This window comes from Colletotrichum scovillei, assembly GCF_011075155.1.
Source record: "Colletotrichum scovillei strain TJNH1 chromosome Unknown Contig00005, whole genome shotgun sequence".
NCBI lineage: Eukaryota > Fungi > Ascomycota > Sordariomycetes > Glomerellales > Glomerellaceae > Colletotrichum > Colletotrichum scovillei.
The window spans coordinates 2,990,359-3,122,456 of NW_023336263.1; the positions used below are offsets into that span (position 1 = coordinate 2,990,359).

At 52.7% G+C, this 132,098-nt stretch overlaps 37 protein-coding genes across 37 annotated transcripts; 18 read left to right on the forward strand and 19 right to left on the reverse strand.

Moving 5' to 3' along the window:
* Positions 1 to 2,907: 2,907 nt before the first annotated feature.
* On the forward strand, positions 2,908 to 4,098 carry HER10_EVM0010935 (uncharacterized protein; the record flags this gene model as incomplete). The annotated part of the gene is made up of 1 exon (XM_035480379.1): positions 2,908 to 4,098. One exon carries the CDS (start codon positions 2,908 to 2,910, stop codon positions 4,096 to 4,098), a length of 1,191 nt encoding a protein of 396 aa, XP_035334378.1.
* A 1,200-nt stretch (positions 4,099 to 5,298) lies between these two features.
* Positions 5,299 to 6,243, forward strand: HER10_EVM0011525 (uncharacterized protein; the record flags this gene model as incomplete). The annotated part of the gene is made up of 1 exon (XM_035480955.1): positions 5,299 to 6,243. The coding sequence occupies one exon, from the start codon at positions 5,299 to 5,301 to the stop codon at positions 6,241 to 6,243; it is 945 nt and encodes a 314-aa protein (XP_035334419.1).
* A 543-nt stretch (positions 6,244 to 6,786) lies between these two features.
* Positions 6,787 to 8,382, forward strand: HER10_EVM0001237 (diphosphomevalonate decarboxylase). The gene is made up of 2 exons (XM_035470992.1): positions 6,787 to 7,102; positions 7,161 to 8,382. The coding sequence occupies exons 1-2, from the start codon at positions 7,041 to 7,043 to the stop codon at positions 8,272 to 8,274; spliced, it is 1,176 nt and encodes a 391-aa protein (XP_035333706.1). The 5' UTR covers positions 6,787 to 7,040; the 3' UTR covers positions 8,275 to 8,382.
* A 369-nt stretch (positions 8,383 to 8,751) lies between these two features.
* HER10_EVM0007629 (uncharacterized protein) lies at positions 8,752 to 10,213 on the forward strand (the record flags this gene model as incomplete). Its single annotated transcript, XM_035477181.1, has 1 exon — positions 8,752 to 10,213. The coding sequence occupies exon 1, from the start codon at positions 8,780 to 8,782 to the stop codon at positions 10,211 to 10,213; it is 1,434 nt and encodes a 477-aa protein (XP_035334130.1). The 5' UTR covers positions 8,752 to 8,779.
* A 4,593-nt stretch (positions 10,214 to 14,806) lies between these two features.
* Positions 14,807 to 16,304, forward strand: HER10_EVM0002873 (uncharacterized protein). The gene is made up of 2 exons (XM_035472566.1): positions 14,807 to 15,277; positions 15,344 to 16,304. Exons 1-2 carry the CDS (start codon positions 15,190 to 15,192, stop codon positions 15,658 to 15,660), a joined length of 405 nt encoding a protein of 134 aa, XP_035333818.1. The 5' UTR covers positions 14,807 to 15,189; the 3' UTR covers positions 15,661 to 16,304.
* An 870-nt stretch (positions 16,305 to 17,174) lies between these two features.
* Positions 17,175 to 17,592, reverse strand: HER10_EVM0013349 (uncharacterized protein; the record flags this gene model as incomplete). The annotated part of the gene is made up of 1 exon (XM_035482711.1): positions 17,175 to 17,592. The coding sequence occupies exon 1, from the start codon at positions 17,559 to 17,561 to the stop codon at positions 17,175 to 17,177; it is 387 nt and encodes a 128-aa protein (XP_035334536.1). The 5' UTR covers positions 17,562 to 17,592.
* A 443-nt stretch (positions 17,593 to 18,035) lies between these two features.
* On the forward strand, positions 18,036 to 19,921 carry HER10_EVM0006824 (cytochrome c/c1 heme lyase). Its single transcript, XM_035476398.1, has 2 exons — positions 18,036 to 19,368; positions 19,466 to 19,921. The coding sequence occupies exons 1-2, from the start codon at positions 18,434 to 18,436 to the stop codon at positions 19,737 to 19,739; spliced, it is 1,209 nt and encodes a 402-aa protein (XP_035334077.1). The 5' UTR covers positions 18,036 to 18,433; the 3' UTR covers positions 19,740 to 19,921.
* Positions 19,922 to 20,714: 793 nt separating this feature from the next.
* HER10_EVM0011815 (longiborneol synthase) lies at positions 20,715 to 21,839 on the reverse strand (the record flags this gene model as incomplete). The annotated part of the gene is made up of 3 exons (XM_035481234.1): positions 21,543 to 21,839; positions 21,027 to 21,490; positions 20,715 to 20,961 (listed from the first exon to the last, which is right to left on the reverse strand). Exons 1-3 carry the CDS (start codon positions 21,780 to 21,782, stop codon positions 20,715 to 20,717), a joined length of 951 nt encoding a protein of 316 aa, XP_035334445.1. The 5' UTR covers positions 21,783 to 21,839.
* Positions 21,840 to 22,525: 686 nt separating this feature from the next.
* Positions 22,526 to 24,163, forward strand: HER10_EVM0003037 (benzoate 4-monooxygenase cytochrome P450; the record flags this gene model as incomplete). The annotated part of the gene is made up of 5 exons (XM_035472725.1): positions 22,526 to 23,190; positions 23,265 to 23,328; positions 23,396 to 23,629; positions 23,703 to 24,023; positions 24,086 to 24,163. 5 exons carry the CDS (start codon positions 22,526 to 22,528, stop codon positions 24,161 to 24,163), a joined length of 1,362 nt encoding a protein of 453 aa, XP_035333830.1.
* Positions 24,164 to 24,637: 474 nt separating this feature from the next.
* On the forward strand, positions 24,638 to 26,556 carry HER10_EVM0001270 (uncharacterized protein). The gene is made up of 3 exons (XM_035471025.1): positions 24,638 to 24,997; positions 25,055 to 25,579; positions 25,639 to 26,556. Exons 1-3 carry the CDS (start codon positions 24,723 to 24,725, stop codon positions 26,420 to 26,422), a joined length of 1,584 nt encoding a protein of 527 aa, XP_035333708.1. The 5' UTR covers positions 24,638 to 24,722; the 3' UTR covers positions 26,423 to 26,556.
* A 1,242-nt stretch (positions 26,557 to 27,798) lies between these two features.
* On the forward strand, positions 27,799 to 33,126 carry HER10_EVM0004421 (ABC-2 type transporter). The gene is made up of 3 exons (XM_035474069.1): positions 27,799 to 29,065; positions 29,122 to 31,183; positions 31,238 to 33,126. Exons 1-3 carry the CDS (start codon positions 28,304 to 28,306, stop codon positions 32,929 to 32,931), a joined length of 4,518 nt encoding a protein of 1,505 aa, XP_035333920.1. The 5' UTR covers positions 27,799 to 28,303; the 3' UTR covers positions 32,932 to 33,126.
* A 21-nt stretch (positions 33,127 to 33,147) lies between these two features.
* HER10_EVM0012717 (uncharacterized protein) lies at positions 33,148 to 34,344 on the forward strand. The gene is made up of 2 exons (XM_035482105.1): positions 33,148 to 33,855; positions 34,019 to 34,344. The coding sequence occupies exons 1-2, from the start codon at positions 33,388 to 33,390 to the stop codon at positions 34,145 to 34,147; spliced, it is 597 nt and encodes a 198-aa protein (XP_035334497.1). The 5' UTR covers positions 33,148 to 33,387; the 3' UTR covers positions 34,148 to 34,344.
* A 222-nt stretch (positions 34,345 to 34,566) lies between these two features.
* Positions 34,567 to 35,852, forward strand: HER10_EVM0000724 (uncharacterized protein; the record flags this gene model as incomplete). Its single annotated transcript, XM_035470493.1, has 3 exons — positions 34,567 to 34,828; positions 34,905 to 35,547; positions 35,582 to 35,852. 3 exons carry the CDS (start codon positions 34,567 to 34,569, stop codon positions 35,850 to 35,852), a joined length of 1,176 nt encoding a protein of 391 aa, XP_035333670.1.
* A 154-nt stretch (positions 35,853 to 36,006) lies between these two features.
* Positions 36,007 to 38,029, reverse strand: HER10_EVM0009426 (GMC oxidoreductase). The gene is made up of 2 exons (XM_035478913.1): positions 37,567 to 38,029; positions 36,007 to 37,512 (listed from the first exon to the last, which is right to left on the reverse strand). The coding sequence occupies exons 1-2, from the start codon at positions 37,913 to 37,915 to the stop codon at positions 36,086 to 36,088; spliced, it is 1,776 nt and encodes a 591-aa protein (XP_035334264.1). The 5' UTR covers positions 37,916 to 38,029; the 3' UTR covers positions 36,007 to 36,085.
* A 2,123-nt stretch (positions 38,030 to 40,152) lies between these two features.
* On the reverse strand, positions 40,153 to 41,519 carry HER10_EVM0001620 (uncharacterized protein). Its single transcript, XM_035471364.1, has 2 exons — positions 40,637 to 41,519; positions 40,153 to 40,538 (listed from the first exon to the last, which is right to left on the reverse strand). The coding sequence occupies exons 1-2, from the start codon at positions 41,176 to 41,178 to the stop codon at positions 40,394 to 40,396; spliced, it is 687 nt and encodes a 228-aa protein (XP_035333737.1). The 5' UTR covers positions 41,179 to 41,519; the 3' UTR covers positions 40,153 to 40,393.
* A 1,219-nt stretch (positions 41,520 to 42,738) lies between these two features.
* On the reverse strand, positions 42,739 to 43,747 carry HER10_EVM0011862 (uncharacterized protein; the record flags this gene model as incomplete). Its single annotated transcript, XM_035481278.1, has 2 exons — positions 42,739 to 43,238; positions 43,315 to 43,747. The coding sequence occupies 2 exons, from the start codon at positions 43,745 to 43,747 to the stop codon at positions 42,739 to 42,741; spliced, it is 933 nt and encodes a 310-aa protein (XP_035334447.1).
* Positions 43,748 to 44,990: 1,243 nt separating this feature from the next.
* Positions 44,991 to 47,107, reverse strand: HER10_EVM0002176 (uncharacterized protein; the record flags this gene model as incomplete). Its single annotated transcript, XM_035471901.1, has 3 exons — positions 44,991 to 45,043; positions 45,742 to 46,908; positions 46,966 to 47,107. 3 exons carry the CDS (start codon positions 47,105 to 47,107, stop codon positions 44,991 to 44,993), a joined length of 1,362 nt encoding a protein of 453 aa, XP_035333774.1.
* Positions 47,108 to 47,767: 660 nt separating this feature from the next.
* HER10_EVM0009158 (uncharacterized protein) lies at positions 47,768 to 49,393 on the reverse strand (the record flags this gene model as incomplete). Its single annotated transcript, XM_035478657.1, has 2 exons — positions 47,768 to 47,885; positions 47,943 to 49,393. 2 exons carry the CDS (start codon positions 49,391 to 49,393, stop codon positions 47,768 to 47,770), a joined length of 1,569 nt encoding a protein of 522 aa, XP_035334244.1.
* A 1,034-nt stretch (positions 49,394 to 50,427) lies between these two features.
* Positions 50,428 to 51,962, reverse strand: HER10_EVM0009529 (uncharacterized protein; the record flags this gene model as incomplete). The annotated part of the gene is made up of 2 exons (XM_035479015.1): positions 50,428 to 51,542; positions 51,611 to 51,962. The coding sequence occupies 2 exons, from the start codon at positions 51,960 to 51,962 to the stop codon at positions 50,428 to 50,430; spliced, it is 1,467 nt and encodes a 488-aa protein (XP_035334267.1).
* Positions 51,963 to 52,536: 574 nt separating this feature from the next.
* HER10_EVM0012309 (uncharacterized protein) lies at positions 52,537 to 54,289 on the reverse strand (the record flags this gene model as incomplete). Its single annotated transcript, XM_035481706.1, has 3 exons — positions 52,537 to 53,464; positions 53,521 to 53,952; positions 54,015 to 54,289. The coding sequence occupies 3 exons, from the start codon at positions 54,287 to 54,289 to the stop codon at positions 52,537 to 52,539; spliced, it is 1,635 nt and encodes a 544-aa protein (XP_035334477.1).
* Positions 54,290 to 57,452: 3,163 nt separating this feature from the next.
* HER10_EVM0007419 (uncharacterized protein) lies at positions 57,453 to 58,870 on the forward strand (the record flags this gene model as incomplete). The annotated part of the gene is made up of 2 exons (XM_035476976.1): positions 57,453 to 58,247; positions 58,418 to 58,870. The coding sequence occupies 2 exons, from the start codon at positions 57,453 to 57,455 to the stop codon at positions 58,868 to 58,870; spliced, it is 1,248 nt and encodes a 415-aa protein (XP_035334113.1).
* Positions 58,871 to 61,335: 2,465 nt separating this feature from the next.
* HER10_EVM0011712 (fungal cellulose binding domain-containing protein) lies at positions 61,336 to 62,606 on the forward strand (the record flags this gene model as incomplete). The annotated part of the gene is made up of 4 exons (XM_035481135.1): positions 61,336 to 61,487; positions 61,549 to 61,912; positions 62,026 to 62,342; positions 62,435 to 62,606. 4 exons carry the CDS (start codon positions 61,336 to 61,338, stop codon positions 62,604 to 62,606), a joined length of 1,005 nt encoding a protein of 334 aa, XP_035334431.1.
* A 977-nt stretch (positions 62,607 to 63,583) lies between these two features.
* Positions 63,584 to 64,573, forward strand: HER10_EVM0012291 (uncharacterized protein; the record flags this gene model as incomplete). The annotated part of the gene is made up of 3 exons (XM_035481688.1): positions 63,584 to 63,802; positions 63,858 to 64,276; positions 64,336 to 64,573. The coding sequence occupies 3 exons, from the start codon at positions 63,584 to 63,586 to the stop codon at positions 64,571 to 64,573; spliced, it is 876 nt and encodes a 291-aa protein (XP_035334474.1).
* Positions 64,574 to 64,800: 227 nt separating this feature from the next.
* HER10_EVM0010835 (flavin containing amine oxidoreductase) lies at positions 64,801 to 66,381 on the reverse strand. Its single transcript, XM_035480283.1, has one exon. The coding sequence runs from the start codon at positions 66,216 to 66,218 to the stop codon at positions 64,821 to 64,823; it is 1,398 nt and encodes a 465-aa protein (XP_035334370.1). The 5' UTR covers positions 66,219 to 66,381; the 3' UTR covers positions 64,801 to 64,820.
* Positions 66,382 to 68,318: 1,937 nt separating this feature from the next.
* On the reverse strand, positions 68,319 to 70,277 carry HER10_EVM0004946 (uncharacterized protein). The gene is made up of 3 exons (XM_035474572.1): positions 69,994 to 70,277; positions 69,568 to 69,909; positions 68,319 to 69,510 (listed from the first exon to the last, which is right to left on the reverse strand). Exons 1-3 carry the CDS (start codon positions 70,076 to 70,078, stop codon positions 68,561 to 68,563), a joined length of 1,377 nt encoding a protein of 458 aa, XP_035333956.1. The 5' UTR covers positions 70,079 to 70,277; the 3' UTR covers positions 68,319 to 68,560.
* Positions 70,278 to 70,877: 600 nt separating this feature from the next.
* Positions 70,878 to 73,994, forward strand: HER10_EVM0008340 (uncharacterized protein). Its single transcript, XM_035477867.1, has 4 exons — positions 70,878 to 71,359; positions 71,410 to 71,673; positions 71,757 to 71,818; positions 71,877 to 73,994. The coding sequence occupies exons 1-4, from the start codon at positions 71,249 to 71,251 to the stop codon at positions 71,995 to 71,997; spliced, it is 558 nt and encodes a 185-aa protein (XP_035334183.1). The 5' UTR covers positions 70,878 to 71,248; the 3' UTR covers positions 71,998 to 73,994.
* A 2,200-nt stretch (positions 73,995 to 76,194) lies between these two features.
* On the reverse strand, positions 76,195 to 79,703 carry HER10_EVM0000007 (beta-glucosidase; the record flags this gene model as incomplete). Its single annotated transcript, XM_035469805.1, has 4 exons — positions 76,195 to 76,294; positions 78,214 to 78,323; positions 78,420 to 79,594; positions 79,676 to 79,703. 4 exons carry the CDS (start codon positions 79,701 to 79,703, stop codon positions 76,195 to 76,197), a joined length of 1,413 nt encoding a protein of 470 aa, XP_035333626.1.
* Positions 79,704 to 81,457: 1,754 nt separating this feature from the next.
* HER10_EVM0009764 (uncharacterized protein) lies at positions 81,458 to 82,914 on the reverse strand (the record flags this gene model as incomplete). The annotated part of the gene is made up of 3 exons (XM_035479240.1): positions 81,458 to 81,727; positions 81,773 to 82,830; positions 82,902 to 82,914. The coding sequence occupies 3 exons, from the start codon at positions 82,912 to 82,914 to the stop codon at positions 81,458 to 81,460; spliced, it is 1,341 nt and encodes a 446-aa protein (XP_035334285.1).
* A 642-nt stretch (positions 82,915 to 83,556) lies between these two features.
* Positions 83,557 to 84,063, reverse strand: HER10_EVM0008501 (transposase; the record flags this gene model as incomplete). Its single annotated transcript, XM_035478019.1, has 1 exon — positions 83,557 to 84,063. One exon carries the CDS (start codon positions 84,061 to 84,063, stop codon positions 83,557 to 83,559), a length of 507 nt encoding a protein of 168 aa, XP_035334199.1.
* Positions 84,064 to 84,860: 797 nt separating this feature from the next.
* Positions 84,861 to 85,176, reverse strand: HER10_EVM0011655 (transposase; the record flags this gene model as incomplete). The annotated part of the gene is made up of 2 exons (XM_035481080.1): positions 84,861 to 85,023; positions 85,073 to 85,176. 2 exons carry the CDS (start codon positions 85,174 to 85,176, stop codon positions 84,861 to 84,863), a joined length of 267 nt encoding a protein of 88 aa, XP_035334428.1.
* A 260-nt stretch (positions 85,177 to 85,436) lies between these two features.
* HER10_EVM0009702 (endo-1,4-beta-xylanase B) lies at positions 85,437 to 86,288 on the reverse strand (the record flags this gene model as incomplete). The annotated part of the gene is made up of 2 exons (XM_035479182.1): positions 85,437 to 86,124; positions 86,179 to 86,288. The coding sequence occupies 2 exons, from the start codon at positions 86,286 to 86,288 to the stop codon at positions 85,437 to 85,439; spliced, it is 798 nt and encodes a 265-aa protein (XP_035334279.1).
* A 921-nt stretch (positions 86,289 to 87,209) lies between these two features.
* HER10_EVM0009300 (uncharacterized protein) lies at positions 87,210 to 88,347 on the reverse strand (the record flags this gene model as incomplete). Its single annotated transcript, XM_035478791.1, has 5 exons — positions 87,210 to 87,397; positions 87,458 to 87,729; positions 87,858 to 87,905; positions 87,962 to 88,154; positions 88,209 to 88,347. The coding sequence occupies 5 exons, from the start codon at positions 88,345 to 88,347 to the stop codon at positions 87,210 to 87,212; spliced, it is 840 nt and encodes a 279-aa protein (XP_035334254.1).
* A 26,358-nt stretch (positions 88,348 to 114,705) lies between these two features.
* On the forward strand, positions 114,706 to 119,779 carry HER10_EVM0006914 (uncharacterized protein). Its single transcript, XM_035476486.1, has 3 exons — positions 114,706 to 117,476; positions 117,582 to 118,634; positions 118,686 to 119,779. Exons 1-3 carry the CDS (start codon positions 117,109 to 117,111, stop codon positions 119,134 to 119,136), a joined length of 1,872 nt encoding a protein of 623 aa, XP_035334083.1. The 5' UTR covers positions 114,706 to 117,108; the 3' UTR covers positions 119,137 to 119,779.
* A 718-nt stretch (positions 119,780 to 120,497) lies between these two features.
* Positions 120,498 to 122,589, forward strand: HER10_EVM0006308 (dual specificity phosphatase). The gene is made up of 2 exons (XM_035475897.1): positions 120,498 to 121,037; positions 121,098 to 122,589. The coding sequence occupies exons 1-2, from the start codon at positions 120,766 to 120,768 to the stop codon at positions 122,401 to 122,403; spliced, it is 1,578 nt and encodes a 525-aa protein (XP_035334043.1). The 5' UTR covers positions 120,498 to 120,765; the 3' UTR covers positions 122,404 to 122,589.
* Positions 122,590 to 127,070: 4,481 nt separating this feature from the next.
* HER10_EVM0012275 (uncharacterized protein) lies at positions 127,071 to 127,691 on the reverse strand (the record flags this gene model as incomplete). The annotated part of the gene is made up of 1 exon (XM_035481673.1): positions 127,071 to 127,691. One exon carries the CDS (start codon positions 127,689 to 127,691, stop codon positions 127,071 to 127,073), a length of 621 nt encoding a protein of 206 aa, XP_035334472.1.
* A 1,597-nt stretch (positions 127,692 to 129,288) lies between these two features.
* HER10_EVM0007517 (YesU protein) lies at positions 129,289 to 130,383 on the forward strand (the record flags this gene model as incomplete). Its single annotated transcript, XM_035477071.1, has 1 exon — positions 129,289 to 130,383. The coding sequence occupies exon 1, from the start codon at positions 129,682 to 129,684 to the stop codon at positions 130,381 to 130,383; it is 702 nt and encodes a 233-aa protein (XP_035334122.1). The 5' UTR covers positions 129,289 to 129,681.
* A 97-nt stretch (positions 130,384 to 130,480) lies between these two features.
* HER10_EVM0004052 (nonselective cation channel) lies at positions 130,481 to 131,605 on the reverse strand (the record flags this gene model as incomplete). The annotated part of the gene is made up of 1 exon (XM_035473709.1): positions 130,481 to 131,605. One exon carries the CDS (start codon positions 131,603 to 131,605, stop codon positions 130,481 to 130,483), a length of 1,125 nt encoding a protein of 374 aa, XP_035333891.1.
* Between the last annotated feature and the right edge of the window lie 493 nt (positions 131,606 to 132,098).

A 132,098-nucleotide genomic window follows, 5' to 3' on the forward strand; every position in this document is an offset into this window, starting at 1 on the left:
CATGGCATACCACGGATGCGGCGGCCGTGTGACTGCTTCTAACACTATGATCCGTTGCCCCAATGGCTACTAAACGTTGTGCAAAACTGGGCAGAACGCGGTGGTGGTAATGGTGTAACCGCAACTCTGCCCTGTGTGGCTGCGCTATCCGGTGGCCTGGCTGATCTTGGTCTCCGGTCCTTCATTTATCTTTCTCACTATTCATCTATTTGTTCTCGCAAACAATTACCGAAATTTTGGCACCTTATCTGGCTTCTATATTGACTTCTGCGTTGTTCTCGAGCTAAATCTTTACACTCATTCCTATCAGGACGACTTATGACTCAATCGTAGTCAATACTTTTCCCCTAGGCCAAGACCAAGATATAACGCCATCAGTGACTTTTCGGCGCACTTGTCCAGAAATACGCCAGAGTATCCTCGGTTGTGTATGATACTAGGTCGTATTTGAGTTTAGAAAGAAGGGGACTTCGTCAATCGGTCGCCTGTTGCTAAATCTACGCACAACTAATTGATTCCGGGGGGTTTCGGTCATTATCCCACCGGCTATGATGTTGTTTCGATTGAGTAAGATCGCAGGTGTCTGGTCTCCTGAACTCTATTGTACAGCGCTACTGTCGGTCATATCCGTTCCAATCTATTTGGATCCTGGGTGTGACTCGCAGTTCCATTGTTATTTAAACATAGCATGACTCCTCATAGGCTCACATGTTGCCAATTCAACTACACTCTCGGCTCATATCTTTAGGTTATTTCATATCTCAGACATTGCTCAACTTTCAGCACCAATAGCAAGTTTCTTTACTAAAGTTCTGATTGTATATCACTTACTCGAAGACTCGTAACCTCACATTTCAAGCTCAAAATGCGCTTTCCTATCTTTGTTGCCCACGCAGGCCTTGCAATTGCCGCTACGGCCCCAGGCTGCCACTTTTGGATCAGAGAGATTTCTACGGGCCAGAATGTCGGTCAAGGCTGCGTCGGAAAGGGCTGGACAACTTATCCTTGGGCAGCTAAAACCCGCGTCGGTGTCACGGCAGACCAGTCATGCAATCTCAAGACAGAGAGCACCACATACGCTGCTCAGTTCGATGGCGAATGCACCGCAACAGTACAAGGCAAATAAAATACAGTCTGGTGAGTGAATTAAATATCAAAACTATCTTTGGCTGGCGCTGAGACGTCATGATTTAGCATCCGAACAACGAAGAAAAATGACCCCCGTAAAGGAACGGTTGTATGGCGATGGGGGTGGATATTTGAGAGTTGCTAGTCATGATCACGCTTTATATGGCAAAGTCTAGAGTCAAACTCTTCACTAGGTGTCTTGTTCACGTCGACGATGTACTGCATGCTTTGCAAAGTAGTGACAGTTTCGAATAGCAAATAACATGGTTATGAATGAAGTTGTGAGATAGTGTACTGTCAGTAAAGATGATATCGAGCCAACGATTATCATTAGATACGTCAATCGTCTTGGTAAGCACTAGCAATCAAATTTCTTAGATTCTACACAAATGCGGTTAGGTGGGCAACTTACCAGCCAAACCCTTATAGAACGGGCAAATCTGCGCGTGAAGAAGTAGGATGGGGTTTCATAGGTCGGACATATAGTAGCATAGGCTTTGATCTCTCTTCCCAAAAATGTGCCAGTCGGACTCGATACGCTAAGCAAAACGCTCTAACCGCTTCGATCCGTCCAATTACTAAGTATGAGAGCTCCTGCAAAGCCGCAGACATTGTCATACATTAAAGAGGCTACAATACCTCTTCTCAGAGGGGGCGACGGAGGACCCGTTGATCTGTAATTTGTAGTGTTTTACGGCACTGATCTTAGCATGTCTGTTGTCTGTGGGCTTTCTCTGTATAGAAAGTGATATCGTTCTGTGAGACTGATTTCTGACAGGCAGGAAGTGTGGCGTATCAAGAAACGAAAAGTCCATTTCCACATTCCTCATACCGGAGATGGATCACTTCTCGGAATCAATGAGAATTGGCAGTCGAACGCATAGGAAAGTGATAATGTTACAGTAGCCATAGTAACTTCCCCAGTTTTGTACTGTAGCGGGTTTTCTAAACTGCCATTTTGAGTTGAGCGTGAGCTTGAAGCAAAACGTGGACATCGTGTAATCAGACTGTGTTCCGTACCTGATGAGTCATTTTCCTGGATAGCCAGGTCCTGTCGTTTAGAACAGTCTTATGTGTCTACAAAACCGGAATTAACGCACTAGAACTTGTTGTAGCAACCACGACTTCTCTATCTACGTCCCAACGTGACTAGAAAGTCTTCCTAAGTAAGTGGGCTGTATCTGGGTGCTCTTGTTGGCCGGCTTTGACTAGTATATGCGAGTCAGGATCGCTTCTGTTGGTGCAAGAACCCTGCCCGGTATTTTGGGAGCAAAAGGGGCTTCGAGACTTATCGCGTCTCGGGGTGACCACAAAATCCGGATTCAATTCCCTTGAAGGGTTGGCCATCTCCTACTATCACACCGGGTGCAAGTGGACTATAGCAAAATCACCTCCAGTTTTTACTAACCAATGCCTTTGTTGACAAGGCGGATGTACCAAAGCTGTGAAGCAAGTGATGGGATATCATTCGCCAGTAAAAGTACTTACGCAAACGCGGACTGATTTCAACTTGAACCCGATGGGGAATTGCTCGCCCTTCGGCATTGTCGTGATGACCGGCTTCATAATGTCGCGCTTACTGACGATCCGATGGTCTTGTCATCCGACGTAACATTAAGTTGTCTATGGTTATCTTATTATAAGCCTCTTTGCGTAATTGCGTATTCGTAGATGATGATAAAGAAGCCAACTCTTTTCAACACGCCATTTTACCCCAACCTGCATCGGACGGCTCATCAACAGCTTTCAAAGAACAGCTTGAATTGAATCATCTCCATTATGCTCCGTCTAAGCCCCGACGAGTCATTCCATTTCGAGTTGTTGCGACTCCTCGCCCACGCAACATACGGAGGTGCCGACGTTGGTGAGGTTCTCGCGATCGCTTCAGAAATCACTCCCGGCGACTTTGAGTCCTTCCACGATGCCTTCGTCAAGCGTGCAGAAAGAATTCTGGAGCAAGAAAATAAGGCAACCAATCCGATATCAATTCGCGACGCCATGTTCCGAGCATCTACCTATTATAGAGCTGCCGACTTCTACATCCACGGCGATTGGGAAGATCCACGCATCTTGTCTCTTTGGGACAAGCAGACGGCATGCTTTGACCAAGCAATCTCTCGACTTCCCATTCCCGGTTATAGGCGTGTGGTCAAGGGACCAGGCTTCGACATACCCGTCATCTTTTTCCCGGCACGTGGGACTACCGACGAGAAATTGCCGACCATAGTCCTCGGCAATGGTTATGATGGCTCCTTGGAAGAGATGTACCATCAGTATGGTGCTGGGATCCTAGAACGTGGCTGGAATGTTCTATGCTACGACGGCCCAGGGCAGATCTGTGCACGCCGATACCAAGGAATCGGTTTCACGCACGAGTGGGAAACTGTCGTCTCTCCCGTTCTTGACTTCCTGGAAACATTGCCAATCGTCAACATGAAGCAGATTGGGATCGTCGGAAACTCGATGGCAGGATTGCTCGCAGCCCGCGCTGCTGCTTTCGACCACCGCCTTGCTGCGGTATTTAGTATCGATGGATTATACAATCTTATGGATACCCCCGTCTTCGATGTTGAGAAGGGCTTGGCTCGATACTCGGGAGTCCAGGACTTTGCTGCAGCAGAGAAGATCTTCGAGGACCCGAGTGTACCAACGACAGCTCGCTGGGCCCTGTCTCATGGTTTATGGGCTTTCAAAGTCCGGACACCGGCAGAGTACTTGGAAAAAGCATCCCATTTCAACTTGAAGGGCATAGCCGACAAAATTCAGTGTCCTGTATTTGTTGCTGATGCCGCGGACGATCACTTTTTCAAAGGACAACCTGAAGCAATGCGGGATGCTTTAGGTGACAAAGCCCATTACGTTGTATTCACGGCAGACGACGCGGCAGGCGAACATTGCCATGTTGGTGCTGCAAGATATACTAATCAGGTCATGTTTGACTGGTTTGAGGAGAAGATCATCAAAACATAGGTCAAGATAGGCTTTCATTAGCCCCATGGTGAAGAGTTGTTGTCGACTGTCAGGCTAGCCAAAAACGCAGAGTAACCGACGTCTCGAAGTACCTTTGACAAGGAATTTTGTCGATGTTGTTGGTTTCTTTCCTGGTAGCTTTAGCCTTGTTGACTGAAATACAGAGATTCCTATGACAGGTGGTAATCGCACGGTTCAGATGCGGTGATGCATTTTCTGAGATCTGTGAGATTCATGACACGCTCCCGCACCCTCCCAAGTCCTTTCCTTGAAACTAATGATATCCCAACCTATACCCTATCCGCCAGTGTGAACTTTGGCCAAAACGACTAGGAGTGAGTCTTTACGATCGCATTGTTTTGAAAGAATGTACTTGATTTCCGTTTCCAATGCCCTTGGCAGCAAAATGCAAAGATGAGCTGAGCCTCTGGCTGCCCACCCGAGTCCTACCCCACCTCGAGTATGAAGATCATATGTGCTGTATAAAAGTTCCCGATGTATCAGACCAGCTTCTGGGTGTCTCTTTTCCACAGCACCATTAAGCCCATTTTTCATTCTAGCCCTTACCACAAAGGTGCGGCACTAAACTCATGTGTGGCTTCCCATCCCGCTGGAGCTACCCAAAGATGCCCTCAAAACCATCCACGATACTTTGAGAAAAACCCGGTATCAATACACTTGGCTCACATATTTATTCTTCCTCTGGGGCGAAACGGTCAAGAAATAGACATCAGGCCACACGACTGGCTTTCACCCTATGGAAATTCTTCATTTACCTTGACGGCTTTCGAAGGTACTGCGGTATACAGTTGCGGTCTAAGCCGGCTGCCACGATCTAAGGGTACATACATCGTCGACTGCTATCTCCGATACTAAGGACTCGAAGGACCTTGACTGCCACAACGCCTTCATCACATCACTCTCAAAACTTTCCCTCTATAATTGGGAATAAAAAGCCAGCCCATCCCCTGTTTCTTTCTCCTTTCCTTCTGCAGGCTCACCTCACCTCGAACAAACACAATCCACTTTCTACTCTTCATCTCATTCTCAGTTGACTACTGCGGCGATTCACTCACTTTCCACTTGCGCCTACTTCATCTCATATCTCTGGCTCCTATACAAAAAACCCCGAGATTGTCTTAGCTGCGGCTCTTTTCTCTCTACAACCCACCTTAACTTCTATTCCAATAGGTAATCAACATGCCTTTTATCGGAGCTACGCTTTCCTCTGCCCCAAGGGCTCAGGGGAATACCACAACCACTCCCCGTCGCATGCCGCTTAGCAATGTCCTTGTTTTCAACGAAGACAGCGCCTTTCATGAGGAGCAGCAGCCTTTCGGTAGCGACGACTTCACTATCTTTTGTGATGAAGAAGACATCAGCACTTCTGCGGAGCAACGATCTACCAGTAGCGGAGACTTCGCCATCTTCTGTGATGGCGAAGACAACGCTATCTCTGAGGAGCAACAACCTTTCAGCAATCATGACTTCACCATCTTCTGTGACGAGTCTGAAGAGAAATTTCGTCCAGCCAACGGGGACATCAACATCGGCTTCGAAGATGGATCGAGGTACACCATCCCAGAACTGCAAGGTACCGTCGGCGTCCTCCAAGAGCGACACCCCAACATCGTGGGCAGAGCAATCGACCACAACGGACACTACGGTCACCTACCCGCCACCATGACCAAAGAGCATGCGCCTGCCAACAGTGAAGTCTCTGCATCCCTTCACTATCTCCATCCAAACCCCGAACAGGGTGCCCCAGGCCGACACCTCACTCCCGAGCAAGTCGAACGCTCGGCTCGCATGCTCTCACTGGATAACGCCATCGACCAACTTCACGATCCCCTCATCTACGAAGATCGTCAGGTCCTTCGCCGCATCGTGCGGCTGCTGGATATCCGCCGCCAAGAGCTCTTGAGGTACGGCATCAGCGTCGAAGAGGATTCGCCGGAGGTTGAGCTGCCTGAGACCGTCGACGACATTGAAGACCTTGCGATGCAAGCCAGTGTCAGTTTCGATTACTCGTTTGTTCTCAGCGCTATTGAAGCCATCGATACTCTCGCTCAGAGTGTCTGGTTCTGCAATGAAGAAGAGCAGGAGTCGAACAAGGAGAATATTCCTCCTGAGCTCATGGGCTAGATGGAATGGAGAAAGATGATGCAGAGCATGAAGGCCTGCTGGGGAGGACAAACAATACAAAGGGACAGAGCCAGGTGATCAAGTTCTACCATTCTTGGCGACTACGGTTTGAAGTAGTCTCATGATATCACGACGAGCTTATGAGATACGAGCAATGAGACATGACTAGATGATTAGACGGGATTTTGCATCACGCAATTGGGATCGCTTGGAGTATTGGAGCATTGCATCGGCGTTTGGTCATTAAAAGCCTTGAATTCATAGACGAATAATTCTAATGTTTGCGCCTTGCATACGACAAGTTCTCCATGAATAGGCTGAACAAAGTGATGTCTGAGTTATCAAGTGAATGAGCGAGGTGAAGTTTGTGAGACATTCACTGACCAGAGAGTGAGTACGTATCTTTGGCAGGGTCCAAGCGCCGTTTCCCCTGAGGACCCCGCACTAAGCCTCTTCAGGCAAAGATCGCAGGTAATCCCATCCTGGAAATTGATGCTAATTATTGTTTGCCTACGGTATTGTTTTGTGAGGGGACGAGCTTCGCAACCCCGCCAAGTCACTCCTTGTCCGGCTTCACCAACTCCATCCCAGTGTCCTTGTCCTCAGAGATCCGGACCTCCAGCAGTCAACGCAGTTTCAAGTACTGATTCTTCTTTGTGATACCCCAAGTCTTTGTTCTTTTTTCCAAGGTATGAGTCTCCTTTGCCTCTCAATGCATCCCAGTATCACCTTATCTAATTTTGCCCCGCCTTGAATTTCACTGACCGCCTCCAGCAGACCGCAAACTCGATTGCAATATGTCAGACAACAAGGTCTATCGCGCCAGCACCACGGCACCTGTCAACATTGCCGTCGTCAAGTATGTTCTGCCAAGCTGCAACTGTATATTCACAAAGGTTCAATGCTAACAAACACAGGTACTGGGGTAAGCGCGACCCGAAGCTCAACCTCCCCACCAACAGCTCCCTCTCCGTCACCCTCTCCCAAGCCGACCTCCGAACCCTGACGACGGCATCCTGCTCCGCCAACTACCCCGAAGGTGATAGCCTCATTCTCAACGGCGAAGCCTCCGATGTCTCGGGCGCCCGCACACAGGCCTGCTTCCGCGAGCTGCGCGCCCGCCGCGCCGCCCTCGAGGAGAAGACCCCCTCCCTCCCGAAGCTCTCCAAGCTGCCCCTGAAGATCGTCACCGAGAACAACTTCCCCACCGCCGCCGGACTCGCCTCCTCGGCCGCCGGCTTCGCCGCCCTCGTCCGCGCCATCGCCGACCTCTACGAGCTCCCCGAGTCCCCCTCTGAGCTGTCCCTCATCGCGAGACAGGGCTCCGGCTCCGCGTGCCGCAGTCTGTTTGGCGGATATGTCGCGTGGAGAATGGGCGACAAGGCGGACGGCACGGATTCCAAGGCCGACCTCGTTGCCGAGGCGTCGCACTGGCCCGAGATGCGCGCCCTGATCCTGGTCGTCAGCGCGGCCAAGAAGGGCGTCTCGTCGACTTCGGGCATGCAGCAGACGGTCGCGACGTCGGGCCTGTTCAAGCAGCGCGTTGCCGAGGTCGTGCCGAAGCACATGGGCGAGATGGAGGAGGCCATTGCCAAGCGCGACTTTGAAAAGTTTGCCGAGGTCACCATGCGCGACTCCAACTCGTTCCACTCCTCGTGCGCGGATACCTACCCTCCCATCTTTTACATGAACGACGTCTCGCGTGCCGCCATCCGCGCCGTGGAGCAGATCAATGCCGCTGCTGGAAAGACTATTGCTGCGTACACCTTTGACGCCGGCCCGAACGCTGTCATCTACTACCTTGAGGAGAATGCCGCTGCTGTCGTTGGTGCTTTCTCCCCTGTCTTGGGATCCGTCGGTGGATGGAAGGAAGGCGCCAAGGATCTCAAGTCCTCTGTGGCCTTGGACGAGACTGTTGCCGGTATCATCCAGAGCGGTGTCAGCCGTGTTATCCAGACTGGCGTTGGCGAGGGCCCGATCAAGTCCGACATTTACCTTGTTGGCGAGGATGGTGAGCCGGTTAAGCGGTAATCTGTTCAGTCCATTTTTGGCGGCATCTAAACAAGCTTCAAGTTGCTCAAAAGTCCTCTTTGTGCGTATATAAACACTTAATTAAATACCACTTCGAATTCCTGCTAGTATTAGCGAACGTGCTGTCAGTGGTGAAGCATAGCTAAGTGTGAACACTTATCATGAGTGGCCCATCTCAATTCCCAGCAGCATGTCTGACCAGCTCTGAGTATTCCAGCCAAGCACGACACAGAGTCTACAAGCATCTGGGCAGGAATAAGATCATGAACTGGGATTGCAAGTAAAAACATCAGCGCCAACTCAGTGTCTTCGAGACTTTATTTGGAGAGATTGCTGGCTGACATATCGCAAGGCAGCATTTCCACGTCCTGAAAGTTCTCCCTTTTGCCTTCAAGGTGGGACCCACTTTTCTCATTCAACCTCACTCCTGCCTTCCTGCCACATCGCTGTTTCCTTGGCCATCCCTCTGCGAAAATTCTCAAACGAACAACAAACCACAGAAAAAATGGCAGGAGCCGAGGAGAAAGAAGTCCTCATTGAGGAAAGAGATGGAACCGGAAGAATTACCCACCGCTGGCTGCACAACACCGGCTCACAAAAAATAACACTTGTGCGCCAGTCTCACCAAAACACCATCCCGACTCTCACCACGGCCCTCGAGACCTCAACGACAGCTGGGCTCGCCAACATGCGTCAGATTCTCTACGACGCATTCCTGCCAATCGGCTACCCGGAATCGGTGACTCCTGATTACATTGGCTACCAGACATTCGACTCCCTCCAGGCCTTCTTCTCTACAATCACCGGCCTCCTTGCCAACCGGGCCATCCTTCAAGGCCTCGGAGTTGGCGACGCGTCGTCTTCCGCGACATACGCCCTGCTCCTTACAATCCTCAAGGATGGAATCTCTCGCGTCGCCACAATTGTCTTCGCCTACCGTTTCGGCCTGGTCATTGAGCCAGAGTGCAAGAGATACCGCTACCTTGCTGATATTTTCAATGATAGCGCCTTCTTCCTCGACCTCTTCAGCCCCTACTTTGACCCTTGGACCAAAGTCCTCGCTCTTGTTCTCGCAGAAGCTCTTCGCGCCATGTGCGGTGTCGCCGCCGGCGCCAGCAAGGCCGCTCTGTCCAAGCACTTTGCCCGTCGCAACAACCTTAGCGAGCTCAACGCCAAGGAGGCATCTCAAGAGACCGCTGTCGGCCTCGTCGGTCTTCTGGTGGGATCCATCGTTGTGCGCTACGTCGAGAGCAGGGAAGCCGTCTTTGCGCTCATGGTCGTGCTCGTCTTTGTCCATCTCGGCATGAATTACCTCGGGGTCCGCTGCGTCCAGCTCAACGTCCTCAACCAGCAACGCGCTACGATCCTCTTCAAGCACTACATGCAGACGAAGCAGATTCTTTCCCCCGCTCAGGTCGCCTCGCGCGAGAGCATCGTCTTCTGGACTCCCGTTATCAAGGATCACCTCGGGGAGGTCATCACCAAGATTGGCTTTGCCAAGAGCTATGCCCACGCCATGACTGCGGACCTCAAGAGCGCTCGCGTCCGCTTTGTCACGCCCGAGCAGCAGTCTACCGAAAAGGGAGGTCAAAAGGCTCATCCGGGCTTCATTCTTTGCCTTTGCGAGAGAGGAGACATCGCCACGATCAGAATCCTACTCTTAGGGGACCGGTCCCCCACGGAGGCGAACGACATCAACACGCTCATGGCGTGGTACTACGCCACCATGCTCGCCCATGACAGAGCCCTGGCTTCGAAGACTGGCAGTCAGAAGCTGCTCCACGGTGCTGTCCCCGTGGACGAGATTGAGATCGGCGAAAGCATTGAGAAGTTGGATTTCAAGGCGCTTGAGGAGGCGGGCTGGGATGTCAATGAGACCAACCTGGACGCCTTTGCTCCGCGTATCAGCATTGGCTTCGAAGACAAGAAGGAGCTGTAGTCTGATGGAATGGATAGTAACTACAAGGGACCATGCTTGGGACAACGGTTGCTCAAAGGAAACCGGGCATTTGGGATGGATGACGCTCATAATGTATGATTGATGATACCTGTGACCCTCTATTCGATCTGAGGCTGTCACTTTTGCAAATAATTCAACTCGGTGTACACTGGACTTTGTCTGCCGTGTAAAGCAATGTTACACCAACCGAGCAAAGGAGTGTTTATCTGATGAACAATTGTGAGAAGGAGGATGCAAGCATCGTGACCTTGTGACCGAGATCTTTTCTCGTAGATCCCCAGACTGTCCGATCTAGCTTTTCCTTTCCTTTACATGTCGAATAGAGTGAAGACCGTACCGGATCGCTTCTGAAACCTGGCATACAGCAACATCCTTCCATGACGGAGCTGATCGAGGCAGAAATGCGTTTGCGGCAAGTCTGTAATAGTGGCTACCTTACACCATGCTCTCGCCAGACATGGGAATTGAACACCAAATCTAGCTGAAGCAGTCCGAACTCGAAACAGCGGCAACAACAATACGGGAAACAGATCCCGAGGATTATCTACCCCAGAACGGAGACATGCAGATCAATTCGGCTCCGATCGCATGGCAGCCTGCCCAATCTAGGCCACTAGACAAGAGGGGAAAAAAAGGGAAAGGCAGCCCGAAGCGCGACAGGGGACCAGGTTCAGCGTTCCCCATTTCCTGAAGCGGACCTAAAGAATTCTTTTCCCTTTGCCGCACGAATCGCCGCAGTGTGTGCAGTGTCGTTGGGGGCTCCGCGCTCCGCCTCGCCTTGCAAATCAAGTTATTCAGCATACTATAGCCGCGCCGCCGTTATCGGACGACCATACTGCGCAGTAGACGTCCACACCTCCGGTGCGGCGGGTGCTCCGTGTGCTATTGCGTACAACCGGGATCGGGATGGACTGCTGCGGATATAGTGAGTGGCAATCCTACAGCGCGATTCGCGCCGGGAATGGTTCGACACCCGGCTTTCGGTTCTTGAAGACGGCAGGCAGGGGGAGAATAGACGTTTTAATTTCGGGAGCACGTCATCGGCCGGAGGGGGAGATGGATCATGGAGACATTGGCAGAGAGAGAGGTTTGGGTAGTTCACTGACGGTGGAAAGCTAGCCCTATCCACAAGTCGCAATTCAGGAAAGGATCTTGACCAAGAAATCCTACACAGGACAGTACCGATAGAAAAAGTAGTTAGGATCAGAGCCGAGCGTCTTCCCCTATGCAGAAGAGGGCTACAGACGCCAAAGGTTCACAGTAGCCGCCCTTTGTAGAAGGTAATTCTAGACGAGGCAACACTAGTAACAAACAAGCTGCCCAACGAGACCAAAATCCACCACGAAAGAGAAAAAACGTGCCCAGCGGCTTGCAATTCGCGCCGTCTTACCTCGCTAGCCGGCCCGGTAACCACCCAGAACCCTTCCAAACCGGCCAGGACCCCCGGCGGGAAGGGCAGACAGACACGCACACAGGCACACAGAGCAGCGCGCCGCACGCGCAAGCGGCGCTGATGCAATGCAATGCAGGGCCCGGGATCCCAAGTCCACTCTGGCCCGGCCGCCTGCTGTAACCTCACCTCTCCTCCAGGCTCCCCTCCATCGCAGACGTCCGTGCCGTGGGGGTTTGAACTTTGAGCTGGTCTGTCTGTCTGTCACTACTAGCTTCGCTTTGGTTTGTCCGGCTTGCTGGAGTTAAGCTGGAGTGTGGGCTTGCTTAGATCCGGTGGGAAGGGTTTGCCGTGTTGGGCAAAAACTGCCCGGGGGAAGACGGGGGGAGCAGATGTATCTGTACAGATGTGACGACCGGCAGACAGCTTGCACATCAGGTCTCAAAGACGAGGACACCCTCTCTTACCTTTGCTCGCGTGCTCTGGGCTGAAGAGAAGCGAAGAAGTCGTGTCTCGGTAGCGGTTTCGTGCCCGCTGGCTGGTTCAAGATCATGTCCCGGTCGCCCGCAGAATCGTTCGATGCAGGGCGCCCATCTCCGTCGAAGAGGTCCTCCTACACTACAAGTCCTGTCCCGTCCCTTTTGGGCGTCAAGAGGTTTCGTGGGTGCTGCGGTGTGGATGGACCGGGATCGGGAAGCATGGACGAGGACTGCGTATTCCTTGCTGGACAGTTGCCTTCTTCGTCTTGTTCACTCAGTTTTCCCCAAAGTATCGCGTATCGCCGGTTCCCCCGGATGTGACATTCTGTCCTCGCAAACCGTTCCCCGGCGCTTTTCAGTTGATTGATAATACTCCCAATTCGCCAATGGGTTTGGGCCGTTGGGGTCGTCACATCACCATCCCTTCCCTTCCCCCTTCCCTTTCCCCGCGCAATGTTGATCACTGATCTCCCGAGTCCCAGGCAGGCCTTACAAACTACAGCTACCACTAGGCTAAAAACCCCGAACGCCGACCGTCGCACCGCGGGACACCGCCGGAGACCGCGGCAGTTGTTGTCACTCGCGGCAGGGTGCCCTAGGGGGGGTTGATAGCATGGTACAGTGACAGTCAAGACAGTGTACAAACACTGGAGTCCAGGGAGAGCAGGAGAGACACTGCAGAGTCGCAAAAAAGTCTAATCTCCAGAATTTGGGCTTGTGCCAGAAGTCTGGGGAAGTTCAAGGGTGACCACTGGAGCTCGGTTTCGCTCGCACAAAAGGTCGGACGAAAATTTGTCTTGGCAGAACTCGAGAGCTTATTGCCCTACCTTGGGTGGTACGCCAAGTAACAGGTATGCCGAAATGCAGATTGACATCTCACTTGGTCAGATTTGACCCAGTTTGCGATGCTGCCGTTGTGACAATGTCTGTTCGATGGGTGGGATTCCTCGTCGGCCACGTCAAGTATCCGTACTCTAGATAGAGTCTAGACAAGGAATGCTCCTTACCGCAGTTGTGAAAGTTGCCGCCGCCAAGAAATAGTTCAGAGCACAAGAGACGAAATTGCAAACACATACCCCAAAAGGCTGAGACGGTGTGTTTTTTCACATTCTGAATACGGAGATCCGACTCTTGCTTGAATTTAGTGTGTGTGGACTTTTGGTCCCCATGGTCTCTGTACGATGGGGACATGGAGACTTTTTCGCATGGGTGGAGGAGGGGAAAATGGTTCGATGCCGGTGCCATGACGCGGGAGCTCAGAGATAAGGTGCAATTCACGTGTAAAATCAATGTGTCCCGCATTACGGCCACTGGCTGGCCGTCCGCTGGTTGGCGGCGGCGGCAGCGGTGGCCTGTCACTGAGGTCCCGTCACCGGTCAGGGCTACTCAGGGCGGAGAACTAACACTAGTTAGACTTTGGTTAACAGAGTGATTAATTACTGGACTCCGACTCGACGGAGGAGCGGAGGAGTGACGAGGAGGAGGGGCAGTTGTTCGTTGAAGAGTGAACATCTCTAGGCTCTGAAGTCTGGAGTTGTTCTGGACAGACCATTGTCATTGAGTTGGGATATTCGAAGACTGGTGACACCCAAGTCAAAGACCGACAGCAAGGAAGAGATCGGGGACCGCTGGATTCCCACGCGTTCGGGGTTCCCAAATGGGGACGGCGTCTCATTGTCCAATGCCTATGCAGGTCGCCCGCAGGTGGTCTGGGAATGGCGTGGTCGGTCCGACGTTGGAACTTGGGGACGCGAGCCAGGACGCTTGGGGTTTGTGGAGATTGCCTGAAACGGAGGAGGAGCACATTGGACGATTGTTAGAAATGGAGGTTTGTAAGATTTCGAATGTCACTGAGTCGAGTTGGGTCGAGTTGCGAAAGAATGACAGCCCAAGAGCCCAAGAGGAGCTCCCTGTTCCTGCTCAACTATTGTCCATAGCAAGAAGACGCGGGAGAAATAGAGGATGTTGTTGATTCCGCTAAGGTAGCAACCCTCGGTTGAAATGCAACTTCCAAGAGACAATGAGAACTCTTACTCAACCGAACCGAGAGTCTCCTCGGGGCTTGCAACTCTAGACACCACATCCAGAGTCTCTAGAAACTCCAAGACTTGTTTGACGACGGGAATCACTGCCCGAGGTTCGGGTTTCGGGGCTGGCGCGCTAAGACACGAGAGAACAAGATTCACCCCCATCGTCTGTTCCCCTCCTCCATTGCGGCCTTCATCCTGTTGCTCCTGTGCTCCTCTCCCTCCACCTCCACCACCCATTACCACCATGGCACCATGCACATTGCAGCGTGCACCGCTAGCTCGGCCTGCCATCCCCTGCCTCCCTGTCCGTTCCCTGTCGCCTTTCCTCCCGAAGCCGCCCATCTGGCTGAGGTGAGCAGGCCGTGCAGCGACACCCAACCCAGTGAACCCACCTGCTAACCCCCAACCGAGCGTTGTAACACAGAATGGAACCTTGGAGGAGGAAGAAAAAAAAAAAACCCCCCTACCTGCGTAGAGAGAGAGTGTGTGTGTGAGAGAGCGCCAGACGCCGCCGCCAGGATGGTCGAGGTACCTCAGAAGCAGGCGGGCACGGCCGGCGGCGGAGGCGGCGCGGTGTCTCTCGGCCTGTGAAGAAAATTCCCCATACCTCTGTGCAGTGTCCAGTGCTGATTACTGAAATAAGACGTGTCTGCCTTCCACACCAGCCTTCCTGCCTTCGGTTTCTTTCTTCTCATCTCTTCATTTTCTTCCCTCCTTCAACACCAAACCGACTAGATCGCTCTCCTCCCTGCTGATAAAGTTCTGCCACGCGCCAGACACCCCAATTGCATTTACCGTCAAACATACAAAAAGCCACAGGCGCCCAAAAGTCTATACCACCCTTGATACCCGTCGCTAGCGCGTACCGCACACACCCCAGCTTTATCATCACAGGCGAGGAGGAGAGCTCAACCACCAAACTTCTTTTTCCCTCCTACACATATTTTGGTCCACCACCGCCCACACCAACAAACGAGCTTCGGACCTTTTCGGAATCACCACCCCAGCACATCTTTCGAGACCTTTTCCACTCGACTCATTTTATATACCCTCAAAATGTTCGCTACCAGAGTCCTCCGCCAGGCCGCCGCCCACGCCGAGCGTACCCCGAGCATCAAGTTCCTCGGCCGCCGCTCCATTCCTTGTACGTCCGCTCTATCTGAAGTTCTCACCAACGCCCGTTCCCACGATACTAACGAACCCTCACCAGCTTCCATCGACCACAGCCCCGCGCCTCACCCAGCTTCGCCCACCGGCAAGCTTCCCGCCAACTTTGGCAACGGCTCCGCCTCCCCCAAGCACACCAGCTTCAGCTCCTACCGCGACCACGCCCAGCAGCACGGCCCCCTCCAGCGCACCATCGGCTCCGGCGTAGGCGGCTCTACCGGCCACCAGCTCGGCTCCGTCGTTCCCCCCTCTGGCGTCGCTTTCGACCGCTCCGAGCTCCCTGCCCGTTTCCGCCGCCAGCCCCTCGACATGGCTGAGATTGAGGCTGTCGAGTCCGGCGGCGCTGCCCTCTTCGGCTGAGTGTGATGTCGGAACGATGAACGGAAAACGGAACGCGCCCTTGTTGCCTAACGGTCAAGGGAGACATTATTTACCATGACATCCGCGGGCTGGACTACGAAAACATGAGCGACGATGGCGCGGAGACGAGGAAGAGACGGAACGGGTGGGGAGAGTTGGGCGAGGTTCACAAAAGTAGGCGATGACAAACACGTGTGTACGAAACGGCGAGACCACAGCGACGGTGGACATCTCACCCTCCGCGTAGGCCGTCGACCACAAAAGCCCCCGGGATTGGGGCCTTCGGCAGGACACGGAACAGTCGGCAATATTGATTCGTCACGGCACGCTCGTGACCCAACGGCAAGGGAAAAGTTACAAAAGCGGTTTACTATGGCGGCTTCGTGATATCCATTGCAATGGAAGCGATTCTCGACCGTCAAGTTAGGAGCTTTGCTGGGACAATACGGGATTTTTACTAGGAGTTATCCAACACCCAAGCGGACACAGGCAACAAAGACCTGTCTCTTGCTTTGGCCTTTTTCTATACCTAGTCTTCAACCTTTCCTTTTACCGTCGACATCAGGATCCTGTACCGATAGTCTAGACTCGTCACACACACACACACACCAACAGACCCCGTGCATAAAAGCAAGTTTACTTCACTATCTCGAACCGAAACCCCTCCTTCCGAATACTTCTCGTGATCATGTGCGCTGAGCCGAGCTTCATTGAAATAAATCCCATGTGAAGCTGCTATCCAAAACTACCTCAGTATCAAGCAAAGCACCTGCAGCTAATGTAATGTAACCACCTTTCGGAACTACGAACCAATGCTTAGCAGGCGCGGCTTACCACCTAGTTGGCCCGCATGTGATAGGCTCTCGCCCGCAGCTTTGGAGAAGCGCGCACCCTGCGTCCGTAGCTCCGGGAACAGTTTGGGGAAATCGTGCCACGTTTGATTTCCCTTGGCCCATGGGGAAGTTCTGGTCTGTTTCTATAGGCACATGCAGGTGTTATAACTAGGCATCCCAAGGTTGGCTACTGAGCACCTATGCAAAAACGCAGCTTGGACGTTAAAAATCATCCGATGGAGTCCTTGAGGCTTGAGCTACCCGCTTCCGTCAATTCCCGAGGTAGCCGACTTGCCAACGTCCACCCGAGCTTGGAGCCTCAGCCACCAACTTTTGCATTGTGACCTGGGTCGGAGGCTTGACGTCGGTTGCTGGTCTGTGCAGAATGGCACCTAAGCGTGTATAGATAGATGTACAATGGTTTTATGGATCTCGTTGAGATCAGGGACCGCTTTGCGGTTGCTTCATCTATGAGGTTCTCACGGTCTACGCGAGACGATTAGATGAAATAAAAGCAGGTGAACAATGGCTATAGCCACCCACAGGAGCAAGTGCACGACTGAAGGTCCCCTGGATTCGGTCCGCCTTGGAGGAAATCTCGTCTCACAGCTACTTACACCGCAGGTGTACCTCGTTCACGGGTACCTTTCATTCTGAGAAATAAAGGTAATCTCAAACTATTCACAGCTTGGAAGTCAACCCCAACACACCCCAAGCCCCAATAACAATCCCCGACGTGGCTCTAAACATAGCTGATCCAAACTCACCCTCCCGCCAGCAAACATACCCATCAACGAGCCCAACGTACACCAGCAGAGCCATGATGATATCTACCCCAGCATAGTCTCCGCGAAGATACATGATCAGCTGGACCATTCCTAGGACAGAGAGTCGGGCTCCATCGAGGATGAAGCACGATTGCGCTATAGGTGACTCTGCGAATCTTTCTGGCAGCCCGAAGGAGCGGATTCCGGCGTCTCTGGCGAAGAATGGGACGATGCCGCCGAGGGTGTGGGCGATGGTCACGAATAGTGGGAATAGATGGGGGAGTCTGAACTGGCGCGACATGGTGGCTTGTATTTTTTGTTTTACGCGAGGCATCTAACTGCAATATGTCAAGATTCAGTTCGACAGCACAAATTTATTCCGACTTTCTTCTGATCAACAGATCATGCTACGTAGCGAGATGTCTACCTAGTATCACGTGGCAGTAAGCACTAAAGCTCACCGAGGCAGAATACCTAGGGATAGCATCAACAGGCTTGACTGAGGCAATGGCCAGAAGCACCAGCCACATATGTATAGCTTCAGCCACAGGCTATCGGTGGAATATCGGATTATGGGATCCAGCAGCTTGGAATTTTGCTGACACATCAATCCGCCAGAGCTTCCGTGGACCGTGGCCATCCCGGCGTCATCGGAAGCACCCGACAGACAGTCCCATCATCCAACCACCCAATCAAACGGCGTCAATCACATCATCCCAAAATAAAAATTAACAGATGCGCATGGAAGACGCAGAAAGTAAAAGTCCCCACCTAAAAAGTCGTTGCATCCCGCTCGTTCGTCGCGGAATCGTGAATCAACCCCCTTCACGAAACCAGCCAAGAACCAACGAAACGAACGCGCCCTCTCCCTTGGGCCTTCAGCTGCGCCAACGCAGAGATTCAATGCGGTTCCTGTCGCAAGACCCCTCCCAGCTACGACGCCCCAAGATCTAGACAAACAAAGAAAGAAACACCACTGCGACCCTATCCCCGGGTTCTGGATCTAGGCCCCCGTCCCGCATCTGGTTACCCGTCAAGCCGCCAAACCCATCGAGGGGTTCAAAAAGGATCAGATCCTTTTGCCTCCTACTTCCTTGAGGACTTCCATTCCTGGATATCTTTGACTGGTATGAACCGTAGCATCTCTACTCAATTACATACCAAACCTCCAAAATGAACGCCGACCTCGTAGATCTTGTTTTCCTAACCCGCTTTCAACCCTCAGTTACCATATCCTCCTCCGTCGCAATCGACTACGAAGACCATCCTCACCACATAATGTCAGACTCCAGCAACGGCGCCGCGCCCGAAACGTGCCCCGTCGACCACAAGGCCCGCGAAGCCTGGCTCCAGCACGCCCGCGCCGCGAACCCAGACGCTGCTCAACCTCCTCACCCGCCGCACCCGATACCCCCGACACAGGCAGGATCGCCACAGTCCCAGCAATCACAGTCATCATCCTCCTGGACGCAATCTCTGCTGTCTTTGACGCCCTTTGCCTCTTCCTCGGCGCCGCCAATGTCTACGAGCCCCTCCGCGACACAAGCTCCCGCCGCCTCCGCCGATGCCTCCGCCGAAGTCTGTCCCGTAGACCACAAATCCCGCGAAGCCTGGCTCGAACAAGCCCGCGCCGCCTCCGCCGCGAACGGTTCCTCAACTCCTCACACACCACACCCCCATCACACCTTCGAAGCCGCGCCATCATCACCAGAGCCCTCGCAATCATGGACGCAGTCCCTAAAGTCCTACATCCCCTTCACCTCATCAACGACAACCACAGAATCAAACACACCGATCCCCACACCATCCGCACCCGCCAAATCAGGCCTCGACACCGAGCGCGAGGTCTCGACGATTCCAAGGACAGCGACGTCGGCGTACCCGGGCACCAGCCGCCCCTCCAACCACGAGCAAGAGACGGGCTCGGACGAGGCGACGGGGAACTGGATATACCCTTCCCAAAAGATGTTCTTTGATGCGATGAAGCGCAAGGGCCACGATACTCGCGCGCAGGACATGGCGACCGTGGTGCCGATTCACAACGCCGTCAACGAGAGGGCGTGGAAGGAGATTAAAGAGTGGGAGGCGCCTTACCTCGAAGGCACAGCGTAAGTAAACCCCTCATACCATGGTTCTGGATTCAACCCAGCTCCGTCCATCTACCAAAGAACGAAGTAGAAGAAGAAAGCTAATACAAGCCCAAAGCTGCGACGGCCCCAAACTACACTCCTTCCTCGGCCTCAGCACAAACATGTCTCCCAAGGCGCGCGTGAATACCCTGCTGGGCTACACCCCGCCCTTTGACCGCCACGACTGGGTCGTCGACCGCTGCGGCGTGCAGGTCGAATACGTCATTGACTTTTACGCCGGACGCCCCGACGCCCGTGGGAAGCCCAGCTTCTACTTGGACGTGCGGCCGAAGCTGAATAGCTGGGAGGGCGTCAAGATGAGGGCTTTGAGGGGTGTTGGGTTGGCTTGAGAGGGGAGGGCACTGGACCGCTTCCATCTGGGCTCTGATGGCTTCTGTATCTCGGGCGAGATGGAGGCGCGTTGAGAGTGTATAAAGACGTGTAATAAATGTACAAATACTTGCAGCATTGGAGACTGGCGTATTTATCTTGTCTTGTGGGAAGAATATCCCAAGGACCACGAAGAAAGAACTACTCAATTTCAGATCATCTCTTGTAGACATTGACGACTAAAATGCTCGTAGACGTGACATCACGGCCGCAGCTGGCACGATTCAATCATCCTTACTGGCAAAGTTTGCGAACTCATATCTTCTTTTTCGCCTCTCTCATAGCTCGAAGACATAGCTCGAAGAACAACGCCCACCATGTGATGTGTGCGCGAGGTTGATTGACTCTGCGATTCGCAAGCGAATCACGTAGACGGGCAAGCGTTCATACATAACCCGTGTTGTCGCCAAAGAGGTAGGTACATTTCTCCAGGAAGACATACAACTAAGGGACAAGATCCAATCCCATGCTTCCGTATGGGCCCCTATTGCTTGGAAGCCTTATTTATCATGTCCTCGAAAGTACAATCGTCCATCATCCTAGCGTGCCTCAGGAAACGCAATCAACGAAATTAACAACAAGAAATCACCCACGAAATGCCGTTCGCACGTCATCATGCAGGTAATTACCAGTGCTTCAACCCAAGTCATGCCCTGATTCCCGACGCTGCCACTCCCGCTTTCGGTTCCGGTCTCGACATGGACAGCGACGGCTGCAGGGGCCCGGGGGCGAAGATCGGGATCCTGTAAGAGCCGAACACCCGCAGCCAGTCCGACGTTACTTGGCACCACGGCGCCCGGGATCTGTGCCTGGTTCTAACCGAGACTCCAGTGTATAGAGTTCTTTTGAAACCATTCGTGGAAGACATGATTTGTGGTTCTCCCCTCTAAGGCATACCTTGATTGGAAGTTATGTTTATTGAGCGGCAGAGAAATCTACAATACTATCTCTGAAAGGTAATATCGTCGGGTATTCAAGTGCATAGCTACATATCCCATGGCATAAGCGTGCCATATGCCCTCGTACGGATGGCTGTTCTTCAAAATCGCCCTGGACCGGTTGTACGCAACCACAGTCTCCAGGATTGCGGAGTCTAGTATAGACAAGGGACTTTGGTTTAGACTCAAGGCTTGTTTGTGGATATAGTTCCTAACTTCACCTGCCTTTTCCTCCTTGTAAAATCTGCAATTCCATGTTAAGATTCTAGTTGCTTTTTAATCATCACAAGCAAAGGGACGGGCACTTACGATAATATGTCATTGGTCAGATTGATAAACTTGCCCATCTCGGGCGCAGCTGGCAGGAAGCACGCGATATCCGGACACGTCTCTTTGTAGAAGCAGAAATAGGTGTACACCTCTGGAAGGCCCTCTTTATCTCGAAAGTAGTACGGCCAGCTGACTGTCTCTTTTGACAGGACGATTGTGTGGTACTGCGGCCGGATCTCAATCGCGTTGGAGTTGACAAAGGCTAGAGCGGACAGCACGATCAGGTTGGCGACTATTGGATCGTAGTACTTCTTTGTCGACTTTAGCACATCGGCAAAAGCCTGTAAGAGTGCTGAGGGTTGCTGTTCTCCCATCAGAAGCCGTGTCTGGAATTGTTCTAGGTCTGGCCCTAGCTCGGCGTTCATGTCGTCGATGATGAAGCCGAACCAGGTGAAGAGACCGATGTGGATCTGAATTTCGAGGGGATGGAGAGGATACATTTCCTATTGAGAGAGTTCAGAAGTGTCAAGAGGAGCACCTTAATGGAGAGCCTACGGCAGCGACAGCTAGTCCGGCCTCGAATCGCATTTGCGAAGCATCGTCGGTTTCGAGGTGGACACCGCTTCGGAGTGCTCTATCGAGGAGAGCTATCCTCAATGCTTTCTTGTCGACTTCTGGGGGCGAGACGTAGCTGATGGCATTCAGAAACGTGGGGATCAGACATGACAGCGTCTGCCGAAGATCCGTGTCTTTATCAAGTTGATCGGTCGGGACTACCACCGGTGGTTGAAGCATATTGCTATCACAAAGGCCGCAGTCTACGATGCTGATCAAAGTCCGAGTTCACCAACCAGTGGAGGGATAAGGCCCACTGTATCTTTTCAAGTCTTTATCGTTTGAAGAGGAGCCACCCCGAGTCATACAGCCTGAATATCATTGATCAGTACGGATACACGGAATGGACCCCTTCTCTTCACCGCCGCAAAGGGACATATTGGCTGCCTCAAATCTTCCATCTTGCAGGCTTGATGCCCCACGGTATGCGGAAGGAAGGAATCAATGCATCCCCCATCACACTTATGGTTTTCAGCTCCTCTTATCATAGGTTGTCGGTGCGAGCTTACGGTCAGCGACGCAACGCGCTAGCTCGGCGTAAGCCGGTCTAGCCCTGGACGATCGCGATATCCACTCCTTCAATATTATCATGGGTGTTGGCTTACAAGGGGTACCAAAATGGATTGGAAATATTGATTTTTGTGCCTGCTTTAGAGAAACTTCTAAAGTGATGCCTAAACTCTGGATTCGTCTTCTTCAGTTGAAAGGCCTCCCCACTTCTGGTTTCGAGTTGGCCTTGACAATTTGACATCGAGAAAATGCCTTCTCTACTGTATCAGTCCGCAGTCGCGTTACCTTGGACACCACTTGGCCAATTCAGCGGTATCTTAGTTGCGGTGTACTTGGTTATCACTACCTTGAGATCATGGGTTCGTTTATCGCATATCCCTGGCCCTTTCCTGTCTTCATTATCTTATTGGTCCATGTTTCGGATCCGCACTCGAGGCTCTCGCGGGTACCTCGAGTATGTTAAACTATCGACAAAATATGGCGAGCTTGTCCGCATAGGCCCCAATGACTTGATCACGTCTGATGTACAACTCATCAGGCGCATGTCAGCGGCTAAGTCAACTTATGGACGGAGTAGCTGGTACAAAGCCACCCGGCTGGACCCGTATCACGACATGATGGGCAGCGTACTCGATAAGTCTGTTCATCATGCCTTGAGAACAAAACTGCAGCCGGGATACCTGGGCAAGGACATTCCTGGGTTGGAAGCCAGCATTGATTCTGGTATAGCGGACTTGGTGAGCTTGATTCGAAGAAGCTACGCCACCAAGTTGTCTTCGCGGGAAGCAGGAAATGCAGAGATCATAGGACTTCCGGAGCAGACGGCTGTAGACTTTGGTCGACTCGCACATTACTACGCCATGGATGCTCGCTCGAGGATGTCGTTTGGACAGCCCCTTGGGCTTCTGCGGAAAGATTCAGACGTCTTTGGATTGGTTGCCATGTCAAATTTGGCCATAGACGTCTTGCAGTTCTTTACGGATATTCCGCCGCTCCAACGTATTTTTACATCGGATCTTGCTCTACGGCTGCTTGGTCCCAAAACGACAGACAAGAGTGGCTTTGGAAAGATCATGGGGTATGTCTCTTTGCCTTTGCTATGCATATCCTATTTCGCAGTCTCTGCCAGTATAACGAAGCTAATGTGGACAGACTTGCCAAAGAACATGTTGCCACTCGGTTTAGTCCTGACGGAAAAGATGAGCCTGACTTACTTGTAAGTTGTCAACTGCCATAAGACGACCCCAAGAGACTTTGGTAGTCCGCTAACGCGAACTCGACAGGGGTCATTCATACGTCGCGGTCTGGATCAGCGCTCGGCGCAGTCCGAAATCATGTTTCCAATGGTCGCTGGTTCCGACACAGCAGCAAAGGCCATAAAATGGACGATGCACTATATACTTTCTGACCTCTCTGTGTATGGGTCTCTTGTAAAAGAGATTGAGGATGCGGTGTCAGAAGGAAGGATATCAGACCCCATCACGTATCAAGAGGCCCAGAAACTGCCATACCTTCAAGTACGTCAGATAATGAAGAGCCGGTCTGTTCGATTTACCTTGAGACCGACTACTAAACCATGTTCGAAAACAGGCAATCATATACGAGTCCCTCCGTGTGAAACCCCCTTTTGCTGGTCTGGTAATGAAACAGGTTGGGCCCGAGGGTGATATCTACAATGGCATCAAGCTGCCTGCAGGCACCAGAATTGGGCACGACGTGACGTCGGCGACCCACGACAAAAGACTCTTTGGCCAAGATGCTGAGGTATTCCGACCTGAGCGGTGGCTTGAAGCCGATGCTGAGACGGTTAAGTCGTGGAAGAAGCAGACTGAGCTCGTGTTTGGTGCTGGCCGATGGCGATGCACAGGCAAGTCTGTCGCTTTCTTGGAGTTGAACAAGATATTTGTCCAGGTGAGTAATTCATCGTGATCTAAATGCATGGTTCGGGTGATGATGCTAATCCTATGCATTAGCTCATTCGGAACTTTGACTTCCAGTCTTCGGATACTGAAATGTTTGTAAAAATCTCCGATCGTGGGAAGGTGTACTAGGGAAAGAAAGCAGGTCTTGAGATTGATGATTATGACTATGTGACGACCTCGTTTTACGAGACATGACTATAAAGATTGGGTTATTTTGGTCCCGAGGAGTCTAATAATATAATGGCGCGATACTACTCCATCCAAGCACCTGATAGACCCCCAAAGTCAATCAACCGCCTTCAAAGTCGCTGCATTCTCAGCAAGACTCAGGCATCTCTACTCCGTGAACACCAATAGAAATACCAATCTACCTCGATGGTTATTTAGACTGTGGCCATTAGTCATGGCGACTCAGTAAATTTCGAGCGGTGTCAATGTTATTATGTTATTAACTCTCCGAAAATGGGCCAACTCGGTGGTCCGTCCACTTCGGCCGAGATCGGGCAGGTTGGTCAAAAATTTGCGCAATTGCATAATGAAAATGCGTCTTCTGCGCCCTGTACTCCCTCTGAATTGACAGTATCCCCATTGTTTCTGTTTAGTCCACAGTTGAATAAGTGAAGAGTGCGGCCCGCCTGCTTGGTGCTGTAAGGCCATAAGTCATCAACCACCAAACTAGAAACTCACGATGTCGACCACAACCACAGTGGAGCTGGTCAACGCACCAACAACACCACTCCCACAATTCTCAGCTTCCACGTCAACAACATCGCAGTCACTGAACCAGACTACTGTTTTCCCCGAGAATGGTCAAAATGGAGACCTTTCAAAGGGTAAAACCATGGTTGTCATCTCCTCAGTGACCTGTATTACAGGCATTAGCTCCCTTCTAGCCGGCATAGTTACTGTTTGCATTCCGGCCATGGCTCGAGATGTTCATCTTGATGGCAACCTTCTCTTATGGTAGGGACTAGTGCTAGACGACTCATATCGTTGTACACTCATTCTAATAGTAACAAGGCCTGCCTCTGTTTACGCCTTGACCTGCGGATGCACACTCCTGCTATCTGGCGCCATGGCCGATCTCTACGGTGCTCGAACACTCTATCTTATGGGATGTTTCTTGCAATCAGTCTTCACCCTTGCCTGTGGGCTGGCGAACACGGGAATCCAGCTCATCATGTTCCGTGCCTTTGCCGGAATTGCCATCTCCATGTGCCTCCCCTCCGCCGTTAGTATCATAACGCACGCGTTCCCCATGGGCAAGAGAAGAAACATCGCCTTTGCATCGATGGGCGGAGGCCAACCAATTGGGTTCTCTGTTGGACTCAGTGTTGGAGGTGTGTTCACAGATACGATTGGCTGGAGATGGGGATTCCACATCGCCGCAATCATCAACACAATCATCTTCCTTATTGCACTGAAGTGGTTGCCTGGCATCGGCAAGAGAGGGCCGGTCACTTGGCACAGGTTCAGGACCGAGGTTGACTGGGTTGGAGCATTCCTCGCCAGTGCCTTCCTCTCAATGGTCTCTTATGTGCTTGCGTGAGTTTAGCATGCGCCCTCTGTTTAGAGAGCGAGATCAACTGACAGGACGTTGACAGTGCGATCACCGACAGCACTCAGGACATCAAGAAACCAGAGAATATCGCGCTGCTCGCCATCTCTGCCGTGTTAATCGGCGGGTTCGTTGCCTGGGTCGAAAGACAAGAGCGCTTGGGTAAACCAGCCATTATCCCAAACTCACTCTGGAAGAACCGCAGCTTCACTTGCATCTGCATCAGTGTCTTCATGGTATGGGGTGCCTTCAACGCGACCGAGCAGCTCAGCTCGTTTTACTTCCAATACGTGCAGCGGCTCACCGCAATCGACACATCGGTGCGCTTCCTGCCGGCCCCCGTGGGCGGAGTCCTGGCCAATATCGTCGCCGGTCTCGTGGTCCACCGCGTCCGGGCAGACCTAGCGATTCTCATCGCCGTCGCCCTGGCGTGCCTGTCGCCGCTATTGATGGCGATCGCTGACCCCGCGTGGTCTTATTGGATCTGCGTGTTCTGGGCAATGTTTATGAACGCTATTGGCGCTGACACGTTATTCACAATCTCTAATCTGCTGATCACATCGCTGTTTCCGGCCAAGAAGCAGGCCGTGGCCGGAGGGGTATATAACGCCATTGCCCAAATCGGTAAAAGCGTAGGGCTGGCTTCATCGGGCGCCATTGCGAGTGCCGTGACTGCCCGGTCGAACCTCGCCGACAAGGAGAGCCCGATGGCGTTGTTGGAGGGTTACCGGGCGTCGTTTTGGTACTGCTTTGCGCTTTACGGCGCAACCTTGTTTGTGACGGTTTGGGGACTCAGAAAGATCGGCAGAGTGGGTGTCAAAAAGGAGTAAATAGGAAACCGAGAAAAGGGAATTGGGGGAACCACCGGGGCAACGGGGCAAACGGGTTGATGAGTAACCCTCCCCGTTCCTCTCCAGCCAGAAGCTTCTCGCTTTGCGAGATGACCAACAGAGTTTCAAGTGACGCAGCGGAAACTCTACTTGGCAGCGGACTTTTTCTGCCAAGAGATGCCATCTTAATGCTTACCGAAGTATGAAGAGAAAACCACGTCAACGCCGGTCAAAAAGAGGTTCTGGACTTCCCCTCTAGTCGAAGCTTATGCTGCGGGGAGATTCCTAGGAATTTCTCGGTCGTTCGGGAGGGACGATCTGCGTCGTTGCGCAGCGCACTACGAGTTGACCTGCAATGCAAGGCCTGACTCAGCGGTCTGATATTTTAGCCGATTGCAGGACCCCGGGACCCGAGAATGTGGAAAAGGATCAAAAAGGGGTGAATCACATCAGTTGAGAATTATGTATGTTTCGCCCACCTCACGTGGAAACACTCAACGATGCTGAACAATAATGCACCTTCACTAGTCGGAATCCGTAGTTCCATCTTAAATTGAATCTCACACCGATGGTCTAACATCTAAGTCTTATGCATCAAAGTTCGGTGGCTGCAAAGTGACGTCTACTCGGGGGCGACGGACTCGCAGTTTTGTTTAGCTCGCTGAAGAATCTGGCTCAACTTCTCAAATTGATCACAACAACTGCGCTGGGTTACGGAAACCTAAACTCCGCAACACAGCAACAGAAATTATAAGCATCTTCTGGAAGTAAGGGGGAAATTTCGTGTCTTTATCAATTAACAATCCATAATCTGCAAACTCCGACACAAAATACCCACTGGCTGACAATCATCGGTACCTCGGGGACGGGAGTTCCGCTGGTGGAATGCGTATCCGTACTGCGTTACTGCGTAAGCTTCATTTCGGTGCGCTGTGAACAGCCGCAGCCCTGCCCAGCGTAAATCTCCCGTATGTCTGCCGGTGGCCCCATCCCGATGTGACGCCAGATTTACGAGCAACGCAGAGATGTACGGTGGGCCTACGCTACAGAATCGCATGCTTGGCTGAGTGCCAGAGACAAAACGGCACCAAACTGGGAGCCACCATGATGCAATCGGAAAACAGCAGGGCGTCTCGACCACAGTTAGCCCATGTTCTGACCGTAAACGGCTTAGCAAGCTTAGCAAAGCCTAGTTTCTGACTCGTCTCTAGGGCCGCAGCGTGGCTCTTGCACCCAAACTGGAAGAGTTATCGAGCCTCTCGGGCCACTCCAAGTCCCCGAGTCGGGGACGGACTGTGATGGCAGACAACAACCCGCCCGCTCCGCCATCCATGCTGGTGGGAACTCGGAAAGCCCAACATGCACTCCGTGCACTAGGGACACGCTCGCTTTCTCCCCTAGCTTACACATCTTGTGCGCGACAGTTCGGGGTTAGAGTACTCACCCGGGAGAATGCCTTCATGTCTGGCAAGGGGTGACCTCATAGCCACCGGCCGGCCGGTCGGCGGGAGCACTGCGAACTCCGCACCAACTGGTCTCGGCCGTCTGCTAGAGTCGCACAACAAACTCAGAGCCCAGCTGGCTTGGCGGGATCACGGCTCTAGCTCGGTGGCCCCGGGAGGTTGGCCATGTCCGCAAGCGTACAACGTAGATCTGCTTCCACCATGGGTTCTTGATATAATATAGTCATCCGAAACCCATACATCCAAATTTCGTTTTTTAGTCTTCATCGAATATTCCATACAGTCTGTGAGCATCTTACACATTGCAACATACTTTAGCAAACACTTCAGCACCATCACCAATCGGCTGTGCGACTAATACCAACAACCTTAATTTCAGCTCATCTGAGCTTCGCCCCTGGTCATCACATCTACAACCATGGAGGACAGAACAGCAACCCGAGGTAGCTACGGCACAACTACCTCTTCAGTCACAATGAACGGAGAACAACGAACATCATCCGAGCAGCCCACCGGCGGCTTTGCTCCCATCAACACAGGAAAGAATGGCGATTCCTCCGACGAAGAATATGGAGACATTTCCAGCCCTACGAGAGATACCCACCGCGATACGATGATGATCGACGAGGAGGATAGGAGAGAACTTCAGAGAATCGCAACAAACCTTTCGCGGCACCAAAGTTTGGCCAGCAATGGCCGTCCTCTTTCGACACATATCTCTTACGGCCAAGACGATCCCGCCTTGGACCCTGCAAGCAAGTCTTTTGATCTTTCAAAATGGCTCCAGGCTTTCATGCGAGCCATGCAGAATGAGGGGATCACCCTCAAGCATGCTGGTGTCGCCTACAAGGATCTCAACGTTTCTGGTACCGGCGCTGCTTTGCAGCTGCAACAGACCGTTGGTGACTTCCTTCAAGCACCTCTCAGAATCGGCGAGCACATCAGCTTCGGAAAGAAGGAGCCTAAGAGGATTCTCAACAGCTTCGATGGCCTGCTCAAGAGCGGCGAGCTTTTGATCGTTCTTGGTCGCCCTGGTTCCGGATGCAGTACACTCCTGAAGACGATGACTGGTGAACTCCAGGGTCTGAGTATTGGAGACGAGTCTGTCATCCACTACAACGGCATTCCGCAAAAGAAGATGATGAAGGAGTTTAAGGGAGAGACCGTTTACAATCAGGAGGTTCGTTCCCACGTTCCAATACTTTGTTTTGTATTCGCTAACAACGTTCAATTTAGGTCGACAAGCATTTCCCCCATCTTACCGTCGGTCAAACACTCGAATTCGCCGGCGCTGTTCGCACACCATCTAACAGACCCATGGGCCTGAGTCGCGAGGAGGCTCACAAGAGAGGAGCCCAGGTTGTCATGGCAGTCTGTGGTCTCAGCCACACCTACAACACCAAGGTCGGAAATGACTTCGTTCGTGGCGTCTCTGGCGGAGAGAGAAAGCGTGTCTCCATCGCTGAGATGATGCTTGCTGGCTCTCCCATGTGCGCATGGGATAACAGTACTCGTGGCTTGGATTCCGCCACCGCTCTGAAGTTCGTTCAGTCGCTGCGCCTTGCCTCCGACTTCACCGGCAGTGCCAACGCTGTTGCCATCTACCAGGCCAGTCAGGCCATCTATGACCTCTTCGATAAGGCTGTCGTTCTTTACGAAGGCCGCCAGATCTTCTTCGGCCCTGCCACTGCTGCTAAGTCCTACTTCGAGCGCATGGGTTGGGAATGCCCCCAGCGTCAGACCACGGGAGACTTCTTGACCTCGGTCACCAACCCCATCGAGCGCAAGGCTCGCCCGGGCATGGAGAACCAGGTTCCCAGAACCCCCGAGGACTTCGAGGCATACTGGCGTGCATCTCCCGAATACCAAGCTCTCCGCCAGGAGATCGAGCAGCACACCGACGAGAACCCGATTGATCCCCACGGCCATGCTCTCACTGAGCTTCGCCAGCAGAAGAACGACAGGCAGGCGAAGCATGTCCGCCCCAAGTCTCCTTACCTCATCAGCTTGGCGATGCAAGTGCGGCTTACCACGAAGCGCGCTTACCAGCGAATCTGGAACGACATCTCGGCTACAGCTACAGCGGCTGTTCTCAACATCATCTTGGCTCTCATCATTGGTTCAGTCTTCTACGGCACTCCTGACGCTACTTCCGGTTTCTACTCCAAGGGTTCGGTCTTGTTCCAGGCTATTCTCATGAACGCTCTCACTGCTATTTCTGAAATTAACAGTCTATACGATCAGCGGCCAATCGTCGAAAAGCATGCCTCCTACGCCTTCTACCATCCATCAGCCGAAGCCATCGCTGGTATCGTCGCAGATATCCCGATCAAGTTCGTCACGGCAACCTGTTTCAACCTCATCTTGTACTTCTTGGCTGGTCTTCGTCGGGAACCCGGTCAATTCTTCCTGTACTTCTTGATCACCTACATCTCCACCTTCGTCATGAGCGCCGTCTTCAGGACTATGGCAGCCATCACCAAGACCATCTCTCAGGCCATGATGTTGGCTGGTGTGCTTGTCTTGGCTCTTGTCATTTACACTGGTTTCGTCATCAGAGTTCCCCAGATGGTTGACTGGTTCGGTTGGATTCGCTGGATCAACCCCATCTTCTACGCCTTCGAGATCCTCATTGCCAACGAGTTCCACGGTCGCGAGTTCGTCTGCTCCGAGATTATTCCCGCATACACTCCTCTGATTGGCGACTCTTGGATCTGCTCGGCTGTCGGCTCTGTCGCAGGTCAGCGTACCGTTAGCGGCGATGCTTTCATCGAGACCAACTACCAGTACTACTACTCCCACGTCTGGCGCAACTTTGGCATCCTGCTGGCTTTTCTCTTCTTCTTCATGATCATCTACTTCGTCGCTACTGAGCTCAACTCCTCCACCACCAGCGCCGCCGAGGTTCTTGTCTTCCAGCGAGGCCGCGTCCCTGCTCATCTTCAGGATGGCGTCAACCGCAGCGTCACCAACGAGGAGATGGCTGTTTCCAAGGACCAGGACACTGAGGCCAACGTCAACTCAATCCCGCCCCAGAAGGACATTTTCACTTGGAAAGACGTCGTCTACGATATTGAGATCAAGGGTGAACCCCGCCGTCTGCTTGACCACGTCGATGGCTGGGTGAAGCCCGGAACTCTCACTGCCCTCATGGGTGTCTCCGGCGCCGGAAAGACGACTCTTCTCGATGTCTTGGCTCAGCGAACTACCATGGGTGTCATCACTGGCGACATGTTTGTCAATGGCAAGCCTCTTGACGCCAGCTTCCAACGCAAGACTGGCTACGTTCAGCAGCAAGGTATGCAACCTTCCCTTCTTAATATTGTTTGAACATTCAACTAACATCATCCAGATCTCCACTTGGCTACCGCCACCGTCCGCGAGAGCTTGCGCTTCAGCGCCATGCTTCGCCAGCCTAAGACTGTCTCCAAGGAGGAGAAGTTCGCTTTCGTCGAGGAGGTTATCGACATGCTCAACATGCGCGACTTTGCCGACGCCGTCGTTGGTGTTCCCGGCGAGGGCTTGAACGTCGAACAGCGCAAGCTTCTTACCATCGGTGTCGAATTGGCAGCCAAACCCAAGCTTCTTCTCTTCCTTGATGAGCCTACCAGTGGTCTCGACTCTCAGAGTTCCTGGGCCATTTGCGCTTTCCTCCGCAAGCTGGCTGATGCCGGCCAAGCCGTCCTCTGCACCGTCCATCAACCCAGCGCTATCCTCTTCCAGCAATTCGACCGCCTACTCTTCCTCGCCCGCGGCGGTAAGACTGTCTACTTTGGTGATATCGGCGACAATTCCCGCACCCTTCTCAACTACTTCGAGGGCCACGGCGCTCGCCGATGCGGTGATGAGGAGAACCCCGCTGAGTACATGCTCGAGATTGTCAACAACGGTACCAACTCCAGGGGCGAAGACTGGCACAGCGTCTGGAAATCTAGCAACGAACGCCACGGCGTCGAGGCCGAGATCGAGAGGATCCACCTCGAGAAGCAGCACGAGGAGGTTGCTGGCAGCGAAGATGCCGGTGCCCACTCTGAGTTTGCCATGCCCTTCAGCACCCAGCTTATGGAGGTCACCGGTCGTGTCTTCCAGCAGTACTGGCGCATGCCCAACTACGTCTTCGCCAAGTTCTTCCTCGGTATCGCTGCAGGTCTCTTCATCGGTTTCTCTTTCTGGAAGGCCGATGGCACCATGGCCGGCATGCAAAACGTTGTCTTCGGTGTCTTCATGGTCATCACCATCTTCTCCACCATTGTCCAGCAGATCCAGCCTCACTTCGTTACACAGCGTGCACTCTACGAGGTCCGTGAACGCCCTAGCAAGGCTTACTCCTGGAAGGCATTCATGTTTGCCAACATCATTGTTGAAATCCCCTACCAAATCGTCACCGGTATCCTCATCTGGGCTTGCTTCTACTACCCTATCATCGGCATTCAGGGCTCCGTCCGCCAGGTCTTGGTCATGCTGTACGCCATCCAGCTCCTGATCTATGCGTCCTCATTCGCCCACATGACTATCGCTGCCTTCCCCGATGCCCAGACCGCCTCAGGTGTGGTTACTCTCTTGGTCCTCATGAGTTTGACCTTCTGCGGCGTCTTGCAGTCCCCTACTGCTCTCCCCGGCTTCTGGATCTTCATGTACCGCGTGTCCCCCTTCACCTACTGGGTTGCTGGCATTGTCGGTACTCAACTGTCCGGCCGACCCGTCACTTGCTCTGCCACCGAGACCTCTGTCTTCAACCCGCCTGCCAACCAGACATGCGGCGAGTACCTGGCGGACTACCTCAAGCTCGCCCCTGGCCAGCTCCAGAACCCCGAGGCTACCGAGGCTTGCCGCTACTGCTCTCTCAGCAATGCCGACCAGTACTTGGCCGGCAGCAACATCTTCTACGATGAGCGCTGGCGCAACTTCGGTATCGTCTGGGCTTTCATCTTCTTCAACATCTTCATTGCTGTTATCTCTTACTACCTCGTCCGCGTCAAGAAGTGGAACTCCGGCTCATCCAAGCCCAAGAAGGAGTCCAAGGGAAAGGAGACGGCGGCCCAATAAGTTGATTACCTCAACTATTACAGTTTCATGTTTCATGGGAAAATCATAACAATACCTTAATATTTCATGTTTCATATAGCGAGCGTTGCTTTGGATATCCTCAATCAAAATAGTAGATTCATAGACTCAATATCTTGAAACCAAAGTTCATAAAAAGTTCCTATACGTGTCAACCTGCTCTGCAAAACCAGTGAAGTTTCCAAATCCACTCATTTTTATTTCTGTGGGAACGAGCCTCACCGAGGCAATGACATCGCGTGGCTCAAGCGATCCCTAGGCAACAAAGAAATCTTGAGACATTGTGTTGGGGTCCGTAGCGCATGCTGTTGCTGCCTGGTTGTGCATGGAGCTGTCCAACAGGATCAAAAGCTCTCAGCTTCGGCATTGAAGACTCACATCAGCTGTTTTGCAAACGGTTACCTCCAAACACTCAAAAACACCGACAATCATCCTAGAATGTCTTCCTCTTATACTGGCAATGTCCCGCCCCCTCCGCCCCAGCCGCTCGTCGCGAAGGCTTCAACTCCGCCCCCGGCCCCACCGCCGCCAACCGTGCCCCCGACAGGTCCCCCTGGAGCTTTCTTGGTCGAATTACTGATTTACAATGGCTCACCATTCAAAGACCACTGGGCGTACTTCGTGCGTTCTCATACCGAAGTTGATGTTGGAGTCAAGATTCATGCGACCGGTGATGTGCGTAATGGCTTCAAATTCGAGGTCAAACGCAGTCATGACCTCACAAACACTTCAGATATCCCTACAAAGAGAGTCCCGCTGCAGTGGGTCGATGCTCAGCACTTTGACGAAGACGTGATGCTCAACTGGGGAGTGGAAGAGATTGATGAGAGGCCTGTTTGCGGGTTCGAGGCCAGTGCATACAAGGCAAAGGCTCCCGAGAAGACTTTGAATGCAGCCGAAGACAAAGTGAGACTTTCGCTCGACTTCTCCAAACGGCCGCGATTCCTCTGAACAGAACACTTCATGCATATACGATGACCACCTGCTTAGGCAGGTCGTCCGAGGTGCTTCTTTACAAACATTTGTTTCTGCAATGCCTTCAAAATACTATACTAACAGAGATGCAAAGGATTCATCTGGCAAAAAGGTCATCCTCAAGGACTGCCAAACATGGTTGGTGGAGGCAGCGGGCTACCTTGTTGAAGATCGCATGTTCAGTCCTGAAGTTTCTATTTACCTGCACGCGATTAAGCAGTGAGTCTTAGGTGATCTCTCGAGGTTCCCAGATTTAGAGGTATTCAAGCTTTCTTTCAGCTCCGAGGTCACTGACTCAGACAAGACCCGACTCTGACTTTGAGTGTGGGAAACAAGGTCGGACTTAAGTTCACAGAGCAGCGAGCTTAAGTCCATGTCAGCTTGCAGACCGGGTTTAACAGATATAAGAATGCAGACTCCACGGACTTTCGCGTTTTCGCGACATTAGTAGATCAAATTCGAAAGTCAAGTTACTCGATCGTATGCTTTAGCATTTGTTTCTCCCCCAGGTGCACCCGTAGCAGCTAGTCATATATAGGATCTCTTATTCTCCAATTCGAAGAAACTTTGAATACACTTCACTCGATTTTCGTAAGCCTATTATTCCGAAACTGAGCCTCAAGTTTGATTCCTGATACCATTATGAAAGCCCTGACTTTAACACCAAAGGAGCATTCAGTTGCTGTACAAGATATCCCGACTCCGGAACCGGGGCCAAGAGAGATTCTTGTCCGCGTCAGAGCAGTTGCGCTCAATCATGTGGACGCGCTCTATACCTACAAGCCAATTGCGGCCCAAGAGTACCGCGTAATCGGCAGCGACTTCGCTGGGGAGGTCGCCAGTGTTGGCAAAGACATCCGAGATATCGATGACCCTCGTGTCAAGGTTGGAGCACGTGTAGCTGGCTTCGTGCAAGGCGGTCGGTTGAACAGCCCACGGCTTTTGAACATACCAGTGATGTACTGACTACGGATATGTAGCTTGTTCGGTCAACTACCGCCCAGGAGCTTTTGCCGAGTACGTCGTCATTGACTATGACCTCACATGGAACATTCCCATCGGGGTGTTGTTCCAAGAAGCTGCTACTATCAGTTTGTGTGGACTTACAGCCGCGCAGGGTGTCTTCAGCCGACTCGAGCTCCCGGGGCCATTCACCCAATCTCGAAATTTCGACCACCTCAGACTCGCCAACGAAGGGCCCGTGAACGTCTTCATATACGGCGCAACAACCTCATTAGGTCTCTTCGCCGCACAACTTGTGCGTCTGGCTGAGAAGACTTCTGGCACGAGAATTCGTCTCATCGGTGCCGCCAGCAGTGCAAAGCACGACATGCTGCGCCAAGCCCCTTATTCGTACGACGAGCTAGTTGACTACAGAGACGCTGACTGGCAAGTAACGGTACGCAAAGTTTGCGGCATAAGTGGCGGAGTTCATTACGGCATAGACGCGGTCTCGCAGTCTCCGTCTGTCGAACGTGTGCACGATACGTTGGTCAACGAGGGAAAGCTGGCGGTGTTCCGAGCACCGGCTCTCGCAGGGTTTGATCCATCGAAGCTCAGGATCAGGCCGATCACAGGTGCAGTTTGGGAGGGTCTTGGCGTAGAGATTCAATACCAAGGTAAGTGGTCTAAGGCTTTTTGCCAACTGTTCCGCAAGGGGCCTCCTTTGCTCACAATCTATAGGCGTCACATTCCCAGCCAACCTCGAAGCCCGTGAGTTTGCAACGCAATTCTACAACTATCTCGGATCGGAAGCGTCGTTGGGAAAAGTCAAGTTGCAGGCAAATCCGGTTCGCCTGATGCCAGGAGGACTCGAGAGCATCGCATCGGAAGGCATCCCGCTCTTTGGTCCGAATCAAGTCAATGAGCCGCCGAAGGATCACATGCGTCCGGTTAGTGGAGAGAAGGTTGTCTATACCGTTTCTTAGGGGCTTTCTGTAGGTAATCTCGACTGTCAGGCGAGATCTCAGCGACTTTGGATTGGTTCCCATGCGGATACAGAGATACGATCTAAACTTGAATTTGATTGACTAAGTCGCGTGACTATTGTACACTCTACTCTTTGGATATGGACATCTAATTGTGCTTAAAATATTTACTGAGAAATGTGAAAAATGAGTGGTCGAATACGACCGAGTCGGCTTGAGAACTAATAGCCTCTTTACGAGCTCTTGGCAATAAGGTCTGCCGCTCTCTCGGCAACAGCGTACAAGGTGCTGACAAGGTGACCGCACACCTGGAAAGGCAAGACGGAGGCGTCAACAACGCGGACGTTGGCGGTACCGTAGACCTTGAGGCTGGCGTCAACAACACCGCCCTTCTCGCGGGGCATCATGGCAGCGGTGCCGACGGGGTGGAAGTTGGAACGGTAGTTGCCCTTGATGTAGCTCTCCCAGCCCGCGACATCATCGGCATCGGCAGCGACGACGTCCGCGCCGGGACGGGTCTCAGTTCCGGTGTAAGTGGAGAAGGGTGCAGTGCTGTACAGCTTGCGGATGTACTTTGCAATCTCGACCTGCTCGAGCAGATCCCAGTCCAGCATGAAGTAGTTGGGGTTGATGACGGCGCGGGAGGTGGAGTTGCCACCAATGTGGACGCTGCCGCGGGCAAAGGGGAGGAGTCCCCAGTACTCGCTGCTCCAGGATCCCGAGCCGGCGTTGACGAGGACCTCGGCGATGGGGATTTGGGACTCGAAGATGAGGGACCACTGCAGCTGGAAGAACTCCAGTAGGTCCGAGGCGCGGGTGACGTTGCCGTTGACAGAGGCGACCTTTGCGGCGTAGGCGGGGAGGGCCTCCTTAATCTGGGCCGCGACCTCGTCGGCGTTGTCGAAGACGTGGGCGACGGAGGGGTAGGCGACGGTGGTGAGGGTGCCGTCGATGCTCATGTTCTTCATGTCGAAGGAGAGGCCGTTGTTCATCTGGTCCTGGAGGTTCTCGCCGACGGTAGGGAGGTCGACGACGGTCTTGATGCCGTGCTGCTTCAGGACGTTGGCGCTGCCGACACCGGAGAGCTCGAGTAGCAAGGGGGAAACAAGAGCGCCGGCGGAGAGGATGACCTCCTTGTTGGCCTTGACGACGCTGCTGGAGCCATCGGCGGAGACGATCTGAACACCATCGGCGGTGGGGAGAGCAGCGGTGTTCTTCCAGGTGAGCTTCTGGGCGCTAGTGTTCAGAAGGACCTTGAGGTTGGTGCGGTTCTGGTAGGGGTAATAGTAGGCGCGGGCGGCATCCTCACGGACGGCGTTGGCTTGGTCGACGGTGCGGGGGAAGACGGAAAAGCCAACCATGTTTCCACCGTTGACGTCCTCATTCCAAGGCAGACCAAGATTCTGGAAGGTCGAGTTCAGAACTGCGGGCATGGTTCCGTTAGTCTGGCCGTAGGTCCAGCCGGTCAGGAGGGGTCCGTCTTCGCCGTGAACATCGGCCTCGTACTCGAGACGGCCGGCGACCTGACGGGCGGGCTCCGGGGTCTGGAAGTGCTCGCTCTTGAGGTAGTAGGGGAATAGAGAATCCCAGTTCCAGCCCTCGTTGCCAAGTTGCTCCCATGCGTCGATCTGGGAGGCTTCAGCGCGGGTGTAGGCCAGTCCTTCAAGTTGTTAGCATCTGAGTCCAGTCTTTTTAACCGATGATCGCCACAAACCGTTGATAGTGCTGGTTCCTCCCAAAGCCTTGGCAGCACGCATGGTCTGGACTGAATTGCCGCCGAAAATTTGGTTCGTCGTTTGGAAGGCGAAGTCGATGTCGGTGCCAAAGGCAAGACCGTATCCGTTGGGGTTGGTGACGTTGACGTTGTCGAAAACCGAGCCGCCGGCCTCGATGATCAGGACAGACACGGCAGGGTTTTCTGACAGACGGTTGGCGACAGCCAGACCGCTAGTACCGCCTCCGACGACGATGTAGTCGTAGCCATTGCTGGAAGCGTTGTTACAGCGAACAGCCAAGGCCGCTGCTCCAGAGAGGAGGGTAGATGTAGTGAGGAAGCCCCGCATAGCTGTATGTACAAGGTTGAAGTCTAGAGTGAGTGTAAGTGTGGCAAAAGAATGTTTACTGAGATGGTTATCAAACGAACGCCAAAGCCTCGAAGGCGAACGCCAGCGTTTATATCATTGAACACCGAAGAAGAGAATTCAACAACATCGCAGTCAAAATCCAAGCTCCTGAAATCCCTCAATCACGTCACCCGCGCGGATACAAACAGCTACCATCCCCGTTAAACCGGATTTTGCGATGACCCTCCGAGAGCTGACCGAACAAGCTATGCGCTCCCTACCATTTCGTCAGTGCAATCCATACGGCCCAACTTACTCAAGACTCGGCAGGGTGGAGTACGGCGTAGCCGCAGAAGCCGAGTTACAATTGGGGCTCAGCGGTTCTGAATGCCATTGGCCGGTCGACAACCGCTGAGAGCAATGAGAGCATATCTGATCGGACCGATCCACTGGTAGTTGGCGGCGCGAGATGCTTATCAACCATCAGAAACCCAACGTTCCTGGGATCTGGAACCCGTCGCTGCGGAAATATCTGCGTAGATCGGCGGGACCCCTGCAGGGGGGCTCCTACTCATGGCTCACCAACATAGCCCCGTAAGGCCAATGAGGGCTGAGTAGAGGGGAGAGTGCGCAACAGGGTGGCGGACGTTTGAATCATGCTCTCGCGACTGATTTGACAACTGTCGTCCAAATTTGCGGGCGGAAACCATGGAAAGCTTTGGCAAAATACGTCATGCCCGAGAACGATTGCAACCTCACGCAATGGAGGCCTTTTCATGCTCAAAGTGCTATTCTGGACAGTCGCTTCGATATAGTGCTGTGCACTAAGGTACGGCGACTAAATTTTAAGCTCAGTTGCCAAGTGCATCCGCCAAGTGATGTCCATCAAGAAAGGATCTCGCATATGTGGATCTTAGCAACACTCCTGCAAGTTCTATCTGATGAAATCACGGGTTTACGGAAATACAGATAGAGAAGGTGGGCATAACCCTCAAAAAAACAAGCAACAACGGATCTAAGCTATGGCTTTCTAAGCAATCAAGGGAGTTAAGGGAATACTAAGCCCCATGTGTGTCATGCTTGCATTCTGAGTTGTTGAATGAATAAAGGGCCGAAAACAACTTTTCGAGGTGGGTTTCTCGACTGGGTCTGGATGAGTTGCCGCTTAAGTAAGGGAACAATAAGCATCGGATGCTCCACTGACAACATCCAAAAAGAACGAACCCATGACCAAGGAAACTTCGAGCAGTGAACTTGAGACGAACATGCTTGGTTTATACCGCTGCTATTAAGCTCGGTAGATCTCGGTGGCACAATCATTCACAGCACCCCCCTTTACGAAACAATGCAGAATTTCTAGTAGACATTAATCTGCGGCTATGCCTCTGTTTCCTCCTCATCCGATTTGAGCTCCCCTCGGCTTTTCCCCCTTCCACAACTCAAACGTCAATCCAGGCATTCATGTACATTAGATAGAGAGAAGCACTTGTTAGTGTTCGCGACGTCCCTGAATATCGAAGGCGAAGCTATCTGGGAGGCCGACGGCTGGTTTTACCAAACAAGGCGACACCTTGTGTGTAAATCAGTCAGTTGGGAAAGATACATTACCCTTGACGAAAGACCAATTCTCCGCAGGATTCATGGAACTCCTAAGTGAGTCAAGTTCAACAAGCTAAAGGAGCATGAGGTGGGGTCATCGGGGAGTGGTAGGCCTCTATTACCTTGGCCTACCTTGGGGCTAGACTGGTCCCCAAGCTCACTCATCCGCTGGAAGAGCGCATTTCTCCTTCAGAGTAAGAAACGATAGCAGTTGACAAGGGGCGCACTCAAATACAGATCCAGTTCCGTTATAGGAATGTGTCACAACGCCACACGTGGCGCTGCCCACTTACTGCCGTACGATACCACTTACTACGAGACGACAGCCCGCTTCGTACGGTATTTAGATACGACCCCTTCAGGGTCCCTCGCTTAGGAAACCCAAGCCACTTTCTACTGTATATGTCTTCCACTTGGATCCTCGCTTTGTAATAGAATGCTCATGCCGGAATTCTCAGGGCGACGGGGTGTCAGCGTGGAGATGCTTCTCAGATAGTCTTGCTCCCGTCTGGAGTCTGATAAAAAGATCGCCGTGGGACTGGTGAGGTGAAATGTGGTATCGATGTCAATATTCCAAGCCTGCAAACCACAGCGAATGAGATAATCAAGACAACGAGTTGACAAGTCTTGCTTACATTGGGTGCTATAGGTAGAACTGTCGCCCCCGGTAAATACGAAACTAGATTAAATGAAGCACTCCTCTTGAACGTCAAATAATCGGCCTCCGTCGCTAGAAAGACTCAATCTTTCTCCGGAAAGCCTGCAAGCTCATTCACAATCTCGAAATTACACAGATCCTTTACAGCTTTTGGCCTTAACATCCCTCAAACCTCACCCACGCTTGAGCCCATTCAGACCCAACCACCAACCCAGCAGTCTCTACTTCCTCGGCGCAACCCTCTCCGCCAACTTATCAAACTCCCCCTTCTCCATCACAGTCCCCTGCCCCTTGGACTTGCCCGTCATATGAACAAGATAGCTCCCAACACCGAGTCCAACAGCAGCAATAGCGACCAACGTCGGCCTAGTCCCCAAAATACGTTAACACAGGACCATGGACACACCTCCAACAACAAGAGACTCCCCTCTAGAATCTTGTCACATTAGACGGGGTGTACTCACCAGCTCTGCGCGGCACTGCTCGTAGACGGCACAGGCTCCTGCCCACCGGGTCCACCGAGGTCGCCTTCCTTGGGGTTATGCGTACTCCACCGGACCTGAGCCCCAACCCGGCGCGTCGCGGGTATGGGGGTTGCCGTGGCGGCTCCGAGTCCGGTGACGGATCGCGCGGCCGCGAGGCGGCGAAGGGGGAGGGATCTTGCGGGAATCATTGTGGCGTTATGAGGGCGGGTGTCCGTATAAGCTAGAGACGGTGATCTTGATGAAGCTGAATGCTCCCGGTCTCTTTTGATCTTAGGTTTTCTTCTTATCAGCAAGATGCGTTTGCAGTGAATGATCTCAGTGTTGTGCGTCAAAATGGCTAGACCATGCGATGAAGTTGAAGTTGAAGTTTGGAGTCTGCCACGCAATTGGACGGTGACGACACCAAGACGCTTGAGCGAATCTGGGGAAAGAGCGTAAGGTAAGGGCAGGTGCGTCATAGGTGCATCACCTTCCCCAAGCTGCACCTTCTTGGTAGGTATGCCTCCCTTTCCTTTCCCCATATTTCTGCGATTGGAGAAGTCGGAAAGAACATGCGTGGAAGCTTTCCAGAACAATTCGATGAGCGAGTTGAGCAAATGAAGAGAGATTCCGGCTTGCGGGCCTGTCGTTGGATCTTCGCTCTTTAGGTACCTTGGGTGCCACGATGCGTGAGGGAGACACCGCTGTCCACCGCAGATTTTCCCGATGCGTAAAACTCTACATTGGCCGGCCCCCTTTTGTAGGGGAGCCCAACAGCAACGAGGGAAGGATTTTAGAAAGGAGCAGAAGGACGATTACTATGCTTTTTGCAGTAACACAGGAGATCTTGTGTATTAGCAGTCCAATCGAAGAGCAATAGCCACCAACAGGACTAACACGCCCCTTCATCGCGCGACAGCTCACCAACCAGGCCCTTCACCGAAACCTAAATACATATGCGAATGCGCGAATGCAGCAAAAAGAGTACAGACCCTCTGTTCCGTTCTAGCCAACACAATATCCCATAATAACCTCCTAGTACCCTAGAAGAGCATGACCCATAAAACAAGCCTAGACCATCCAAAAACCAACACAATCCGAAAAGACCCCATCTGGATACCGCACCCTCAAGATCCGACCGAGCTCCCCCTCCGTCCTCCGAACCCACCCATCGTATTCCCGAACAACGGTCCCCTATCGCGCCTCGCACTCGCACGAGATAATTGCACCGAGGCGCCTGCCGTACCTGAATCTCGGAGATGGCAAGGAAACAGATCCCGTTCCAGGAGATAGACAATCATTCCACGATATGAATGCGGTGAGCAGTTTGGACCAAATCTCGTACTTTCTGCCAAGATGCGCCATGGCGCTGGTTTCCGCAGCTGGTATCGCTGGCGTGGGGGTCACCCTCAGCGCCTGAGTCTTGTACCAAAGCCCCCAAGTCGGTCGAGGCCGTACTACTCGCAGCAATACAACAGCCCCTCCTCCGATAGGCCCTTCCCCTGAATGATCATACTCAACAGCGTCGCATCCCGTACCCGTCCTGAGGCTCTCACCAACACCCTCACACACTCAGATGTCAAACGTTTCAATGCATTCGGAACGATACATGTACGGAGGATAGGGTATTATTTTCATCAATCCACCATAGAGGTAAGAACTGAGAGGTGTTGTGTGTAATCGATCCATCTATCGACTTGGTATCAAAGAAAATCAAAAGTTAACGCCCTGTTATGCCCTTTCTTTCATGAATGCAAAAGCCATGGCCCTTTGCCTGGGCTCCATTGATGCCGCAGCCCTTCCCAATGCTATGCTTTCAAAGAGAATAACGCTTCCTCATGTCCCCATAACGCAGATCATCATGTTTCCTTATGATTTCCACCGTGCCATGAGAACCGCCGCCCTCTCCCTCCTTTACGGGTATCATTCCGCCGCCAATACCCATGAACCCCCAGGGAGTGCTGACTGGCGGAACTCTAACGATGAACGCGGCTAATGACTTCCCATGGGATATATATATCCATGTTCATCTCGCCGAGTGCCCGAGATCCATCGATTAAGACTTGGATAGCAGTCTGGAAAGGAATGTCGTCCGGGACGTTCTAGGCCGACGCCGGCATGCTCCAGTACTTTGTCTTTGGGACGACTCTGACCTCAGGCGGATTCCAGATAGCCGGAGACGCAGTGGTGTGTGTAGAAGACTGAGGCGCAGTTGAAGTTGTGGATGTAGACTCAGATGAAGAGCCAGAGGTAGTATCGTCATTGCTGGCAGCAGCTTCGGCAGCGGCAGCAGCACGAGCATTGGCGTCCTGCTCCAAAGATTGGTCAATCTCTCCAAGAACCCACGACTTGATCTCATTGAGCGCCCGGCGCTTCTGCGTCTGCTCGCGGTGCTTTCTGCCCGACTCGCCCAGAGGCAGCGCGTTGAAGGTATGGAAGGTGACAAGGAGCGTGATCGTCTTGAGGTTGGGGAACTGCCGGAGGAGACGGACGCCCTTGTGGCAGTGGTCCTGCACCCAGCAGGGGCGGAGGCCCCATTCCATGGCGAGATGGCGGAGGTTGATGAAGGAGAGAGCGCTGGGCATGATTGACTGAGCCGGTCCTGTGAATGTGTTAGTCTTTGAAGATTTCCCTCTTTGTTTGGAAAGTGAGATAACTGGGTGAAAGGCAAAACTCACCTCTATAGATCAAGAGTGTATCATGGCGATAATTCATGTACACACCCTTGCCTTGTGCCTGGTGTCCTCTGGAGAGATGCAGCATCTCAAACTGCTCATCCCTAAGACCACGCGGGTTCTCAGGATCATAGAGCATCTCGGCGCGAGACTCCTGACAGACCTGGAGGAGTGCTGGGACAGGGCGGTGAAGTCCATAGGCCAAGGTCGTGCTGTTGGATATGCGCTCCACGACAGTGGGCTTGGGTGCCGCGAGACGCCATATCTTTACGCGGATCTCGGGCGGAAGGTCCTTGAAGAGGTGGAATGTGCGTGGCTTCACTTCTTCGGAGAGGTCCAGGTCTGCTAGATCTGTGATGAGGGAAGCCGGCTGTGGTGAGGTATGTGAAATGTCATGCGGGTCACCCGTGCCGTTGTGCTCGACTGTGTCGTCCATTGTGTAGTTGTGCCCGAAGCGCCTACGGGTGTGAATATGTGTGAATGGAAGAGGTGTGAAGAGTAGAAGCGTGAGACTTCTTTTCGTGAGAGAGGAAAAGGTGGTAGAAAGGTGGAAGGATTGGAAAAATCCAGAAAAAGTTGAAGATATAAAAAGTCCGGTCGAGGTGCGGCAACTTTTTCAAGGGGAAGGAGAGGAAAGGGCGGTGGTGGTATCACTTTCCGTTTCCTCAGGCACTTTGGGTTTTTCGAGCCGAATGAGGCAACGGACGAGCGATGCAGGCCGAGCCTCAAGTCGAGGTCGAAGGTGGGATGGAAAACGGAAATGGAAGCTGCGGCAGGGGCGCGGGAAGGTTGCAGGGGGAAGGAACGACGGATATTGGATGCGTAATCTAGAACTACTTGGCACCCCAAGGTTGAGCTCAAAATATGAGGTGAATGTAGACCTGAGGCCTATTCGGAGCTTGGAGGTGTATTCGGATGAGGTGGCCGTGGGAGTAAGGTAGTACCAGACCAAAAGCGGTGACTGCTAGAATAGTTATCTGGGCTGATGATACCATCCGTAGTGGAAGGAGAATTGTTTCGTGTCGTGCAGATAAGGCGAGCTCAGAAATCTTGGTCAGAACAGACTGCCAGATTCAAATCTCAGTATAAGAGAATCGAGAATTCTGGGCGAAGATGAACCGGAACAGGCCCAGCAGTGACTACCTTCTCTGCCTTACACCGGTGACCGCACGCCTCACCTCAAGGGACCTTACGGTAGAGAAGGGGAGAAATTTTCAAGGAAATGGACCGAGAGTAGTGGCGGATAACAAATATCATTTCCTGCATGAATCAACCTTTGGCTACAATCACCACCGAGACTAAGACCCCGAGGCGAATAGGAAACTAAAACAACAAGACGCCGAAGAACAAATGACTGCGGATGAGAAAATTTCTCGGGTTGGTCGCTGGCCGCTCGCTCGCCGCTGACCGCCGTAGTAAAATGGCAGCAACACCGAACACGGAACAAGTCCGCCTGAGCTAATCAGTTCAGCTGTTTTTTTCTCTACTAATTTTTTCAGCGCCAAGTTGGAAAACAATGCAAACAAATGGCCGCCCGGCGGTCAGTGCAACGCCGTTGGAACATCAGGTCCCGTCCTGCCAATGCAGCGTTGTCCCTAACGTTAGCCCCCCCGGGACCCTCCCAAGAACGAACGTATCAACGCCCAATTGGCCCGGGAAATCTCTTCAACCACCATGAATCATGGTGCAATGAGCAAATCACTGAAACTTGAATCTGGAATCTGGCATCTGTCTTTTGCCAGTTAGATTCATCTAATTGATCTCATTGATGATATGTGGTATTAAAAACAAAAAGGAGGACCCATCATGGCATGTTGTGTCAGCTGTTCCTTCAACCAGACGGTAAAAAAGTCATGCCAGAAAATCAAGCGATTGTGCGCCCATTCTCCCCTATAAACGTATTTGTGGACCCTCGTGCAAGTGGCACAATGTCTGACGTCGGAACAGCCTCATTCACCACCCTGGGCCCTGGTTTGATTTCATGCCCTCCCACACATGTCTTTTGCTGTTCCCCAATCGACATGCATTGCCGAATGCAGTGAGACAAGGGAGTACCCGACCGTTCTATCCTGTGGCTGACGCCTGTAATGCAAATCGCTCCCAGATGAATCACAATGTTCTCGAATCGCAAAGGGAAGAAAACAAAAGTCGTGCCACGCCGCGCTGAGCATCGTTAATCAACGCCCCCGTCCGGCCAACCCCCGGGCCCGAACCCGTGTAACCTAAGCGCCTGTTCCCGGATTGCATCGTGGACGATGGGACAACCCCTCGTGCAAAACATCGTACCAGAACCCTCTCCAGTCGCGGGGCCCCCACGCTTGACACAGGCCGCTGCCCGGGTGCTGCACAGCAATAGCATCTTGATAGCCTCCTCTCATCCAACCTTGATCTTGCGGCACCAATCCCGCCCATGCGCAACCTGCCAGTTACAAAGCTGCACCTCCATGACGATGCCGACGAACCCGGCAATGCAGATACCTCCGCTGTCGCTCACACTTGTCGCACTCAAGCTGAATTCCCTGTCCTCGCTTGGGACCTTTTCCATGATCTCCGCAAAGGTGTTGACGTACACCGCGCCTCCCAGCAGTCCCTCCCAAAACACAATCAAAAACACCACGTACACCGACGGGATGAAGTCAAATAGCGCGTGGCACGTCAGGAGCACGAGGTTAGCAATCTGCAACAGCGAAGGTAGATAGAGGCGGTGGATCCTGTAGAACGGCGTCGAGGACCTCGAGATGAAGACGCCCAGCTGGTACAAGAATCCGTACATGGGATAGAACTCGCGGAACTCCTTGAACGGTGATGACGCCAACGGGAAGAGCAGCGTCGGCGCAACGCCCTGGTTGATGGTATACTCGGCAATGTATACCAGCAGCAGCGGCAACATATACGGAAAGAAGAGAGACTTTGCCCTCTTCAAGTTGTGCTGGAAGCTGTGCGCATCAGCGTGCTGCACCGAATACGCCGTCGACGTGGTCGCGGGTCCTGGCGCAAGCAGAGCCGACGACGCCGCGTTCTGCGACAGCTCCTCAACGTCCTCCTCTTCCAAATCCTGCTCCGGAACAACCGTGTACTCTTTCCGTCCCGCCTTGAGCGGCCCCTTTGGCAATATGACGAAGAAGCTCACGAACATGATGGACGGCAAGCAAGCAGAGAACAACAGGCTGTTCCGCACGCTGAAGCCCCACCAGTCTGTGAGCACCACGTATAGACCCGCCCCGACCAGACCCGCCGCACCCGTCCCGCTGCCCCAGCCCGCGAGGCTCATGGGGCCGTAGTAGTGCGTCAGCCCGAGGAAGCTGAGCTCGCCACCGCCGGAACTGAGGCTGGCGATGACGACGCCGACCATCTTCACGGCGACGGATTTCGTGGGCGGTGTGAGGGCGACTAGGAGCATGCCCGAGCAAGACAGGGCGATGAGGACCAGTACGCGGAGGGAGTAGGGCACGCGATGGATGAAGTAGGGAGCGATCAATTTCGTGAAGAAGGAGGGGAGGACGTCGGCTAGGAGGACCACGCCTTTCGGGACGGACGAGCCGACGAGGTCTTGGGCGGCGGAGAGGATGATTACGTAGAGGACATTGTTAATGAGGCCTATCCCACACGTCAGCATAAAAACAGACCTAGCGCAAAGAGGTTAAGAAAGCGCACCGAGTAGCCAAAAGGCCACGATCACCTGAGTATCAGCATTTCGGAAGAGGGCAGATAAGCGGGCGCGGTAAACTGCCCAAGACGACGACGGTGATCCAGGCATGGGAAGAAGGCCGGAAGACGAAGGCGATCGGCCGGTCATAGTTCCTTCGCACAGCGCTGTTATTGAATCCAGAAAGAAGCCGGCATCGAAAGATGAGAGAGGCGGCCAAATCGTCTTATCGCGAGCGGTCGTTCTTTGGAAAGGTTTAGGTTTTGGGGCATTGGCATCCGATGGTTTCGATTGTCGGACGTCGGTCACAAGATAACCGCTGTCTCAGTGCCTCAGCGCAGCACTCGACCGGGGTACGTCGCCCACGTGCCGTGCAGCCAACCACGTTCTCGGGATAAGGTAGCCGAAGGGAATGAGACCCACATAAGCTACTGGACTGGGAATCCCCGTCTCAGACACGCGACTCGGGCACTGCGCTGTGACGTCGTCGCGTTAAGCACCTTGGGTAATTCCACAGCTCACCTGAGAGAAACAGCACCTGAAGCATTTCGGTCACGATCTCATGGGTACGTGTGCAAGACGAGGTAATATAACGACGTGTTTATTTTTTCTTTCGATTATTCTAGCCTCTATTCCGAGACGTAAATCGGGTATCTCCTATATCATCCATCATAAGCACAACATCGGCTCTGCGCATTTACTCACTACCACATGTAAGCACTCAAATGCGATCTTCATCACCCCGACTATACGGTATAGTGTTGTACTTCTTTCCCAAGACTTCTCGTAGAAAGAAACCCACACATTTCATCACAAAGCTGGCCCTTCCCAGGCATCCCTATTCAACTTCATCAGATAGGACTGCTTGTGAGAGAACGCAACCTCGCGTTCTTTGGCAAAGCCTGCGTATTGAAGATGCTGCAGGAATCTGTGACTCGAGAGTTAGCCCGCTATTTTCGTCCTCGATTTTCCTGACATTTCTTACCTCGCGTTGTCTATCCGTGGCTCCAAACAAACATGCATCGTGCGGTAGTCGTCAGTAAGGCACCAGTGCACCAAGCTGGTCAGCCACGCCGGCACACGTCCCCGCGCCCACTCCTCGCCGACAAAGACGTGGATGCCACGGTCATAATCCCCAGCATCGTTCCCCAGCTTCTGGCCCAGGATATCTTCCTTGACCCAGTAAATCTCGAAATAGCCAAACGGCACCCCGTCCCACATGCCAATCACCGGGAACGAGTGCTTGGAGCTAAGCGCATTACTCAGAAAGTCTGGCGAGTAGTCCCCCCAGAACTTCTGTACTCGCGGGTTTGCCAGCCACGACTGCAGCAGCTCTGTGTCGGATAGGCTGGCGAGGTGGCCATTCTCGACAGGCTTGGGGCCCAAGGGTCCAAGGTATGGGACGGGCTCTGGTGTAAGTGACGCTACCCTAAATGACAGATATTGCCCAACGCTCGGCACATAGCGCGAGTAAAAGACTTCACCCATCCGGCCTGGTTTCCTGCGGATGGGATGGCGCACACCGTTGGTGACCGTATACATCAAAGGCGCCGGTGGGTAGTACGTTGGCAGATGGGAACTGGAATAGAACGGTCCAATGGGGAAATTCAAGGTCGTGACCATGGTCATCGGCGGAGGCCCTCCGGGAAGGTCGACATCGAAACGGCCCCCCGTGGATTGGTGTGGGGAGTGTATGGGCGTATGATGCCTTGAGTGAATCGACTCGGTTCGAGCAGGTGAAGTCGGCCTGCTCCCGTTTGGCGATTCGGGGTTCGTTGTTGATGCGGCACTAGTACGCTGCAAGGTGAACAAGAAGAGCCGGCCCGGGATCTGCCAAAACATGCGCCGCGAGACAAACATCTGCGACCATTCCTCGCCGTTATCCTTGAGGTTCGTGCCAACCGCAGAGTCCAGCGATGCAATGAGTCCCATGCGCTCAAGCTTTGGTATGAGGTTCCGGCCACGCAATACCCCGTCACGCTTGATGTTGATGCGCCACTCGCCCTTCGGCCGCGCTTCTTCTGGCGTTAGCCTCGATGCATCGGTCGTGAGGTAAGGTGACGGTTGTGGTTGATGGAAGTACCAGTAGAGCGTCACCCAGAGCATCATGGCGATCTGGCGTGTCGGGCTCGCGGCGGGCTTAAACTCGGTGCTCGAAGGTTGTGACATCGACGAGATGAAGAGGTTATCGCCCTGTAGCGTAGGTTGTTTGAAGCTGTGTATGTGTCGCCGACGGGCGCGGTCTTCCTCGCCCTGCTCTCCGTCGACACCATCCACCTCGAGTTGCGCATCCTCGGTATTGAGCACGATCGTCCAGCCGATGGGGAAAGGGTTATTGTGTGTGTTGAGCTCGTGGGACTTGAAAAAGAGGCCTGCAAAGACTGGCGTGACCGTAAACTTCTGTCCGTCTGGGAGGTGGATGATTTGGGGGGCCATGGCCGCGGGGTGGAGCTGCACCGCTTCTATCCGTACGGATAGACCTTGGTAGCCCGAGCTCTAGCTTCTGGTGGAGGGGGACGAGACGGAGGGCGAGCACGCAAGGCAAGGTAGGGTACCTAGGGACCCGGCGAGGTAGGACAGACTGACAAGAGAGGAAGGCGTCTTTGTTGTCCAATCGGGGGTTGGGTCGTGGCCGTTTGGGATACGCCTGGAAGAGGAGAATGGCGGGGTCGATCAGCTTCTCAGAGTGATATCGAGCGGTCGTTCTTTTGTACTCGATCGTCGGACGAGGCCTTGATGTCCCCCGGTTGATGCAGAGGTATCGTCAGATCTGGGGATGGATTCTAGTGCCCCTTCTCGAAGGTCAACGCAGCCATTCAGTGAAAGGCCATATGGAAGGTTGCGAGATTCTGACAAACAGACACCTGTTGGTTGGGTGGTGGTGTGATGATGCGTTAACCAAGTGGGGTGAAGCTCTCCCGTTGGCGTCGGCGGCGGGGATGGTGGTGTTGGGCGGTTTGGTGTCTGGGCGCCTAGGGGTCAGAGCTCCCCTCCCTTTCAAGGCCTTCCTCGCTCCCTTGGCCTTGCACGCCTTGTGGAATTGGCATGTGGTGGGCCGTAGCGGTTGAAAGTGGAGCATCTCGGTGAAGCCGATCCGTCCCGTCTCGGCAGGCCTTACCGGAACACACCGAATCTGGTGTTCGGTCACCCGATGGAGCTCGATAGCATGAGAAACTCTTTCCCCCGGCAACTGGTGATCTGTCCCCGCGATTTGACTCTGGAGAAATACCACCTCACCACATGACAAGTCTCCCGATATTGGATAGATCTTGTCGGAGGGCATGCCATCTCCAACGTCTTGTGTCTTTTATGAAATAGTTAGCGATCATCAGAAGTTCCACAGTGTTATCGTAAAACGATGACAGGACTACACGAGGGTCCTCCGAAACGTGTTTGTTTTAATCATGCTAGAATATGGCTATTATGTTCATACAGGGGTATCGCACTTGGAGTAGGTTTCTAAGAACTTGCTATGATGCTGACTTATTTTCGCTCCCATCGTCAGACTTTTCCTTCTTCTTGTCTTCTTTCCGTTTATGCTCTGCTCGCTCTTCTTCGGCGTCGTCTTCGTCTTCGTCGCTCCGACGTCTACCCTTCTTCTCTTTGTCTAGAACCTCCATGACTTCCTCGCCGCCAAGATCCTTCGTTTCGTCCCAGTCGACATCGTACTCGGTCGCCACAAACCGGACCTCGCGGCGCAACGAGTTGGCTTCGTGGACGAGCGCCTCCCAAGCCGAGGGATCGAAGCCTCGCTCCTGATACAGTGCCTGCTGTCGCTTTGAGACGGTAATGTTCAAGGCCGCTTTGTAGCTGAGGTCTTTGCTGATGTATAGGAACCACAGGTAACCGCCCATGATGGTCGTTAAACCAGCCAGGTACGTTACTGGCTCGACGAGATCCCAGCCGGCATCGGTGTGGAAGGTGACATAATACACGACTCCCCACCACCCGGCGAGGAGGCCAAACCCTCCCTGTGCCATGCGATGTGCTCCACGGTGCGCAAGGGTGTCGCATTCTTGCTTGAGTTTCGCCAACTCCTCCACGCGGCGAGACATTCTCCGCAATCGAACGCGCATGTAGTATGTGCGGTCATTGAAGCTCGGCACGGCTACCCGCAACTCTTCTTTGTAACCCTCGATGCCAATTGCAAACTCTCGGCCGCGAGCAGCGTCCCGGATGAAGTCGCCAACCTCGGTACTGCTACTCCATCTGACCCAGTTCGTCTCATCGCGGTCCTTCTTTGGGCCCTTGTGGCCTAGACCCGAGTAAGAGGCGACGTTGCCCTCCTTCTTCTGCGATGCGCTCTTGTCCTGTTTCTCATCCTTGTGGTCTCCCTCTGCTCGGAAGTATATCTTTGGAATTCGCTCTCGACGACCATCGTCGATGGGCGGGATTTCAGCCTGGAGTAGTCTTTCGAGGTAGGACAACGGCTGCTGAGGGTGAACAAGCAGGGCAAGCGGGGCGATTGAATCCCTGTCATCGTCCTTGTTATCTTTGGAAGACTGTATGTTCCGCGCTTGTTCGGCGTGGAAGGGCAACGGTAGGATGAGCTTCAAGAGCCTCGTTGGTGTCGTTAGTAGTCGTCCTGGCTAATAGTGAGTAATCATGCGCTGCACGTGTGTTCGGGCGCAGGGGACATCAGAGCTGGCATACCTCGAGTCTTATCGCCGTTTGTGGGATCTTTGCACAACTCTCGCTGCTCAGTCTCGTCTCCGGCGCGGTGCCATGGCCTTTCCTCTTGCTTTCTCAAAGCAATCTGCTCGTCACGCTCCAGCTTCTCCCTTTCTTCCTCCTTGGTCATGTCATCTTGGTTAGTCTTCTTAGCCTTGGCGTCGTCGATGTCGCCTTGCCGTCTCGTGGAGAGCCCAAACGCGCGTTTGTTCACCGGGATCTGTCTTGTGACAATGCCGGGCCCGGCTGGGCGGAAAGCTTGACGCAGCGGACCATGCTTAGGTCCGAAGCTGGCAGGGAGTTGCAGGCATACGCGACGGAACGCGTAGCTCATTTTCGACGTCTGTTTCTGGATTGTGGTGTTTTACGTGCTCGACTATGGGAAAAGAAGCATTTCTATCAAGGAATCTAGGGAACAAGAACAATAAACAGCACTGACAACATAAGAAAGAGCTCTCTACCGGGCCAAGTATCGCACCTTCCGCCAGTTCTTAGCTGGAACCCGACAATGCTGCCATGACGTCAATGGGTGATGACAGTCACGTGGAGCGTGTGGCTGAGCTTCCGGAGCTACAGCTCCAGCTCTCCAGCCAAATTTCTTGGCAGACTGCTCCAGCTAAGCTCCATGACAGCTCCACCCTGGTCTCGCCCTCGAATCTCGCAGGAGCATCATCATCGCACCCCAATTTCCGTGGGAACTAGCTTATTCACTCCAATCACTATGATCTTGTGCCACGCCGACAATACCTAAACCTGGTTTCCGGACATGAGGTCTTGGCAATTTACTGAAGGTCATACAGGCCTTACATCATCAAGGAATGACACTTCACGGGATCATGCGCTTAACGGCTTGGGGGTGGTTTCAATTCATTCACGTTGGCTGCATCCAGACATCTACTCAAACCGTTTCAGCTAATGTACCGCCATTTCACGCCCTCCCATCCCTCTCTCCTCCGAACTCGGACTCCATAACCCTCGCCATCATCGACGGGTTTAACGGCGGCTCCAGTCATCGAACATCCCGCTGCTTCGGGAACCTTGGTCGTCGGTTCCATGTTCCCGTCCAATGGCACAACATCGAATCCAAGCAACAGAGACGCCACGAAGCCGAGATTCTCTGCAAACGCAAAGTTGCGTCCAGGGCACAGATGTCTCCCGCCGCCAAAGGGTATGAAGGCCGCCCGCTTCAGCTTCTCCGTCTCGGCATGTTCCTTCCCAGTCTTGACGATGAATCTATCTGGATCAAACGACTCCTGGTCCTTTCCCCAAGCTTTCTCTAAGCTGTGGCTGACTTGGGATGACATCTGCACGTTGCACCCCTTCTTGAGGAGATACGATTTCCCACTACCATCCGATATCGTCGTATCCTCCAGCACGCGTCGGTTGCCCATTCCCTTACTTGAGACGCGAATCGCCTCGCGGTAGCAGCGCACAAGCAAGGGACAACGGTCGTCAAGGGTGCCAATGTCAAGCGTGACCTCTCCGTTACCACCATGTTGCGCCACCGGCAAGAGTTCATCCCTCAGACGTGCCACCAGCTCGGGACGGCTAAAGACGTGCACCATAAACCAGAACAACGTCGGAATAGTGTTGGAGGTGGCCACGTGCAGCAGCGCAACCTCGAATATTCCCACTTCCTTGCCCGGGATGCCGTGTTTTCGCAAAACGTTGGCGCGGTTCCTGACGATCTGCGATGCATCCTTGTGCGAATCCCCATCGCTTCCGTAGTACTCGCCCAACGCCGCTTGAAGCCGTGCTCTCGCTTTGAAACATCTGCGTGCCGTGATGGACGGCGCGATGCCCAGCATCAGCACCGGTAGGTCCGATTCGAAAATCCTGTACTTGTATGAGGCCACTTGATCGTTACACAAAGTGTACGAGATACAACTCACCAGGTATCCTTCATCAAGCTTGCATCCTTTCTCAGCGGATTTCCGGGCCCGTACAGGGCCTCGGTAGTCGCCATAGACATCAGGTTCCGCACCCACATCCAGAAATTAGTCGCTTCGTAAGCTTCGTTCCCTCTGCAAAGATCGTCCAACGCATCAGATACGTATGCGAGAGCGGAGGCGTTCATGCGATGCAGGTTATCTGCCGCCATGCCCACGTGGATACCCTCAAAGAACTCAGGCAACAAGGTACCGTTTTCAATGATCTTGAGCGTCTCGTTGTTGAAGCCCAATTCCCTCTGCGCAAACTCAACTGCGAATGGCTCGAATGAAAGATTACGGTTTCGGTACACGGCTTGGATTAGGATCGGGTCCCAGATGCCGTACATCTTGCCATTCAGGATAGGGAGCGTCGCGATGCCCATGTTCCGGCCTCTGCCTCAGTGTCAGCATCATGTCGCCTGTCTACAACTTTTTCCGGGTGTAGTTGGACCTACTCCAAGACCTTGAAGTACCGGCTCTGGTGCTGGATCATGCCAATCAAGTGTCCAATGACTGGGATCCGAGACTTCATCGCTGGCGGCTCGCGGCTGTCCAGCTCGGGCGACGAGAACTTGTGGACAAAGATCGCAAAGACGAGGAGAATCACTACCGTAGCGTATGAGGAAGTCGACTTTTGCACATCTTCGACTAAGAAGGCGAGGAAGCTCCCTGCTTTGGCTGTACCGTTGCCCGCCATGTTTCCAAGCCCTTGGCCGACTTGACTTGCCATCTTTGTTGGCCGTGGTTGTTGAGTGATGCTACTTTGTGAACACCAGCTTGGTTGTGAATTCACCGGCTACCAGAACTGCAGACCAGCCAGGGTGACTGGGAGGAGAAGCGTCTTAATGGTAGTCTGCTAGAGGGATATCGTCTTTACATATCATCCCAGACAAGCCAGCCCTCAACGTGGCGCACTACCCAGACCTGGGAAAAGATCCAGAAACTAATACCAATTTGGATCCAAGGAACGACATGTTGATCCACCATCCTCTGCGGGCGCGCCTGTCAGAATTTAGCGTGAATCCTCCTCTAGGGCTATCTTTTTCGCGCCCAAAAAGATGTGGACGAGGGGCTTCGTTTGGAGACCGGTTCATCTAGGCCAACTGATGTTCCTTGTGGACTTGAATCATTAGCTCTCCAATCAGGTGGTTGATGATACGTTTGACCGTAAGGGGGGCTTTTCCCAGCTGTTGCCTGATATGCCGCTAGGGTCTGATATCTGGAATGCCGCAACGGGGCGCCGGCTCTTCGGGTGGAGACTTGCCGATGCACCCTCCGGGACTACTACCTTCAGGGTCCGTAGCTTGATTGAATGTGCTCTCCTTGTCTCTTCTGGTTGTTGCGCGAAATTCCATCAAATTGATGATGCTCATTGGCAAGCAAATGAGCTCTGGCGCTGTTTCGCATTGAAATACTTCAGCAATCTTCTTTCCTACAAGTACAAACACGTCAAGACGGTTAACAGGACACTAATCGACTTGATTCCATTTCCCACATCCCGCTGCGACGGTCAGATGAACTTGTGCCTGATCCCATCTCCAATCAGGTTGAGACGAGTGTCACACGTAGCTCCCGGCCAGAGAGAAGATGAGAAGACGTTGGGTTTTGCAAGCTTGGCAACCGCTTTGAGGGGTCTCGAGTGAGATTTCCGATATGGCCAATCGCTGCGATTTGGAGATGGAGAAGGATTCTAATGATTTGGGCGAGGTTAGGAAATGACTTGGCAAGCCACGCATGTAAGATGCAAGGCACAGCGCTGATGTCAGCAGCCCATCCCGATAAAGAGGCCTGACCATTGGTACGTCCGAGGTCAGCCAAAGTAGAGAGCCAAAGCTTCGAGGGTTACGAGTGATTTTACTTTGTCTTGTTCAAGGTCGAAGATTCAAGTTTTTGAGCAGAGAATTGGAGTCCAAAAATAGATATCAAAGACAGCTTTCTATCAGCGAAAGTATTTGAGGAACAGAACACGGGGGTTTTGATGCTCTGGATGAATGAAACCTGGAAATGCCTTTCAGGATTATTTTGTTAAACAGCGGAAGATGATGATACAGGAAGACTGAACCTAGTGCCTCATTGGCTGCTTCAGTCACTCAAAAAGACCAGGGGAGGATCTGGTGAGGTCTTTCCGAGTTTCAACCCCACAAGAGCCACACGTGAGCATTGGACTTCACAAAGTTGATTGCTTTGTAGAAAGATTTATAGATAAATCATGTACTGCATGACTACTTTTGCTCCAATTCCTTGATCTGCCAGTCCTCGTCAATTATCGCCGTGCTGGGGGTTTCTCAAATGCTAAATTTGTGAGCGGGCACCGACCACAATGAGGCCGCCATCCTTCCATACCTGTAATCCATCTAAGGTCATTGGGACACGTGGGAATCTCGGCACCAGAGATCTCGTCAATGTACCAATATCGCTCTGCGCAGGGGAATCGTCGCTCGTAGTAGTTTATCGGGCGACTGCACCGGATACATCTCTCTGTGCAGCAGTAAATAATGCACATCTTTGCTACCTTGAGATGTCTTTCTAAAGGAGCCTGACGGCTATACACTTTTGTCGTTGTTTGAATGTTATGTCGAAGTTGCTCGTGTCTGGTGATTTCTGAAGTGAGCTGGAAGACCATAGTAGAAAAGCCTTCACATATACCCAGACTAGCCTGCGGCTGTTGTAATTATCATATGGGTGTAATGTTTGTGAATACTAGATTTGTGATTGAGTCTCGAGTGTCCTGGTACAAAGAGTCACAATGGAGTCAAAGAGAATTGTTTTCCAAACAGGTCTATGGACCACGTTCTATTTGAGCAGGATCGGCTACGTTCACACAAACCCACTTCAGCCCGTTGTAACCGTGATTCATGTATCTTGGATATTTTCTAACAAGTGAATCGCCACAAAGAAAAGGCCGGACATACCAAACTAATACAAAGCTACGCATTTTGAAAGATGTTACAATTCATGCTTATCATCAAATTTGTTCAACTAAGTTAATAAAATGCATTCCCATATCTAATCTTGCAATGAGCCAATTTCCAAGACTTGCTGAGTCTAAACCACAATGTAGCTGGAGACAACTTGAATGAGACCTCGTCTGCAGCTTATCGCTCAACATCAGGCTGCCTTTAAAGTGATTGGTGGCACGTGGTTGGGCTGTACTCGAAGTTACGAAGTCGCAGTGCGACAGATTCAGCCACCATGTAGGCCTTTGCCGATTCGGCGTCCCATTCGCGATCACTTGATCAATTTTGCCGTTTACGTCGTCAAAATACGCGTATACACAGGAACAACGGCAAAGGAGATCGGCTAGTGCATGGCCAATCGCGCTTTTCTTTAGCTGCTCAAGCTCATTTCCGTGCAGTAGTGTTGCAGTGACATTTGACTCCTTGCGGGGAACCATGTCACCCTGCTCTGCCCGTCTACCTTCGGCGGGAGCAGAGACAATCACGAAAATACAGCGATGTGTGGGAATACAGCTGAGGGTGACTGTCTGGAGGATATGTTCACCCGTAAGCCTGCCATTGATACTGCCCATTGTCTCCAAGGTAGGTTAGGTCCTTGTTCGAAATTGGCAGAATCTTGACATGACGTATCATCGTTCGGCTGGGCGTTTCGGCAAACACCTTCACTGAAGTGTATTTAAGTCACTGACGATGTCCTCTCAAAGTTCTAATTTCTACGTTGTTTACATAGACCGGCGATTTGATTCTCTTATTTTCAATTTTCCTCCGAGCGAAGTCGCTGCATCGTGCAGAATGTCTATACCATTAGTTATCATCGTCCTTTTGGGCAAAGCATTCGGCGATGGTCTTGAGTATAATCTCAATCTGCATTTGCCAAGCCACCGGCCAGAATGGGCCGAAAAGCTCTCTCCTCACCTCGCGGCTTTCAGCATAGAAATGGACCGCTGGCCAGACTGGGCTGGGCAAGAAGTCGGCAAACCAAATGAATACTTCAACCGGCATCTCTCAAACCTAGGCGAAAGGACTGGTCATATGCCATTCCTTCGGGTAGGAGCCAACTCGCAAGACAGAGCCACTCTAGATCTAAGCCTCGAGGTGATGAACAAAACCTTTCCGGAACCGACTGAGACTGTCCCCAACCCAGAAGCCGACCACATCTACATCGGCCGAGACTTTTACGCCTTATCCGGGAACCTCCCTGCCGGAACGCCCTTCATGTGGGGTCTCAACCTCAAGTCCTTGAACCAGACTGAGACTGTTGCTCAGGCCCGGTTGCTTGCCCAGACCTTTCAAGGAGACCGGGCAGACTTGACCAAGAATGTGCGACTTGTCAACGTCGAGCTAGGAAATGAGCCTGACTTTTATGGCTTGACGCGCACAGGTCGCAATGGTCCCTACGGTGTTGAGTGGGATGTTGCCAACTACACAACTACTTGGGCACAATATGCCGAGGCAGTGAGCAAAGAGATCGAGTTCGATCACTCTGGTTCAGGTGGACCTACACTGTCTCCTGGAGCCTTTACTGGTTTTAACGCACCAGAATGGACACCAGCGGGACCCTTGCAGCTAGGTATGCTGGATAATTCGACCATTCGAAATGCGACAACTCAGTTCTCGGAACATGCATACTCTGGCGGCTTCGACCCACGCCGTGTTGTCAATCCCGGCGATCTCATGAATAAGTTATATGTGCGCAGCAACATGACTTCGAAGATGGCCGGCATCCAAGCAGTAAGATCCGTGGGTTTGGATTATCTCTTGGTATGAGCACCTTGTATATACTGTCTCGTTTTACCAACTGAGATATCAATAGGCCGAAACAAATTCTTATGCAAAGTAAGTCTCATTCATTTGATGTGAAGAATATTCTGACTTTGTGCCCTATTGATAGCCATGGCCAGCCAGGGCTGAGCAACACCGTCGAGAGTGCTCTCTGGGCTGTCGACTGGCTCTTACTCGGCGCCTCTTTCGGCATACAAAGGCTTCATTTCCACCACGGGGTAGGTTTTAGATACAACCTGATACAGCCAACAAGTGACTCCGATGACGGTCTCAACATCACTCGGCCCCATATTCTTCCATCATATCACGCTTTTTTGATTGTCAACGAAGCCATCGGAAAGTCTGGCGAATCGTATGTTGCAGAAATACCGACCAGTAATGTTACTCTTACCGCGTACGGAATATGGGAGCAAGAGCGACTCGCCAGAATTGTTGTCTTGAACACGCAGGTTCATCTCGGTGGACAGGAGAAACCAAGCATCAACGTCAATCTGAAGGGAATTGGCCCAGGTCGATCGATTACCGTGAAAATGTTGCATTCGGAAAAGACGACTGCTAATACCGGATTGTGAGTCGACTTCTCACCTTTCAATTGTTTTACAAGCTTACTGAATGTTGCGACCAGGTTGTGGGCGGGACAAAGTTTCGAGACTGCGTCTGGGGAGCCGGAAGGCGATCTAAGGGAAGATGAAGTCCTGAACGATATTATTAGCTTGCCGGCGTCTTCAATTGCTCTCTTAACAATCCGATGAGTCGAATTTGTTTTTAGTCATGCTTACCTCTACATACTTTGAGAGGTGAATTAGGGTCATAATTCTACATGTTCAACTTTCTGTCTGGGGGAATTCCACCAAGCCTATTTACAGACAGCCCCTGGTCACTTCATCATCGTCCACCACGCATTGCTGGAACTTAATAGCACCCTTAAGGTAACCTCCAGGACTTCTATTACCTACCAAGTCTACCCAAACTTTTCAACTTGATTAGACAATCCAGAACTGTGCAATATCGAGATCCAAGCACGCACTTGTAACTGCAAATTGAAACCAACCAAATTTCTCCCAGTACCCTTTGATCTTATCACCTACCTAGAGAGTCGTATCGTCATCGAAGAAAGAGTCCGTGTCGTCAAGACATCTAACACGAAACGAAGGGACGTCAAGCCACTGGTTAAACTGGCGGAAAACTCGATGCGTCTCCAATCGAGCCTCCGAGACGCCCAACACTATGTCAAAATCATAAGAGGGCTTGGCGGGATCGAGTTGATGGCCAATGTACTTCGTCTGGGGCTGCTTGACGGCTTCTGGTAGTGCCTCGGGCCAAGCTTCAAGATGCTTCAAACAGCAAAGACTATCACATGTCTCATTTTGACACTGGGGCTCATGGGTTACCATCTTGCCACGCCGGATGCCTAGGTCGCTAAGGCGCTCTACACGTTGGGGGCCAGAGGCCGGTGGTTGTCTCGCTGGTTGAGAAGTCCAACGCGACAATGCAGCGGTATGCGAAGCGTCGTTACATGGATAGCGAGTTGGGAAGTAGGTCTCGTGAATACTTCTTGTGATTTTGCCTTTGCACCAGTGAGCCAGAGTTCCATTCTTGGATTTAACTTGAATGTGGTTCTCACAAGGCTTCATATCCGTGACATGGCGGACTACTTTGCTGCAGCGAATGCAGCTCTCGAGAATTTGCTTGACCTCGCACATTGTATGCCCGGTGTGGTGTTAGGTTTGGAAATGGCAGACGAACAGACCTATGCGATTTTTGGGATTGCTCGGTGGATGGATCTTCGACACTGTCACACTGATGACTCTTGTGTTTGGTTGTTGTTTCGGTTGCGATGAGATTGGAGGATTGTGTCTGGTTTACTTGGCGGATGATGCAGGCGAGTTTATGTGTCACACGACTTGGTTATGAGGAAAGGATTCTATTCACAACTCAACGCTTGTTTCGAACCTACCATTTTGTATTCACTATCAGACTGAAAGTCATAATTGCACAAAGACTACAAGACAAACTTTAGTCAGAATAAAGAATGCACAAAGAGAAGTTTTCCAAGGTCCACGATCATAACGAGTTGGATAAAGCCCTTGTCACGCCTCAAACATGGATGGAAGACCCGATCGAATTGACCTTAAGTTCCTGCGGCGCCCATCTCGACTTTGGCCGGGTAGCCCAGCAAGGCCAGTCTGAGAAAGCCACAAGTTGTGTATCATCATTGGGAAGAACTTCAAAATCAAGCAGTCAGCTACTCGCAAGTGGTAAGTTGTCTCTTCTTGAAGTTGGAAGCTGCCTGGTGCACTGGCCCCTGTGCACGCCCGTCGTTGCGTAGGCGACGGCTCAGGCCTGAAGAGGGGGGTCAGTGAACACATAGGTACATAAATCCTGCCTCATTCCTTCGCTCGGTATCGTACACAAACACGTCCATGCTCTCAAGCTCACATTGGACCACACCAAGTCCCAAAATATAATGTCGTTTAGGGTCTTCGGATGGCAGACGAGGTTTGTCTAATTTCGTAGTCAATGCGTCTTGCTGCCCCTTGAGAAGAGTCTTACTCTCAACATCCGATCATCGGATCGCGGGGGAGGCTAAAAACCTCGGACGGTATTGCGCGAACAGGCTTTGAAACTCAGGAACACTTATGCAAGCCGAACAGCAACTCATCACGTACGGCAAGGTTTGTTACCCAGGTAATTCAGCGATCCCACACGTCATGCAGCACACGATGGATGGCTTGCGTGCCTATCCGTATCCGAGGACGAGGTTTGAGGCTCAGAAAAATGTAATCCTGTTTGATGGTGATAGCGGTGTAGACCGTCTTACTTGAGAATACTTGCTCAGAGTGCACTTGAGGTCAACCAACTATCATATATAATGCGGCAGCGATGCCATTCCAAGCAATGTCATCTGCATCCACTCTCACACAACTCACAACCAGCCTCTTCTCAGGCAATCACTCGCTCAGCTGTCACCACCATTCATTTTTCTCTTCAGCTGTCCAAGCAAAGATCTCGGAATCCCATTGATTCAGGAACAGTCATGATTCTCAAGTGGAACTCGTCCCTCGCTCTGTGTGCTGCGTTGCTCGCTGGTGCAGTCGACGCCCAAGGGGCCAACTGGGGAGGTTTCAACACAATCCGCAACATTTGGACAGCCGGCGCATCTTACGACTACATCGGAAGTGGTGCTTTGTATGTGTCTAGGCTCATCTTTTGGGAAATCCTCGCACAAGCTGACTGAGGGTGATGGTAGGAGCTACAGCACGACCTCAAACGGGCCGAATCATATCAACTACATCGCCAACGCACGCGGTGCAAATAATGTCGTCCTCAACAAGTTTGCATACCCCGGGGCGGTAACGGACTCTCGCTATGCGGTGCCCACGCAAGTTCTTCCCGGGTTCAGTCCCATCATCAACTGGAATGATCAAATCAATGAGATCGTTACCGCTTTCACAGCAGCTCGTACGGCGGGTACTGCTTCGGCCAGGGATTCTCTCTTCATCTTCCTGGCGTCGAACACCGGCAATGATATTCTTGGTACCTACAACACCACCACTAATCAAGCACAAACTATCAACAATTTGATCGGAGTCATCCGCACCAAGTTTGCCCAGGTAAAGAGCTACATTCGTCCCCCCCCTCCCCCTTTCGACGCATCCACTGTTCGTCATGACTTGAGAGCGCGAGAACAATTGAGCTAGAGACTGACTTTGGCCTCTCGCCCTAGATCTATGGCGCCGGAGCTCGCAACTTTGTCTTCCTCTCTGTATTGCCGGCGGAGCTCATTCCCAGAATTCAGATATTGCCCCAGGCAGACAGAGACAAGGTCGCCGACTTCGCAAACAATTACCGTGTAGCAGTGAACAATCTCATCACGGAACTTAGAAACAACAACACGTACCGCGGTCAGATCACCATCTTTGCACCCGATTTCACCCAGGGCTTGAGGTCCATCAAGGCTGGTACGCTAACCACCGGCCCCACCGCTGGATACCTTGATCGGAACGGCTATTGCGCGGACGCTCTCCCCATTGGCATTGTCGTGTAAGTAGTGAAGTGCTTCGGCACAAAGTTGGAAACATCGTCCAAGAGGGTTCTTTCCAAACAAAGACGCTGACTGTTTTATTTCTTTGCAGACCTCCGAATCCTGACTACAAATCGACCAACTGTGCCTACACTGCACGGAAGTACCTTTTCCACGACACGATTCACATTACCTCGCCGGCTCATTGCGAGTACGCTATCAACACTCTGGCTACGCTTGGCGTCACAGCAACACCGCAGCAGTTGGGTTGTCAATTCGCTTAGTGGGTTGGCAATGTGGCATAAACATGAAGCTATGTCTGTTCGAAGCAAGCTACTCTAGCTATCATGGGATGATGGGTCTTTTTGTGGTGCAAATGATGTGCAGGTCATGTTGCAGTCAGTGTATATATTCCAAGTTTCATTACACTTAGAGGCAAATTTGTGCCAATCCAGCAAATGTATCGGTATTTACGCTCATCAAAACTCTCCAATGTTATAAAAATCCAAGGTGGCGCTCCTGTGAGCAGTCAGGTGCCCCATCGTGGAGACCGAGCCTTATGTGTCTTTCATTTGCATCGGAACGAAGTCAAGGCAGGAGCATCTACTTCAGCTCGAGGCGACGCAGCTTTTGAGTAAGAAATTCGCAAATGGCCCCGGCCATTCACTCTACCGTCAGACCATCCGACAAATTGGCTGCCCGACAACGGATGAACCGTCTCCATCCTGCCCCTTACACGATTCAAGATCGGCGGAGTTCCCAAAGCTTCGGGAATGAAGCAAACTCTAAATGCGTCTCAGACAAATTGGAAACTCATCCCACCGGCAACGACCGAGTCGCAACTTAGCAAGCCGAAGCTCTTCTTCCGCCTTATTCTCCGCCAATTCCGTAACGACTAATGGCGGAAACTTCGTACTACAGCGAGACCGAGTCGGATGAAGCATCCTTCCCCTACCCATTCCACAACCCCCCGGTCAACAACTCTCTTTAACCCATACCAGCATGGCCATGGCCTTGTTGTACTGACCAATTAACGAAGAGAGGAGGTCTCTACTCAATATCGTAGGCCGGTGGGATACTAAACACCAAAGTACTTATAGATTCGCATGCGGCTAAGAGCATCGTGTCTGCCATCTGAATTGTAGTCTGCTTGGCCCTTTACAGATCGTTCGTCGCGAAGTTCTATTCCATTCGCTCAAGACTTTTAGTCAGTTACACTCATTCTTTAACAAGTTATTTTGCGACACTCGCTCCACTCACCATGCACTTCTCTACCTCTTCTCTTGGCGCCCTTGTTGCGGTCGCGGCTGGTGCCGCCGATGCCGCAAAGTGCCCTATTCAGTTTGATGGCAGAATCCCAACAAACTTCACACCCGCCTCTTTCGATACCTCTGCGAGTCCCTTCAACAATGGCTTTGTTTTCGGCAAGGGTCTGAAGGCCAGTGACGTTGTCACTATTCCAACAGGCTTGTCGTCTCTGGTAAGCCACACATCGACATGAATATTTCTGGCAGCAGTTGACCGATCTTCCTTAGCTCGACGGCCCGGCAAACAAGCCTTTCCAAGTCAACATTGACAACAGATCCATCTTCGCGCCCACCGAGACCAACGTGCAAACGGGCTTCCGCCGCGCAGAAATGCTGCCCATGAGCAACAACGGCACCGACCCTTCCACGTCCGGCATCAAGACTGTCCACTGGAGCATGATGAAGGACCCCAAGAAGCCGCTCAACTTAACCCACGAGTACCAAATGGTCTTTTTGGAGAGCTCCATCTTCAGCTCGAACCAATTCGCGCTCAAGTACGGCGATCTCATCGGCATTCACCCGGCGGACCCGGATGTTCTCCACCTGTTTGGCAACTCCAACACCAACCCGTCGCCGGAGCTCTTCAAGACCAAGTTCACTGAGGGCGTGTTCCACAACTTTGCCCTGACTTTGGACTTTGGCAAGAAGTGAGTGCATAGTTATACTTCTGTGACTGTAACCGGCTTAACTGACATTGATATCGCAGCTTGACCCAGGTGTACTACTCTCAAGGAAATGCCCCCCTTGTCGCTCAGGGCCAGCCCATCGAGAACGATATCTCTGGACAGGGACAGTTCCACTTTGGCGTCTTGAAGAAGTCGATCAACGGCACCGGTGGCCTAACCAAGTCTGGTTTCCACGAGTCTGGAATCAACGAGGGCATCATTTTCGGTTCCATCTTTGAGGAGGACAGCATCGATGGCTGTGTGACCTTGTCTCTTTGATTACCCAAGGGTCTTCTTTGAGTCCCTGCATTTACATAGATATCCAGCCTTGGAGTTTGATAGAATATGGCTTCCAATTCACATTGGTTTCAATTATTGGTATACTAGACTAATTAAGTGCAGTGATGCACTCGAAGTCATGTGTCAGGTCAAAACGCCAGTGATTCCGATACTCCTTCTGTAGACACAAGTCCAATTCCACTAGGCCATCTACCAAAATCAACGTCCCAGTATCGGATCGCCAACCTCAAATCTTCCACTTGAGCTCCTCCAAAACCTCTCTTGCAGCCCTCTGACCCGCAAATACAGCGCCCTCCATGTACCCATAATGCTTCGTCGAGGTCTCCGTGCCAGCCCAATGAATAGCCCCAATCGGCTTCCGAATCCACTCCCCCAGCAGCGTCCACATCCCCGGTGCCGGCGTCGCCATAGGGCACCCGAGAGCCCACTCCTCCTCCATCATGGTGTGGAAGAAGAACTCCTCCGGGTCGAGCGCCTCCGGCCCGAATGCGGACGCAAAACCAGCGAGGGCGACGGCCCGTTTCTGGTCCTTGCTGAAACTGATGAACTCTCGCGCCTTGGTGCCGACGATGAAGCCCGTGAGCTTGGCCGGGCCCCCGGACTGCGACGTCGCGTCGTAGGTCACGCTGAGGAAGCCGGTCGGGTTCGTGCTCTCTCCCGTCAGGCCTCGTTCCCTCCAAAAGGGGGTTTTGTAGGTTGCGTAGACTTTCATGTAGGCTCCCATCGGCATGTGCTGGAGCAGTGTTGTCTTTTCTACCGGTAACCTTGGCTCGAAGTCGATCTTGAGAACATGCAGTGGCGGGATGGCGGAGATGATTCGCCGTGAGCGGTATGTTCCTTTAGACGTCCGGATGGTCGCAAGACTCTCAGTGTATGTGATGCCGCGAACTGGTTCCTCGAAGCGAATGCCTCCGTCTCCCAAGTGTTCTCTCAGCTTCTCGGCAATGGCTTGGCCTCCCCCTTGTACGAAATGTTCCTGCGCTCCATTTTCGCAGCTCAAACCTGACGTGAGACTGACCAAGCCCTTGAAGAAGAACATGGCGTGAAGCATCGAGATACACGACGTATTCTGCCCGATTGTTCCCTCGAACGCCAAGTTGCCCAGATCAATGGTAGCTTGTGTCCAAGCCTGCTTCTTCAACCACTCATGCACCGTCATGCGGTCAAGCTCCTCCGCGTTTGGTGTCTGCCACGGCTCTTCCATGTTGACCGTCTCACACAATTTCTCGAATCGGCGGACGAATAGACCGGTATCCAGAACCTCCCACGGCCTCACCGGCGGGATCAGGCCTGCATAGCTTCGCGCCTTGCCCCGATAAGCCAGGACTATCTTTCCCTGGCCGGGTGGCTTGAACAATGGCACGTCGAATTCCTTTGCCAGACCGTGCATGAGATCTTGCTTGTGGCCGACGAAAGAGGCCCCGACATCCCAGTAGTCGCCATTGTCGAGCGGTATTGTCTTCGCGCGTCCACCGACGCGGTCGCGTGCCTCGAGTAAAATGACCTTCTTTCCAGCATCCTTCAGGAGTCGTGCAGCCGCGAGACCGGAGTATCCGGCACCGATCACCACGCAGTCATATATAGGCGTGGTGTCTGGTGTATCTTCCGTCGCAGATTCACCCATGGTTGCGACTTGTTGCGTTGAGCTGGGCAGAACAGTCTCTGAGAAGAACCCAAGTTTTTCGATCTGTGCAAGATGGCAAGAAAGAAAGTTTGAAGCTCTCGCCCGCGGAATGCGTAATTCTGAACCTTCTCAGTTCTTCGTCTGTACTCAAGTACTCGTCCGATGATTGCTTGGACCTGCCAGCGGGAAGCTCTCTAGCGCTTACAGAAGATTGGGAGGATTGTCAGCCACGCCTGGATTGGGGACCAATCACAACGCCTCGTAATCTCCCTTGGGCACCTTTGTCTTCCTTCGTCCTGGCTTGCTTGGCTCCTCAATCTCACATGTCTGTGAGTCTGGCTCGACTTCATATGCGTAAGCCACGGGTATTGATTTGCTGCGCACGTGGCTGAAAGGTACCCAGTATTGAATTGCACTGAGAGAAACAATCGATTGTCACGACGATCGATGCGCCTCAAGATCACTAGAGTGTGTACCATTGAATATCGGCGACGACTCTCAGAAGTTCCAACTGTGGGCGAGGAGTGCCGATTGGAGCAAGGTCGATTATCAAAAGGTATGTTCCGTCACTAATAATTAAGCTCCTGGGCCCCGAGTTAGCATGTTTGCGATTCAACAGCCGCACTGGTTTCTGAAGTCGACCCCGGATATCTACCTGATCCATATAAGCTATCTGCATGTAAAGCTTTGTTCTAGCTGTCTTGTTCATAGTATACAACAACAAGTTACCAGTAACATTCTCGTGCGTTTACACGAGAGCGAGGTTCTGAGTTTCCTGTCTCAAACCTCACTCTCGACTCCTGAGCACAGTCTTGAGCCGCGCAGTCTTGAAGCAAGAAGCCCGTAGCGTACTTGATGGGCTTCATACATGTGTCGCAGAGACATCTTTCAGCAATCTGGGCATGGGCGGAGCATCTCCTTCATCCTTGGCCGGCTTGATCTCCTTTTCCTTTGCAATCTATTCTTTCCAGTCATGCATCTCGTTCGCGTACTTATGCGGAACAGGCGGATTTTCTTCATTCGGCTCCTCTTCGCCTCCCGAGTCTTTACCATTGCATTGCTCAGAACCCTTGCATCCACAGATACCCTCACAGACTGGCTCCATCATGCCCTCGGGTATCAGCTTCGAGATGAAGGGTATCTTGAACCCGACGCACTTCTTGAAGCATTCCCCGTGACTCTTATGACTCTTGTGGCCCTCATATCCCTTTTGCCCTCCATGGCTTTCCGCTGAGGACGCCCGAGTTCCGTTTGTCTCTGCTAGACTTCTAGGCGACTCCATCTTCTTGGGAGGCAGATGCTTGTCGAGATGGTTCTTGCAGCGCTGCCAATTTGGAGGCTGATTGCCCTCGGTGTCTTTTCCTCCCTGATGTGTGGGATGCTTCATTTTATGATGTGATGACTTTGTTTTGTGATGATGTCTCATAGAACAAAACGATTGTTCCCAGGGTGCGAGGTTGCCTTTTTCCGTATCTTGGTCATGGTCTTGGTCGCCCCCTATAGGCGGCGGAACGTTGGTGACGTTGAATGATGTGGGCGTCTGGGCGGAGGCTGTGGCAATGGCTGTCTTGCTGGGAATGGCGATGGCTGCCGCGGATGCCAGGAAGAACACCAGGTAAAGAATTGTAGCCTTCATCATGGTAAGCAAACAAGGGGTGTGAATATGTACAGAGAATGAGTAGGCAGAGCTTACATGAAAGAGTAGCTAAGCACCGAGTGCTTGCTTTTATATTTCTTTGGATTCAATGTTACTATTTACATGCTCCAGACAAAGGCTACCTTGATCCGAACCTTCTCATCAGAGCAATTTTGTGCCTGAATGTAAGCTTCATTAAAGTTTTCTGAACCATGCGCATTCGTAAGACAAGTGAAGCAAGGTTCAGTGCCTGCGTCTACACTCTTCGGATCCTGCCGTATGCAAATCTTTGAAAAATCGGGTGAGAGGTAATGGAGTAGTAATCGGCTCAAATCGACCGTTCTGGATGTATATTAGGAGGGCCGTCAGTTCAGTTGACACGGGATGATTTAGCGTTCCGTGTTCGCTGAGTCGGGACTTGCACAGCTTGTGTCTTCGTAAGAAACTGGCGAATACGGCTTCTCTTCCTCGTTTCTGTAATTGCCAATCCAGTGAAAGTGTAGCGATTGAGAGACGGATGTGGATTCCACTGTTATTGTTGCACGTGGATTCACCTTGAACCCTCGGGTATCCAGTATGAGGACGCCTATGCTCTGGAGTCGATTCAACGACCGACGTCTCTATCGTACACCTCTATCATGATCATGAGCCGTAACAGCGAGATCCTGCAACTGCCTCACCTTGAATACACATGACTCCTAGCATCTCACTTGTCTTCCTCGCCCTCACCTTCACCTTCAGCCATCTCCTCGTCACCATCTTCGCCTTCTTCCCCGGCATCGTCATCTTCATCATCGTCATCGTCGTCGTCGTCGTCATCATCATCGCTCGACCCAGAGCCCTCGCTCTCTCCCTCGCTGCCAGGGTCATAGTCCTCTTCGTCTTCATCTTCATCCTCCTGGAGCGCCTGCTCAGCCTCAAGATGAGCCTTTTCAAGCTCCGTCATGCCGTTTGCATCCGCGTCTCCATTGGCACCAGCGTCTGCGTTTGCACCCTTCTTCTTCAGGTTTTCAGTCAGCTCCATCTTCGCCTTCCTCTGCTCTGCCATACTGCGGTCCTGCAGTCCGTGGCGCTTGACATAGGATTCGTCGATGCCGCCGTAGTCTTCCTGGTCCAACATGCCGAACTCAATCTCCTCGGTGGCGTCACCCTCGGTGAACACCTCCACCACGATGTTAAATGTACGCTGCAGAACGCTTGTGTAGCTCATGGCTACAATGCGGTCGATGGGCAGAAATACTAGAGGCTTTTTGAAGCCGTAGAGAATGCCATTGGGAAGGAAGAAGAGGTATCCGTCTTTGGAGCCGCGGAAGGCCTTGACGTGCACCGCCTTCTCATTTGGTCTGTGCGGCTGGCGGACGAGGCTGTGAAAGATGTTGGAGTCGGCTGAGACAATCTCGGCAGGATTGCCAGCGGAGCTGAGGTGTGTCGTCAACGCCCAATCAAAGAGACCACGGTAGGTGTCGGAGACTGCTGATGCAGCGTTCGCTTTCGGGCCTTCGATGGTGCCGGCCTTGGGGGCTGTGGCAGGCACTGTGAATACTAGAGCTTCCTTCTCGGGTGAGGTTTTCGTCGGGAGACATGTTCCACGGGGAAATAGGACGTAGTTATGCTGCACCTGGGTCTTCTCGGGTACGGGGAGGTAGAAGAGGTATTCTGAAGCGCAAGTTAGCTTGGGTGGGATGTTAGGTTCTTGTGCGATTGGAGACGCACCAATGTCATCCCAGGCATAGATTATGCCCTCGACGGGTGCAGTGGTATTCGGCAACCGCGCGTAAAAGAAGTTCGCCGTGAAGCAGAGCTCGTACTTCTTGCGCTGGGGCACGGAGACGGAGATCTCCTTAATCACAAGGAGAACCTCTTCATCGGCAGCGTTTCCAGTTCCGATGGTTTTCAGTACAGGCTTCGCAGCCACCCCATTTGTGTTGGATGCCTTGACACCGTTCGTGGAGCCTTCTTCTATCCGTCTGCGTTTTGATGCCGGTTCGGGTCCGTTGATCTGCTCGTGAACGAAACTCGCGATATTGTTGAACAATGCGACTCGATCGGGTGTGTCTGGGTAGACGAGAATTAGCATTTGAGAATTCAGGAGAAGAATTCAGAAGAAGAAAACTGCGCAATTGGAACGGATGGTCGTACTGGCTGCCTTTTGAATGCCCTGCAAAATGTCGGGTCGCGACTGGAAGACGGCTTCCAGCCGCTGGCTGTCGAGGCCAGCAACCATTTTTTGATGAAATATTTGTTTTCTGTCCCAGAAATTCGGTGTCTTCTTGATGATGGGTTCGATGAAATTAACGAGATGGCGGCTGGTTCGAATCGTCTGAGTGGGTGAAAGCGTCCCTTTGAATGTAGTGAAAATTCAGGATTATTTTCTCTCTCTCGACGCGACGTCGACAAAAATTATGGGATGTGACGTGTTGAAGCTGGCGGCTGTTTGCTGAAGCGGCTGTTCCTGGTGCACTGCGGCACGGACTTACATAATGCGGCGGTTACAGGCCTACAGCAATCTGTACGGCGAACACTCGGGGTGGGCACGCGCCCCTTTTCTTGCGAGGGGCCACTAATTCAACCGAGTCTTCAAGGTTCCAAGGAGACAAAGGCGATGACAAAACTCGGCCATCACAGCCCTGATCATCAATTACCTCGAGCTCTGTGGACTAAAGTGCTCTGATATTTCAGTATTTGTTTGGTCTTTCTAATATTTCCTCGATACTTGCAGTTTCCAACGTATGGTGGTCGTTGCCCATTGCCAACTCCACGCTTCCGACCAACCCAGAACTTGCTTCTAATTACCACAACCAGTAGTTGCCCGAGAACCATACATCATTGTTGTTCTTTCCAGTATCCTTACTTCTCCAGCTCGCTATAGATGTGAGACATATTCCAGATTAGCCGGGAAGCAAGTTGATCATACTGTGTAGAGGAGCTCCTTCATAACAGCATCAGATAGGTATTTGATCATCAGAAGTCAAGCCGCAGTGGAGGCTAAAAATACAGGTACGAGGTCAGCCTTGTCTTATCTCTCTCCTTATCGCGAGCTAAGGGAGCTTGGACCATCCTTGGGGGTCTCGAATTCCCCTGGCTGCCCCTGAAAGAGGCGACGTCACAGTGGAGGATGCGCCCAAGGCCCCAAATGCAATGGCACTGATTTGGCGCGCATCTTGACCCCGCGGTTTCCACTCGTCTGCTGTCACCAGCCGAACAGCATATTAGGTAATTCACTGCTGGGTGCCCCACAGCTTCCTTTCCTCGGAGGTCAGGCAACATCACGGACTGTGCTCATTCAACCTCGAGTCTTGCTAACGCCAGTTCCGCCCTTGAGGTAGGCCTTGGATACCGAGCCTTCAACAGCACCCTAATCTTCCCAAAAGAATCATTGACTGCTGACGATATCATGTCATTCTCCAACATCTACACCCATCGCAAGGTCGCGGAAACGGCGGCCAAGGGCTGCGATGTCTGCTACCGTGCCACAAGTAGCGTCCTGGTCGCCCCCGAAAATAAGGTAAAACCTATGATTCCTCCCCTGACATGCGAGGCTAACTCGAGCTGTAGGACTTTTTCTACGTTTGCCCCAGTCATCTGAAAGACAAGAACTTCTGCTCCCCTATCATCGACAAAGAGGCCGTCGAAGCGAAGAAGAAGAAGGCTCTCGAGGACGAGGTTGCGCGTGTGAAGAAGGAGTACGAAGAGAAACAAAAAAAGAAGAAGGAGAAAGAAGAGAAGGACAAGGAGAAAGAGAAAGAAAAAGACAAGGAGAAAGAGAAAGACAAAGACGACAAAAAGACAGAGGACGAGATGAAGGAAGACAGCGCCAAGGCAAGCTCTTTGATATCCCGCTTGTTGCTTCTTGAGTCCATCGGATGACTGATTCCTTGAGACATCGGCTGACAAACTTCAAGGGCGGCACCGAAACCCCATCTCCGGCTGCGGAAGAGGAGCCACGTGTGTTCGCACTTCAAAAGTATGAGCTCTTTTGGCGTGCTATATGTACAAAGTTGGCTTCAACTAACACGGCTTAGGAGCTTCTTCGGGGCCCGACTTGAAAAGAAGCGACAAATGGAGATCGCAAAGAGAAACCGGGAACGCCTTCAGCAACCGAACCTATTTCCATCAGTTCCGAAAGGCATGCCGGGTAGTTGAGAGATATTCACCACCGAAGCCCGAATGACGGGACCGCAGTACAAGCACAATCGCCGGTTCCACAGCCATTTCATGACCGTCAGCCCACTCGGAGCACATGATTTTCCATGCCACCACCCGGATCAACCTGTCCTCATATACCTGCTTGGCTGTATATACCCCCAAGTCAAGATGGTGCCTATGACTAGGACAGGGATTCTAAAGCACTTTCTGTCCTAATCAGTCCTGCTGCATTAGCTCTCTCTATCTGGAGTCGGCGCCGGCTGTCATCCTTTCTCGTGCGGACAACGCTTCGAGGTTGCATTCCACTGGGAAAAAGACATCATTGTCCAAGGAACAGCTCGTCATTGGTCCATTTACGTCTCTTAGGTTGCGACTTTGGTTTACCTATATGCAGGTAAGACGACTGCAGTGGCCTTGGTGGGCAGGCGAGTTGCTGGGGAACTACAAGCTGCCGTGGAGGACACTTCCGTCAGTATCCTTGTCGGCGATCATGGGCGTGTGACTATGAGACCTGGCAACTTCTCACTGGCCGAGCCAAGGATTACTCGAGAGATCCAGGGCTTCGATCTGGTGCGGAGGATCATAGCGGTTGTTTGCCGAAGGACTAGAGACTTCCGAGGGAGAAAACCTACGATGATTCGGTTTACCCCGCTAACCTCGATGCTCGAAGGATGCACAGCTGGGGTCAATTGGGTAGATTCATGTTGTTTGGGCCCTTGCTGTCGGGTCAACGAAGGAAGCCGGCGATAGGATCACGCGGACGACTAAAGGCCGAAGATGCCGCCCCACGGCGATGGAACCCTCTATGTTGCCAACAGCACAAATTTCATCATATATCCTCCACTGATTTCCTCTTGGCCATCTCAATGCAGTGCATACTGCGAATCCCTATACGCCCTGATTCGTTCGAGGCCCGAGGAGAGGGCACACACGCAAAGTTTGCGCGGCAGCGTAAGCCATGACGCATGTCAGCACTAGGCCTGACAAGGCACTTGAGTGGCGTGAAGTAGACAGCTGGAGTCCCATGAAGCAGCAAGCGAGGATGGCACAGGCCGCCCCAACCTGCAGGAAATGGTGTTGATGGTGGCATCTTCCCGAGACACTACTGGGAGACTGGAAATATGTGCTGCCGATACGTTCGTCGTGGTCCACAAGGCCAAAAGAAACACCCCCAACATCCTACGGTAGACGGTAGGCGGCATGCGTCTCCGTCCAAGAGAAGCTTAGGGCTGACACGGACTGCTGGATCCGCGTGCTACCCGATGTCAATCGGATGGCGATCAATCGACACGCCTTGGTGAGCACTGCTGCGAAGAGTTCCTCTTTTAGAAGTCTCTCCCGAACGTTTGGTGCATATCGTAGCTAGCGCTTAATACGTCTGCTAAATCCCTCCTACAACTTACTTCTTCATGATTCGAGAAGCTGTAGCTTAGCTCCTGCCCAGCAAGCGAATTAACAGTTTATGAATATTGAAGGGTGTGATGAGGCTCCTACGAGGCCAATTCTGACTCTCAAGCTGGGCGTGGCTTACACTACTCCAGCCCCTCCATATTACCGGTACTTCCCAGCCTACAACCTGCTTATGAGGTTTCAGTCATCTCTCCGTAAATCCTCGGGGCATGGAGAAATGGATCCCTGGAATTTCCAAAGTCATGGCAACGGTAAGTGCCGCGAGTGAGCATGTACAGGATCAGGGCAATTTGCTTATTCGGGCAATACGAAACGGGGAGGGCCCAAAGCCCGCTCAAACCAACGTCGAGTTGTCGGCTAGTGCTCTCTGCCTCGGGCGGCCGCCACAGACATGCATACGCACGCTGACATCGGCAAGGGGCAGCGGGCGTGGGCTCATACTAAGGTGTTAACGCCGCAGACGAAGATAGAGGCGGGATTCTCCAGGGTGCATGTAGGCACCGTAAGTACATCTATGCTAACTGCATGGTCACAGAAAGCCTTCTGGTTTGAGCCCCCTGGTTCAGGTCCTGGCTACAGGGCAGCAAACATGCCAGGCTGCGTGAGATGCATAGCTACAGTGACAGTGCCGATGCTGCGTCTCTATTTGGCGCTCTCGCGGTGCCGAACTTTTGTTGATTGATCCTAAGTCGAGGCAAATCAGATAGGCATATTCAATAGCCTTGGCTTAATCACTATCGTCAGAACTATGTCACGCCTCGCACGAAGCTCCAAGCCTTCGGTCCCTCATGACTCGGAACCGCTACTTGACTGGGCAATAATCCAAAATCTGTCCTGGTCGAGCGGTCAGCAAAGGCTTAATGGGACTTTGGGAGCCCTTGTCAGCCCGGCTCCCTGAGCCTCTGTCGGGCACAATCAGCCTAGCTCAACCGCCGGGGTTGCGGGCGGCACTTGCTGCTGATACATAGACTAGTCAGGCCAATCACCTTAAACAGTGCCAGCCTTACGGCTGTGTGGTGGTCTAGACAATGGTGACATGGTGACATATAGTCTTGGTTTACCGGAAGCCTCGCGTGGCTTTTGTTGCCTTTTTAGCTCTGTCACCGAGAAACCCTAGACCGTGGTTGGGTAAGAGCTTGGATACTGCCTCGAGAAATCCTAGTTCCCGAGCCAAACTAACACCCCCAACGCCTGCCAAGTTTTACAAGACTTTGGCAAGTCGATCACCGTTGGCTTTCTCCAGCATAGAGGTGGGCTCTCCTGTGACGCCAAACTTTACATACGAAACCTTCACACAGCACCCCTAGGCGATGCAGACCTACAGGAGGAAGAGTCTTGCCCGTTGCCGAGGGGAGTCGGGGTGAACTAGAGTTGGTGTGAGGCTCACACTCTTTCCCTTCTAAGCTCTTTGCCATCCCGTCCACTTCCCGTACCCAGCTAAGATATAAGTTGCGCGACAGATCATAGCTCTTACATGGTATCGACGAAGATTGCACTCGGACGAGGGAGGGGGTGAGCCAAACGCGATTCTTCACGCCATAGGTGTGTCTACAGTTGAGAACCTCGCGCCTCGGTGTCGAGGTAGAGTGCATGGCGCATGGCTCGGAGGGGTGCAAGTGCCATGCAGCATCATAATGGGGGATGGTGAGGAATACAGGGGGCGGAAGAGAAACGAGGGGGCGAGAGGCAAAGGAGGTACGAGTGAACTCTAGCGGTCACTCTTATGCGGGAGTGGGTGCTGATCATTTTGCCTGCCGGAATTTCGGATTTACAGGCTGACCCATCTTAGCTGTGAGACAGATCTTGGATGCTGGATGGTTTTGCTGAAGGTACATAGTGTCTGTATATCGTTTGCCAGTGGGCCGGGAGATGTGATATTTTCACCGAGCTCGTTGTTATCGTTGGTTCTGTAAGTCTCCACGGAAGATGAATGGTGAGCAGGTCATGATTATCAGATATTCCACTTCGATTGAATGTTACATGACTGATGGTTAGTTGAGGTCTTCACCGCCTTAGACTTCACATCGTGGTTGATTTTTGTGAATTCGAGAACAACAGCCCCTGTGGTGGAGTTCTTCATGGAAACCACAAAACATGCCGATAGGTCATCTCGATATCACACTACTCAAGAAGCAAACTTTCAAACAAATTACGCCACTTTTGTGTGATGCTATTCGAAACTGCTGGGATCCAGACGCCCGCTTTAGCGAGCATCTCTGCTTACAAGTCACTGTGACTCATTGGACGCCTCGGACTTGGCGCTCGGAAGCCATTCAAGTACCTCACAACTTAAGCCAGGATAATCTCGACACTACATGTAGGCAAAGGAAAAGAAATCAAGCTGCGCTTGACACCGGGGATCAGAAACCGGCATTGGTGTGGGTTAGGGCTCTCGCGGCGGGTGACAGAGTTACGATGCAGTTTCGTCAATTCTGGATTCCACATCTTGTCAGCTTGTCAGCACGATGGCGCCGGGTCTAGGAGAGGAGATAGGCTTGCACACCTACTTGCCCTCCTTTCGATCTGTCGTCACATATTCTGCAAGCCAAGACGGCAGTGGGATTGTGATGGCTTTTCCCTCGCCGTGACTTTGCTGACATGATAATTCGGCTGTTTCATGATAAGAATGGAATCATTACGCGGCATGATATATAGAAGTGCTTGTGACTGGGCTTGAAACACTGGCGATTGTGTCGCTTTTTGGGGTGCATAGCCTACCATGTACCTCACAGGAGGAGAACCAAGATTGCGTAGTCGATGGAGGGGATGTCTTACGTGAGAACTCTATCCATCGCCCGGCTTGTCAGTCAGCCACAAACTTGCAGTCTCCCAAGGCACTTGAGCAAGCGTCGAGTTCTGCGGGATGTCGATCACAAGACCCAAGCTACCTGTATGTGGGCTTTTTTGTAGAGGCACAGGCATCATGGATGCTGACAGCTTATTTGTGACAGCTCAGGACTCGCTCAGTTGATGTGATCGTGACACAATGGTGATGAGGCGTCAAGCTGGGGTTATGACAACGCAATCCAATCAAGTTCAACTTGTCGCACCTTGTTCTTTGGCTAACGATCGATATCTCTGTTTGGTCATTGTTCCGGGAGTTTGGCATCAGGCTTCTTGAAGCCGCGCGCTTCGTTAAAGTGAGATGTGTAGATGATGTGATCACGCTGCCTTGGCCACGTATGGAGAGGAAAATAGCCGTAGCAAGACCAGCTCAGGGATTTCCGGGTGATGAAAACGAGGCGTGGCAAGCAGCAGCTTTTCCTCTCATGCAGTAGCGAGTTGTAGACGGAATGCAAACCCCTTCAGAACGTGCGCCTTTGAATCCCTTATCCAGTCTGTCACCTGGGTTGATAGATACTTTCAAGGTGGAATATAACTATATCTCTCTAGTTTGATGACATGACATTCAGAAAGGATATGATTAATTCATGGCATAAGAGCTATCATACAATCAAGGTTATGACTGCGTATTTCGTTGATGGAGCTTGATGCTGTAATTGTGCCCCTGAGATAAAATCAGAATGGGTTATTTTCATAGACTGCTACAGCCCGCGAGCTGGAAACTGATGTTAGGCAAACCCACTAACTCTCTATTGTCCGTGGGCGAGGCTTTTTACCAACTATCACATGCTGAGTTTCACGGTATTTCAAGGAGAGATTGGTCGATAGCGACGGTTAGTGGGTTAGTTGCCGCATCAACAACGGGTGACAAGTACGCCGCAAGACCATATCACATGGGCAGGTAGGTATCAAGAGATTGCAAGAACGGATTCTTCATCAAAGTATCGAATCTGGTGCCTGGAGGCCAAAGAGATAGGAACCGAGCTAAACGTACTTACTAAGATTGAGCTTTGGGCACTGCCATCGTGAATACAAGATATAGATATGTGCATGAGAACTACATGAAAAAATCATCATCCACCTTTTTAGTCTACTCTCAAGGTAGCCTGAGACTTAAAGTTCCTGCTGCTGGAGCCAACGTAAATCGTGTACTCTCCGCTTTCAACCTTCCACTCTTGTCCGACAACATCCCAAACACTTAGATCCCTCCGCCTCAGAGGGAAGGTTACATCAGCTTCCTCCCCAGGACGGATCACGACCCTTTGGAACCCACGCAATTGCCTGACTGGCTCCCCAGCTGCTTCCGGAAAGGAGATGTAAATCTGGGCTACTTCAGCGCCTTGCAGAGCACCAGTGTTGGTGATGCTGGTAGACACAGTTGCCACAATGTCCCAGAGGTCCTCACGGCCACCGACTGCCTTGTCTCCAGTCGCTAATCCGCCCGTAAGCTTGGAGGAGGCTTCGGCCTTGACATCGGAGGAGTATTCGAAAGTGGTGTAAGACAAGCCGTATCCGTATTCGTAGCGAGGCGTGATGTTGTACTGGTCAAAGTACTTGTAGTCGATGTAGTTGCCATCCGAATAATCCAAGTTCAACTCCATCTCACTAATCATCGTATCCGGGTTATAGTCGCTCTCGTTCTTAGCAATGGTGTGGACGAGTCTCCCAGAAGGGTTGACTACACCGAAGAGAACGTCGTCAATTGCGTTCCCGGATTCTTGGCCCAGTGCTCCAGCATACAGCACACCGGTGACGTTCTCGTGTTCAACCCAGGCGTCAACCAAGCGAGGACCAACAGTGTTGATCACCACAATGGTGTTGTTACAGACGTCGGCTACGGTGTTCACGAGCGTGTCTTGGCCGGCGTTGGTCAACTCCGTGCGGTCGGCACCCTCGCCACCCCAGGCATTGAGGAAGACAATGCACGCATCCGAGTCCTCGGCAACTCCAGTGGTGGACTCGGTGAGCTCGGTGCCGGAGCCCTGCATGCCGCTAAAAGACGTCTCGGAGGTATCGTTGAGCCACCACCGAAGCATGAAGCCATCCTTGGCAGCACGCTCATTGAAGAGCTGAAGTGGCGTAGACAAATATGCCAGCGAGCCCATAGCGGATCCTCCGACTACAGCCATGTGGCCTTGCATGGTTGAAGGTTCACCGTCGTAGACGCCGAGAGCGGTGTTTGCACCCACGTATCGTGGGCCAGCATGGAAGCCGAAAATGCTGATACTGGACTTGTTGACCAGAGGGAGCGCACCGTTGGTGTTCTTGAGCAAGGCAATAGACTCAGCAGCATATTGTCTCGCCATGGCGCTGTGGTTGCCGCGGTTGTCAATGCGGTCCGTGACACCTGCCAGGCTGGGATATCCGTCATCCTGCCCCAAGTGGAAGTAGCCCATCATGTTACGAATCACCATGTCGTCGAGTCTCTCAGAGGTAAAGCTTCCGTTGGTGAGGCCCACGCCCAGTGTCTCATTGGACCAGTAACTGCTCGAGGCGAGATCCATGCCAGCGTTCGCGGCGTTGATGCCTGTCTTCTGCGCGCTAACATCGGCAGACACAATGCCAGGGAACCCGAGCTCGACTTTGAGATACTTGGCGAGGAGGTCCTGGCTCTCGCATGAGTATGTTCCGTTAACCTTGTTCATGGCACACATGGCGCCACCCATGCCATTGTAGACTGTGTCGTAGAAGGGCCATAGGTAGGTCTCGTGAAATGCCTTGTCGCCGATGGTAACAGTGTAAGAACCAGAGTCGTCGGAGGATGTCGTGCCATTCGTTGTAATATTTGTCGACGATGCCTGGCGAGCCGTCAAGGTTGAGTTGGTCGACCCACCAGGAGGAGATCCGCCTCCTCCCATGCCGCCGCCACCAGAGCCAGTGCTCATGCGATTGGTCTCTTGCTCGTTGAGAATGAAGTGCTTGGCACTAGCTGTCACACCAGCAGATGACATTCCCTTCACAACTGCGCCGGCGATAATTCCAGCCTGATAGCTGTCCACGCCGTACGTCTCACCGGAACGACCGCCCCAAGCTGAGCGTCCAAGAGGTTCCAGTGTAGGTCCGTAGGCCATGTTGATACCCTTTCCCTTGAACTCCTGGCCAACGCCATGTCCCTGGCCCTCTGCGGCTGCTATATCCCATGTCATGGCCATCGCCAAACCAGCGGGCCATGTCGTGACGTAGAAGTAGGTGAGAGGGTTGGTAGCGGAGTCAAGGTTGTGTAACGCGGTCCAGTTGCCTCCATCACCGCCTGCAACAATGGATATCTTCTCTTCAGTAGTGAGCGTAGATACAAGCGCTGATGCCTTATCATAGGCATTTTGCCAAGCTCCAAGCTTGACTGTTGGCATATTGGTAAGCGTTCGCTCATCATCAAGGAAGGAAGGTATATTCAAAAGACGTACCCGTGCCGGAACTCAGCAGATGCTCGGTGTAGTTGGCTGACGCATCTTCGGCCAAGGCGCCAGTCACAAAAGTGAGTATAGCTAGAGTCCAGGCGGTTGATGGGTGGTACATCTTAGCAGAAGGTGCTGTCCCACCTAAAAACCAGAACAGAAAGAGTGACTCGGGTGTGTTGAAAGGGGCAATTTCTCGACTCTACAAAACATGAACTAATGTGCCAGAGACAAAAGAATGACTTGGGCGATGACCACCAACAGATTAGCAACTGTACCCTAATCAAGATCGGAGTTCAGCTCTGTATACTTAGACAACAGTTGCCAAGACGCAACTCTTATATCAACATCTTGCTCTATGTATCGGTTTTTCTTCGGCTCAAGAAGTCACAAGACATGGGGATGTAGGCAAAAAGTGGTGCAAAGCTTACGACGAGCCATGTCCACAGCCCCGTTGGTGGCCGGATCCAGGCGCCGGGCTCGATGAGCGTGACTACCGGAGCGGCTACAAAATCCGAGGCTGCGAGCTTGTTTACTGCCCTGGTCGGAAATTGTCCGCTTGTTCCGCCGTATGAGAAAGATGAGTAGGTTGCGGGCGTCGGGCAAGACAGGTATGAGCAACCCCAATAGAGAATGACAAGGACGGCACCAGCCCATCACCAGTCACTTTGAGGTCCATTCTGACCTCCTGCAGACGCGTCCTCAGACGTCCAACATCCGCTGGTCATCCAACCTAATAGAAACGCCGAAGACACTATCACAGAAAAACCACGCATTGCGGCTTGCGACAGGGTTGAACTCCACGCCGAGAAAAGGGGCGGTGATTCACGTTTGTGACGTGGGTCGGCCCAATGCCGACACCGATGTGTAGATCCGATGAACAACCCCGGCGATGGAAACAATACGGAGTCAAGAAGTCCATTCTATTGGAGGCTTCTCCTGTCAAAACGGAATTTGTGGGCTCGAGTCTGAACTTCCTAGGTTTGCTGGATTGTGGGCGAACGCCGGACCGGCACTTGGAGGTGGGGATTCCACGTGTCGGTACCTACCGATGACCCAATGTGACCCAAAGTTGGTCAAATTGGAGATGGCAATTCGTGGTCTCATCTCTTCATATGTATAGGAAGCTTGATTTTTCCCGTCTGTTCTCAAAGTAGGGGTCGAAGCTAAATGCTGTCTGCCCACTCCCATATAGTTGTTGCTGTCAAGCCTGCAGGCTGTGCTAGGATCGTCGCTTCTCTTCCGAGCCGAAGGGCTTAGGAGAAAAGCCATGAGTCTCGGACTTTGCTACGACCCACTCATATAATGACACAGAAGGCGATCACTTGAGAAAATTGAAGTGCTTTTGATCCAAGAGAAAAACGATATCGGGAAATGTCCTGGATTCCGGTTGAACGCCCGACTTAACTCTTTCATCCAGACGACGAATATGGGGGCCAATTACGGAGCGAGTAAGTAAGTAGCTCCAATCCGTCTGCCTTCCACGGCCGGCCCTTTAGTTCCTGATAAGACGGGCGGTCCAACAACATTCGCTTTTACTTATCTTGTCGAGCGGTACTACATGTAGTAATTCACACGGATAACGAATATTTGGTCATGTCGAAAGGCTGCTAGATTTGAGGGAAAGGTCGGAATCTTTTGATATATAATCGATGAGCTTTGCATGAAATTTGAGCTAGAGTTGATTAAGGTACAAAGACTTCATTGATAGCTGACCAAAACCGACTACCCATGCTTACAAGTACGTCAGACACTTTAAAATTAGTCGCAAACCCCCAGAAATCGTACTCATATATCTTCGTACGCCGTCAAATGCTTCCGGTCCACTCAGTTCTACCGGAATGTCTAGCTTGTTCGAACGCAGTGTTCAGTTCTTCTCGTTGCTCATCAGTCAGCCTTGACCTGTGAAGGCCCAAGTCTCGATCTCGTAGCGTCCCTCCGCTCCGAGCAAGTAACACGGAGAGTTTCATTCTGTCAGCGCCCAGCAACGTCGTGACGAGGCAAATGTCTAACGGCGATAACCCATCAACGTTCCGCAAGTTGGGATCCGCACCGTACTTCAGAAGGAGCGATAATGTCTTTGTGTCCTTTGCGCCACCCTCAACCCTGAACCTTGAGTCGACATGATGGTGTAACGGCGTATTTCCGGCAGCATCCGTGATATTGGGGTCGACTTTCTTTTCGCAAAGAAGGAATTCCACCAGCTCTGCGTTATCGTATGCAGCTGCTTGATGGAGAGCGTGAAGCTCCGCAGCTTCGTGTGTCATCAACGAGGAGCCTGCATCTACAAGAAGCCTTGCCATGTCCACCGTCTTTCCGTGCGCTCGCATTCGACCTGTCCCTAGTAGGAAGTATAAGGCGTTGGCTCCGTGGGAGCTCACAGGGTTGTAGCCCATCGTCGTCTGCAGCGCCAGGCAGGGAAAGCTGGCGTTATATTCGTCGCAATAGTCCTCCACATATGGCAGCGAGCCATAGTTACCTGCATCCAGTCCCGGCTGCACTACTGCCCTCTTGTTGGGGCCCACGCCGGCTTTGTGGTTCAATAAAATCTCAAGGACATCTTTTCTTCCGCACAATGCCGCCCAGTGCAGTGCACTCATGTCGAGTCTTCGTGGCTCCCTCCACCAAACCTGATACTCACAATGCTCACAATACCGAAAACATTCGTTGGTCCATTGTAGCGGCATTGTGTGATCATCTGCATCTGCATTTGCGCCGTTTTCCAACGCAAGTTTCAGGGCCCGGAGGTTGCCCCTTTTCGCTGAGATTAGGAGAGCTGAAGAATGATTCTGCTCCGCATCCCTCCGATAGAGCACAGGCGTGATAAGTTCGTAAAGTGCGCGGCACGAAGCTGCCAGGTTTGCAACGTCTCGCCAAACATCAAAGCGAGGGAGCATGCAAAAGGGGCACATCTTGTCGGTCTCATATGGTAGACAAGATGACTCCCAATACTTTTCATAACCGAGAGAAACCTCCTTGGCGTACAAATCGAACAGTGCATCCACGATGCAGAGGATAATCTCAGAGGGCAGACGTCGTGCAATGCCAGGGGCATTCGGCTTAGCCAGCGCATGGTGATATCGGCGCTTTTCTTGTGCATCGCCGTAGAGCGGCACATGGCTCCATACACATGGACATCCGAATAGTGCCGGTACCTTTTCGTTGGCCGTGGCGGGAAAATCTAGTCTGAAGATCAGCTACGTTCCGACGATGCCGGTGGGCGCGGTGAGGATTGCGCAGAGGCTGACTTACGTGAGTGGGCCATTCTGAACTCAGGCACTACAAGCCAAGCATGGAACAAGTATAAAGACAAGTGTTCTATAGCAACGAGTTCTATTATATCGCAACTTAATGACGAGCGTCGTGATAACGAGTGTGGTGAAGAAGAAAATCAACGCTTACAGAAGTGAGAATGAAAGAATTCCACCATCTTCTGACCGGAATTGCCATCACCATCACCGAGAGTCATTGACGGAAATTTTTTCGTCTCAGTTGCCGACCCCTATTGTCAAATCTCCAGGGTACGCCTGCATGTCATTGCAAAAGCGTTGGGCAATTCTAGAAACCGTGTCATTTGGCTGTCAGAGTTCAAGGGACGTTCCTTGTTCAATGCGTGGTGCAATGCTGCTTACTCATAAACTCTCGAATCATTGCATGAACGGTCCGGAGTGAACTCGGAGGCAACGGTTAGTAACTGCAATTTCAAACACGACGATTGATTCTATGTCGTCACTAAAGGGCCTCTTGGCCATTTCGGAAGAAATGACGAGCCACTCACATTAGAATGAACAGCAAGTAACATGGTTGCGTAACAATTTAAGTCAAACCCCCCACTTCCTGGCACCCCCCTGTTTCTGGCACCCACAAAAACGATGGGATCACAACCCAACCTCCTCATTACTATTAACTATTGATCCTCAACCACACCCACTACAATACAACTGCCAGCCTCACTAGGGCATTCAGAGTCGCTGGATTCAGCCGTAATAACCTCCTTTTCACCCGCTTCGATTTGAGCCCGATGGATATCCCTGATGTTCGCAAACTTCGTGTTGGGATCGATCTGAACAGTCTTCCTCTTCCTAACTGCAGCGTTGGTAACTTGAGCCCTCAGGTGAGCCAGCTGCTGCTGGGCAGCTGCCAGTTGCCAGGCCTGCTCTGTGAAGCCTTTTTTCACCTTCCTGAACAGCAGCCGTTGAGTGCTGGTATCATTGTCGAGTTGGGTGTATAAGTGCAGTTGACCGCTGAGCTCTGCCAGCTTCCTGGGTGTCGACCAGACCACTGCAGAGGAAGCAGAATCCCATGGCTCAACAGGGGTAGTTTGTTGACCATTATGGCATCGCTTTTTGCCCCGACTGGTTGGTTTGGGTGTGGTGGGCTTAGCAGAAGGCTCAGGTAATACCATAGGGTTCATCAGGGCTTAACCATCGCTACAGGGTGTAGACCAGTCCACTTCCAACCACTTCTGATGTTCGAGACTGATAGACCAGCAAGTCGAGCCTTCTGGTAACAGTCCAGGAAGTTCCTTTTACCTATAATGGTAGAGTCGTTCCATTGAGACAAGTAACCGAGCTCCTTCCGATAGGCTGACTTAACAGGGCTGAAGACAGACTGGTCAAGTGGCTGGAGGACATGAGAGGAGTGTGGTGGTAAGAACAGTAAATGGATATTGTTAATATAGCAATTCCACATGAAGTCTGTCGTCGTATGACTCCATGCCCATCCACAATCAACAGTCGAGCCTCGCCCTCAGCCTCGGGCATAGTCTGTGGGATAAACACCTTCTCTAACCATTCAATGGCAGTTAAGTCTGTAGTCCAGCCATTATCTGTTGCTGTAAACTCCCACCCATCGTATGGAACCAGATGTAATGGAAACCACTGTTGTTGGACCGTCTTCCCTTGAAAATGATAAGAGGACGAAGTGCCCTACCCAAGGCTGAGATACACTCAATGATAGAGACCCATGCCCTCGACCCAGGTTGTTTCTTGCGAACAGACGTCGTCTCAGCCATGCCCAGCACTAACCCAGCTAGCCCTGACCCTCGAGGATGCCAGTCTCATCCATATTATATCTGTTGGCTGGTTTGATGTCCTTGATCTCAGGGATAAAGGAACTTAAACCAGTTCCTAATGACCTCAGTAGATGCCCCATTAACGCGTCTAGAATCGATGGAACGACTTCTCTGAACCTTAATGATAGGGTTCCTTCTCACGAAGGCATAGATCCAGCCTTTCCTAATGGTTTGGTATCCCCAGCAGCAGCCAGAACTCGCTCTGCGAATTCCTTCACCTGTTGGTGCGTTGGTGCGAGGCCCAGCGAAGCCTGAATGCGAACCCATTGTGCCAGCTTACTCTCCTGGTCAGGAGACAGCCTCTGCCAGTCAGCAAAAGCCACTTTCCTAGTCTGACCACCTTGGAGACGTAGTTCGTGGTATCCCATACTCCAATGAGGCTCTCTTTTGACTCTTGCCGTTTGAGATGTCCTCGAGAGCCTGACGAAGCTGATCTTCGGTATATTGAGGCATTAGATATAGAAGAAGGTATGTGCAAAAAATGAGCCCATTTGGACTCGAATTGAAAATGTTGTGATAAAAGGAGGTTGGGGGTGGGCATTGCGTTGTGGTGGATTTTCGCGTTTTTGTGGGTGCCAGAAACAGGGGGGTGCCGGGAAGTGGGGGGTTTGACTTATTGCTCAGAATCTATCCATTGCCTCGGTGAGAATATCACATCCACCACAGTTCTCAACGATAATTGAGATTTCCAAGACCCGATTAGGTTCTATGATTTAGATCGAATACTTCAAAAACCGCGCCAATTCGGGTGTCCAGCTGCGCTTAGGGTCATCGAGGGCTAAGCCAAGTCCGTGACCTCCCTCCGGGATGATGAGCACTTGCGTTGGCCGCTTGTAGACTGCCATGGCCTCCGCAAACATGAGCGTGTTCTGAACGGGAACAGTGGTGTCACTGAAAGTATGGAACAGGAAGGTTGGCGGGGTGGTCGCAGAGACACGGTTCTGCGCCGACAGCTCGTGCTGCAACCCCGCGCTCGCGTTGGCGCCAATGAGGTTGTCTCGCGAGCCTTTGTGCGTATAGTTTCCCTCAAGGGTGATGACGGGGTACGCGAGGATGCCAAAGTCAAGACCAGCCTCCGGATTGGTGAGTGTTACGGCAGAGAGATGGCCGCCTGCCGAGAAGCCCCAAATGCCGAGCTTGGTGGTGCGGTTCTGCTCTCTGATGTACTCGAGGGCGTCTAGTGCCTCGTTTTGTGGTGTTGGGTAGAGCGGCGCCGTTGCGTTTGAAATAGTACTGTAGTCAAGAACCCAAGCGTCGATGCCGAGCTTGTTCAGGAACCCCGCAGGAATGTAGCCCTCCTTTGATATGGAAACGCGAGCATATCCGCCTCCGGGACAAACCAGAACTCCGGTACCAGTCGAATTCTCTGCCGGGAAGTATGTGATTTGCGATGTTTTGAGTCTACAGAGTTTGTTAGAACGAAGTAGTTGTCGACGTATTCTCCGATGCTCTTACCTCTTCACGACTCTATGGGCATCGAGGGATCCATCGCTGTTGACCTCCGTCGACATTACGACTGCACTACCGAGGAGAAACCCCCAGGCCAATGCTAAAACAGACTTCATATTGTTTTTTAGCTGCGCCAAGAACAGTGTATAATCAGGGATTGTGCGTCTCGGCTCACTTTACTACAATGATCGTTCAGCCCAGGAACGGTCGAACAGTTGAGTCTCTAGATATATATCAACAACTACCCCGGGTACCCCGCGCAATGCGGTGTCGACGTTCATACCTACCGACCTATGAACAGCTACTCCGGTTGTCCGGCCCCCATGTTTTTAATTGAATGCTGCACCTCGTCATATCAAAAACCGAAAGACTGTTACCTCACATGAACCTTGGTGAAATCCACCAATGGGAGCTCGGCACTAGTCAACTAGAGCACATCGTCATCGGCGCGCTAGAGCATTCTTCTCAGAGTGGAATCTCTCGCGGTTATCCCAAGTTAAGGTTGTGGGTCAAAAGCTGGGGTTCGCGCGAAGTAACAACGATCCGATAACTTCTCCCAATACATTTCGGCGCGCCTACCAAGCCTCAGGACGAGGTATTCATGAGGAGATGTCAGTGCTATCAACGCGAATGTCGAAACCACTAACAGGCGGCCACCTGTGAACTATGCTCAATTGTGAAGAAGGAACGTTAGACACCCACTTTGATTGCGATACCGATATTTCGGCATTACGTGGCTTGAATGAAAGCCGTTATGCTCCTGTAAGGACACATGAGATTCGGTGTGACTAGGTCTTTGAGCCAGCTATGGTCTATGATCAAAACCTCCGTCCAAAAGCTCACGTAGTTGACCGGGCGGCTGTGGACCACAATATGTTCAGGAAATCTTGCTATGCTTGGTTATGTTGCTTTGGATACATCTTTGAGAAAGAGTAATGCTAATATGTCAAATCCCTCATGATGAATAACATGTGAAGAGAAAGTGTCGCTCAGGTACATATAACTACATGTACTGATCAGTGCAAAGATCAAATGCCTCACTGAGACAGCAGACCCAAGCCAGTGTGCAAGTCCCTAATCATACGCTTGTGAGGGGCCTCAGCCGCGCCACCTGTGGTAAGCACAGTTGCGTTTCTAATCATCTCGACCACCTTGAGGATGTCCTCTTGTGTAACAGCATTCTCCTTCTTAACCCAGCCCAACTCAGCAGGAAGGCGCTCGTTTTCTGCATATCATATATTAGTCTATAGATGTTCCAAGGAGCTATGCTTGATGTGTCTCTCACGGAAGAAATATTCGACCAGTGTCTTGTTGACGGTTCCGGCGGTCATATCGCCAAAGACAATGATGGGGGCAGCGACCTCGCCAAGACTGAAGTTCTCCACAGTTGCAGTGAAGGTGTAGTTGGGGTTGAAAGCTCTTGAGGTGACCTGTCGTGCCAACTTGCTGTTGGCAAGCTGTTGCGCATCTAGGGTATCCTTTGTCCAGTAGGCTCTCGACTCGTCAAAGATGGATTGGTTGAAGACATGATTGTTGCCAAAGGCGGCATCGGTGCGACTGTAGATAAGTTGTTAGTGTAGTCCAAGTCTCAATATACTCGTCGCTCCATAGCTCGAACAGGAAGAATCAAAGCCTGGATGAGTCGCGACAATGTTCTCCTCCAGACGGGCAGAGTTCAAACTTACCTCAAGCTAGCATCGTGCTCTAGGACATTGTGAACGTTGAGTTGGTCCCTGATACATGTTGGATTAGTGGTGCGTTGGGCCAAGAGTTCACAAGGGCTTCTTACAGAGTGAAGAATGTGGCATTGGGTTCTGGGTTGGCAATAAGGGCCATGTTAAACATCAGGGTTCCAAGATCGGTCCCGAAGTTGAGACCATCCTGAAGGCCTTTCACAACAACATCCTTCGTCAGGTTCTTGCCGTCGTGGGAGATGAAGCCGTGGTTGGCCAAAGTGTTCATCATTGGGCATGGACCACGGACTACATTATCAGTACTTGAAGCTCAGGCTTGGTTCGCCAGGATAGTGTACTCACAGTCATCAGGTCCAGCAGGAGCCCACTCAGTGGGAGAAGCTCTGCGGAAGTGAGGGTTGGCCAAGTGAGCAGCAGCCAGGTGAGGATTGGCTGAGGCCACGCCGAAAGCAGCAGCGATGAAGGTGAAAGACTGCTTCATTTTGAGTTGCTAGAGATTGGTGTCAAGTTGAGGAGCTAAGAAACGAATGAAAGATGAGATGATTGCTGCCTGTTGCCAACTTTCTTCCGACGAACCCTTCTCACGGTCTCATATTTATATTCAATAACGCCGAGAGCTCATTGTACGTACATCTCCCGCCCCCTATATTCGTTTTCGTTTTATCCAGAGGCGGCCACACATCATGACGGCCAGCTCTCTCCTCTCACCGGGGCTATGTCGTTTCCCCGTCCATTCGCCCCTGATTCAGAATCATGCCAACATATCGATGCCCGCAGATCGTCCCGTCCGAACATTTCGGTATCGCTCCAAACTCCCCATCGACAACTCCACGGGAAATTTTGAGAGCCAATCAGAGATTGTATGATGACCATTTGGCATGGTTGTCTTTGCGGAGGTGGTGGGTGGTTGCAGGCATAAGTGCATCTATTCCCAGTGAAACGCGGTGCCGCTCAGGCGTTGCCGAGCCAGCCTATACGCGGAGACAGCTTTACGATACGTCATGGCGACCTACTACAGTGCACAACACCAAACATAAAGACGTTCAAATACGCGGAGTCTGGAAACGAACTACGAAATCTCAACAAAGATACCACGACACCGCCCATTGAGAGAGTCCAGCCAAGCGGTCAACCACGTTGCACGTCAGGGCCCGTCTGAAACAACCTGCTCCCGTCTACGACATTACAGCCAAGCTAATGGCCGTAAGAAGCTTACATTAAAGATCACGGCTATGTAGGCCAAGCATCAATACGCCGTACGTATACAGAGAGCCAATCATAGCCGCCAAGTTTCAAATCCACTTCCACGTATTCACGTGGATCGACAAGACCCCCGTCCACCTTTAATGTTATTTTCCGGAAGTATCGATATACCGCCAAAGTCCGATAACTCCCCTTCACTAAGAGGTTGCCATTGGACTTCATATGTCGTTCAAAACAATGAAGAGGCTAAGCTTCTTAGCTAAAGCATCACATCGCCCCCAGCTTCCGGTACTTCAATCAATCTGCAGCCCTAAAGTATCGCGCGATCCTCATAAACCTGGATCCGGCAAGCATTCCGTCGTCAACCTCTGACGTCCTCGACAAGACCTTAACCCCGTGTTTGAACCATTCAACGCCCTCCGCCTCCCACGAGTGGCACCAAGAAGGCTGAGCCTAGTCCCTTCCATGAGCACTGATTCGCCAGCGTGTATCTCACGGGTACCGCATTCGAGGCCCACCGACTTCATGCGGTTCGAAGCAAGGCTGAGTTAGGAGGGGCGGCGGACAGTTCTGAATCTTTCCCAAACTTCGGGCTCGGTTTCGGCGTCGGTTTCGGCGACTATCTCGGCCAACGGCCCCCGAGTGCGCCTTGATACGGAGTTCTGCCGTCTCCTCGCGACGACAATAACAACGGACTACTCCGCCCCTCATCCGTCCCGGGAGAGTAGACACGGGGGAGGTTCGCCTTTGATGACAACGAAGCCACCGCCGCCCATGTATCTGTCTTGTCGGATACCCGGGACGAGATACATTACTCCTTCGACTTTGGTCAGCGGACTTTAGACATAGAGCTCTTGCTAATGCCGTGGTTAGTCAGGGGACGTCAGAGATTCGGATAGTCTGCCGCAGCATTCAAAGCCAACTCCGCCATCGTTGACAGTAGGTCAGGTTGGACTAGTAGAAGGCATCTACGGACCGACAACCCAGCGTCTGGACAGCAGAGTGTGCCCCCGATAACGAAACTCCCGAGACCGGCCCTTGCGAAGACGAGTCGACCGTGAGGCTCGACGTAGCGTGAGGACTTCCGCAAGCCATCCAACGCTATACGACATACCGAAGAGACATTCTAGGGCACTTCGTCAGCACCATGGGGATCACCAGGGATCGGCGCGGAGGAGGATGAAGATGCGGAAACATCTTTCGGGCACCAGAATCTGACATGATGCCAGCCTAGATGCGCGTCTCTAGATTGGACATTATACGGCTCATCTCAACATTTGACAGCTGAGCCAACAAACCTTCACACCCACACAAGAGACACGCCTGACAGTATCCCGCCGCATCAAACTCACCCTACCCTCCCATCCCACCTACCGACAGCCCATCGAGCACTAGTCTCCGACGCATGTAGCCAGCCCTGTGCCGCAGGAAAGCACGATCAACCACGTGAAGTCGAGATCCCCGATAATCATCACCAACTACACAGCCCGCCGGACCGCGTCACGCAACGTTCGGGAAGAGGGGGGCTGACTGAGCACCACCCTCGACAGAGATGGCGGATCAAGGAACTGGGGCGCCGTCACTCTCACTTTCAGGAACCGTCATCAGCGTCAGCATTCTGCGACGCTTACATCAGGCCCTGGGGATGCAACCTTGAGCAACTTGACCAAACTCATGGTCAGATCGATTCGAAAGAGCCTCTCCCACACGTCTACTCGCTATCGCCAAGCCTCACTTACGATATCTCATTTTCGTCTCTGGTCCACCGTCCACTGGCCAGCCTTGCTGTCCACACGGGGCTCTTCACAGTCAGCAACCCCCGAAACACCTCGGAATTCCGCATCTTCCTCGCATCCCGTCTCTTGCGTGGCCCGACCATAGAGTAAGCCCAATCACATCGCCAATGGTCTCAGCCTAAGCCAAGCCAAATGAGGGACGTCGTAGAATAAGCTCCCACCCACGCGCTAGTTCAGACTGTCAGGTTGCCAGACCATTCCAAAGTCCCAATATCAAATGAACGAAGAAAGAAAAACAAGTGCCGGAGTTCCACCAACGCATCCCAACCTTCTAGACCAAATGCCTTTCCCCCTTCACCCCGCAAAAACGAGAGCCTAGAATCAACACTAAACGCTCATATGATGGGTCTAGAGCGACTATAATCGGATCCGGACCCTACGGCCTTGGTCTCTCCCACATCACCCGTTAGGGCTGGAATGCCCGGCGCCACTAATCTCCAACACCAAGTCTCTATCCCTCTCCTATTCCAAACCCACATCAAAAGTTTTGCATGATGACGACGTCCGCTACGGCCATAACATCCATAACCAAACAACAAACCCGTCCGCATCTGACAATAAACGTGCCTCCCTCCGCCCACCCACCAACCCCCCCCCCCTTCCCCGTTCAGAACGGGGTGAGTGAAGATGTGGACCCGGTGTAGTCCCATACCGTAAGAACACACGCCCACCATGTGAACGCATCAAAAACACCGCCCTTCCGCACACCCTCCCCCCTTCACAGCCCAGTTGCGATGTCCCAGGTGCTAGTAAGGGCCCCGTCGCCCCATCGGAGATTATTTACGTAGAGTAGACTGGGCAGCAGGGCAGAATCAGGGCCAGGGCACCGGGCGAGCAGGAAGGAATACAAGACGCTCAAGGGTTGAAGGGGGTGCGGTGGCATGGACCGCATGGTAGGGCAAGGCGGCGCGGACGGTAAGGATTCTTTGGCGAGGGGGTTTCTTCTTTGCGCTCATCTTCATGACGAAGAGCCTTAGGGCGCAGGGTGAAGATGGGATATGGGGAACAAAGTTCAAGCCGTCCGTCCCATCGCCTACGCGCTCGAAACTTAAGCCGCGGTTGTAATGCGCTGGGGTGGTTCCGGGGGAGTGAATAGTGCCAAGAGGAAGGCATCCTCTTCTGTCGCCGCAGTGTCGGACCAAACCATTATTGACCCCAGCACCAGGGCGAAGGAGAGAAATTGCCAAGACATTTTCACCTCCAACGTCAACCATGGGAACGAACCCCTAACTTACGGAGTATGGAGGACCCAGTGGGCGATTGCTTACGCACGCTGCTTTGATATCGATGAGATAGTTTACATAGCAATCGGGGCTAGTTGTTAGTCACGCGTGGGAAGGTAGTAGCGGCAGTAGGAAAGTTTAGCTTGGTGAGATTGATTTGCGGCGATTTGTCTGGGATGAACCAGGCCGAGAAGGGGGCCCTCCCGATGAATAAATCGCGAAAATCGCAAATTGTCACCCTTTGAACGGCACTAGCAAACGGCACTACTGCTTCACACTACACTACATCCGAGACGAACCTCCGTTCCTGGTCCCGTCGTTAGAAGATCCCCATTTTCCCAGCATCTGGCTAGTTTTCTTGATTCCTCATGGCATCAAGTTAGCGGGAAAAGTACCCCTTACCCATTCCCTTGGATGCCTCCTTGCAAGATGCAGGATTGCAGTGGCAGATTTGACAGGCGTGACAGGTTTACACGTTCCATTGAGATAGTGAGTGAGACGCAGCCTAGGTATTACGGACCCGTAATATTTGACTCAAATGGCGAGCGTCATCGATCCCTATCGATAAATGCTTACAACGAGCCACCCCACCCGCGCGCACCGAGATACAGTGGAACGTGATGTGAATGACAAGTATCAGTAATATACAGATGCAAAGCAATTTACAGATAGATGACAAAGTCGACTGTTACGCAAGACAAACACGAGTTTTGCGAATCAATCGCTCTCTCTCTCTCACGCCCGTAGATGAACCACAGTTGCACAACCTCATGGCAGAACATGAGATGGTTCTCGCAATGGATCCTTCATTCCACTTTTTGCCTTTCGGAACTTCCGTCCGTACAATGAATGATCAACAGAGACAGGCTGCAAAGTCAAACAGAGAGATGGAGAAGCCGGACAGAGTGAGGGAGTTGTGAGAGTCAGTTCTCTGTAAAGTTGGGACGATTGCACCCCCTTCGGAGCCATCTTACGAACCGTTGACAAAGCATTGTCATTTGGAGGCTCCTGGTCAGTAGAGCAGAGCAAAAGTAACGAAAGTAAGTAGTGCCCCGAATAGCAATAAACACACCCCAAATGGCAACGGAGCAACCGCAAGTATCCAGCAAAACTGCAACTCCACGGCACTGCCTTTTCGCAACCCGACCCAGAAAAGATGCACTCGCCTTACTCATTAACCCAAATCTACCCGCCCCCCTTCCACTCTGACAGGCACACGAACAGCGCCTGAGAACGACCCACTCGGCCCTCCCCCCTACCCCAGGCGGGTTGGGTGCTCCTTGACCACCAGCTATGCTTTCTCCCTGCCCTGGGAGTATCCGTACGGATTACCTGAGTCTTTTCTCTCTACCACCTTCCCTGAATGTTCGGTTAATGCCGAATAGAAATATTGGAACATCGCCAGATACGGCTCCTCTTCTGCCAATCTGCCCCTTGGGGATATGACCCAAATGCAGACAGAGTAGGCGCAGCAAAGGAAACCCCCTGGTGTTATATCTCCTTCTTTGGGCAGAGATTGACATTTCAAGTCCCGAGCCGATCGTAATGACGACACATACTCTTGATCCACCAACTCACATGGGAAAATGGAGACGACAAGAAGAAAAGATTGCAAAGGGGAAAGAGAGGGGATGGAAGACAATGGGGACCGGAGAGAGAGGACAGAAGTCCCGTTGTCAAATCAAATCGTCTCCGTTAGACGGAATTCGCTCCGGACCTGGGCAAATTGACAGATACTCAGTTGAGCAGGTCAAGCCCATGCGGGACCTGTGAATGACAGGCTTCGGCATAATGCAGCCCCAGTAGTATCCTCAAGGTCATGTCCGGACTTGTTCAATAGTATTGGAAATGGTTCAATGCATATCTTTCGAATGACGACGGACGAACATCTACCATGGACTGAGCGGAGCTGTTGAGAGCAAAAACCAAGGGACGGGTAGCCCCAACAAGTAAATTCGATGAGGCTATGCCTGAACCTAGTCGTAGAGGACTTCAAAGGGATGATCAAAGAACAACGGAGAATGTTGATAATGAAGTGTCCCGTTGCTAAGTCGGATGCTTTGCACCGGCGAAGAGGACATGCATCGAGAACCTGCACGCCCAGGCGACATGGACCTCCGTGTCCGGTACACGGGGCATGTAACGTAACGAGCCCCAAGCAGAAAGATGCCATGTCCCTCAAGAAGAGAATTTTGTATCATCTAAAGAGGGAACGACCTGACAAGAAAATGCCTCTATTCAGTCTTAGATGCGAAGCCATCGTCACCGGAGTAGATCGTCGTCTCATTAAACACTACTTATCCGCTCCTATAAGCCTTTCACGATAGAGCCTAACCAGTCGATAACATTTAATGACCAAAACTCATCGGTAAAGTAAACAAAGTCGGAGATCTAGAAAGTCACCTCCCATCGTGCCATGTGGCCGTTATCAAAATCGAGCCAGGGGGAGCAGTATACTAGACTCGAGACGAACAAAGATCGACCTCGATCAAATCAACAAGGCTCACCAAATCGTCGCAAGCCGTGGGGGCCATCGCCGGGAAAACACCTTCTGGTCCGTGTCGTCGCGGTCATCGTGGTTTTGGTATTAGTGTGAAAGCTTCAGAGAAACGTGTGTGCCGTGCGAATGGTTGATGAGACGGATAGTAAGTACCACACCATGTCCGATCTGAATCTTTCCCACCCAGGGTCCGGCGGGCAGGGCTGTGTGGTTTTAGTGTACTTCGTACGGAGTAGTGTAGAATCTAGATACCTTCCTAGCGTACTTCTTACTTTGCGGCCTGCCTCATTGAACCTCGGCGATTCTTTGCCTGACTTGACTTGCCAAAAGTGCGGTGTGAGAGAGTTTTGGACGTAAGCAATGACACTACTCGCGCTTCTTTTTTGCCATATTACACGCCATCGCGTGCGGCATCTTCCGCAAGGAACATCCCCCTTTGAGAGGATGCATGCCAGAGCCTAAAGAACAGTCAGCAGTAGCAGGCACTGCTATGCACAGTACTTGTCAGGTCCTTGCGACGTAACACTGAGGATCAGGAAACTTGAGCCCGTTTTCGTAGTTTGTCCATTTCGCAAAGACTTGATTACACACATCTTGCACCAAAGGTCAGCGGTCAGCCAAGCGGTGATTACCCTTTTTTGAACCCCGTATATCCCCGTGGGCCGTGGCTCCCGTGGCTCCGGAGATGCAAACTCGCGGAGAACCGTACTAATCGTCAAAAGAGAGACGGACGCTGAAGAATGTGGAGACTCGTGGCTCCAATGCTCCATTCATCCTAAAAAAGGGCCGAGCATGCCTGCTTTCTCAAATCTTGAATAAAAGAGGATTGAGAATCTGACGGTATCCTCCGTACTACCAGCAGTCTAACACTGCACAGTAAGCTTGTCGCACCGCTGATCGCTGCGTGAAGTGTAACCAGCAAGTATCTCTGGACTTCTGAACAAGCCCGGGTCCCAAGATAGAGAAAGGAAGCTTGTCCGTAAAAGGCGTTTCATCCTCATCACCAGCATACGGGATCATCGCCCTACGGATACGCAGGTTGCAGGCGCACTACATGTATGCTGGGGCCGCGTTGCGCAACGAGCCACCCCTTCGCCTGCAACGCTAGGGCGGTTCGTACTCGTTGTCGTTGTTGCCCATTACCATGGGCCATCGCAAGGCATGGCAAGGCATGGCATGCAAGCGTGTATTCGTACGTCTGACCGGGTTCTCTTCACCCTCCGTAGCGACTTAATCACCGTCTCTCCTCATCTGCAGGCCTGCAGAAAGTGCAGAACTTCAGTCCTTGAGTCCGTCTCCCCTTGCCCATGTCCCGGACGAACCCTGCGGCCCTGCCTTGCCTTGCCCTGCCAGCCTGCCCTGCCCGTAACCTCGCTGAACTTGGCCCCCAAACTGCAACATCCACAGGGCGCAAACTCAAAAAGAGTGCAAGACCCCTTGGATGATCCATCCGTATGTATCCCCGACGTGGGAACGGGGTTTTTGACGGAGCAGCAAGCCATTTCTACGGACTACTGCGTACGCACCCGGCCGGGACAGGCACCACGGACAGAGCCCAGGGCCAAGGTGAAGGCGAAGGAAAGGAAAGAAATGGCGCGGCGGCTGCCCTCTCCCTCCTCCTATCCTATCCGATCCCGTCACCCGTGTCCGTACTCCAAGGATCAAGTCGAGATTTTCGCCGATTGATTACCTCTTGGCCCCCTCCCCGGCCGCCCCCAGAGCGTTCTATCCGTGTCCGTATCTTTACTCTCTGGACCGGACTGAACCATACCGATACCCCCTATGCGTGTTATGGCACCGGGCAGAACCAGCCTTGGTCAGAATCTGATATACACACTTCCGCAGGGTTCAGGTCTCCTGGCGTAGGTTGCTGACATGCCCTGATGATGGAGTAATGTAACAGTGTCGAAAAAAAGCAGATTTGACAGCGGACGATACAGTACACATGGGGAATAGTTCGTGATTTGGTCGTGTTCCGACTCCCCATGGAAGTCGAGCTTTGATGTTGCATCGGAGAATGCAATGATGGGAAGAACCCCGCGCGTAACGCTGCCTTGCTTCTCTTGTGCCGGTACTGGCCAGAGAAAATGCTTGCAGGATGCCAGTCGTCAAATGGTCAGCAGCAATTGTTTGGCCCTAAGCACTCCGTTTGGAATGGGCCTGTCTCTGGCTCCTGGGGGCGAGGCCCGTCAAGCCAGCTGAATCACGGATATTGCCTCGTCTTTGGCATTTCTTGTCTCCAGACTCTGGTGGTCGACCCCCTCGTGCCTACCTACCCCCCTTGGAGTCCGAGACTAGTTCGCATATACGACCTTCTCGTGTTCTTCCAGAAGACGTCTAGCAAAACCTCGTACAACCAGTACGGGTTAAGTAAGCAACAGCACACACAAAAACCGAAAACGGGTGGTGGGCACTGGGCACTGGTCCCCGTGTCCGTCCCCCCGTTCAGCCGAACCTTGACCTGCTGCCGCTGCTGCTGCCTCTCCTCGTCATGTGGGGACCTTGGACGCTTGGGAAACCTGAAGGTTTGTGCTTTGCCAAAAAGCGTAGGCCTTCCGCCCTGCGCGGCCCTACAGGCGAAACGTGTGACATGTTCCCAACTGAAGGGTTAGCGCACTGCCCTAGCGGCAGACGGGCCCTTGGCGTTGTGTCCCAGGCAGAGGAGTTACCTAGCTGTGCTGCGTGCCTGTGGCCGGTAGGGCGGAAAGTGCGGGATCATTGATCAGCGCGTCGTGGTTGTTGACGCTACCGGAAGGTTGAAGCCTTTCCCAAATAAGAGGGCATCCCCGTTCTCGACCTCGGCATGTCAGGGACTGGCTGGGAAGAGCCGGGCAGAGAAGAAAAGGGGGCGTCTACTTGTAAGGGGAGGAGGAGGGGGTGGGAAAAGGGGAGTTTTTCCTCAACTTCGCGATTTAGCGCAAGCTGGGACTCGGGAGAGAGAGGGACCAGGTCCATACCATGGTGTGTAAACCCAGGCCAGGAGTCGTGGTTAGTCGCCGACCGTCCCCCCTGGCTCTCGACCAGCCTACGAACGATCAATCGCTTCAGGTCAGTGACATCGTCGCCTTGCCGAATTGGGTTATAGATTCGGGACAGGGAAATGAGTTGCTATCGCGGCCTCTCAAACCCTCATTTTGCAGCTTCATCATCGCCGTTCCAAAGCCGTCAAGGAATGAGGTTCCAGGGACCAGATGGGAGGTTCTGCCGAGATTGAACTCAAAAATAAGCACATGAAACCCCGCCGTAGCTAAGTGCATTCGAAGCTTTCCCTCGACCGGGTAGTTGTCCAGAAAGGACAAGGAAAGCGCGTGTGTGTACCTGTCAGAAAGCCAAAAACAAGACAAAGGTTTATCAAATAGCGATACATCATAAAGGGAGCCCTCGCAATGCCAGGTTGGAGGTTCAACAAAAGGTTGGATATGACTCGTCGAGAACGCTCGCAACCTCCTGGACATTGCTTCTTGCACTGCCACACTCGTGCCGGTGATCCAATGTCGAATTCAGAGTAGAGGTATCCACAAACAGGGCCGGCCGGTCGGGGGCAGAGAGGGGGCCACCGGAGGGGAACAGGGTCATGATGCCAATCTCCCTAAAACGGGGGCGTCGCGGGATTTTATGTAGTACCCAGCAGGAAGGGAACAGTTTAACAGCTAATACCTGTGCAACCCGTGGGAGAGGTCGTCGTCCAAGGATGGGGGCTGCAAGGATAGACGAAGGAGATGATGGTTAGGGCTTCCGGCAGTCGAGACGCCGGTGACGGGACTCCAAGAGAGCAATACCTCCGGCCGGGGCACCGCCGGCTATTGGCTGTGGCCCGGCGAGGAGCACGCGTAACCCATGGAACGCATACGGAGGCCCAGGGGCGGATGGGCAGCGCTTGTCCGTCTGGGAGGCCATCGACGAGCCGTTTCCCACCTGGTGCGACGCCATTGCGAACCCAATGCCGTGAGCGTGGTGCCTGCAAGGGGGGCCGTAAGGCTAAACTCTCCTCAGTCAGGAATTGTCCTTGTTGGATGAGGATGACTACTGAAATCTTGCTGCTGACAGAAACTTGCTTCATCATGGGCGGCTTGGTATGTATCCCATAGACCTGCCTGCCCCTTCGAAAGGGGCCCAGGGGGCTGCCGCTTTTGCAAGTTTGCCAATGCTCCGTGTGTGTCTCCGCCGCCACTCTACCGTTACCTCCGTGGACCGCGTAAGCACCGAATGCCAGCCGGGGAAAGCTACGACTGGACAATGAAGCAGTAGGACAACTTCCCGGCCGTTCACAACAACCGTCCGGACAGGTCCAGGAAACATGCGCGTCGCAAGTTGATCTCTGCTCGCCTGCGTCGTTGCACTCGCGCCGATGGGAGGTTCCATCCCGGGTGTTACTGCTCCGGCATGGCTGATCGCTGGGCGCAGCTCGTTTGAATTGGAGATCTCAGGGGTGGGGTGGGTTGGCATGGGACAAAGACCGATACTCCTTGACGACTGGTTCCCCTCTGCCATGCTTCCATGCCGCCATGCCTCTCGATCGTCGCTTGATGTGAACCACCTTGGCCAGAAGAATGACACTCTGATGATCTCGGTTGACCGGAGACACCCAGAGTGTGGCCGACGGAGGCACTAGTGCCTAGCCAGCCCAACTGGCTCATCTCCATCATCCCTAGGCGGCTGAAAAAAATAGTATAGGTGGTGTGGTGGTGTAAATAGAGGCAGCCGCAGCCAAGATGAAATCTGGGTTTCCAAGACGCCACCACCACCGCCTGTTCGGCGCAATTACACACTTCAGAACCCGAGGCATGGCCCTGTTCGGTTTTTGTCCTAGTCATGCCCCTCACCCGGTGCTACCGCGGGGCCCTTTGGGCTTTGGGGCCAGTACGGCAGATCATCGCCGTCGATCCAACCAAAAGTCTCCTACTGAGGACCACTGTCGACGCGCCTGTCGTGCCCAATAAGGCTTCTCGACAGCGAGTCAAACTGCGCGACCTTGTCATGCAACGTCGTAGACTTCATATATGGCTAGCCATTCTTGGGCCGCTGTACTCGTATACCCACTTTGCGGTACGTGATGGTGGCACGACGTCTCGCGCAACTTGTAAGCGATCTTGTTCAACTCCACGCAAGTCAAGTGTCGAGAGCTGAAAAAGTCGGTAACTAAATGCTGACTGGAAGGGATCACCGACATGAGCTGATGACAGGCAGCCAGGCGGGTAGGCCACGCAAACTTCCGAAATCCTTCTAAACTGCTTCCATGCGCTTGCCGAATGCGGCATCCCCTCCGTCCTCGCTCCGTATCCCGATGAAGAAGCCATGCCGATTTTCAATTTTTCTTTACAATGCTGACAATTTGAGCGTAACGGCCCTCGACTTCGCACAACGCGATGCGGGTTACACGCTGTGGCCAGGCTTCAGCCGCGGATCTAGATGCAGCAGAGCCCCGGAACTATTGGAAATACTGGTAAAGACGTGCTGATGCCTGTCCTGAAAATACGAGAATGACGAAACTCTTTGGACTTTTGAAGGTTATCCTCTTTGGTAGTGAAGTGGGGGCCTATGTCCAAACCAGGTCTCATTCACCGGGAGTTCGTACCTCTGTACCCAAGGCCACTGATGCTGCGAATTCCTCAACCTGTATTCCGTACTTGTTATGTAGGCTCTTGCGACTGTCAAGGTGGGCTTGATGTCGGATGTTGAGTGAATAAGTGACGCCGCATTTCCAAACAGTTGTCTGTTGCTGAGGAAATGACTGATCGAGACCACGGGGGTGGCGATGCTGATAGGATGGGTCCGAAAGGCAGCAGATCAGCTTCAAGTAAAGAGTATCAACCCGGAAAGAGTCAAATCGACCAAGCTGTCAGCCCTGTCAGGACCATAAAATATCACTCCGCGTACGAGTCTGACGTTCCGAACGCCTGCCCCCGCGCCCGCCAAAACCGACACCTCGGTACGGGCCCCGCTTCGCCCGGCGGACGACCGACTGATTCGGAAGCCTAACCGGCCACAAAATTAGCTTCACCTCCGTACGGACCTTGGCATCGTCTCGTGTTCCGGAGGCTCTATTGTGAACCTAAGGTTCACAGCACCTATGCTATGTCGGATTTGCGTCTCTGGAGGTCCGTTTGGGAGAGTTGAGCTGGCGCTATACTATACAGGCCCGGGCGGAGCTCCGGACAACCATATGGTCGACACACCGCTTCCTCGATGCCCCTCTATCATCACAACGTGTATTCGCCTTAAGGTCACAAAGAGTGTATGGAATATGCCCGGAGCACAGTTGATAATCCCTGCTATAGCCCCCATTCGATGTAAGCTCCGCTACAGTGACGAAAGAGCCTGTCAGCACGAGGCGTCGCAAGCCGGATCGCTTGTGTGGCAGGTAGCGTGGGGAGGATGTCAATGTCCGAGGGCCTTTTGAGAGAGCGAACCAACCGCGAAGATCTGAGTAGACACAAGGCTGGCACGAGTGCGGCCACCTCTATCGTAGCTTGTGGCGTTGAATAATGACGGCAATGTTGCCGGTGGAATTAGGACCCCAAAATAAGCTGCAGATTTTGCTGCTATACTACAAGGGTTTTAATCTGATGCGCATGGAGTGCAAAGTAGGAGTTCGCAGCTGGCTGTCACGGAAATAGCAAACCATGTGCCATCTGACAGACTCGAAAACCAATAAACGCTTCCATCAAGTTCCGGAGGGAGCTGCAGTCGATGTTGTCGAACCGCCTATCCGTTGGCTGCGGATACTGGCCACTCAGAACGTTTCCCCTCAATGCTGATCCACGGAAGGACTGAGATCCTCATCTTTTCGTTGGTCGAGGTACGCACCAAGACGATTGAAGGATCTTGTGGACATGTCTATTGTACCGTGATCGATGCTGCACCTGAACGGCACAGTTCCTGCTGGGTGGCGGATGAGAGGGGTACGGAGCGGGGAGATATGCTGTCAGGCCTTAGCGGCCGCATCCCAAGGGAGACGGTTAGGTAGGTACGTAGGTAGGCCTAAGTAATGCGAAGATCCCCTCGCGATTCTCGTTCTGTTATGTCTGACTTCCTCGCATAATATGACCAAGTGAGCGAATGGTGGCTGGGGTTATGATGTTGCGACTGGATCAAGTGTGAGTCAGGTGAAAGGGGAGGGGGGAAGCGACGGGCGTCTGCATGTGCCGCAAGAGATATTGATGTGTTGACAATGGGAGCTTTTATGCCGTGACTTAGAGTTGCGAGACCTTGGACTTCAAAGTCGTGACGACTCGCATCAGTTAGTCTTCACGGCGCAACATGAGTCGTAGCAATTTCAAATGCAGGTTGCCTCGGCCTTGCAGGCCATGTTGGGACCTTGGTGTTTTCGCGGCCAATGCTGCAGTTCTTCACCTCCAGCTGTTTGCCTGATATTATCCCAGTAAACAAAGGATGCTTCGAAGATGACAGCTTATAATCCTGGCAACTACCAACTGTACGCCTTTGAGTCAAATGACCGCTGTAGGCAGCAGAAGAGGCCATGGTGGAGGGGAGGTGGTTCGTGAAGGAAGTTGATGGTACCGACAGAACGGGCGTGGCCCCGCCCGTTGCTCGCCCGGCTGTCTTGCAGACTGTGCAGACCAACCAGATGTCATGACATGTCGGCCTGCTGTACATGCAATGCCAGTAGCTCTGCTGAGCAGCGGCGTAGAATGCACCAGATAATGGGGCATACAACGAGAAAGAAAGGAATACCTAGACCGTTAGTGTTAAGGCGTCTGAGACATGGATACAAGCAACGGTGCGCCTTCATCCTTCTCAGCACGCCACTTTGATGGCACTCTAGTTCAAAGTCGAGCCTTGCCGGCCGGCTTAGTCCACAATGTGTTGCCGTCGCAGTGTCTCGTGTCAGCATGTGTATGCATGTCGCCTGAAAGGGCAGCGCCACATCCATACCCAGCGATATCTAGCGACTGTTCGTTCAGCCCTGTATCCGTAGGTACTCGCGGCTGCTTGCAGGTCTTTGGTCCCAGCATGAGACCGTAGCGCCCGGTCGCCGCAGGGCGCGAATGTCTTGTATGTCATCGGGCTGACTGTCAACCGACATTGTTTGGGATTCCGATAAGCTGCCTGGACTTGTGGAATTGAGCTGATTGTGCGTGCCTATGTTTTCGCATTCTCCGCTGCAACAGTACGACGTTGCGGAACTCCTATGCATGGGAACATAGGTAATTCGGCTATCAAATGGGACAAAGAGTGAGACTGAATCTGGCTGAGGTACAACGATGCCTTGGTGGGCTGAGAGTGGACTGAGTCGGTACGGATTACCTCTTGTCTCAGCCTTTGCCCACGGCAATCTCCCTTTACTCGCAGGGCTTTAGCTAGATGTCGCGTGGCTTATTGTGGCGGCCCAGACTGACATGTTGTGTACTATGTGATGTATGTACACAGGCGCCGACGAAGCAAGTTGATTGGGACTGCCTGGTAGCTTCAGTGGGTGATTGGATAACCGGCGAACCTCTTACAAGACGGACAGACATTGTAGACCGGGGGCCCAAGACATCGAGATCGCAGGGCTACCATGTTCGTCCAAGTGAATGGTGTTTATCAGTTCGACGATGGCAAGCAAAACGGCAGGTAAAGGCTCGATAATCCTCGTCGAACTGACAACACCCTTTAGCAGTCACGTGGCAGTGTTCTGATATTGCCTCTCTTCCGCACCCTCCATAGCAGAAACCATGGAACAGAAATCACCACCATCCTGGCGGGCACGACGGGTAAGAAATTAAGCTTTAGCACCGCCCCACGGAACTGTCCCTTCCTGTTGTCGATGACTCTGCTCGCGGGAATGATAGCCAGTCAAAGGAGAATGACGACGCTGGCGTGGCGTATTGGGAACGCTGCCCAAACGCCACGCAGCCAGGTGATCACCTGGGGACCTGGAAACTTCTCCGGAAGGATGGTGATGTTATTACAGGACCCTCCCTCCGCGTCCGCACCCACCTTCCGAGATGTTGTCGGGGTTGCTCTTCAACCTGATGCGGGCGTGCCGGTTTTCAGCAACCCCAAGCCATCATGCGAACGGACCAGGCCGGAGGTGATTGGGACGTCCGCACACATCTGGACCTGCGACCGATCGATGGGCAGCCAGTCATCGCAGGGAAACACCGTGCTCTTTCCATTTGCCTGAGCTATGCCGCGACATTTGACATCCGTGTGCAGGTAAGTTGAAGACCAGGTTCATAGTAGGATGTTGGAAGCAGTGCATCGGTCAAAGAACTGGGCCCTTGGCATGGTTGCTGAAACGACTAGAGAACTCGCTCTGAAATCAGCAGTCATGAACCAACAGTATTGAAGCCCGGCTCTCACTTTGCAATCCGCGCCACAATCGTCACCAGCCCTTGGACGTAATCGACGTTGAAGAAAACTTTGTCTTGGGCACGCGGCCTTGCCGTCGATCGAGGCATTGTGGCCGTGACAGCTAGCTACCTGCGCCACCCTGTTCCTAGCTCCCAGCGATGTGGTGACAAACCACTCGAGTATTCAGTCAGGTGCTAGCTGGAAAGATGAATCGTGGTCTTGGCTTGGCAACTTGACTTTGAGATGGCTGTAGCCTTTGATGGCACGTAGTGATTATGGCGCCTAGTGAGCGTGATGCGAACAGTACGGCCGAGAATGATGGTTGTGTGGATAACCAGCGTGCCTGTTCTGTTTCTCCCCCGCAATAGAGTTGTGCTTCTCCGATACCTCCAGAGCCAGTCATTGTTGATTGGCTTCTGTCACAACTTGAGGTTAGGAGAAGCGCAGTTGGGGAGGCAGATTTGAAATTGTTCCCGAGGAATAGCGTCCTGCAGCCTGCTTACTGTCCATGGCAGTGGAGTCGATCGTTGCACTAAGATGCTCACGCTATTCCAGGCGTCCGTATCCATAGGACTGTTACTCGAGACAGCACTGGAGCACATGGTGTTTCTCAAGTCCACATTGCTTGCGCTGCACCACTCACATAATGGACCGCTGCTAAGAACAGCACTGGTGCCGCCTTCTTTTCGCTCAGTATCTTTAGCATCGTCCGTCTGAAGTTCTGCTTCTCCATCATTGGATCGCTTCAAGGTGAAGAGGGTGTAGACACCGCACGCGCTCTCAAGCAATCTGAGCTTGGCCGCTAGAATGGCAGATCTTGTTCGGCCCACAACTAAGATCGGCGGGGGGTCTGATGCCCTACGGACATTGGGATTGTTGATTCCCATTGCTTATCTTGGATCCTTAGCTGGGGCTTGCAAGACCTGGAAGTTTGTATTGTTAAACCTCGACTCTCTTTCGTGTTGTAGGATTGACTGTTGAGATTTCGATGCCGTGTCGGCACAACGTGGGAGCAGAAAACCGAAATTCTACATGGATAGAGTCAAAGTGGGTGAGAAGACCCCTTAGCGTGCAAGGAGGCACAGAGAGGTATGGAGTAGAGATGAGCTTCGTTCTCACCGAGGTGAGGTTTTTTTTCGGTGTGCATGGGTTCTATAGGAGCTTTGGGCACCAAAGCCAACTACTCTGTACGGATAGTTGTTCTGACTCGGCTGATCGCATGCCTAGTGACTCGTCTCGAACACGAGTCGAAAGCCATGGTAGTAGGTATTGAGGTACCGGTATACTGCGTAACGGGCATCGAGCCTTGCGGAGAGGCTAGCAGCTGCACTCACACCCCGTGGCTGAGAAGCTGTGGCGCAACATTCTATGGCCTTCTCAAGTGTCATGGAGGCCCCAGTCTGAGGAAAGACATGCTTAGCCTGTGGCGTGAAACTAAAATGGGCGATCTCAGCGTACGTATTCGTTCGCAATCCAGTGTATCCGTAGCTCATGCCTTCCGAACGTCGTGGTCCCCTTCGTTGAGTCGTAGGGAAGTCATGCGCCTAAACGCCAATTGCGAGGCTTCGGCAGTTGCAGCCTTAAGGGGTAGGGCACAGCCAAGCTCCATTTTGTTGCCAGTTGAGTGAATGGGTGTGCCAGGCTCCCCCCGCGGGTGTCCGGGTACTGAATCAAGACAGGTGCCATGGGACTCATGGGAGGACACCTACGAAGTAGATCATAGGAGATGGACTGGAGCTTTTGGGTCGTCGAATCGTACGCTATGTGTGCAGTGCAGTAGACGAAAGCTTGGGCTTTCGGGGATGCCTGCATGGGTTGGCGAGCCTGGCAATGTTTCATGCCATTCTGGTCGTAGACGGCCCATTGGACAACGGCACTCGGGGGTCGCTCCAATACGGAAGCCATCGCCCTGTCGCCCATCGGAGCGACTCCATCAAGCTCCATTACACTGCGCTGCACAGCCTTCTTCCATTCTCCAGTTCTCCCCCAATCCCCAGTTATCAGGACGTCCGAACCCACAGGCCCCTAGGATTTGGGTCTGAATGTGCCGAGGCATGGAATTCCAGCTCTCCAAGGTCCGGCCCCTTTGCCTTGCATCTCCAACGGTGTCACACCATGATAATGGCCAATGAAGCCCCTTGAAGAGGTACAGCGCGGACAGGGAGGCCTTGAAAGGCTTCGAGTTGGGATACCAGAAGTAGCAGAGAGCCTCATTGTTGATTCTTCATATTCGGTAGGATTCTGAGTTCTGACAATGGGGTAAGCGCTGCTGCCTCCCAAGTCTGATAGGATTAGGAGGTGCGTTTCCACCCGTGATCTCGGTGCTCTCGGTGGAAATGTGGAGATGCTCAATATGAGTCGCGGGCTCTGGTGACGTGCAGTCTGTGAGGGGCGATGAAGCACTGGCGTCTAGCGGCGGCGGTTTGAGGTTCAGTGGCGACGCTCTGGGGTTTTCGAGATGGCTGGTCTGGGGTCGTTGTCCTCTTTAGGCTATTCAGTCGTCATCCCGGTTCATTCAGTACCTGCTAATGTCCATATGTCCCATTTGCATTGGATTCGCGATTGTAACCGTACGCACTTCATCACTTCGGACACGCAGTAAGAGTTCACGACATTCGTCCAAAGTGCCTGCAAGAGTGCTTCCCGAGTATAGCCTGTGGTAATGTTGATTGAGAACATGTAGGCCCTGCGTATCCTTAGCAAGAGCTTCTTTGCCATCGCGCACAGTGGTGCAATGCGGCTCGGTTAGTTCAAGAGACTGAGCCTCCAACTCGATATCGTTGCTCGAATAGCTACAAACTTGTGTAAGACTTGCTGAAGGTTAATGCGGTTTTTGCAATGTTTCCAAATCGTCGAAATTATGCTGGTTACGTCCGTGGTAGCCCCGTAATGCGGCGTCAATCTGGCTGCGCTATCGTCATGAATCCCGACGGCGTATATCCATTCTGCCCAGCGAACGCCATTCGCAAGTCGACCTGGATTCGAACTAGACCCTCTCATTAGAGCGGAACGCACAGAAGTAGCCGGACCACCGGCGTCCTCGCGGCCGTGAGTGCTAGATTGACGTGAGGTAGGCTTTTGGAAACGTCAGGCCGAATTTCGAAGCTTTCTTGACGCACAAAGAATGAGTAGAGCTGTCTCGTTCTTGGTCGAAAATGCAAACATACCTCCAGAATCCGAGTACGTATTCTCTAGTCACTTCCGAATGGCAATGAGCCTGCAGGAAGTTCTATTGCTGCATTGGTTTGCTTCGACATTGGTGAAATCCGTGTTCACGGCCCTGTCCGCATCCTGACTATGCCGTACGGATACATGTTGAACCCACGCAAGCGTGTTGGAGTGGCTCGTGCGAGCAGGATCTACGCCCTATCTCCGCTTGGAGCACGAGGGAGTACGGATACCCCTGTCGACAGGCCGACAGACAGACGCCAAGTTGGAGGCACGAAGCTAAGCAAGCCGCGGCAGCGAGGCCCAAACGGTGTAGGGCTGAGGAGGTGGCTTTGGGGTTGGATTTCCGCCATTATACCGTCCTAGTCTATCCATAGACGGATGGGCTGTTGCCAACATTCCGCACTCGACCAGTAGGTATTCGTCCTTGGATTGGCAAGCGCGCCAGAGCTGTCTTGTTGTGACTGATGAATGTTCCAGCAATGTCCATCCGTATGTGGTTTTCATGTGATGAGGGTTCGAGTTGTTGCATGACTCGTCAGATGAACCATCACCCACGTGCGCTAGGGACATGTCCTGTCTCCAGAGTCCAACCTCGTTGACCGTTTGTTGTTGTTGGATCGTTGGTTGACATCCTCAGGGTATGGAGCATTGGAGCTGCAGCGTGGAGATTTGAACTGCAGGGCAGCAGGGAAACCCTCATCGGAGCCGATTGGCCCCGTTCTACCCCCACCTTGCCGACGCTCCAAAATCAAACCGCCTACGGTGCGGGGTATCCGTACTCGATTCGTTCCGAAACGCTCCAGCACGACTCTGCCTGGGCATCGACAGCCTATCGACGGACGCGGCGCAGTCGTTGATAAGCGGTGCACCGAAGAAAGCTACTATACACTGAAGGGAAGGGCTCTGAGCGTGCGAGCATGAGCTTTTGTCACGCTTACCGTACATGGCCAACTGCCACAAGTCTCGCGCCAGTCAGTGCTAGTGAAAGCGCAAGATTTCGAAAACTCAAATGTCTCCCCTTTAGTGGAATTGGGGGGTGATGTCAGGTGCAGTCGTCTTCGGAGAAGACTCCGCAGGAAGTAGGGTCAGACGCCTCCCTTCAGTGACGGACAACGGGTGGCTGGCTTTGCGTAGCGTAAATGTGACCGTGAGCAAAGTCTGGTTGATTGCTAGCCTGCACGATTGTAAGCGAGCTGAATGGAAGCGACGCTGGCTCCTAATAACGCGTCTCCCGGTTTGGAATCATTCTTCATGATTGGCGAATAGCATGTTCCAGTGCATGTCGCAGGCCACACTTTGCCAGACCACGGCGTCTGGGGAGACTCTCCACCGCCGTGAGTGCCTTATCCGCGGACAAAAGCGAACTCGGCCTCGTTGGCGAGATTCGGTTTCACCAAGATTGCATCTGTAGGCATAGCGGTAGTGTCCGATGAAGACATAGGACCTGTCAGAATCACCATATTTGGTCGTCACACGCCGAACTGCGCACGCAGAATTGGATACTCGAGTTCGGACGGGGATGGCCTAGATCGCTCGCGGCCGCCGGTGTCTTGGGCCTGTCCAGAAAGGGAATGACAACGCACGCTGTAAACCTCGCTGGAAAGCCCAGACCACGACCCTCCCCGCTCTGCCAAAGGTGGGTGGTATGTGTATCCGTACGTACGAACGTCTAAGAAGAAGGAAATGCGCAGGGAGCCAACATCCAGGCCTGGACTTCCTCGATGGCCGTCTGCTAGGAAAGCATGTCTCTTCTCTTTAACAACAAGTGGACGTGATTCTTGGCGTGATTGTTTCTTCTTGTCCATCTATTGCAACGTCAGTACTTTCTATCTCGCTAAGATACCACCCGTTTGTACCATCCAATACCCAGGGAGTTTGGCGGCGAACTGGGCTGCCCGGCATCCTGGGTAAGGTGCACCAGCCTCCAGGTACGGAGATGGACGTCAGCTTGCCAGCCTGGTAGGGCCAGAAGATGCTGCTGGTGTGCCTGAGAGGGTTTACGTTATTCTCCCGCGAAACGTGGGCATGCAGGGCTGCCCTTAAAGTCTCTGTGGGAAATGCTGCTAGCTCCCCAGACCCTCGGCAGTCTTGCCTTTTACGGAGGGTAGGGCCATTTGTCTGACAATACTTTGGTGCCCGTACCAGCACGGTTCGGAAAGTGCATCATTGTCAGCCCTAAATGACGGAACAGGGAATGGAACTCGCAAACACTTGGTATTCGAAGCCATGACCAGAACCCAAGGCGGCAGAAGGCGCGAGGGCTTCCAGCCATGCGACGGCGGGGGGCTGTAGGCGCTTAGTCAAAATGTGGAATGTGGTCCGAAAAGACTGATGCTGTCGGTGCTTCAGCGTCGCCAACAAGGGGCAGCTGGCGGCTCGTCAAACTTGGGGCCTTACGCCCTACTTTTCAGTAGCGGGAGAGAAATCCAAATAGCGTCCAATACTTCGGATCTCGACAGGGGCCACCCTTCCAAACCGAGCAAACCGAGGCCTGTACGAAGTCCAGGCAAGCTATCCGTACGCCTTAGCTCGTTCTAACGGACTCTTGGGTGTCCTAGTTTGAAGAGTAATGATGTGACACTCATCACCTGATCGAAGAAAGAACGTGAAAGAATGCCCCGAACCGATCGGTGAATACCGAGAACTGGATAGCCCTTCGCAAGGCAAGTCGGCGGAAGCTGGCTTGGACCAAAAGGACGCCCCGTGTTGAAGACCAACGAACGGCAAGACGGCTGTTCCTTGGTGGCAGAGTTATGCTCTGGCGTCGTTGTCGTGGTCGTCGCAAGAGGAGAAGGCTGGCGCAATTTTGAGCATCAAGATTGGCCAAAGATCCGCTCGTAAACACAGTCATCCTGAACCAAGCGGTGCGTTTGTACCACTGTGGGTGTGCCGTGCTCAGTCGGGCGACGAGCGGGCCTTGACTGACTGACTGGCATGGACATGCAAACGGTGAGCTGCAGCGCAACGGCGGAATGAGAGGAGGGTTTGGCGGCGAAATCCCCGACGCTCTTCGTTCCCATGATTGGCTGCTAGGACTAAGTGCCGACGTGCACAGCCCAGTCAAGAGATGGCCGGCCTGGCAGGCTGACTGCGCATCTGAACCCCGAGACTGGAGGTGCTAAATGCGACCACGGAATTGAGATCTTTCGCGTAGGCGGGCTTGCTTGGCAGACTGAGCGGCTGCGGGAAGATCGATGTGGTTAGATCGAGATGCGAAAAGCATCAGCAATAGCAGCGCCGCAACCTGGAGATCGTCGACTTAACCAAACCAGGCCGGAGGCTTTAGACCGTGGAAATCGCGTTTTGCCATTTTGAAGCTTCTGTAGTAGAGAACGAGGCACTGCCATTGCGAGCTTGTCAGTACGTAAGCCGGGTTGTCCTTCAGTGGCTATCCACCCATTGTTTGAGGAGCTATCCCGTTGTCAGAGATTGTTGCAGTGCCTATCGATATCTGATTGTGAATACGCTGTGGAGAGGCTGTAACAAAGAAGTGTACATAAATAAGCTTGCTAGGCGAGACGGCGCCAATGTTCGGCATTGGCACCGTAGCTCTCTGCCTGCTTGGCTAAAGTGGGAGGGACTTTGGAAATAGCGGCATCAAGGGCCCTCAGTGCACCTGTTCCGTAGACATTTGATCAGAAATCTGCGGGGATCGAGTGAGTGGGTTCAGACTATCGGCAAGCACCTATAGCAATTCTGAACAAGAGACAGGGCAGGATAGCGACCCAAAACGACATTTGTGATCAATGATGGTGACCAAAACAGGCGACGATGGCGGTTGGGATTGCTTCTTGCCAATGCCGAACAAAAATAAAAACCACACGGAGCCGATTGCCTTGGGTTGTCAGACGTACAGTGTGGCGGGACTTTGAGTGTATCCGTTCGCAGCGTAGACACGTAGTGTAGGTACGTATGGTGGTGAGTGTACCCGTATGAGATTATGATGATAAGATGGGTATGGCGAGGAGTGGCCTGGTGTCTGATGGCAGTGATTGGCGGTGGGGTAACTGGAGGGAGGGGTACGAATGGTCCGAGATCCATGCCTATGTGGAGGCGGTTCGATTCGAGAAGGTCATTGATAGATGCGGTGAGGTCGACGTTCATGGCGTGGGTAGCAGTGCCGCAGACAACAGGTGATGGCTGGGAATAATGCCAATGTCTGCGTCAATGAGACCGACTACTGTTGAGGGTGTTTGCTTCGTTGTGCCTGGAGTGAAGAGTGGCAAGGCAGCTCCAAGATGGCATCGTGATGGTGCAACGAGCCAAAGTAGCGGCGGTTGAACGACGGTCTGGGGAGTCTGTCGGCCTGTCTGTGGCGGGGAGGCAAGGTTGTACAGGCGTTGTCCCAGGATGAGGCGGGATTGGGCTGGATGGGAGGGGGCACTGGAGTTGACAACGGAGGTGCAGCAAGGCGTAGGGTTGGAACTTGGAACCTTGGGATTTGCCTCGATAGGAGATGGCAGAGGTGCGGTGCGGTGCGGGTGGTGTGGACTGCGGTCAAACGGTGTAAGGTATCCGTAGAGAGGTGAGGTTGTGGAGAGGTGCCACTCGGGGTCTTGGACCATCGTTTGGCCGAATGAGACGAGAAGATGGGAGGACAGGAAACGCAGCGCAATGACACTGACATGCCGCACGACGACGACAACATCGACATGGTCGGAACGGTACACAGGAAGGTAAGGTAGTGTAGTGTAGTGTAGGTAGGTGGATTGTAACCTGAATGCAACAGCAACCCAATGGAAGGCAAAGGCGAGAAGAAGTGATGAATGATGCAACTATTCTGTGAGGTAAGGCGAGGTAAGGCAGGTAGGTACCTCACCCAAAATGCTCATGTTCCAAAGTATCCTTCATGCCTGCCTAGGTCCCTTACCTTACCTTCCCTTAGCTAATGGTGCTCTCTTTTCTATTCTAGTCAACCAAGGAACTACGGAAGGTGATGTTCCCTCTGCACACCTTCCTCGTACGTCGTTGTTACTATCCTGTCTCAGAGGCAGGCAGGCGTAGTACCATGTGTTGGTGCTGGTTACCTACTTTACCTTACCTTACTACCTTGGTCTCTTAGTAACCTTACAGGAAGCTGCTGACTGAGATGGACGAGAAAGAGTGGTGAGTGCATACTTGTCTTTCTAAATTTGTCGGATGCCATCTGTACGTGTGTGTGCTGCAGAGACCAAGGTACCTTTTTGCCTGGGTAGGTAGGTATCTCTGTGCCGCCTGAGGTGGTCTCTATGTACGACGGGAGTCTGCACTCTGCAGTTCGTCTCCCATTGGGTTACGTTAGGTTCAACCTGAGGTCCGAGGCAAGATACGTATCGGAGCGATCCATTCTCCTTGGTCCATTAGGTAGGTTCCCCAGTGCCAATCCCACCCTCGCTCCTGCCTTCCCGTGTGTGGGAGGTAGGCGCAGGGCCAGCAGGGCCAGCAGGGCTCAATTCTACACCCTCAATTCTTCCTCTCACACCCCTTGCTCTGTTGAACGGTTGGGTGTGTGTATAGTACTCATCCGCTCAGCGCACGCCCTTAGGTCTGTATGTATGCCTGGGCAGAGAACATGATCTTGAAAGTGCTCACCCCTTTCACCCTTTCACCCCCCCCCGTCCCAAGTTCCTTCCCCACGCCTTGATGGCCTTCCAGTCTTCCACCCAATCTTCTGCTTCTTCTTCTTCTTCTTCTTCCTCCTCCTTGCCTTACCGAGCAGCACTTGTCTCCAGACTCTGACTTTTTTCCATCCCAATACCACACACTGACGCTCTATCCGAACGGCTGCAGAGAAGGCCTCTGCGGGTAGGAGTACCTCCTATTCGTCCGTCACAAGTTGACAAGATATTGACAGCAATAGATGAAGGACGAGAAGAAGAAGAGGTAGACGTAAGTAAAAGTAGAAGTGTAACTGTCATGGTGTTTGGAGTACCTAGCGTAAGTGTGTCACTGGGCCAAAGGGAGGGATAAGGTAGATAGGTATGATGAAGGGTCACGAGGGGATGACATGATACTATGAGGAGATGAGACTCCAGATACCTCGCCGAAATAGTATCTAAACGCGTAATGCGCTTCCTGGCTGCAAAGAAAAAACGAGTAAACACAATGGAACGCCAGGATTGTATCTCGAGGGACTTGGCTTGGGCGGTGGACTCTGCGGTGATAGTTGGGATATTTGTTTGGAAGGAAGCACGAGAAGGTCGAGAGAGCCGTGGTCCTTGCCCTGCTCTCGAAGACCCTTGCGCCTGTCTTGTCTGCTCTCTCTCCTCTCCCACGGGCCACGATGCGGTGCTACCCCGTCGTCGTGGACCCGCGCTAATCCTGATCGGATACCCCTGATCTTTGCAGCCACGACACTGGACCGCGGGAGGGACGCACCGGGAGCGCGCAGCAAATGGAATGATTCAACGGAACCCGCTTTCTGCCCTGTTCTGCCCTGTGTCGCCTTGGACTTGCATCTCTGGAGAACACTGCACACGCATCCCTCTTTTCAACGGAGAGATGGACGGAATCACAACGTGAGCCTGTGAGGGGCCACAGGCAGGAAGCGCAATGCGGCACGTTTCTTACCTTTTGGTTGATATCAGTCCCCTCGTCCATCTTTCCTTGGGTGAGATGGGCAAGATGAAGTACGGAGTACGGAGTACCTACGTAGTATGGTTCTTGAGGACTCCACCCGGCTTATCTAAGCACTTGTTCAAGAGCTCAAGAGACCGTTCAAGATGCTTGTGGCACTTGAGATATGCACTTTGTCTGTTTCTTTTACGCCTGCAACTTCTATGCCTGCAATGAGGTAAGGACGGCAAGGTCATCCGTTTCCTCTTTTGCATCAGCATCAGCATCAGCATGAGCTCAGCATCAGACCCCATCCAAGCCCGACCTGAGGTACTTTTCATTGCTTACCCAGGCAGGCAACTCGGGCAACTCAAATGTGCCTTAGTGTTAGGTAGTAGCTTTCCTTAAGTCAAGCCCAAAGGCTGCAAGATGCAAAAGCGAGATGCAAATCCACCAAAGTCCCGTTTCGCATCATTTCCCCTCTTGCTTTTCCTGACTCCTCGGTTCCGCCTTGCCCTTGGCGCCAACCTGAATGTTCGTGCCTGCTGTATCTGTACGGAGCACTTGCCTCCTCACCTACGTGTCTACCTACGGAAGGGAAGTTACGCCAAAGGCATCCAAAGTACCTATCATAGGTACTAGGTATGGACCTGTGCTTCGTCGCTTCGTGTGGGACCTCCTTCATTGTCGATGCGCATCGTCCCTGCCTTGCGGATATTTCTCACGCCTACCCACTTGGTGATGCATGTGGCTTCGTCAACGGGAAGTTGCGTTGATTTGGGAAGGAGAAAGGGAAGGTGGACATGTAATGATGAGGAGGGCAAGAGGCAGCAGCACTTCTGCCTGTCCTCTTTCCTTGAGATGATGCGTGTAATTCTTCGTGTCTATTCGCATGGAAGGTACCTACCAAATCGTGACTATCTTACCTTACCTTAGGTAGGTAAGGTACTTTACCTTATGACTTGGCCCAACAGGAACATGCAGGTAGCAAACAAATGCTCCAACAGCTGAACAGCTCACCTCACGCTGCTTGGTCATCGTCCTCGGCTTCGGGATGATTTCCCAACTTCCATCTCATCAGTCCAACCACGAAACCTCAAATGCGCTGCGTTCCCGCCTTGGGCTTTCTTCACACGCCATTCCATCTCGCGCACGGAGCGAGCGTCGAAGCAACCTTCATCACACCTTACTTTACCCCAAGGTACCTACAACTTGTACCTTTTTTTTTTTTTTTTTTTTTTTAGGTTCTGTGCTGATTCTTACTCAGGTGCCTCTACGTCTCTGCTGAATTGAGCGAGGTTCCGTCGCGACACCTGCCAGACCGCCCGGACACAATCCTATTCTCGACTTCTTTTGTTCTTCATTCCATTGTTGCGCTTCCCCGGCCCTCGTCCGGACGGACCCAGACCTGCGGATTCCCTTGGCTCATAAGGCATATTACTATTGATTAGCTACGAAGACCGTATACGTACGTCAGGAGACTAGCACCGGGCAAAGGAAACGACTCGGACGCCGCACACCGCACACTGCACACCGCACGCCATCACCGCCGTCTTATTACCCACACCTCTCCGAATATCATCAAGGAAGACAAATTACTACATTCCTCACCCCGCCGTTCTTGACGCACTCCGATCTCCTCCAACGACTCGACCCGACTCGGATGCTTCCTTGAGCCTTCTAGATCCATCGCCTCACCTTGCCCATTCAAGGTAAGCCCACGCACGCGGCTAGTAATAGCATAACATACACACCACACGCACACACACATAAACGCACATATACACTTTGAGCTATCTATGCTTATATCGCCTGGGTGGCCTTGGTCGCATCAACATCAACGCACCTCATTCCGTCACCCCCATGACTCTCCGTCCCCAGCCCTCCTTCTCTCTTCCTTTTCCCCTCGAACGCTCGATCCGAGCAACAACCCCCTTCCCTACAACAACCATTACCACTACGGATACCTAGTCTACACCACCTTGCCTACCTTACCTTAGGTGCTACCCACACCCCGACGCAGCAAGAAGGAAGGGCGACAAGAAGTTGACAGACAGGGCTGCATTGCTGCTTATGTGCTTGCATGGCACTAACACAACGGGCTACAAGAAACAGCCACACGCCCACCGTCGTGCTCGTGGTTCCTTGGTGTGGTGTATGACTAGCCAGTCCCCGTCCGCATCCTATTCCTTTTAGGGCTGCTCGCCGAACAAGCGTCCCGCTACTCTACCCGTCCACCAGAGCGATTCACCCCCCTCGTCTTCCTTATCACCACTCCCCTTCTACGGAGTACATACACTCCCTCCTTCAAAGTCCACCCATCAAATCATTCCCTTCACCCCTCCCTTCTCGTCCTTCCATTCGGCCTTCCTCTTCTCCACCTCTTCTTCTTCTGCCCTGCCCTGTAAGGCCCTGGGCTACGGATACCTCAGGACCTAGTGTATTCGTTCACAGTAGGCGTGCTAAGCTAGGGTATCAGGTATTCCCTCTCTCAGTCAGGTCTCTCGCTTTCTCTGCCTGGGCTGTCCTCTGTCTCTCAGTATACCCTGCTGCTGCCCCTGCTGGGGGTAAAAAGGAACCACCCGGGGGCTTCTTCTCCAATCCACGTTACGCCGAAGTTGGAGGTTTGGATGTGCCTCCATCTGGGTCCCTGGGCCGCTACCACTACGAATACCGCTACCTACGGATACCGCTACTGCTGCCGCTGGAGCTTCGCTTGACGCTGCCGACAGCTTCCCTGGGCTCCCCCCTCCACCCCCTTCTCCTCTCCTCTCCTTGACCAGGTCCGTCTCCTCCACTCGACTCGTTCTCCCGCCTTTTTTTCATAAGTACTAGTCGCCTCTTTCGCCTTGCCATACCTGGGGGTGTCGATTTTATTTTATTTTTATTTATACAGCAGCTGGCGTCGTCACACAATCGCCTCTTATTTCAGCTGTCGTCTCCCCCCCCCCACGACCTGACCTGACTTACGGATCTAAACTCTACCCACCCCAGCTCCGGCCACTCTGCTTCCTCCGACAACAGTTGCTCCTCGCATTCCTCGACGCCGTCCGGACCTGATCTGTTTCTGCTTGTCCCGCGATTAGACCGCCGGACTCAACAATTGTACATCCAGTCCAACCACATCGACGTCTGCTACTTTTCCCTCTTCTACGTTACGACTCGCGCCGCTTTGCTCGATTCCGTCTAGTCTTGTCTTTCCTTTTTCAGTCTCCTCTCGGCCCCGACCGCTGCGTGACGCAAGAGAGAGAGACTGACAGAGACAGCCATTCTCGGCTTGCATTGGCCCCCGTTCTCAACCAACGGCGAACCCGACTGCCATCGCCACCCACGGCCTCCAAGACGACCGCCTTGGCCTCGGACGCTTCTCGTATCCCACCGCGATCAGAACCCTAGATATTTCCCGGCCCATCACTCATGACGCCCGTGCTTCCGTCACTATAAACCTTAGTGGCGCCGCTTCAGCTGGAATTGTCAACACTCAGCCGGCAACTGCACAGATACAAGCCGACATCATGGAGGCACCTTCGAGATACAGGGAGCCTGCGGGTCTTCCCAGCATCTTTATAGACTCGAACCCAAGAGACTCAAATCGATTCGACTCTAGCAGTTACTCCTCCTCTGTCGCTATCCCAGGTTCCGGAGACAGAATCAACGCACCGCCGCCCTTACCACCACCACGACTCCCCTTTGACGACCCTCACATGCATCACCAGGAGCCCAGACAACACTACCGCGATCCTTCATCATACAGCCCCAGAGAACATAGTTACCACGACAGCTTGGGAAGCTTGGATGACAGGCCACACTACATGAGATCCGGTTACAGGCACGATGAGGGTTATGCCAGCATGGGTTCATCTTCAGCTTCGGCTTCCACGAGGTAGGAAACCCCCAACCCTTCAATGGTGTCTAGGTTGGTTCTAGAAGAAGAGAACTTGAGAGTGTCGAGACTTTGGGTGCCCATCTAACATTTCCACCTCGATAGATCTGAATGCTCCCTGCCTAGCATCTCGGCTGGGTTTGGTCTGCACCACAACCAGTTTCAGTTCCAGTCCGGCGCCGACGCTTTCACCGACATGAAGAAGAAGCTCGCTCCCCTGAAGACGTTCGATAACAAGCCGCCTGGCTCACTCCTCAGTGCGTCAAGCACATCATCAACTAGCGACCCTTTCTCGAGGAGGCTTTCTGGCGACACGCGGGTACCGCCACTCTCCGTGCCCACCAGTCTTCCGTTGCACCTCAAGACGTCAAACCTACTAGACTCTCCCGACAGATACACGCAGACTCCTCACTCTGCCCTCTCACCTTCCCCTAGAAGCCAGCCATTCCATCTCGGCCAGGATTATAGGTCCCCTCGGTCCGTCTCCGACCTCGACAGGTCACCACCTACTCGCACCAGAAGGAACAACAGCGATGATGCATCATCGCACAGCTACGAAGTGGAGGAGATGGAAATGGAGGAGACCAATTCTATGAAGAGATTGCGGATAGAGGATCCCATGAGAGCGCACTACGATGGCGCTGGGGCGAAGCGCCGTGCATCTGCTGATCCCGACGACAGCGTACCACTTGGTTTCACCACCCAGGGTGACTTGCTACGCCGCCGCGATGGAAACCAAAGAGGATCCCCCACGCCTCGACTGAGTGTCATCCCCCAAGGATCAATCTCTTCGCCATCCGGTCGCGCAGGGTCTTACAGCTCTAACCTATCACTACTCACCGGAAGCATTACCAGCATGGGCTCGTCGTCGTTTGGCCGAGTCTCTCCAGGGGGGCTTTCCCCAGGTGGAATTTCGCCCGGCGGAACCGACCCCAGCTGCAGCTCTCCCTACAGTGCATCAATGTCGCTCAACCCCTCGCCTCGCGGTTCCCTCTCCAGGGCACCCCACCAGCGGACCATTAGCGAAAGCCGGCCTCTCGCTTCTCCCCGCAAGCTTACGGAAGTGAGCAAGCCTGGTGGAACCAAGATTTCGGGATTCTTTATGTGCGATTGTTGCCCGAAGAAACCCAAGAAATTTGAGTCGGCCGAGGAGTTGGCGTAAGTACTGACCCTGCAAATATCATGAAGCTTTTCGCTAATCGTCAACAGGTCTCATGAAGCCGAGAAGCAGTATGAATGTTCTTTCTGCGGAAATCGATTCAAGAACAAGAATGAGGCCGAGCGCCACCAGAATAGTCTTCACGTTCGCAGACACAGCTGGAGTTGCTCGGCCTTGAATGGCTATGATCGTGCGTTCCACGACAGTACCAATCGCCCCGGTGAAGCAGACTCTTGTGGATACTGTGGTGAGGAGTTCCCTAGAAACGGGAGAGGCCCCGGTGCTTCCGCACCGCGCCATGCTACCGACCAGGACTGGGAAGAGCGCATTCGCCACCTCCAAGAAGTGCACAAGTTTAGGGAGTGCAACAGCAGCAAAAAGTTTTTCCGCGCAGATCACTTTCGGCAGCATCTGAAGCACAGCCACGCAGGCACAAGCGGCAAATGGACCAACATGTTGGAAAATGCTTGCATGCTGGATGAAGATCCCACTCCGAGATGAGCATAAGCCAAGTTCTCAAGCTTGACTTACCGACGGCTCGTTGCGGACCATGGCATGGGTTGACCGGCCACTCATCGAAAGCAAATCTGCGGAACGCGTAGCGCGACATTACTTGGGTGCGCCCAACTAATACACCGAATGCGAGCGAACGATTTCAGACTGGACAAGCAGTCAAGATGAAGACGGCCGTTGACGCGTAGGGCCGAGTGGAATATGTCGAGAGAGATCCCACGCCACGGTCTGGTTAGCAATTCCCTTGCCAGTACCATGCGCAGTACAAAAAAGAAAAATCAAAAGCATTTTGTTGAAGCATGTGGGCAGCATTCACGGGGTTGATGGGCTGGCCATTTGGAAGCACCCATATTTTGGGGCCTTTGGAGTATAGGTGGTTGCCATGAGGGGCTTTCAGGCACCAGAAACATATCTGCAAACTGTCTGTTGCGCGCATTCCATTTGGAGGAAATACCAGGCATTATCGGGCCAGTCAGTGGTGGAGAGGTGGTGATACGATGAAATGATATTGGTATTAGAAGAGATGCAGCACGTCCTTCAGCCAGACTGGGGAGTTCAAGCTAGCAATGTATTTTGTAGGGTCAGGGCACACAGGTTGGACAAGAGTGAGAAAAGAATAAAAAGTTACCAAATGTCGAATACATGACTGTTCCATCCACAACATGTCCCTGGCTTGGATTTGCCTCCTCGTAAATATGTGATGTGGTCGAGTACTCAGTTTCCGAATCGGCATGATGGGATCAAGGGGAAGGCAGTCTGGCAGTCAATGGAGACTCGATCAGGTCCACAGCTGACCCCATCCTACGAGTAGCTACAGTACAGAGTACCCCATGTTGGTGTCTGTTGATCAAGGAATAAACACATGCCCTGGTAGGTACTTTGCTCTGTGTAAACGCCAAGTCGCCATAAGGCTTCATCAACGGCAATTCGGCATGCCGCTATGAGGCCGCCGGTTGACAGTAGGTCACATGATCTCAGCCCTACGAGCCACAGAATAATGTGGCGGTGGCGCATGGCTCTTTTCTGTCTTTACCCAATGTGCCAATGTACAGGTACCTTAGTAAGGTAACAATAGGTACGGTACCTTAGTACCTAGGTAGGCATGGGGAAGTGCCCTGAGGGGGGAAGGGGCAAATGACCTGGCCCTGAGGCGGGGGAAGGGGCCGGACATTTCTTTCCACCACACGGCCGAGTGGCAGGAGCCAAGAGCACGAGGGAACGAGGGTACGTACAACGCAACGACTGAGGCGACGAAAACAAAGGTGGAGGCTTGGCTCTTTTCGGCAACGGCAGTATTCTGGGAAACAAAGCTAGAGCAACTTCAGGCCGAGCCACAAGCACAGCTGCGTCATTCCCGTCACCACCACTTAACCACTACCACCAGCGTTCGTCGCATCCTGAGATTGGCACGCGAGAGGGGTCTGTCTTTCTGGTAGCTCTTGGGCTTGGGACACCGACATTGACTCTCTCGTTTCCCCCTTCTCCCTTTTCTCTCTTGGTTACACACCAACATCCGTAGACAGCAGGGAAAACTTACACCGTCAAACACTACCATACTACGCTCATGTATCTTGTGCCAAGCTGCCATTGGGACCCTTCATCGATAAAGCTGTTCGCATGGTCCGCGGCCACATTTCAACCGAGGACGTGACGAAGCGATTGAAAGAGATCGAGTCAAGCTTGAAGAGCACGACCACGACGGCATTGCAGGACGCGGCGCAGGTGCTACCTCCCAAGGAGAAAGAAGCGCCGACCAATACGTTAGAGATCTACACAGGCGAGCCTGAAGGGAGCGAGGAAACTGAAGCTTTACATCGACTTTTGAAGAAGAGCTGCGTCGAAATGGCGATGAACCGTATCGATGGCAAGGAGGAGCTCTATGTCGGCGGGTGAGACACATTATCTCCGTCGTCATCTTCACTGTGAGGCTTACTAACATTATTTACCAGCATATGGGCTTTGCGCCGCCCTTCAGCACTGAAGGAGCGCAACATCACCCACATCCTCTCTGTGCTGCGATTCGACCCGGCCGGTCTCAAGAGCGAGACCGACACCTGGGAGAATTACGGAAAGAGCTACAAGCACATGGTCATCGACATCGACGACGTCGAGGATGAGGACCTGCTCGTTCACCTGCCCAAGGCCGTCCGTTTTATCGAGGATGCGCTGTACCCCGGCAGCGGCAAGAAGAGCGTCACGGACGGGCCTGAAGAGGGGGCTCAGAAGGACAAGAGCTTTGAGGAGAAGGTTAAGCGCTTGAAGGCGGCTGTGGCTAAGGATTTGGAGACCGAGTCTGAGTCTGAGACGGAGGCTGCCTCGGCTAAAGCGACGGCGGCAGAGGCGAAGCCCACAGATCCGGATGCCATCCTCCCTGCCCCCCTATTCGAGCAGCTGGATCTCAGCTCTGACGGGGAGAAGCCGGATCCCAATGCCCCAGGCGGCGTCTACGTCCACTGCGCCATGGGCAAGTCCCGTTCCGTCTCTGCCATCGTTGCCTACCTCCTCTGGAAACATCCCTCCCGGTTCGGCAGGTCCGCGGCCTCGACGGCCGCCGCGCAGAACGGAGCATCAGGAGGGGCGCCCAAGTCCGCTGAGGAAGCCACGGCAGCGCAAGAGAGGGCTGCTGCCGCCGTCGCTGCCGCCGTGAAGTGGGTTCGCAACACGCGGGAGATTGCGGAGCCGAACCCGGGCTTCATGAAGCAACTCGAAATGTGGTGGATCATGGGGTGCCCTGACGACGTGGCGTCGCACCCCATTTACAAGCGGTGGGAGTTCCAGAGGGAGATTGACGAGAGCCTTGCCGCGGGCCAGGCACCGACGAAGCTGCGGTTCGAGGACGAGGAGACGAGCAAGGAAGAGGCGGAGAGCGTCAAGGGCATGGAGGTGCGGTGCAAAAAGTGTCGCAAGACGCTGGCTACGCCGCGCTTCGTGCTCGATCACGAGCCCGATGCCCCCAGGGGCCAGCGGCAGCAACAGCAGCCGTGCGGACACGTCTTTGTGGAGCCGCTGGGGTGGATGAGGGAGGAGCTGGAGAAGGGGACGTTGGAGGGACGGCTGTCGTGTCCGAATCAGAAGTGCGGTGCCGCCGTGGGGAGGTACAGCTGGCGGGGATTCCGGTGCAGTTGCGGCGGGTGGGTTACACCCGGGTTCAGTCTGCAAAAGGGGCGTGTGGACGAGGTTGCTGCGAGGGTTCCTGGGGCTGGGGGCGCAGCGGCGATGGGGATTCGGATGCCGCCTGGTTCGGGGAGGTTGTAGAAAGATAGACTTGAATTTGCTCAGAGCTTGTGGTTAGAGCTAGAGCTAGATGTAGATGGTGAGGATACATGGAGAAGGAATGTGCGTTTGGCAAGGCGTTGGAAGAGGGGGGGGCTTTGGCCTGGACTTGGGTGGGAGAGGGAAGGATTGCATGACATACACGGTTGCATCAGCCTGGGACAGGAGAGACGGGATGGTATTCCTAGATGGTATGGAGACTCGTTCTAGACGATCGTCGCTGACTGCAGACTCTTGAATTACACGTACATTTGGCCCCGTCAATGGATTGCTACATGTGAATGGCTGGATACCTTGCCTATCTTCATGGTCGCCTTGGAATCAAGATATTGCCGTACGGATACTTACCCACGCTCAGTGTGCCAACGAGAGTGATGATGAAGGTGAACTCGCTTTGACGCTGGCAGTGGAGAAGGTTACTAGTCTCAGTAACACCAAGCACTCCCTTCAGCGTACGACTGGCAATGATTGCTACTCCGTGAGTACGCATGTATGCTCGCGTGCTTGCTCCCCTTAAGGCGGCTACTCCGAGCCATTGCGGCGAGTGAGGGAAACTTTGACTATACCTTACTCCGAGCTTCGTACATCTCGTTGCGTGAGTGGATCGGACCACAGATGCAGGTTTACTTTCGAAGCACTATAAAGACGCCCCTGGTTCTTCTCCAAGATCATCTTTCTTTGGGGCGTTGGATTACCTCGGCCCGTTTATGATGCATGTATAGTTTGAGCGGACTGGGATGCTTCATGCTTGCAGAGGGGGGTATAGAACGAGATGGAGATTTTCTAGGAGGTAAAATTGCTGCCTGGATGCACGAGGTGGAAGAGCCGAGGGAGGAGAGGTGAGGTGAGGCGTGACAGGTGATCCATATCCGTACAGTTGAGGCAGACTAAATCCATCGATTGCTAGTGTTCTGAACGGAAGTTGGTCTCTCCTGTCGGGGCGGGGGTGGAACCAGACGCACTTTGGATTCTAGAAGAAGTTGAAAGTGCTGCCTGCCGTGGGCTAGATGCGCGAGATCTAGGCGCGGGGCAGCGTGAGTAACTCTTCGTAATGTTCCGCGGGAAGAAGGCTAGGCAGACGAATTCTGGATGCTCGAGGGGGCAACGAGATGATGCTAATTGTCTGCTCGGGGGTGTGGTATTGATGCCGGAGGTTTGCCAAGTTGGTGTTGCCTTCGTCTGGTTCTCGGCAGTCGTACGTTTCTCGTGGGGTTGATGGGAGGGGGTAGAAGTTGAATCAGGATCCCAGCCCCTATTTCAGATCGCAGAAGGATTGTCGTAAGACTGGGGAAGAGTGAAGAGCATTGCCATCTCCCGCAAAACGGCGGACGTTAGGCTGATGAATTGCGCGCTTTATCTGGCTGAAGCAGTCTGAAAGCGCATCAAATCATGGTTTCTTCCATTCTCCCCTCTGTGAATGTCGGGAAGGAAAGGGCACTTTGTTCTACATGCTGGGAGTTGGGAGGCTGTACTGGGTCTCAGGGGTGGGCCCTACTATTTGGAGTCTGGAGACTTTGCGAAGACATGGATTCTAAGATGATGATTGTTATGTTCACTGATGCGGTGCCGTTGCATTTTCACTTTGTCATGGGAATTCGTTCAACATTCAGGGAAGAAGTGGCCACGGTTAGATCGAGGGAAGCTCTCCTAGACGTGATACGCATGGAAAGCAGAAGGGTCGAGAAGAGGGACGAAGATCAGGACGACATCACGATGACACCCCTGAATGGCACTCTTACGGGGGCGATTATCCATGTACGTGATAGAAATGTAGTAAGGCCCTGTAGCTCGGATCTGTCTTGCGCAGCCTTGTGCACACTTTTTGGTCTCTTGACAGTCTCATTCCAATTCTCGTTTACTAAAATCCAGCTTTTTTACTGTATGACTTGGATAACCCAGAAGACTGTAGGAGGCGAGGTACAGGACTGAATGTCGCGAATCGTTATAAATTTGACCGTAAAGCAAAATGATAACACACATTTGACATGTATCCATGCTCAAGCAAGCATTCATCTCGTATCGTTCTCGATATTCAACCTTGGTCGCGTAAAAGAGTCACTGGGTTGGACAGCAAGTCGCAGTATCCTCCCTTTGCGACCGCCTGCGGGTCTTTGGATGTGGACTGTTAGGTGTGAGTGTACGCCAGGCTCTACTCACAAAGCGAGCGAAACAAGGTCTTGAGACTCTGACCAGCTTAAAGCCAGACCAGGCTACATATCCGCAGATACCCAACTACCTCCCGTCCTTAAGGCTTCCCCTTCCTGATCTTCGCCCGTCCGCTGAGATTGGGGGCAAAATGGTACATCAACCCACAGTGAGCCCCCTGGGACTCGCTAAGCTCGACATCGATTGAGATCCCTCCTTGCTACATCCAACGGGCATATACTTGCTAGTGTTGGTCGATGAGGCGCAGCATCGGCCAGCATATCGATACTCCTCCGCCGGATACCCAGCGGAATCTCCGCCGCACAGAGGGCACATAAGCTCGCTACCTAATGTACTGTCCGCACCATGCTCGACCGACGACGGGCCTGCAGTGGTGCAATCCTACGCTTGTACGGTAGAGGGAGTGGAAAAGAAAACGCATGTCGTAAGACGAGCCTAGCCTGCCACGATGCCGTTGGGAGCGAAAGGAGCAAGGGGAGAGAAGGAGGGGGTATGATTTCTCTGAATGCTAGTGCTCTCTGGCGTACGGGGTTCTTCTTACCTGCCGCTCTAAGCGTCTGTGTATGCAAGGTCTCTTCTCTCCATGTCCTTGTTGTATTCCTTCGGCTAAGGGGGGGGGGGGGGTATGCTATGTAGTTCATGGGCCTCTCGTAGGAGTCGAGGCAGACTTTGGGCTGATGGCGGAAGAAATAGCTCTAAGGCTGCAGTGAGGGTTTACGAGCATCGTTTCCCCTTCTCTTAGCTTGGTGTGTTTCTGCCAATCTCACAACGGGTATCCGTGCTCTCGAGTGTCCGTGTGCGTGGGGGCTTCATTGTGGAAGGATTCCTCGGCATGGATGAAGTCCCTCCATGTCGGTACGGTTGCTTTTATCGTGACCCTCAGCCGGGTATACTACACAGAAGAGCTGACAGTATTGCCCATTATAGATACATCTGTCAGAATGCTACCGAAAGAAGATCAGTCCCTTCCTGAAAAGTAAGCGGTTTCGTTCGCGATGTTGACGCGCCAGTTCATTCTCTCCCCCAAACCGTCAACCCCTATTCTGCCATCCTTTTTTTGCAGCTCGAAGGATCACCATCCCGGCACGGACTCGGGCTCCGAAGACCAGAAACGCCGCCTAGAAAATTTCTTGGGAGGAAAGGCCGCCCCGCGCGCGCACGCCCCGCCTTCTATTTCCAAGCTAGAGCGAGTCGGGACGGGAGGGGGGTTATTTGCTATCTTTCTCTGTTCCTCTCCCTGTTTTCCTTTGCTTGCTGGGACTGTGGTCTTGCCCGGCTAACGGCACTTCCGAGGCTGTGCAAGGAAAATAATATTGGAGCCTGTAGGGCTGGAAGGACCCTCTTCCTGTTTGCTGAAGAGAATCGAGGTGGTCGTGGTGTGAGCATAAAGGCCTGATGCCAGCGGGCGTGGGACTTTGAAAGGATTCATCTAGTGAGGAAAACTGATGCCTAAGTGTTTTAAGATCCCTTAAGACGAGAATGCCAAGGTTGTGACCATTGTGGCACTTTATGTGTATATCTAGGCAGTGATTGGACGAATTACGCCTTTGGCTCTTGAGAAAACGATCCATCTTGTAACCTTGTCCAACGAGCGTTTTCTTCAGAAAGGTGCGATATCTTCGACTGCCGGCATTGCTTTGGCGGTTTTCAGCCTTAGACGACACTCATTTGCTTCTTGCGGGGTCTTTATTTCGGCCAAGACTGGGACGTAAGTCTTTGTTAATAAACAATAGACTTTGTAATTGTCTCCGCTCTGATACGCAGCCCCAGGCAGCAGCGTTTCTCAAACAGTGACATAGGGGAACTTGTAAGAGAAACGTACAACGTTGGTGTCATAAATGGCAATACGAGGTTTGTAGAGGTGGCGCTTTTTGACTCTATGCGGAACTTGGATGTTGCGGTTTTCCAGTGTTTATGGTCAGAAGCACGCCGTAGCCGTTTGAACACATTACTTGGAAGAGCACGTGAAATCTGGAGTGTGAAGTAATAGGGCACTGTGCTTGATCTGGACAGATATTACATTTAGTGATTTGTAGATGGTTCATCGTATGGCATCAGGTGTATCACAAGCATACGTTGAAGACATTCTCAATACTTTCGAAGAAGGCGGAAGGGTCCAGCCACGGTTAATATAAACATGTTTCGATGCACAATTTCGCATGACCCGAAATTGGTCAAGTTTGCCATGAAAATTGAAATTCGACTTGTTTTAGACCTGGTTCCTATTCACAACAAGAGGCTTCAATTGAGACACTCTGTCGATACTATTGACAGGGCCTTCCTTACTGTACGTCTGCCTCCGTTCGTTAGCAACCTTTGGGAAACGCACGAAATAGATAAACGCCCAAGTTGCTTTTGATCTCGTACCGAAGATCTCTTAATAGAATCGCCCACGACCTCATTTCTTGACTTCTGATGATTGAACAATAACACAAGTCGTTGTGAGGTTGATAAAGAGTAGTGCGACACCAGTATATGTCTGACTACGCCGCCAACCATGTCGCATTGGCAGCAACTCCTATGCTAGATATCTTGGCATTCCGCATCATTCTCCTGTACTCTTCAATCTTGGAAAGCCCAACCATGACAACTTCCTCCACAGTCTCCGGTCCAAGGCCCTTTTTCCAAACAGAAATCACACCATTCACTTGGTGATCGTCAATTGTGACAGACAAAATCATCTCCGCCTCATCCCTCAGCTCCCACGACGCCCGTCCATACGCCTTCATACCCGTCGCCTTCCAATGCAGATTGCCCAGCTCCCCAGACTCGTACTTTCCGTTGCTCTCTTTGATATTGATCTTAAGCGCACGTTGCAGAAATTGGACCTCGGTCTGGGCGGGCAGGGTGTTGAAATCGATCATGGCCACTTCTTGGCCTCCGTTCGAGGGTGATGTGACATGGCACTTGTCTCCCCAGGCTGCGAGGACCGCTTGCCGTTTTACTTCGTAGCGCGGCGTTGTGTCGCCCTTTACACCGAGGATGCGGCGGTGTTCTTTGAGTGCGGTGTAGTGGACTTCCAGAGCAGGTGTCTCTTCGGTGCGGCGTTTGTCCGGAGTGGCGTCTACGCGGACGATGAACTTCTCAAGCCAGCCGGGAGCCATTGTGATAATTTGAACGGGAGGTAACTTGGATAGTAAGAAGGTTATCTGGATATGCCAAGGCTTTTGTGTATCGGTTATTTCTTTCGTCCTTCGACTTATGCTGTGAGGTGTTGGGTCACAAGGCTCATAGATATCAGCTTCATGGCTGTTGCCTAAATGATCCCATCGTACGATGAATCATAGTAATAATACCCGTTAAGTGGGATATCTCAGCCCAGCTGGGCAAAGCGAGACTGAGCGTTATTGAGGTCCCCATCATTGTCATGGGCATACCATTCCGATGGCGGAGTTGGCGGAGGAGTTTCCCGGGTAGAGATCCACTGTCGGAGCTTCAGGAGCCTTGTCGTCTATCTTGAAGTAGACGAAACGGTGGAAAGTGGGGGTTCTTCGGCTCAGATCCGTGATTTCGGGCTCCAGTATTGTCTTCGGGGTCCATTATTGGTCCTTTCGGGGTCCATTTGTAGGGAAATTGAACAGAGCCTCAGGGTCCAAGATCATCGAATGGTAGCCAAGTACCTGTTCATCGGGACAACGGCATACTTGAACTAGTATTAGTTCTCTTCGTCCCTTATGCCTGACTTTTAATCTTCATGGAATATAAACACCATGGCACGAGAATTGAATGATTTAAGTCCTATCGAGGACTTGAGAGAAGGCAACTTGTCTAAGGTACGTCACAGATACATGCAACTCAGGGGAGTTCCCATACGTGGTTTCGCTACGAATGTTTTCCAGTAGCACTTGGCTTTGATTGATCAAGTAGAAGTTTGGAAAGACGTGCGCAGACATAACGAGAAAAGCCACTCGGAAGTTGGAATTAAAAGTCCATGATGACGGATGATGGATAAACAGCGCTACGATATGCGTCAATTCCTTATGGGTGAAAACTCTGGGGAGTAAAGGTGGGTACTAATTGACAGCATGGTACATCGGAGGGCTATTATCATCACAAGAACATTATAGTAAGTGAAATAGGCATGGGCGCCGGTAACACCTGAGGGGGCCGGCGCCGCTACGACGTCGTCAAAAGCGCCGTTGGAAATCCGGGCCCGGCCGCTGTCACTCCGTCCGGCCGGTCACCAATTCAACGTTACGCCATCCGATCAGCTCTGCAAATGTGAAAGTTGAGACGGAGACTATCTCTCCGGATAGCACGGGCATTGCCAAGATGCCGTCCAAGAACACTTGCAATTTCCGCCTCGTTCGAATCGGTTATTTAGGCTCATTACCGGATGCAACGTGATCTCCACCCCCTCAATTGGTGGAAACTCTGCTCCCCCAGCAGAGACTCATGAATGTTTACTTGAATGTCAAGAGTTCGGTTTCGGACGCAGGATCACGGAGTAGCCCGGGCACAAAGTGTCCAGAAAACTCAACTTTGGCCACATGTTTCCACCTTGAACTTTTACCTCCATGGATTTCACTCAGTGTCGACATGGCGTGATACAGGGCTGCAGAAGCGACATGAGATAAGCATTTCGGATGCCACCCACAAACTGCACATGGCTCAAGTTGCTAAAAAGCTTTGTCGGCCCAAACTTCTATTCAAGGTAGAATTCTGACCGTTTATATTAATCACACCTTTTACCTTTCAGATGACAACATTGCGCGACTTTAAACTCGAATGGCGGGACTCGGGAGTTGCCCCTCTCAGTTTAGCTCGGCGCACCTGTCAACCTCCCGGTTCTCCACTCCCGGGGGAACACCCCGGACTCGGGAATCTCGGTGCAGCATCACTCCGCTCCAAGATGCAAACTTTACTGACGCGCTTGGGACAATGTGAACAGTCTTCGATTCCGTACAGCTACAAAACATCTCATATCTCCACTGGAGCTGCTCCAATGTGACCTTTGTGATCCTCATTGTCTCTCCAGCTTAGGGCATTCCCTTGAGGTTCCTCGGAAGATCAGCATCCAAGCCCCCGGGTCGACATCATCACATAAGTCATCAAGCTCTCAAACTTCTGCTCTCCTCCTCTGAACCATCCACCATGCGTACCCTCACCGCACTCCTCGCCCTCGCAACCTCGACAATGGCAGAGACACTCCTCTACAGCAACCCGCTAAACTCAACCGCCGACGTCGCAACCTGGGTAGCAGAGGGCCCCCTCACCGTAGCAGCCGTCAACGACACCCTCGAGCTCTCGGGCGGCGGTAACCCAGACGACTACTTCGTCTACTGGGTCCCCGAGGTCTTTCCCGACGGCATCCGCATCACCTGGGAATTCTCCCCGCGCAACGAACCCGGCCTGGCCATGTTCTTCTTCGGCGCCGCCACCGTCGCCGACGACGGCAAGGGATCCATCTTCGACCCGTCCCTCAAGCCCAGGAACGGGAGCTACCCGCAGTACCACTCCTCCGACATACGCACGCTGCACGCGTCCTACTTCCGCAGACGCTGGCCCGAGGAGAGAGCGTTCCATCTGGCGAACCTGCGCAAGTCACCTGGTTTCCACCTTGTCTCTCAAGGCGCGGACCCCTTGCCCCCCGTCCCTGATGCCGCTGGTGCGTTTTACAAGATTGAGGTTATCAAGGACAAGCGCGAGGTCAAGTTCCGCATCAACGACTTGCCCATCTTTGAGTTTTACGACGACAAGTCCACGGGACCTATTATTCGGGATGGAAGAATTGGGTTCAGGCAGATGCAACCTCTTGTTGCGAGATATCGTAACCTTCAGGTGTGGAAGCTTTGAAGAAAGGATGATGACGGACATGGATAGATGTATTATGATGCTTTGATATAATAGATAATAAGCCACTATTACTGCGGCCGCACCTCTTCAACCTCCTTTAATCATCGTGCTCCTGAACCCCATTCCGTAGCCTTGATCTCCATCGAATAGGTCGACCCAAATCAGCCGACAACTTGGGCACAACCTCGCTCGTCACAGACCCCTCGTCGCCAATCTTATCCAGCTCCTCGATCAAATCAGCAACATCCGGCGGTGGAGCCGTATCGAACACGGCCTGGATATCGCCGTGCGGCGAGAACCCCGAAAGCTGCCAACCCAAGAATCTCTGGCGGCCACCGCCACCACTCATTTTCTTCCTCATCCGGCGCGAAAACTGTCGCCTCTCGTATAGACTGATCAACAACAACGTCGGCAAATTCAGCGCGCGAATGAGCGCGACGTTGACCCTGTGAAACGTCTCGGCTGACACGGCGAACCGTAACGGCAGCAGCGTCGCAAGCGCAAAGATGTTAAAGGGCGGCGGATATGCGAAGATGGCATCGCTCTTGACGCCTTCGAAGGTCAGCACCGCGCGACGAAAGCGTACCTCAGCCGCCTCGTCGGCAATAATATTGGAAAAAGTGTTTGTGAGCACGGCGACGAGGATCGTCAGGAACAGCGTGTTGCCGAGGAACGCGAAGCCGACCATGAGCGCCGGGCCGAGAATGATGTGGAACTGCGTCGACTCCTGGATGCCGGTGCCGTCGAGACCGAACCAGATCCAGAGCATCCACTTGCAAATGGCGAACCACGAGGGCGTCTCGTTGAAGTTGTCGTTGGAGTCGATGAGCCACTGCAGCGCAAGGAGGAAGCCCATGAAGCACCAGCACGCGAGGAACGACAACAGCAAGAAATCCTTCATCATGGCGTGTAAGGAGATGAGAACGATGTTGTCGGGTGCGATGTTGAAGGCGACGCGGGTGAGCAGAATGGGCGCCGCGAGCGGGAGGATGTGTAAGCCGTGACCGTCGGGGAAGTGGCCTGCTCCTACGTCGTAGATGCGCGCCAGGACGTATACGGCGTAGATTGCGGAAAAGGTAACGTCGAGCCAGGACCAGAGATTTTGCGCGTGGACCTCCCAGCCGTGCTCTGCCACGGCGGCGACTTCGTCGAGGACCCAGCCGGCGGCGTAGATACAGAAGAGAAACTCAAAGACCTCGTTGCTGCTGCGGCGATAGAGCATGGCGAGGAAGTAGAGGATCATCAGGATGAGGAACTGGACGAATTCGATGGAGTTACGGGAGCGCGGGACGATGAGGCGGTAATGGTTTAGGAGGGGCGCTTTTCGCGGGTCATAGAGGGAGATGGGGCGGTACTCGTAGTGGTCGGGCAGGATGTCGACAAAAGAGAGCGGGGTGTAGACGACGCGGCCCTCGTAGACGGCGTTGATGACGCGCTGGCATCCGGGCGAGGAGATGAAGGTCTTGCTCTCGGAGAGGATGGCCAGCTCGAGGGCGGTGAGTTTGCGTTCGAGACCACCACGTTCCTGTGGTGCCCACTGCCGACGGCCTTCAAACTCCACGGCTTCGGGGGCGCCCTCGAACGGATCGAAGCCGCCGACGAGGAGGCGTGAGAGGAAGAGGAGGCCTTGGGAGCCCGGATTGGCTTCGTGGAAGCGGCGGAGGACGCGGGCTGCTACGAGTTCGCAGAGTGTTGCACGGGCTATGTTGACGGGT

Bases quoted from the DNA above. Each gene is read 5' to 3' on its own strand.
- HER10_EVM0001237 (XM_035470992.1), top strand. From the start codon at position 7,041: ATGTCAGACAACAAGGTCTATCGCGCCAGCACCACGGCACCTGTCAAC. The intron at 7,103-7,160 runs GTATGTTCTGCC...TAACAAACACAG, and splicing joins GTCAACATTGCCGTCGTCAA to GTACTGGGGTAAGCGCGACC.
- HER10_EVM0002873 (XM_035472566.1), top strand. From the start codon at position 15,190: ATGTTCGCTACCAGAGTCCTCCGCCAGGCCGCCGCCCACGCCGAGCGT. The intron at 15,278-15,343 runs GTACGTCCGCTC...AACCCTCACCAG, and splicing joins CGGCCGCCGCTCCATTCCTT to CTTCCATCGACCACAGCCCC.
- HER10_EVM0006824 (XM_035476398.1), top strand. From the start codon at position 18,434: ATGAACGCCGACCTCGTAGATCTTGTTTTCCTAACCCGCTTTCAACCC. The intron at 19,369-19,465 runs GTAAGTAAACCC...ACAAGCCCAAAG, and splicing joins CCTTACCTCGAAGGCACAGC to CTGCGACGGCCCCAAACTAC.
- HER10_EVM0001270 (XM_035471025.1), top strand. From the start codon at position 24,723: ATGTCGACCACAACCACAGTGGAGCTGGTCAACGCACCAACAACACCA. The intron at 24,998-25,054 runs GTAGGGACTAGT...AATAGTAACAAG, and splicing joins GATGGCAACCTTCTCTTATG to GCCTGCCTCTGTTTACGCCT. The intron at 25,580-25,638 runs GTGAGTTTAGCA...GGACGTTGACAG, and splicing joins ATGGTCTCTTATGTGCTTGC to TGCGATCACCGACAGCACTC.
- HER10_EVM0004421 (XM_035474069.1), top strand. From the start codon at position 28,304: ATGGAGGACAGAACAGCAACCCGAGGTAGCTACGGCACAACTACCTCT. The intron at 29,066-29,121 runs GTTCGTTCCCAC...CGTTCAATTTAG, and splicing joins AGACCGTTTACAATCAGGAG to GTCGACAAGCATTTCCCCCA. The intron at 31,184-31,237 runs GTATGCAACCTT...AACATCATCCAG, and splicing joins TGGCTACGTTCAGCAGCAAG to ATCTCCACTTGGCTACCGCC.
- HER10_EVM0012717 (XM_035482105.1), top strand. From the start codon at position 33,388: ATGTCTTCCTCTTATACTGGCAATGTCCCGCCCCCTCCGCCCCAGCCG. The intron at 33,856-34,018 runs GTGAGACTTTCG...AGAGATGCAAAG, and splicing joins TGAATGCAGCCGAAGACAAA to GATTCATCTGGCAAAAAGGT.
- HER10_EVM0009426 (XM_035478913.1), bottom strand. From the start codon at position 37,915: ATGCGGGGCTTCCTCACTACATCTACCCTCCTCTCTGGAGCAGCGGCC. The intron at 37,513-37,566 runs GTTTGTGGCGAT...AACAACTTGAAG, and splicing joins AGGAACCAGCACTATCAACG to GACTGGCCTACACCCGCGCT.
- HER10_EVM0001620 (XM_035471364.1), bottom strand. From the start codon at position 41,178: ATGGGGAAAGGAAAGGGAGGCATACCTACCAAGAAGGTGCAGCTTGGG. The intron at 40,539-40,636 runs GTGAGTACACCC...TTTGGGGACTAG, and splicing joins AGCAGTGCCGCGCAGAGCTG to GCCGACGTTGGTCGCTATTG.
- HER10_EVM0010835 (XM_035480283.1), bottom strand. From the start codon at position 66,218: ATGGGTGAATCTGCGACGGAAGATACACCAGACACCACGCCTATATAT.
- HER10_EVM0004946 (XM_035474572.1), bottom strand. From the start codon at position 70,078: ATGGTTGCTGGCCTCGACAGCCAGCGGCTGGAAGCCGTCTTCCAGTCG. The intron at 69,910-69,993 runs GTACGACCATCC...TCGTCTACCCAG, and splicing joins GGGCATTCAAAAGGCAGCCA to ACACACCCGATCGAGTCGCA. The intron at 69,511-69,567 runs GTGCGTCTCCAA...CTTGCGCTTCAG, and splicing joins CTATGCCTGGGATGACATTG to AATACCTCTTCTACCTCCCC.
- HER10_EVM0008340 (XM_035477867.1), top strand. From the start codon at position 71,249: ATGTCATTCTCCAACATCTACACCCATCGCAAGGTCGCGGAAACGGCG. The intron at 71,360-71,409 runs GTAAAACCTATG...CTCGAGCTGTAG, and splicing joins TGGTCGCCCCCGAAAATAAG to GACTTTTTCTACGTTTGCCC. The intron at 71,674-71,756 runs GCAAGCTCTTTG...ACAAACTTCAAG, and splicing joins TGAAGGAAGACAGCGCCAAG to GGCGGCACCGAAACCCCATC.
- HER10_EVM0006914 (XM_035476486.1), top strand. From the start codon at position 117,109: ATGGAGGCACCTTCGAGATACAGGGAGCCTGCGGGTCTTCCCAGCATC. The intron at 117,477-117,581 runs GTAGGAAACCCC...CCACCTCGATAG, and splicing joins TCAGCTTCGGCTTCCACGAG to ATCTGAATGCTCCCTGCCTA. The intron at 118,635-118,685 runs GTAAGTACTGAC...AATCGTCAACAG, and splicing joins GAGTCGGCCGAGGAGTTGGC to GTCTCATGAAGCCGAGAAGC.
- HER10_EVM0006308 (XM_035475897.1), top strand. From the start codon at position 120,766: ATGGTCCGCGGCCACATTTCAACCGAGGACGTGACGAAGCGATTGAAA. The intron at 121,038-121,097 runs GTGAGACACATT...ATTATTTACCAG, and splicing joins GAGGAGCTCTATGTCGGCGG to CATATGGGCTTTGCGCCGCC.